The sequence below is a fragment of the Onychostruthus taczanowskii genome, unplaced genomic scaffold (genome assembly GCF_017590055.1).
Source record: "Onychostruthus taczanowskii isolate IOZ18803 unplaced genomic scaffold, ASM1759005v1 scaffold149, whole genome shotgun sequence".
NCBI lineage: Eukaryota > Metazoa > Chordata > Aves > Passeriformes > Passeridae > Onychostruthus > Onychostruthus taczanowskii.
Genome location: NW_024498674.1, coordinates 418,801 through 562,979, shown reverse-complemented (window position 1 = coordinate 562,979; position 144,179 = coordinate 418,801). Strand labels below are relative to the sequence as shown.

At 38.8% G+C, this 144,179-nt stretch overlaps 2 protein-coding genes across 2 annotated transcripts; one reads left to right on the top strand and one right to left on the bottom strand.

Annotated features, from left to right (window-relative positions):
* Window positions 1–53,065: 53,065 nt before the first annotated feature.
* S1PR3 (sphingosine-1-phosphate receptor 3) lies at window positions 53,066–59,599 on the top strand. The gene is made up of 2 exons (XM_041398463.1): window positions 53,066–53,165; window positions 58,111–59,599. The coding sequence occupies exon 2, from the start codon at window positions 58,293–58,295 to the stop codon at window positions 59,436–59,438; it is 1,146 nt and encodes a 381-aa protein (XP_041254397.1). The 5' UTR covers window positions 53,066–53,165; window positions 58,111–58,292; the 3' UTR covers window positions 59,439–59,599.
* A 12,171-nt stretch (window positions 59,600–71,770) lies between these two features.
* Window positions 71,771–123,482, bottom strand: SHC3 (SHC adaptor protein 3). Its single transcript, XM_041398458.1, has 12 exons — window positions 122,943–123,482; window positions 107,364–107,434; window positions 95,073–95,136; window positions 92,302–92,421; window positions 89,106–89,159; window positions 84,855–84,906; window positions 80,749–80,875; window positions 79,551–79,704; window positions 78,472–78,568; window positions 77,411–77,605; window positions 74,974–75,269; window positions 71,771–71,899 (listed from the first exon to the last, which is right to left on the bottom strand). Exons 1-12 carry the CDS (start codon window positions 123,480–123,482, stop codon window positions 71,771–71,773), a joined length of 1,899 nt encoding a protein of 632 aa, XP_041254392.1.
* Window positions 123,483–144,179: the final 20,697 nt, after the last annotated feature.

Here is a 144,179-nt window from a genome sequence, read left to right as displayed (position 1 = left end):
AACTACACTAAAAGATAACACTGCAAAATTCCCCAGGGTAAACAGGGTGCCAGATGTCTTCGTTGAATAGTGTTGTAGTTAAGGGACAAGGACATAAAAGGGACATGAAAGAAATTCCTGCTCTGCATGCAAAAGTGTAAAAGAAAAGGCATGAGGCATTTCCGGAGAAGTGAATTCCTGACTGCTGCACATAGCTGTGCTGTGCTACTCCCTGTCCATAGGAGCATGAATAGGGCACCAGAGGATAACATATTTATTTGGGTATGTTATACTGTATGTCATACCTTAATGCACACTGCATGTAGAGTTTGAGTCATACAGATAGAACCTCTGACCTTGGCCGAAGGTTAGTGAGAAATATGTCCTGACTCAACATATCCCCAGCTGCAGGCCACCCATCAGTTTATGGACACAGCTAAGGAACATTCTGGGAAAAAAAATCAAGAAAAATGAGAAGAAAACAAGGGCTATGGAAGGAAGAGTCTGCTATGTCCTACATGACATTTGCTCAGGCTATGACCTTCGGCAGAGCATCTGGGTCCTGTGCTGGTTATGTTTCACAGGCTGACTCTGCTGTTGATGGACCTGTTTCTATGCAATGACTGAAACAACTTAAGACCACATTTCTTTTCCTGACACTGTGTAGAGATAAAGTACTTAGTATGTTTTTTTCATGGCTAATTGTGAGATGGTTAGGAATAGTGATTTGTTGGAACATAAACTGGAAATACCTCAGCAGCATTAGATCCTTCCAGGAGGCATCACAGTGACTGGCATGTCCTCTCCCTCCCTTCACATACTGGAGGACATGAAGCATCACTTCCTTTGGCAGTGACAGCCATGGTTCCCTTACAGTCACCCTCCACCTTTCCCTGCTGGGTCTCAAAGGTTCCAAATCGGCATTAGACTGAAAATATCACAGGTAAAATCTGAAGTTTTTATTGACTGTGGTTCTTGCTTCATTGTGCAAGTGCAGCAGAAGTGTTTTGGTGAATTTAAACTTTGTCTTTGTTATGAAGGAAAGGAGAAAGTAGTGTAAAAAAGTGCATATTTTTAATGCTGTGATGAATTTCTCTGTGGTTTTTGAATCAATGAGAAGTGTAACAAAACTGTTGAAGGAAAAGCTGGAGCTCTATTTCTACATCTTTTGGATACTGTTTTCTAAGACAACTAAGCTTCATGTGTCAAAATGAAAGAATATTTATTCTTATACATTTTTCCTTTAGTGGACACTGGGCCTGGAGAACCACATCAGTAAATCAGAAGTGTATCACACTATATTTACAGATAGAGTCTGTGTTTCTCCCACTGCAATCTGAAAACTCCACAGGTTTTGTTGTTGTTGTTGTTATCCATGCCTGTTGGAAGATAAAAAGATCTGAGAAAATGCATATGCAAGCAATTTATTTTCAATTCAGGCCACATGAGCCACTAGCAGACAGCAGATAACTATTTGGAAATGTAGAATTTGTAAGCAGCTTTAGAGAAAACATATACCAGACTGTAGTATATGACTGGCCATTTTCTTCTTGCTAAATAATACAGTTCTGAACTCATCCTCTCCACTTAAAGTGGGAATTACAGTGTGTACTTGAACTGTCTCAGTGGCTGATATAGTGTTGGAGGAAAAAGACTGGAGCATTTGAGTTACCCATTTAATTCTCTGTCTTCAACCGAAGTTTGCTATAGCTTTTTGTCACTTGATTTACTTTAAAATAGTTCAGTTTTTACATAATATATTCCTTCTAAAAAAATAGTTGCAAATACTGAAGGCAAAAAAAAGAAATCAGATTATGCAGGAAGTTTTATTTCAAAATATGAAGTAAAAGTTTCAGGATTTTATGCACTCAGATGTGTTACTATCACAGAAATATCATCATTGAGAAAATGACAATTCTGAGAAATGCCATGACTGTTGCCACTTTGATTTTTTTCCCTAATTAAAAAAAGTGTTTTGATAACATTACTTTTTTTTTCTTAAAAGAAAACTTATGTCAAATTTTCAGAAGCAGCATAGAGCTTTTCAAGCCCACATATAGGTCAGAAGTACCTTCACAGGAATTTACTCCCTGCATATGTGTGTCCTTGTGCACATGTGAATTTCTGGGACATGCATTGTACAGCTTATCTTTGGCTTCTGGGCTGCAATGCAAGGCTTCAATTTCTTCTGTGCTGAATAAATTGACTATCAAGCAGTACTCCATTGGAGCCAGTTACTGCTCTGAAGCAGTGCTAGATCACTTCGAGCAGAGAAAACACTGCAGGGTATCTTTTGTTTCTGCATGCATATGATACAGAAATGCAAAAATAATAGTAACTGTTAGAATATAATTTGGGGAAAAAAAAGCTGAAAAATAAATATCATGTCACAAGTATATGTGTATTTTATTTTAATCAGCAGTCCAAGAACTTCCCAGAGATGCCATATGACAGAAAAGAAAACTGAAAAGGGAAATTCCTTTTCAGGAATTTATACCATCCCAGACTTTCTCTGACATCCATTTAAAAAAGAAAAAAATTGTGTCTCTGTGTAGATATGCAAGGCAAAATATGCGTGTTACAGCACTTACTAGAGTATAAGGTTTTTTATGTCATTGTACAGGAAGAAATCTAAGCTCTCAAATATGAAGGTCTCTGGCAGTGGTTCCATATCCTCATATCAAAATGTGATTTGAGAGAATTTAAAGCAATTTTCAGAAAAGAAGATGCCAAAACGGCTAAAGGTTACCATACTGTGACCAGGTAACCACTGAGGTCATTGGATATTAAGGCTGTTCTCCAGCTTATTTCTCTGTGTGTCTATGCCTCATGATGTAGAAACCTTGAGCTTGTGTGTTAGGTCTTTACAACAGTACAAGGTCTCATAGGAATGCCTACACAGCATCACAGGAAGTAAGAAAGGATCTAGGTATCTGCTGATATGCCGCAATCATTTGGATAGCTGGCATCCCTGTGAGGAATCAGAAAACAAGCTCTTGTGAAGAGCACAGCAAAACTGAGACTGCTGGACTGACTGGTACAATGGATAAGGACCTGCTCTGCATCGTTTCTGTCCCCAAACCAAGACTGTTAGTCTCCTTGCTGGGAATACTGTGTCACTACCCAGCCTTTACCTATGTGCTCAAACCCAGTCCATACCTATGCCTAAAGATTTGCACTGAAATTGGTATATTACAAAGGTCTGGCAGAACCTTCTATGCTGAGGGGAGGCATGAAATGGGTGCTTCGGTTCAACATCAGGCATTGTCATTATTTCACCAGAAGATTTGCTTTGATTTTTATTGACAGTAAGGTTAGCCATAGAACAAATGAGCATTTTTTTAGGGTTCCATCATAGCAGTGCTGAGTGTGTTGGCTGATGGGAATCACTGAAGAGCAGGGCAAGTTGAGCTTTCTCTCAGGGCTGGTATATGTCATCCCCCACGGCACCCCCTCCACCCCAGATCACCCTTTCAGGAAGGCTATGTGAACTCCACGAACACAGTATGGGCCCTGCCAAAAAAAAAAAAAAAAAGCCATGAACTTCTCACTTTGGGACAGACACAGCATCTGCTGAGTATATTCTTGATTCTGAACACTGCAAGGTCTGCAGTTTTTCAGCAACTGTTTTAGTACAGGAGGGGAAAAGTCTTCAAGTCTTTTGGGAAATCTCCGGACAACAATTTTCATTAATATTTTTTGAGGAAGTCTTGAACCCTTCATTGACTAGGATAACATTCCCATAGTGTGTTCCAACTTCTGCAAAAGCCATTAACATAGACTTCTTTGAGCAGCACAGCTCTATCTGCTAGAATAACACATTTGCCATGCAGAGTATATAATTGGATCCATATAAATTGAATGTGTCACAGAAGAGCTGGAAGGGCACAGAAGTCTTTTACCATATTTCATTGTACCCTTAAATATGAGATAAATGTGGGATTTGCTTAAGTATAAAATTCTGGGGATTTATCTCACCTTTCAGCAAGTACTTCAAATGTTGTACTTTGAGGAAATGCTGTACAACTTCGAACAAACAAAACTAAAACTCAGGAAAATGCATTGCATGTTCTGTATTCTCTACAGCAAAATAGCAAAAGGACAATAGGTAATTGAAGCTTTGTCACAGGGCAGTAGGTGAGATTTCAAGTATTGCAGCTAGGTATTCCAGAACGAGCTCAAAGTATCACAGATATCTATGAAAAATTATGTAGCCACTGAGGTATTCAAACTGAAGGGCTACTTTTGGAAAATCTGAACCTCGTTGCTTTCTTTTTTGTAATAAAAAAAATTTCTGAAGTGAAAAATAAAAGGAATGACAGAGACTTGCTAATCACCTTCACACTGTCACATATTAGTAAGACAGAAAAGGCAGTAGAATGATATGAAAGGGAGCTTTGGCCAACTACTATCTTTGATGGGGTAGACATGAATCTTACAAGAAGTGAATAAAAATATACATATCTGTATTTATAGACATGCTATAGATGCTTCAATTGTTAATAACTTTCCCTTCTGATGACAAATCACAGCCTTTGTAAATATTTTGTTTTACCTTCAGCAACATGAGTTAAAAAACTACAAAATAAATCAGTTTTTCCTGAAATTTAGTACAGATTTATTGGATTTCTCAAAGCCTCTAACAAGAAGTAAACTTCATAAAACCCACAAAGGAGTATTATAAATATCTGTGCTCTGAAGGTTGTTGATGGCAGTGTCCTTCACCTGTAGAGAGCCTAATGCTGCAATGGAAGCATTAGTTCACCGTGACAGCTCACCAAAAGACATCACTTAGTTGACCCCACAATGAGAACCTACTCATTGTACCTTAGCTACTGAATCTGTTACAGAGAGGCAGCATATCCTTCAGTTTCCAGATGATGGAGGCTGCTCACTATATACTTATGGAGATAACAGATCTTCATGAGTACTTTTTTGGTACTTTTAACACTGTTTTCACATGTGTTGTTAAACTCAGCAAAGTGGTGCTGAATGTGCTGTGGTATGCATGCAGCCTACCTATGTTATTTCATTCCTTTCCCTTGTGTACACCTATAATTGGGTATGTTCTACTTAAATCAGTTTGATGAATCTCATTAAAAATAAATCAGGCTATTGTCTCCTAGCTTGCTTACAGTTATAATCCAAACATAACAAAAGACAAATTCAACTCAGATAGTTTTGAAAGAGGATTACAGGCAAGATTTCATGCCAAAAGAAAAGTATAAACAATAATTGCGTAAATAGTATTTATTTTAATTGTTTCTTAACTACAAGATCAGATTCAGTATGGGTTTCACATGTTTAAATTCAGAGAAGTTTTATTAAAGTCAAAATACCAGAAGTTCTTTAAAGTTCTTCTCTCAAAAGTTACACTTTGGAATTGTGCTGCTTTGTTTATGTACAAGGCAGCTTTCACATTAGCAGTAAGCACTTTGGTAAAGAAATTAGGATAATATCTAGAGGTTCTCTTGAAGACCATACTCATCTCTTGGAGAAATTAATTTAGTTTATTAATGTCAGTGTGTTGGAATCCATGAAACAGTGAACAGTATATTCTGTATTCTCCAGTAGCGTGCAAAGAGATGCATTCCCATTAAGGTATTTTATGAGGCAATCAAACCTTTTACAAGTTACTTTCAGAAGAAGTAATTTTTCAATTTCAGAGTAATGTAATATGTGATCAGTACAGTAGTCTCTTCACACAGCCTGGCTGTTTTCTATTGCCTGTCTCTGGTTAGTTTCTGGACAGGACTGCTGACAGTGTAATGACACATGCCCCCCTACATTACCATTATGCTTGTGAAATCTCTTCTGTTCTCTGGGGACAGGGAGGTGCAAGCAGCAAACCACGAAATCTTCCAGCACTGTTTCATGGAACATTCCTCTGAAAGGCTGTAAATCCAGAAAACTGCCAGTCTCTGTGAAGAATATGGGTCTGTTCAAACACAGTCTGATTAGTCAATCACAATTTTAACAACATCCTTCTGTCTCTTCTTTGAACTACTCCTTTCATAGGTGCTTTTTAAGCTTCAACAAATGGCCTTTGTGGGTCTTGCCACACACACCAGTGGCAGCACAAGTACAGTAGGCACAAGTGGATGTAAGACCGCTGGAGTATATGAGCAACTTACAAAGAAGGAATCAGGTAGGAGGTGAAACTGTGGCTCCATTCCCCTAAGAATACAGTCAAGAACAGTGATTTGCCCTGTGAGGCATGAATGATGAGTTCTAAGGGACGTTTTGTGAGCTGTTCACACTGCTATTGTAACTGCCCTTTCTCTCCTTTCCTGTTTTAAGAAGGGCAAAATACAGGATTTCAACACCTAAGTCCTCATTGCCTCTTGGAGTGTCCTCTCTCTACATTCTAGGCTCTGATATAAATGAAGGCATAGGCAGAAAAAAATACCCGTAATATTTGCTATGAAGATAATTTTGTTGCTGCACTTACAGAGGAAACAAATTAGAAGAGATGAAAGAATATGGAATGATAGTGCTCTGGTTGAGGCTCATAGGTCTACTATCTAGAAGGCAAGATCAGACCTTTAAAAATAAATATGGGCAACAACAATTTAGATATGAGTGATCAGGGGGATAAAATGACCCACATGTCCAACAGTATGAATATTACCTCAATATCAAATCTCAGAATCCATGGGAGGAAGCAAAACCTCAGGAAAATATCACTTTTATCCAAACCATGAGAAATAATATCTGATATTTGTGCATCATGTCAGACAGAAACACCAAATGTAGGAATTATATCAAGGGCTATGAATTAAGGAAAAGGAGAGTACTTGGGAACCATTTGTGATTGATACTCACTAGTTAATTATAAAAGCGGGCCAATCAGTTCAAGGAAAGAAAGAGAGAAAGTGTAAAGCATGGGTGTTAATGGGGAAAATATAGGACAGTCTAGAACATAGAGGCAAGGATTCTTTATATTTAATTTACAGCAGAAGAAGAAGAGCCAGAAGATGTGTGCTTTGAGTGAAAAAAAACATGTTGAAAATTCTCCCATCACACTGGAGAGCTCAAATCATAAATTCTACGAAAACCCTACAAACCTTCCTGACTCATTTCTCTTATGTTTTCGCCCTCAGAATAATGCAAGTTTTGTTTACTGGTACTCTTACAGTGTTTGGCAGAAGTAGATATTTTCAACATAATGGCTGGTAGCTGAAAACTCTCAAGATTTGTTTTTATCTGTGTAAAAATTCTTCTCGATGGAATGGGGAAGACCTATCAATATGGAGGGGTGTTCTAAGTCCCATTAGCAGAGAAACACCAAACTGAATTATATTACTGAATTTTTAAAATTGATCTGGAATGAAGAATAAAAAACAATAAAACCCTACTGTCTTATCTTGACTAAGAGAATCATAAAGTTTCTTGGTGTGAGGTTTTCAGTGATAAATGATACATTTCTGTGGCTGGTGGGTCTCTGTCTGCTCCTAACATAGATCCATGGTCTCAAAGAGAATCATTCAAAGCCTGTGGAAATCAAGATGAGTCTTTTTACTCTCTCAAACTCCAGGCTTGTTTTCACTGATAGAAATGCAGCATCTGGAAAACATATGTAAACTGCTGTAAATTGTCAAGATTTGCAAGCTAAGTCAGAAAACCAGGTGATTCATATTTTACATTTAAGTACCCTGAGATGATTGGTAAACATAAATCAGTCAAAGCTGCATAGATGCCATTGCTTACCAGGGAAACAAATAAAAACAGGTTCTAGCATTTGCTGGACTCTGTTACCAAAGAGTTTGTGCTTCAATTCTCAGCACATCCTGCATTCATGGGAAGAAGTTACTCAAAACAGGAAGTATTCTTTCTCACTTAATTATGGTGACAGTGAAGTGTATTTGTTTATTTTCATTCTGAAAGTTCTACGTACTTCAATATCAATGTTCTAAATATTACCATTTCTTCCAGTCTTTCATAAGGTGTTAGTAAAGCATGCATTCCTAAATCATAAGTCATATATATCAGCTGATACCTAAATCTTGACAAATTCATTTTCAGCTCAAGCCATACAAGAAACTGTATGTCCCAGTTCTCACCAGCACAGAAATAAGCAGTGTGGTTATAAGACGATAAAAAGTCCTCTGCCTGCTAGGCAATAGTCTTCATCATAATGGTGAGCTCTCCAGTGTGTTGCCTTCTGGGAGAATTGTTATTTCTCACACTATATATATATATATCTCTTCTACTAACAGTGGCATCTGACTAAAAATGAAATATTGCCTCAATGGATCTGCAGGACTTCAAACACTGTGCTTTTGTTTTGTTGATCTTTGTTTCAGTGGTGATGCATTTCCCATAGAAAATGGAGGCCTTTATTGGGCCTTGATGGCCTTGGATGCACTTGATCTCTGGAAAAGCAAGATAATGAGAAGGGAGCAGCCTTCATAACCTACATGCACAATACCAACCAGCATCAGGTAGGTCCTCATGGTTTGCACTGGATGTCTATTTTTATGTTGAAATATCCGTGCAATAGTTGCAGGAGCTATTGTCCTGAGAAACTCTTACCAAGCAGTGTCATTACAGAGGCTGTTGTCAAAGTGTGGAGTCTTTCTTCACCTCAACTTAGCTGAACTATGTCTGAAACATCTGTGAATTGACTGGTCCTTAGCCCAGCTCTTCCTGGTCCTTAACCCAACTGTCCTCTGATATTGTCCAGACTTCCAGATGCTTTCTCTAAGTCTTCCTTAAGCCACCATATCAACTTTTTAGTGTTCATTCCTTTTCCTGGACCTTTACACTGAAAACATTTTCACATAGCCCTTCCCTGCCAAGCCCCTTCCTTCATTTCATTATCTAAAGTATTTCAGAATGCCTTCATGTTCTGGCACCTGTAATGATAATTTGGCAGAAAACAGAATTCCCAATTCACTTTAAACTCATTCCTCCAAAAGAATTAGTAAAGCAAAGTACAAAAATTAGTTAAATGTTGATTTTTGACTAACAGACTCACAGTGGTGAGATACTGAATGATTAGAACTGTAAAAGTAAAATTGAATCTTAAATTGTAAGATATTAATAATTTCCAGAATATTTAGACAAGGTGATTTCAGTCCTTTTGAGAACTGACAACTGATGACTAAAAAAAAAATAAATCTTTTTATTGGAAAGTCATACAGTGAAACTCTTGACACTGAGACTCTTTAAATATTAGACAATTATGTCTCACATAAAATGCAATTAATATCTTATAATGAGCTTGCTTAAAACAGAATAACCACCATATCATGAAATAGAAGACAGGAACCCAAGCCCATGGCTTTCCTTTTTCAGAGTCTGTACTTATGCTGATCACCTGAGACCTGGAAGTTATCTGTTTAAATGTTTTGAAGAAGGTGCACAGTCTACACACGTTACAGAAGATCAAGGCTAGCTGTCAGATTTAAATACTCTCAATTAATAACTAGGCTAGCTTTGTTCTAAACACTTAAAAATATGTTTCCAGTGATTGCAAAAATCTTTCAAGAACAAGGTCAATTTTTTTTGACTTCTAGGGTCAGTCAAAATTTATATTTAAGTTTACATAATGTAGCACAAATGTATATTTATGGAGGGAACCTGATAAATAATTAGCAATAGTTCTTGAATTTTATACTACATTTGTATGTTTGACTATCGTATATCTTCTTAACAGCTAGCATTACAGACTCTACTGTTGAAAAGGCAGCCTACTAATCACCGGATGTCAAATATCCCTTCTGACAACTTACAGTGTCTTTCAAACTCTGCTTGATATCAGAGAGTTACTCATCAGCTTCAGCTTTAAATCTTGCAAAGATGCCCTGAAGAGTCTGATTCTGTCCTCAATTAGGGTAGCAAAAATGCCACAAACGCAAAAAACCCCAGAAGCAACAGCTGGCCTTGCGTTAAAGGACTGCTTAGTTAGGAGGGATGCCATCTTGCATCAAAATGTTTGAGGCATAGCAATGTGATTTATTTAGAAAAAATTCAACTGGTAAAAACAGGGAGGTAAGTCCTATGTAGGGCAGATTGCCATCCCAACTCCTGTCAAGTTCAAAAATTATTTTGTAGTTGCCCATTCATCAACCTTTACTGTTTTTGAAAACACAAAATTATATTGCAAATTATTATTTATTGCATTTCCTTAAATTTCAGAAAAAATGTGAAAATCCTTCTAGCCATTCTAATTAATGGGGCTTGTGAAACAAGCATGGTTGTCTACAAAACCTCAACATGTGCTGTGAACATGAGGTATAGGCAGTTATTTAGAATTATAAAAGTCCTCCCTACACCCATAAATATGCCAGAAGGCTCTGGAGTCATTTCTCTGGCTGATGGGCTGTAGGGGAAAAACCTCTCCTGACACTGCACCTGAGTATTTGTGAATGGTGCCCTGCAAAGCAAAGATACTCTGGCTGTCTCTGGTCCCCCTAGCTCTGTGAAGGAAGTCTGGTGAACAATAGTTTTGGCAGTGCTGAGGCTGCTCTCCTGTAGCCACCCATCAGTGTAAACCATCTTGGGTAACAGTCACCTTTGTAAAGCTGGGAAACACTGCACCAAACATCTCCCTTCATCAGAAGCGCCTACAGGAAGAAGGGAAATCAGCTGTGTGGTAAGGAAAACCAGACTGTTGCTCAAGTGCTCTGGATCAGCCATCCCCCTGTCAGGGGACTCAGCAGCCACAGTCTTGCAGCTCTTCTCACACATACACACAGTCAGTTTTCTAATGAATCTACAGCAATTGTGACAATAAGTTTGCAGTGTTTCAGAATTCATTGTGCCAGTTTTTCATTCCAAAATCTCTCTCTTTGCAGGCCGCACTGCTTTTCTACTTATGCTTGCCTGTTTGATTTCCTGGAGTTTTCTCTCCATCTTGGGAAACTACAGGAACTATTTTTACCAAATACCTCACACACAGTTTCCAGCTTCAAAAAAAAAAAAAAGAATAGGGGGTGGTTGCTGCAAACAAAAGTAGTTAATTTTCCAAAGTTATATTAAACACTGTGTTTGAAATTTCCATTATATACATTTTGTTGTATATTATACCAAGGCAAAGAAAAAAATGCAGTCAACTAGGCTTCTGGAAAGAACATTTTATTTTGGTTGATGCAATCAGATGTCTTTTAAAGGTGGGCTGTGATTAGAGGTTATGAATGGAAAAGTACAGAGAGCATCCCAGCTGTCCAGAGCAGCACAGACTACTCAGATTGTGGATCTACATGCGCATAAGTAATCAGGTCTAACCATTGGCTTTATTCTTGCTTCTTGCACAGATGCATATAGAACAAACAGGGAACAAGAGTTAACTTTCCAAATGTTTAAGGTTTCAAAAGCATAAAAACTTCAAGAAGAAAAAGTGGCAAATGTTCTTTTTAAACACTACTCCTGCAAATGAAGCATACCTTTAATGCACTCTCCAAGAGGTGTGCAAGTTTGTATACAATGTGGATAATGATACTCTGAAAAAGAAAAAGAAAAAAAAATCCTTTTCTTATCTTTTCTGTAGTTTTTCTTACAGAAGTCATGTTTCTTTAACGTAAAAAAGAAGTTTATTTCACCATTTTCACAGGAGGAATATTTCCAGTTCTAAAGAGAAATTAAAGAGAAGATACAGAAACACAGGCACTTTAAAAGTTGCACAGACAGACTTCTAAAAATAAATGTTAAAATTGTGTCAGAATCAACTCTGTTGTGTAATTTTTACAAAAAATTACATTCACCTCATTGAGGTGAATGTTTTTCTGAAGATTTGGTGACAGTCATCATAGTAAGTTATGCTATTTAAGGATGACTACCAGCTATCAACAGCAGCTATTACTAAGGTTGGTTAAATTCAGTGCTCATTTGGGCATTTATCAACACGATGTTGTGTATCTACAAATCCTTGTAAATTTCTGTTCTGAAATTATGCTTACATAGTGTACTTCACAATAGGTGCCTGGATCTGAGATCCTGTGATTCATTTATGAGACACATTTGTGTTAGAGATACAAATTCAATAGCGTGGAAATTATTGAGTAGTTTCACCTTTACCAGGTGGAAAAAAAGCCTCAGGAAGCTGGGCTCTTTTAGTAAATTTTAGTAGCTCATCTCACCACTGTCCTTCCAGTCAGCAATCACTGCTTGCCATTATGATGGTAACCATATGTCCCCTGCTGTAAACCAGCACTTAAGGAAAGCTTCAGGAATCTTTATTGAAGGAGCTGCCTCTTTTGGCAGATGATTTTTTTTTTTTTTTAGCGACGTGATAAAACTGATAAAAACCTCACCGTAAGAAGTTGTAGAGCTTTTAAATAGCAGATGGTCCAACATGATTTGTTATTGACTAAGTGCACCCATGAATTCTAAAATACATATGAAAGCACATCGCCCTTTGGTTAAAGTACAAATATAACCCATGAACTTATCTCACTGCTCAAGCAGCATTTAATGTCTGCTAAACAACAGATGTTGAAACATATGGAGACATGGCTAAAGGCCATAAAAATATAAATAATCCTCAAACTTTTCTGTTATTCTTTAACTATATTGGTTCCATCTTACACCCTGAAAATGTCTGCTTGAGCATCATAGGAAAACCTGACCCCCTATTAATTGTCAGCTGTGTGAAGAGATCACAGAACAAGGTGTCAACATCAGGAAGAAGTAAAGCAAGGACTTAGGAAAGAAAAGAGAATACTTGGGAAGAAAAGACATGGCTTGGGTCTTGAGAGCAATGGAAATACAGACTGAATGGAAAAAGTGATGTAGAAAGGATCAGTGAGAACATAGATCTAAAGACCAGGCACTGTCCTTTGAGCACCACACTTACAAGGAGAAATCTAGAGCACAGCATCTGTTCTGTGTGTCTCTGCTTCCAGCTAAATTTGTTTATTTGCTGCTGTTGCTGGGGAGTGGAAAAAGGAATAGGGCTTTGTTGCTGCAGGCATTTCAGTTTAACTTGGTTCAATTTCACTTATTTTTTTGGTTTGGACTCCTCTCTTTCTAGATGTCCTTTCTCTTTCCCCAGTGAGCAGCAGAGAACTTGTTTCTTGAGTATCAGACTTCTCCTCATTCCCTTTTGCTGGTTGCACTCTATTTCTTACAAAGGCAGAAACGATAACTTAGCCCAGATCTGCACGTGTGAGTGACTGCTTGGTTAGTGCTGCACCATGGCAGTCAGTGTCTGCCTTCAGGGAACTGCGTTCCTCAAAATATTTGGCTGCTTTTGACTCCCTGAAGGAAGACTAAGATGTGAAATAGGATCCCACTACTATCTGCATATGTGAAATTACCTCATTTACATTAAATAGCGGGAGCTGAGACAAGCCCAGAAAGGTCTGGGCACCACCTGATTGCTGCTTTTGATGTTTCAGCCTTGCCCATACAAGTTCTTGCTGGCTAACGTTTCTCACAGCACACGTATTCTTTAACGGCCAGAAACAAAAATTAAAAACTAACTTTTTTCTTGCATTGAATTTTGGTGCCATATGCTGCACTAGTCCACAGAGTGAACTTATTCAGAGCAGTTACAGCTAAAAACAAGACTGGATTTGGACTGGTGAAAAGCACTTAAGAAAAAACACTAAAATTAAATGACCAAAAAAATTACCCATGCTCAATTAAAAAAAAATAGGGCCTCATTTTAAAATAAAGTGAAGAACTACTCATAATTCAGGACAGTTTTACAGAAATTAATACATGCTTTTCTCCCCTTTGTAGCTGCACACAGAAAGGTGGGAAAGTAATGTGCAGCACATGGGTCACCCTTCTGTCTGTCTGCATATCTAAAGCACATTCAGAGCCTTGGTCCATTAGAATCAAAAGCATGGCTATGCATTACAGAAGACCAAAATAACATCTAAAAAAAAACTTGCTTTGAAAAAATCTATGGCTGAATTTTTTTTCAGGGATTTTCTAGCTAGTATTTGTTCTCAGAAGGTTTTTTTGGGGGGATGGATAATCAAACAGCATCTATTTTTACTGAACTCCATAGTTTTCTGCTCCATCTGAGTACTATGAACACCCACATACATTTTTCATTCACGGAAACTGTGTGAAACTGCTTCCTGCTTCTCATTATCCTATCCCTGTGTCTTCATTGCCACTAGTACTAAATCTATGTGTATTCATTAACTAAGAACTAGAAAAATCACAGATGCACAGGGAGTGGAAGTTTCTCACAGAGATCTAATGGTTGAGATGTAAATCTGTCTACTGCTGAGATGTAAATTCAAACCCAAACACAGCCAGTTCCCTGGAAGGCATTTGGAGTCAGAGTCACTGCTGCTAATCTTATTTTTCCGTCTCATTGCTGGGCCGGCAGTTTCAGCACTGCAACTCTGCCAAACACTGGAAGGAATAACTGAGTTTTCAGTATGTCTTTATGTTCAAAGTTTGGTACAAACATGGATTCAGGAGGAAAGAGGTATATCTCAAATCTATTATGAGACTCAATACAGATAAAGACACAATGTTTACAGTATGAGAATAAAAGGAGATAAATGCATTAGAGGCTATGGTGTGAACAAGAGGAGATATTATTTAGCTTGAGTTATTGAATCATTATAGAATATATTAAATGTTGAAGGCAAGCTGGAGAAAGTCCAGTCAAAACAATGGAAGTGATAAGAAATGAAGAAAGATTTCCTGCAAGGTAGTGGTGAGGAGAAAAATCCATTTATTTCACGTAGAAGACACAGGGACAAGATAACAGTTTCTAGTACATAAAGCTTTGTTGTTGAGAATCTGGTGACCTACTGCTCTTATGACCATAGGGGAAGGCAAGAAGTAAGTTTGAATAGTTACAGTACAGATTTATAATATATGTTGGGGTTTTTTTTTGGTGTCAGAAAAACAGAATGAGCTAACTGGTTCAGCAGAGAAACTTGGGGATATCTGGAGCATAATTTGTGTAATATGGGTTTGGATAGCTTCTTTAAAATAAGGCAAATCACGCCCTTGGAAGTACCCATTTCTCCCTGTGGACTCTGCAGCAAGCCTGGGGTGACTAACTCTGATGTAGTCATCCTCATTCCATCAGATGAATCCCCACACCAGATGTCCAGCTTGGCTTGATAGTCCCATAGCACAGGGGCCATGTTGGCACTGTGACAAAAAATAAGGATGTTATTTTTTTCCTGAAGTTTTGTCAGGATACCAGATTTTCCCTGTCTCTTCCTGTCAAGCTGCAACCCTGAGAACAAATCCATTCCCAGCACCATAGAAAAAGAGATGTCAGGACCTCTCCCGTCCTTGTTCTTGACCCCGCCACACAAGCCAGCACAGGATGGGGTGTTCCCACCTACCTTACACCCCTTAAAAAAAAAAAAAAGAAAAAAGAAAAAAGAAACAGAACTGAGTATTTTTCAGAGATTATCAGAGAAGCATTAGTTGGTGTGATTCATCCTACTTCTGTGCTGTGACTACAACTAAGCTCATCAACTGAGATCCCACTTTTTCTGCTGTCATAGTTAGTAAGATGAATTTAATGGAAAAGACAACGGAATTCTGAGTTTCAAAATAATGAAAAGGTTACCAATAGTAAGATCTGTTCAGACTGGAGTAGAAAATGATCCCATGGATCAACAAGAAACATCAATGAAATTTGACTGAGATCATGTTGGAACAAAAACTGCGAGTAATAATGTCAGGAAGACCTTGAGAGCCTGGATCAAAAGTAATCATTCTGATGGTTAGCATCAATAAGTTTTAGATTATATTGACATAAAATATATTTTCCTCACAGATCAGTAAAAGAAAAAAACACCCCATTTAAAACAATAGTTTTCAGCTGAGTAAAATTCCTGTTCATAAGAAGGTGTTACTGTCTATTTTGTTGTTAATATGAAAAATTCTCATTGTCTGACTTGCTGTAATGTTACAGAATACTATGACCCACTTGTAGATAGAGTCCCCAGAGGTACAAGCTTTTTACTTAAAGCAGTTTTCCTCAGCATTTTAAAACCTGTTTTCCAAGACACACCTTTATTTCTTCCAGTTTTTCAGAGCTTCAGGTAAAAAAGGAATTGCTTTTGTTCGACAGCCTTCCAGAATATGGCCAAGCACTTGAAGACTAAATCATTGCAAGTCAAGGTGGGCTTTGATCATCTTCCTGGGTTTCCACTATTCCTTCTGCCTCATTTGCTGCCCAGTCTCTGGAGACTGTTGCTTACATGGAAATGCTTAGGTGCAGCTGCTTCCCAAACCAATTTTGATTAATGGTCCTTGTCAGCACAGGTGCTCTGGGAACAAACAGAGCCATGAGTGGTTACAGGGGCATTGGAGATGGCAGCAGATGCTGCTCAGGCAAAGCCAAGACATCATTAATTCAGCATAACAAAATGCACCTTTGTGAACCAAGCATAGGACTGAGCAGAAACATGGGGAGTATGACCATATTCTTTCCCTCCTTATGGCAGAGTCCTTGCTACACCTACCAAGAGCTTGCTCCTGAGCTTGCCACTCCATGTGGAGAAAGCTTTCCTCAGACCCATGGCAGTTTTGCTTGAATGAGTGTTTTGGAATGAGGTACACTACGGACAGTGATGTTTGTTAATGGGGCTTTTTCTCAGAGGCAAAGTCCAGTGCACCTGACTCCAGGAGCAGTGATTTTCCTTTCTGGAAACCATGGTTTTGAGTGTAGGGTGTATTTGGGATCATTTACACTGACACCAACAGCTTCCACTCAGTAATGAACATTTAATTCCTCCCCATTCCTAAATCTTTGGGCTGCTGGGCTGCCCTGGAACAGCTCCCTAAAATCCTGCTGGGTTCAGCAGGAGCTAGCGAGATAAGTTCTTCTGTACTGAATATCGAAGTAACAAGATGGACTATTCTTTTAATTGTTTTTCCAGAACTGGTCCTGTGTTCTTCTCTTGAGGGTTTCAGGACTGGTGTTTCCAAAGAGCAATGTTCCCTTGTTATTCAGAAATCTCAGTGGAAAGATTCACATGTCCCAAGATGAGCACAAGCTTAAGTGGTTTGGTGGATGAAAGCCAGTTTGCTCAGCAGCATCCCTGTTGGATAAGGTGCCCACAAAATAGACAGAGAAGGTAGATTAAAAATCCATCCATCCATCACATACAGCACATTTTACCTATCCAGGATCCTGCTCAGATGCATTAAGGATATATTTTAATTTCTCAGATGCGAAGTCATTCTGCTCTTAGTAATTTCCAACTCACAAAGGAAGTTATGCTTTCAGGGAAACTCTTAGTGAGCATAAGATAACTATCGGTGCTCATAAAGGTATACATCAGGAAGAGATATAGATGTATTAAGCACATTGGGCTTGATTCAGAACTCACAGAAGGGTTATAAAGAGGCATAAAGCTTTGGTCCTGACTCACAGAAATTAATACTAGATGAGAACTGCAGTGTTTGTATTTGGAATATAAACACTTCAATAAAAAGGCAGCTAATGCAGTCATGACAACAAGAAGAAAAGGCCACAAAGGAAACAGTAGCAGCACTCTGTACTAAGATGGATGCACTTCTACTCATCACTGAAGTCCTGGGTTAAACTTTGCATTTGTTTTCCTTTGTGTTGACCTTGGATTTCTAATCACTTTTCTGCTCGTTTTCTCAGATGTCCTAATTACTGTTGTGCTCACATATGGGGTTTTTTTGCAAAGAGGCATTCATTATCAGGATTTTCATAGCATTTCCATGCAGCAGGAAAAGCGTAGGTCTTATTGAAAACTTATTTCATTGGGTTTCTGCTTCCATAGTTCCATCGTTACTTCATTAAAAAGTCGATCTTTCAATATGTGATGCTTCTACCAAGTCTGATATCCAGAGAGTTTTGGAGGTATTTCACAAATATTCATTAATTAAGAGTCATGTAAATTATGTGTAAGTTATGTAAGTCAGATAAACATAACTGTGGTGCTTTTGGAGCAGGATTTTTGCAACAAGAGAGGTGTAAGTAAAAATGTGTGCAATACAGAAACAAAGCAGTTCTGGAGTAAATTAAATAACACCAATTGCATAACACCAAATTGAACCAAGGTTAATTTCTTTCATTTAAGAAAGACAACTGAACTGAAAACCTGGGAAACTGCATCCCATTCTTTACCACTAAATAAAATATCCTCAACATCTTTTTTAACTGGAATATTTTTGTTAAAGCTAGTCTATAGAAACTATAGACCCTGCATGGAAATGGGAATTTCTAGTCTCTGAAAATTTGTCAAAATAAGGGCAAAAACCTGAAAAAGTAGTAGCAGGTATCTAAAGCATAGGGGAAAAAAAAAAAAAAAAAAAAAAAGAGAACAAGATGAAAATAATTAGATTTTTAATTTCAGCTTAATAGTGGGCAATGAAAAGATTAAGTGGGCAGAGGACTAGTCAAGAGGCACTGTTTCCCATGCACATAGTAGTGGACCTGAGAAAAAGGCAGAGCAGGGGGCTGTGATCTCCCTAATACACAGGTCACACAGGAAAAATAATTTGATGAGACTCTTGGTATAAGAGCATGCAGAAACAGCAGTATATTATTCCCTTGTCCTATTTATCATGTATCACTTTAACCTGGAGGAGGTGCTGGGATGGGTAAATAATTGAGAAAAAAAAAAGTCAAAACAGATGGATAGGAATATTTGGGGGTTCCCCCTTACCTTAAGAGGGATATTAATTTTTTTTTTCTCTTTACTTTCTTTTATAAATGAAGCAATCAATCCTGAACCTACGAAGACTGGATCCCAGACTTTTGCAGCATCGACATTTTAAAAAAACAGCTGCACAGTCAGAGACCAGACAAAAAGGACAGTGTAGTTGTAACAGTCTGCAGCCTCCTTACACCAGGTGATCAACCTTGATGTCAGCTAAGAACTTAAATCTTCTTAAACAATCTGAACTGTAACAATTCCGGATTTTTAGGAATCTCTTCCAAAATTTCCTAGGACTGCTAAATATGAGCTGTGAACTGGCAGCAGATCACCACCCCTTTAAGCTAGCCCCAGATCCTGTGGGGCTGTTTTCTGCTATGTACATCAAATTTGAGGCAAGGGCTGGCCTTGGAATATCTGTGCACATAGGCATTTTTGTCCCAATTTTCTAAAAATAGCAGAGAAAATCATTGTCCTTACTTCTTCTGGAGCAATATGAACTGTGATGTCAGATGGTATAAATCAAATTCCAACCTTCACTATGTGAATATTTCATAGTCCATAAGTGGGGCCTTATCAAGAAATTAATGTTGCTATACATCCCCCTTTTCAGCCTTGCAGCAACAGTGATGCTCATGGGAAACATAATTTATAGATACTACAAACTTCAGTGTCTGCACATTGAAGTGCTAACTTATACATGCTGTAAAAACAGTTATTGCTCTTTTATGGAATGATAAGGTTCGGATCCCCCTGAGTCAAACAAAGAATAGCCTTATAAAGCTAAATGATGAAAGGAGTACAGAGAAAACCTAAGTTTCTCATTAACAGCCAGAGATTTTTTTTTTTTAATCAGCTATAAGAAGAAAAAGATCCTTGCAAAAGCAGCTGTGAGCACTTACAGCCACTCAGGACATGGGGTGGCTCTGGCCATGCAGTGGCCACTGGGGGAATGGAATACCACCTCCAGCTACACCTGCATCTGATGAGCTGCCAGCCTCAGCCCATGGTTCACAAAGATGGAAGCCACAAAGCAGCCATTTGGACCAGTCACTTATTTTGTATCACGTCAAGATTCTAAAACATGGGACAGAAAACAGAGAGGTACTGGAAGTGATGGGAGAGAAGAGTATTGGACTGAAGTACAGCAGGTGATAAGGATGTGGCATCAGTTCTTGGATGGAAACAGTAAAACACAAGTATACAGAAAGAAAATATCATCCACATCTACCCATAAAGGAGTCCCAACAATACCTCTCTGCGGGAGACCAGAGCAAAGCTTATCTTGTTAACAGCTAAAATAATTATGTATTTATTTACTGAGACAAAGGCAGTGTGTTTTCAACCACTGAAGATCTGCATCAAAGCATTGTGTCCACAGCTTCAGTTTGTCTCCAAATTGATCAGATCAGGAGAAGCAAAGAACTGCATCCCCACTATTTAGAGTAAAAGAGTAACACAAAGGGGGCGAAAAAAAGCAAAAGTGGAATTAACTTTCTTCAAGTATTAAGGAAGAATTATATAAATGCTTTCATCTGCTTAGCAGAGGTGCCATTTATATGTGCCAGTCCCACAGAAGGAGTTAGAGACCTTTGAGTAGATAAATAAAGTCTTTGAAAAAAAAGGAAATAAGATAATAAGAAAATGTGGAATCTTCCAAACTGTGTTTAAAGTAAAATTCTCCAGTAAGGTTAAATTTAATGAGATATTGGGAGTCATCATCCCTCATTTGCTTGTGTCTCCAGTGCTATTCCATTATTGGATAAAATATTGAAGAATGCCCTTTTCCTTTTACTTTCAAAAGGTTTGTTTATGTTTACTACTTGAACAAGTAATTTTGTGCAGAATTTACTTACAGGTTTTATGGAATTTTTCTGAGCAGTAGCTGGTAAAAAAAATACAGTCATTAGTTTAGATCAAGTACTTCTCTCTAGTGTTCGCTTCTTTAAATGGCATTGATGACTCCAAAGATTTTTTGCATCCGAACTTTCAAGTCTTGGGTAAAATTGACTTTTATTTGGGTAAAATTCTAATTTTATATTGGAAGTTCATCTCACATAGCTTTGTTGGTCTTAAAAATATGAACTTTTCTCACGTTCAGCAAGTAAATGAAAGTAGACTCAGCTTCATCACACAGTACATTTTCTGCTTCAGATCCCTGTGCATATAAACCAGATGAAAAGTACAAACCCCAGAGAACATGCTTCTGAAGACTGTCTTGGCCTCCTTGACTGAGGAAATATATTCATTTATCCTTCAGAGGTTTTCACTTTCTGGTAATAGTCTGGGATGCAAAAATGTCTTTAAATATTCATATTACAACAAAGATAAGAGTGAGTGGGTTTTAATCTCTATCAGACTGGGAGACTTTGACAGCTTCACATGACCCATGTCTCAGTTTGGGACTGCATTACTGCTCTACAATCTGAATTAGCCTAGCCATGAAATCAGCTAGGAAACTGCAGCTTGTATATCATGCAAAAATATGGTGTGGCTTGTTTGTTTGTTTGTTTGTTTTGGTTTGTTTAGGTTTGGTTTGTTTTTTGTTTTGTTTTTAATGGGATTCATCAATCTATTGTGGGTTAGCTCTCTCAAAAGAGCAACAAAACCGTCACAGATTTGGCTTGATGTTTAGCTGAAGAACAGAAAATCCATTCTGGACACTTTGGGAATACCCAAAGGTGTATAACAATCTGGATCTGATATTTGTTGCAGATTTAATGCAATAGAGGTCCTTTAACTGTGATGTTAAAATATTGATTTACATTATGGACTGCAGCTGGTTCAGAAACATACTCCCTGAGGCAAATTAGACTGACCCAAACATCAGCAACAAACCAGACCTTTATTGTTTGGCGAAGTTCACACAGTCTTCTTTTTCTTGTTCCTCTGTCTGCTTTCAAAAAGTGGTCTTATACTTAGCACTATGGCTTTCTGGGTTTTCCAGAGCAATCTGCTAATAGGATGGAGTTCCTGCAAGGAGACACCCAGTCCTTAGTTCAAGAGCAATCATTTTCCTAAACCCCGTAAAAATTTCTTAGGTCACAGTAATTTGTCAGAGGGAAGACAGAGCTGGCAGAAGTATTTGCTAAAATTCCACTAAATGCTCATCATCAAAGAGCTATAGTGTGTCAGGAACACAGAGAGACAAAGTCTGTGATATGGTAGCTACAGCTCCTCATCCTACAACATATCCAAGGCATCAATCTTGGGGAAATCCTGAGACAGTCATATTCTGCTCTTTCTCATACAGGATTTATTAGGAAAGTCTGAGAAACAACATTCTGTAACCTAGCAGATGGGGTGCTTTCCCTGAATAGAGAGGTCCTGGCATTTTTTGTGAATGAATACAGTTATTGACTATAAAATTATTTGGTTTTGAAACATTCTCAGGTCTTCTGCATCTTATACACAAAAGAAACATTACTTGCTAGGGCTGACAATAGGCAGGTATTCTAGGAGCTCCGTGAAGCACAAGCTTTTGTCTTAGGGGAGAGAAATGAAGAGATAGGTGTGTCAAAGAAAAATCCAGGAGGTTTCTAAGGCTCTTCCACCGTTGTGATGCATGTGTGGCACAGCTGACAGGCTTTGTGACTAAGGCTGATTTAATCTTGCAAATACTTGGTATAGTTGGCAGCAACCATATTCCAAGTAGATGCTATCAGAAGTATGTGAGCCACCAGCAGCACTGCCCGTGTGAGTGTTACATGGACATCTGAAAGCAAATAGTGGAAAAAACCAACCAACCCAACCAACAATAATTTCTATTTACACTCCTCCCTTCACACGAACAGTAGACAACAGCATTTTAGCAACTGTTTAGCAGTGGTTTTCCACTTGGAGAGTCACACATTGGGCTGCCCTCAGGTGTCAGGGAGCCCACAATAATAACCACAGCAGAGTTTAATTGCTCTGTTTCTGGCACAGAGCCTATTGCAATATTGCCACCTTCCTTCTGCCTTGAGACAAGGCAGGGGCACAGTTAGCACCTACATGGTGGCAGGAAGGCATGACAAAAGCTGCCTTCTAGTAAGTCAAGCCCAGTAAGTCAGATTCAAGTACCTAGCAGAGGCATGAATTTATAAGTTGGAGTATGTTTTGTGAAGCACTGACCTACTGAATTGAGTCTGACCTAGAAGCAGGATTTTATTTACATGACAGGAATACAGTTCAAGACTTTTGTTTTGTTTTGTCTTTTGTTTATTATTATTACTACAAGGCTAAGTGTTTACTATTAGTTCATCATTTTTATCTGGTTGGCTGGCTCCTGAGCAGGGAAACAAGCACCCCAAAAATCCTAAACCAGATCATCAGAGCAAAGCAGGCACTCAACATATGGGAATCTAATGCAAGACTCTATTTTATGGGGTATTGATGTTGAAGTAAAACTCTTTGATCCCTTACTTCTACAGCACGTGAGCTGCAATGGACTAAGCAGACAGCAGATGTACTTACTAATTACTACTAATTGCTGCTGTCTAGACACCATGTGAAGACTAAACTACCAGCCTTGTTTACAAACCAGCAAATACCTGCATACTCCTCTCATATTATTCTGGATCACTGCATGCTAAGTTTACCAGTGCTGAGCTTGCATACATCAAGGTCAGTAAGAACAATGGTCCATCATTTTTGTAGCGGTCTGGACAATTGCTTAAAGTGAAGAGAACTGGACAGTCGAGCCCTCTGTTGCTAACAACATTCATTTTCCTTTGTAAAATCCTTACTATGTTTTTATTAGTGTGTAGGAGGAAGCAATTTTCTGCATTAAACTCTCAGTCAAAGATCCAAGAATGAGAAATTCTCACAAAGGTTTCCAACAGGCAAAAACCTCGCATCGTTCTTGTGGCACAAAGCATTCAACATCTTTAAAAAGTGGATCATTCACTTTTGTTTTGTTTCTTTTAAAGTGATACCAGTTTAAGTAGTAAATATCAGTACCTTCCGTCATCATCCTGTTGCAAAAACACCTCCTTCTGATGGCATTCAAAAAAATACAATGTAGCACAGACTTCCACAAGCTGACATTTTTTGCTATGCCTTTCTGAAAATTGTTTGCTATTGTTTTGAAGAGTCATAAGACTGTATTTATTCCACCTTTCTCCATCCTTCCTACAGAGACCAATACACAGCCTCAAGCACAGAGGATCAGCAATATCAAAAACTTCATGTATCTTTTCTCTGCCGTGGGTTAATGCACCTACCATTGTTCTGCCTTGTGATGTTTTCTCCCTTCTTAGCTGTCATGAAAACTAAATGCAGCATTTCATGTCTCAGATGGACAACATTTTAAAATATACATCAATGGAACCTGCAGAAGAATTTTCTACCTGCATCACCAGCTAGAAATACACCAGTCTCACAAAAGAAAACCCCCCAAATGAGACTGTATGACAGAGAAAGTTAAAGTGAGTAAAGGAAATAGCAAATTAAATAGAATAATGTGGAAGTACGTGGATATGAAGGAAGTAGAATAGAGTTTCAGAAAAAAAATTTTATCCAGAGGAGCCAAGTTAACACATTCCTCTTTACGTGGAACTAGAGACTTACAAAATATCATTTGCCTAAATGAGAGAATAGTTGCCATCAAGAAATGGTACCAGATGCTAAAGTGAACCTGAATTTAAAATGGAATTATTAAAACCAAGGTCTGCCTTAAAGTGTTGGGCTGTTGAGGCTAACAGGGAGACAGTAAGGTCTGGAAAAAGGTATGTAACATTACCGTTTGAACATGGTTATGAACTGATTTCCCTGACCCAAGGCTGGAATTACCCAAGTCAGCAATGATTGAGGCAAACCATTGCCAGCAGCCAGCCAGGCACGCACAGATAAATCCTGCCTTGGGAAATGGTGCAATTAGAGCAGTAAGTTAAGTAAGGAAATTTGGTTTTCAAATTTCCCAGGAGAACAGAGAGAAGTAGCAAAGTGGTGTAACCAGTGACTGCTTCCTCTGCCAGTATCCCACAGCCAAAATATCCTCATTGCACAGCAGGTCTATCTTAGTTAACCTTGCCTTGTCACAGCAAAATTGGCAGTCTGGACTCAGGTCATGGTTGGAGGCAGGATCTGTACCCCACACTGGCACAGGACATCTGTAGCAGGCACAGGGCCTGCAAGGCCTCCTTGGCGGTCAGAAGCCTGAGCTAGGAAATGCCGAGTCACAATGACTGGGCCTTAGAAGCCCCTCTCTTCCGCCTTTCGGACCCTGCTTATCTCCCTGTAAGCCTATAGGTCACTCTCCCCTGACTCTTACTATTGGACAATTTCCAAAGCCCCTGTAGGGTATAAAAAACCCTAATTCTGCCTGCTTCGGCAGAAGAGCTGTCACTGAGAACCTTCATGGAAGACCCCAATAAAGAATCCTGCGGAATCTTACACAGCTTTTTCTCCTCTCTCTCCCTGCGTCTGCTGCTGCGGCACAAGCAAGCTAAAGAGCTGATATCACAAAGAGCTGATAATCACTGAGAGCTGAAATCACTATGGCTTGCTTGGCTGCCCGCAGCTGGGAACTGCTTGGGAGTTCGGCTGCTCTGCTGAACATCCACTGAGTTATCCTGGCCACAGCAGCCCACTGGGCATAGCCCGGCTGGAAGCTGCCGCGATAGACATCTGCATCCAAATATGCAGAGGGGGAGAGGATGTGTCCAAGGCATCACTTACCTACACATGCTTTTTTTCCCTACTGTCATACATTCAATAATTCTTGGGGTTTTTCCCCCTCTTAACTGCAGTATGATAACTGTGAAACATCAATGTAACTTTCCTGACTAGCCCAGCATTTGGAGGTTTGGAACTTAATTAAAAAAGAACAATTGGTGAAAGGACACAGGATTTTTTGGGCACTGAAAAATCCCTCTCTTTATGTAAATAAAAAAGGTCATATTTTGCAGGACACACAGGGGACCCAACATCCAGGAACAGCTTTCCAGTGGATGGCTTTCTGCCTCCTTCAGAGAAATATGATCTGAAAGCCTTTCGTTATGTAGTGCCAAAGTTGTGTGTTTGCAGAAGCCTTGAAAATTTTCCCCTGTCTTTGAAACTTTGTACATCTTTCACTCCTTCTCTCTTCTTCAAAATGTCCTGTCCAATTCTTTCTACCCAGACCATATGAATTTGTGAACAGCTTTTTATTCAACTTTTGTCTTGCTTGAAATTACATATTTTGTTCTTTCTTATAGCTCCCTGGAATACAGTAAACAAAAAGAAACTTAGTACTTCATAATATATTCAACTACTCAGTTATTCTCAAGACCTTTCTACTTCAGAACAAAGTGCATCTTCTGTTCTATTTTGAAGCCTCAGCCTATATTTCCTTAAAACCAACTGAAGAAAGAAAAAAATAAAATAAGAATGTGGGTTGATGTTCAAGTTCACACAGTCCCTCTGTCTGCAACTGGCCTCTCTCCAGCTCTCACAAGTCCCTAGACACATCTTACTTTTATTCTTGATGTTTCCACTGATGCCAGGTGACTGATCTGTGTGTCTTCTTGGGACAACTGGGCTTCGCCATATACAGTTACATGCCTCCAAAGCAAAAACTTTCCTCAGCAGGAATCATAAGGAACATTAGAGAAAAAACCCACCAAGTAATAATCTGTACTCAGGGTCAGAAATTAAAGAGTTTTATGAAGGACAGAAAAATGAATGCTGAGGGACTTGTAGAAGGTAAATGAAACATATGTTGTTAATGCCTGTGTTAGACAATAGCCTCCTTGGAGCAGAAAATACTGGGTGCTGAAGACACTGGGGCCCTGCCACCAGCTGTTTTGTTGAGCCCAGCCAGAGGCTGCTGTTGTAGGCATGAGGGAACCCACCCTCTCCTCACTCAGCGTAGATCCAAAGGGTAACAGCTCTTCATATCTCTTCGTGATCTCAGTATACACTAGAGGTCTTCAGAGCTCTCTGCCTCTTTCCATTGCCTGTCTTGCGAAATTACACCTTTATTTCAGGAACCCGTACCAAAGTATCCCCAAAGCACATGACTAACTGTTGAGGTACTCAAACATCAAGATAAACTGTTTTCTTTAGTAATTAGATAGACTTGAGCCTAGCCTTTCAATACTTTATTGACACACCTACATTGTAGCTGGACTCCCTTTGAAAAATACAGTTTGCAGTCCTAAGCCATTTTCTTCTCCAGTCCCAGAAAACCAGACATTTTGCCCTGCTGTGGCTCCTATACATGAGTCTGATGTCACCCAAAGATCCAGGAGCTACCTCTGCTTTTATCATTGTTACACAGTCCGAGGCCATACCCACTGCATGTGTTCACAGCCAGCATGAGCAGCAGCCAAGGCATGTGTGAAACATGGCACAGAGCAAGCAGCTTTATTTTTGCCTCACTTCCTCTTGGAACATCAGGCATTTCAATGGAAGATGCCACCCTCAGCACAGCGTGGGACAGCGTGGTGTGCTCCTCACACCCAGCTGCTGTGGGACACTTATCCCTCTGCTCTTGGGACTGTGGGCAGTATCTGCTCTTAGGATGGACCTGGCTCCTGGGGTCAGCAGATGCTAGTGTTTATAAAGGAACTTCTTTTGTTTTCCAGAAACAAGCTTCCAGGAGACTGTAGCTAATGTTTAAGTAGTGATATTTTACCCAGGGGAAACTGAAGTGCTTTGCACTCTGCATAAGAGAAGAATAGGCTAGCACCACAACAATGTGTAGGCAGGATAAAGTTAGTGCCTGATTCCCATCTTCAGCTGCCTTCCTGGTGCAGCTGCCCCAGAAGGAGTGACTGAGTTTTTACACACATGTTGGCTACTGAAATGTCAGCCAAGTTTACCTGCCACATGAACTACTTGTGGTTGGGAGGAGAAAGCCACCAGAGAGGCAGAGCTCTTGCCCCAGGGAAGATACTGAGCCTGGGTCGGCACAGAGCAGGGGAGAATACTGACAGGCAAGGAAATAAGTGTCTCCCTGATGCCATGGAGATTTTGAAAAAATTACTCGTGGGCTGCACAAGTGCAACCAGGTGCACACAAATCCATTCTGTCCCAGATGCTCACTGCATGACAATGCATTAGTGGGAAATATTGTAGTACTTATTTTTATTCTGGCCCTTGTGAGGTGCTCTGGATGTACATGCAAAATTCTGAGCTCACAGAGTGTAGTGAGCACACTGAGGAGCACAGCACAGACCTACAAAATTATATAGTCATGGGTGCTCTTCCCCCCATGATGTTAGCCAGATGGCCTAGATGTATCCCAGTGTAGATACACAGATTAGAGAAAGCAGTAAATAAAGATGAGCTATAGCTAACCAGACATACAGAAATCATGAGTCATGCCCAGAATAACTGTGGGGTTTGAAAAGCATTTGAAAAGCATTTGTGATGTTCTGCTTTTATTTTCCTGCCATTTTTAACATTTCACATGGACTTTGACTGAATTCCAAGTAACCATATGGCTTTAAACTGTGACTTTTTTTTTTAAAAAAAAAAAGCTAGATCTGTAAAGGCCCTATAATAACGTTACTGATTAGGCTGAGACTTTTACCAAAACAAAACAGTATTAGCAGGGGAAACTTCAGTACAATTGCACAGCCTGGTAGCATTAAAATGCCCACAAGCTCACGTTTAATGGAGACAATGACAGTAACAGCCACACTGACGTGAAGTCAGAGTATATATCCATGGAGAACTCACTATGTTACAGTCACCTCCCTGCAGCACATCATCATCTAACATGTCAACAACTTGAAAAGAACCTTTCTCCTCCAGGCAGGCTTTACCCCTTTATCTTAAAATAGGACTGGATGTTTCTGTGTCTCTGGCTTTTTAAGAAACACCAGCCTGGACTTTTTAACCTCTCTGTCCCAAATCTCTTAATAGTTTCAGTGACATAAATAAATCACATGCTTTTAATGCATGGCTCCACTGCTTGGGTCTGGATTTTTTGGTGTGTTAGTTCTATAGCTAAGCTATTGCTAAGAAAGCTGAAACTTAAGTTAATATCTATATAGTCTTCCCTATTGCCACTCCACTGATGAAATCTGAATACGAGGAAAAGTTGGATAGTCCTTGAACTGTTGTGGCACCACTACACTTAGCACAGATACAGTGAAATTAGATACAGCAACTGATTAGCCTCAGGCAGCCATAAAATAACTGGCATCCTAGCGATTTGTGGTCTGGCATAATGGGGCTCCAACCAAAGAAACCTTTTTTTAAAATTTCACATGTATTTAAACAAAATCCAGCTCTCCCACGCTCTCTTAAAAGTAGCAGTCCTGGAGGTCCTCATCTTCTGTTTTCTTTTAAAAGTTGAGACACTCCCCTGTATTTCTACCCTACCACCTCTGCCTTCCTTGCACTTACTTTGCAGTGCTTCCTCGTCAGTTGGTCCCAGGGAAACTTCCTCTGCTAATGCTCCTGGGAGAAGAAGAGATTTGTAGCCAAACTGGTAGTAAGGCTGTGGTTGCATACATGTTTGCAAAGTTTGTTTTGTAGAGATTCAATCTGAGCCAAAGTGACTGGATGGAAGTTTCTGCTACTCCAGGCTGTGCACGGATGCATTGTCTGAAGTCTTCTTATCTGTGCCTGAAAATCCCGTCTCATATGACTTTGCATTCTGAACTTACATGATATACATACGTTGCATAATCAAAAGAAGGGGAAATGTTAAAAAAAAATTCAGACTTAAAAAATATTAAATATTTAAAGTATTTCAGACTCTGTAAATCTCTGTAAAGATGCAAAATAGCCAAAAAAATACTTGTGTGAGGCTAAAAGAGAAAAGAGCTCATTTTCTCACGCCTTCCTCCTCTCCCCACCAGCTCGCCCTGTAGGAGAGGACCTCTGTCCACATCTCGCAGAGAGAAAGACACAGGTGAGAGAAACCAACAGCCAGACCCAAACCTTGTTTATTTTTCAGAAGCTGTTGAGCTGGATAAGGATGCACTTCTAAGAAAGGAGAAGCATGGAGGTACATCAGGAGCAGTGGGAAGTTTACAGCAGCCATGGTTAGAAACCTGGGCTACCAGCGGATATGCATATGTGCCCCACATTAGTGGTTCTCTGTCTGGGGAAAAGCTCCTTGCCTTGAGACCTGAAAAGAAAAAGAAAACCAACCAACCAAAAATAAAATACATTTAGAAGTCTTCAGAAGACTTAATAGAGAAAGGGATTTGGTGTTATAGGAAGTTTTCAGAAGGAAATTAAATAGTTGGAGAAAAAAGACACTGCTAAAGTAACTGATTTGGGCCTTTGTAAATGGGAAAAATTAATTACCTAGGCAGGAAGTAGTTTAGTTTAATTTTCTTAAGCTTCTGGGTGAGAGTTTGAGCTAATCTTTTATTAGTGATACCTCAAATTTGATCCTCAGACTTTCAAATCTGGTACCTGAGTCTCAATACAGGATTATTATATCTGTGAAGGTGCAGCTAGTGTGCATAAACTGCAAATAGAGTTTCCAGCTGAGCACGGCTTTGTTCTCTAGGTGTTGTTCTCTATTTTTAGACATTTTGATATGTAATGATGCAACACTCCAGTCTTTCAATAAACTTTGGATTAACTTTTTTTTTTTTTTTTTTACACTCAAATCTCTTCCTTGCTTATTTAAGTGTTCCACCACCAGCTTGCAATATCTATTAAAGGGAGTCCTGCTTCTTTCCAATGTACTGCAAGCTAAAGGAAATTATCAACTTCATGTTTAGGTCAGGGTCCGCTCAGAACACCTCTTCCTCTTATCTTTGATGCATTGTGATGAGCTTTCCACTGCTGCAACTGCAAGGCTGTTTTAACCTCTCATGCAGCAGCACTGGTTATATGAGAACATCCATTTGTGTGCTTCTCCAGAACCAAGATGGCATGGCATATTATCAGTTAAAGAGAGAGTAAGTTCATGGTAAATTTCAGACACACAGCTCATCTGTCTCTTTCTCATTTCCATAGTACTCCATTTCCAGAGATTTCTTCCTTTGCTTGTGAACCACATCCCACTGTTTTGCAACAGCATAATTCTTTTGACCTCAGCCTTATTGTAAAATAGAGTCCAATTTCATATTTCATAGTTTTCATGGAAAAGAACCTAAACAATAACATGCATTTAAATATCTCTCTTGGTTTATCTCTTCTCCTAGGTATGTGCTCATTACATGCTTATTACAATGTCTGTGCATCTATGTTGGCAGTAAATCTTTAGGACATTCTAGTTATACTTGTATTCTGGCCTTCCTTGACTGTGCCACTGTTGAGGCAGAATGCACCTTTTTCTAGAAACAGTCTGCCCTGCTGCATCTGAGCTCCCAAAAAAAAATTTTTTTTTTAATAAGAATGGAAAAAAAACCAAACAAAAACTGGTTCACCAATCTTTCAGGCCAAAGGCTGGGTCCTCGTTTTTTCCAATTACAGTGCCATCCTCAGTTTGCATGGAGGGTATGGGCATTACTGCAACATAAACATTAAGTGTTGATAAGGACACAATGAGAGAATAGAAGACCAATCACACATATTAAGCTCATCCCTCCACAAAAAATATTCTTGAAACACCGTGAGAAAGACATTTTCCCACTGAAAGATTCCACAGGAAATAAGAAAAACCATCAGCAGTTTAACGTGATGGTCTAACTGAACTATTTTCTTTTTGTATGGGAGTTCAATGAGTATTTAAACAATTTGGTTTGTTAGTCTGCAACAGATGACACTAAGGACCTTCGTGACCAGCCCTCAGAGCAAATACTTGCAAATAATAAGGCAGCAAAAGTGGTGTTACTTAAAGGATGGCACTCTAAATAAACTCTTAAACCACGCAACTTTCCAAACCCACAGTCCAGGGATTACCTTGAGTCAGTATACATGTTCTTCTTTTCATCTTCATAGATTTCTGTGAACATTAAGAGGTCTTATGTCCATTCCCAGTAACTCCAGACTGTGATTAGCCCTGTGTGCACTGGCAATCAGACACAATATTGAGATTCTCTCAGTCAGTGACAGCTCAGGAGAGCAGAGAGAGTAGGGTTTTATTTTCAGAATTGTGGAGCCCTTGGGCTTTGGCCACACTGCCCAGTGTCCTGTTGTAGTCATGGCGCTTCCAGATAACAGTAGTTACCCTAAAATGCTTGCAGCACAGGTATCTGTCCATTGACAGCTTCTGTGCAGCTAGTGAAGGAATGCTGTAGTTGGTTTAGGGGCAAATAAAAAAATATAGGTGCACTGGAAAGCAGACAGGTAGCCCCATCACTTACAAAAAAGCATTATCATAGATGAAGTGAAAAATACACAGTCAAAATATAGACAACAGTTACAAAAGTGTAAAAGATCAGTAAGAAGCAATAAAAGCATAATTTTATGTATCTATAGTTCATATCAGTTTCAGCAGACCTCAACTCTCTGCCTGTGAAGCACTTACCTGAACTTAGAACTTACTTTTTGCACTCTTATTCTCTCTGCCTTTAAAGACACTATTCAGTTACAGGGAACATTTAGCTGTTATGCAAACTGGTGTTGGATTCTTCTTTAAATCTGTCCTTCCTATCAGTGAATGATCCATATTTTAGCAAAGGTATTAATTTTAACCTTTTGCTTCTGGCTAAAAACCTGTCTTTATCCATGAAATTTATTCAAAAAACCTTGGGCACATCTGGGGAAAGCCACCTCCTACCCAAATGATGGCCTTCTGATTCAGAGGGAAACTGTGAAGCACAACGAAGGTCTCAGGGCACCGTCCCTGGAAAACATTTGCATTAAAAATAACTTTGCCACCTTCATTTTTTACTCAGTTGATTTCCACTATGGTGTTAACGCCCTTAGCCACCCAAACATGAATTGGGATCTGCTTGATAAAGCCCTGCAGCCTGGAGAAAAGACCACAGGTGTGGCCTCTGGGTGCAAATAATTGAAACAGCGCTGCTCAAAGGATCAAACTTTGCACATCGTTTTTGCTCTGGGCAGAGAGCCCACAGCAATGCTCTAACACTCTGAGTTAGTTTCTTTGTGTCCCCTGCCCCTGGCAATAAGGGCACTGGGACATTACATTTCTCCCCAGCAGGGACCTCAAAGACATGGGTGGTGTGCATGAAGCTCAGTCCTGCCGTGAACTGCAGAAAGGCCTTGTGCAGAGACCTCTGTGTGGCCTCTTCATATGGGCATAATATGATGTGTTAGTATTTATTCATCAAAGTACTGATAGTCAAGGCAAGATGTTGATAGAAATAGCTTCAATTAAAGGTAGAGGATGTCCATAGCTATTTACCATTTTAGAGTCTCACTGCTTTGTCAATATCAGTAAGATTTTATTAACAAAACAATCCTTCAGCAGTTACTGAAGATAAAATGTGAACATTAAGGGGTCTTATGTCCACTCCCACTAACTCCAGATTCTGATTGGTCCTGTGTGCACTGGCAATCAGACCAGCTCACATCCAAGTACCACAGCCAAGTATGCCACCAGCAGTACAGTTACAAGCTCCTACAATATGTATTATAATTTATGGCTATGTACTAACATATAACAAGAAAAGTATTATATTAAAAGCAAAGAAATGGATAGATGTAAGGAAGGATGAAAGTGTGGAGCCAGCAGTTAGGTGGGCTGTTCCCTGACACTTCTCATGGAGCAGAATATTTCCACTTACACAAAAATGGTAGGGTAGAATTGCCTTGGCTTGGATGCACACAGATTTTTGTGGCTGACTTACTTCACTGTCACCCAGTTACAACTTCAGTAAAGCATTAAAGACAATGAACTGCATTTTGAAAATAAGGATAAACAGTGTCGCAAACTAAAACCTCAGAAAACATTGCCAGAAAGGATGTGGTAAACATCTGTCAGCCTGCATCCTTTTAAAAAAATACCCAGGGGAAGTACATTTCATTACTGACTATGCATAATTACCGCAAGCTTAACCTTTTCATTGAATAATTGAGTATCCTTCATATTCTGAACCAGATGAATGGTTTGTGAGAGCTGTTAGGGAGATTAGACTGCTTGTAAATAATCCTGGCATTCATCTATTCTGTTCTCCTCTCTAGAAAAAAGAACTCTATCAATGAAGGAAGATCACTCCAGAGGGACCAGTTTCAGAGCAGTGGTTTATGTAGTCACAGTTGTTCTGGGGATGTTGAATCACACAAGAAAAAAAAAAAAATTGCTAATGACTAAGAGTTAGGCCTTGTATTTATTCCAGAATATTTGGAGGAACCTCGCCTTTTCTCTTTTCCAATATGATTTTAAAAAAGGAAAAGCCATTAAAATCAGTAATTAAGCATTATTTTATGGACACTATTAAGTATACCTACAAGAAAGAATTGAAGTTGTTTGGATTTCTATTAAACTTTATATAAGCTGAAAACTTCCTGTCTATACAAAGCATTACTATTTGAACTGCAACATTCCTATAATATACTTTACCTGAAATTATACACATATATTCTCTCTATCTTGACAAAATTTTAACTTTGTCTTTGAAAACTGAATGAGGCTATATGCCAAGAGGACAGAGTTACATGTAACTATATGTTTGCAAATCTCAGAAGGGTAGCTGTGTCCTGGCAACCTGTATATTTGCTTTGCAACCAGCTTGTTTCTAAAAATCTCCCGATCTACTGCCAGATGAAGGGGTCTTCAGTGAGAAGCAGGAGAGGAAGCCATTGCCCAGCAGCTCAACTAGACTTTGTATTTTGTGTAATTGAGGTTAGGATTTTCAATACCTCAGAGAAACACATTTTGCAATTTTTTAGACCAAGGGAAAAAAAAAGTGGTATTATGACCCAGCTAATATTTTATAATTAACTGAGGTATCTAATGTAGATGCATCTTCACTGAGATTGTCCTACCATGATTGATAGAGAGAGAAGTCCTACAGGGAAGCTTGTTGACCCGGTCTTGGAACAGGAGTGTGTGCATACATCTGTTTGTGTGCATGTTTCCCTCCAAAAGGCTGCCCTCCCAACAAACACTTCAGCTAAGTGTCTACTGTGGTGGGACATAAATTCAGCAATGAGTTATCAGGGTGTTTCCTGACACAACAGGGCTAAGAATTATGTGAAGAGAAGTATGGATTTATATTTATGTACCTGGCAGTTCCTAAGAGTCTGTAGAAGGATGCAGATGTAGTTTACAGATCTATATTTATTCCTCTACAAGATGAAAATGCTGGGACCTCTTTTCATACCAGATAACCCTTTACAGCCCTGCCATATGGCTGCAATTTGCATGAGCTCAAAGAGTCTTGAGATTAAAATTTGCCCTAATGACTTGATGTGTATTGCAAGTAGCCAAAGAGTTTTACTTCAGTCTTGCTCTTAGAAACAGCAGTGTGACGAAAGATGAGCCTTTTTTCTCTAGTTAGACATTTTGGCCTAACCTATTTGGCATTTCTGTGAAATCATGGCCAGGAGTACAAGATTTAATTCTTCAGAAAATCAGCAATCAAAATCTAATCATTAGTTTGCATCCATCTGTGCTATTCCCCATAAGCATTTAACTAAACACATGATTGCTCAAGGAGAATTAGAAGTGGCTGGATGCTGTACCAAATCAGTTAGACAAAATACTAGAATTAGAAGTAGGAACTAGATTAGATATGGTAGAAAATTTCTGCGGTTTTGCTTTTGCAAGATACTGCTAGAATGTTCTAGATAACTCCACTTTATCAAGTGATATACTATCTCAATGTCAAGTGACCATGAAGAGTTATGCAACAGGACAATAGCTGCTTTATTACCTAATTATTATATTTTCATAAAACCTCCTTGTACTTTCTACAAAATAAGTAGGAGGATAATAGATGTCCCATGCTAACAATTTAGTTATGGTGTTTGGGGGTTTTGTTTGGTTGTTTGGCTTAGTTTGGTTTGGTTTCTGTTCTGCAAGAGCAATATGCCTCAAACTTTCTAAGCCTCAAAAGCTTCCCTTCTTCTTGGAAAACTCCACTGGACAGAGTAGAAATTTCCCTGGATAAAAATCCATCTGTTTTTCCCTGCAATTCCTGCACCTGTGCACCTAGGATCAAGGCAGGTTGTCCATCCCACTTCCTCATATCCTTCTCCATGGTCCCAAAGGTAAAGCCACAGGGTACCCTATGGTGTGTCCTTCTGTGTTCTCTCTCTTGCACAAAAGAACTCCTGCTGTCAGTTGTTGAAATATGGGCCCGTACAGGTGGGGAGCAGGACATATTCTCTCTGAATTGCTGGAACTCATGAATCAATTTATCTGTCAGTTTATCAGTTTCCCTAAAGCTGCAATGATGGAGAAAGAAATACTTTCTTCATATTACCAGAATTGCCAAATCACATCACTGACTGTTGGTGGTGCATCACCTTTCCAAAAAACTGATGCCAAAGGGTCGGCATGTACTGCTGGTACACTCTGTACAAATTTCCTCCACAAAGTTCATTGACAGAAGAGGTCTTGGAGCAGCCTCAGTGTCTGTCACGGTGGTGGGGCCAGCTGCAGCCCTGCTGTCATCTCATTGTCAGGTTCAGAGACCCTTCTGAGGCCACTGAGCAGCATTGAACACGGCTCAACAGGCCTGGCCAGGCCCCAACACTTGCAGTGATTTGGGTCCTCTCTGGAATGCTAGCACTCTTTTTAAAGAAACACTTTACTAGTTTTTCTGGATTTTGAATTTGTTCAAGGGTAAGGTATGAACACATTGGAAATGTCCACTGCCCCAAGTACTTGCTCAAACAATCCCACGCTCCTTGCCACTTCAAGCTATCCAACCTTTGTGCAGATCTCTGGGTAATACTCTGAATTGCTTGTCTAACTTTAAACAAGACCTGAACCATATGCAATAACATGCTGCCTCCTGACAAAAGGACCTTGGTTTCAAGGGTAGTCAAAGGATATTCAAAATCCAGCAAGTAAGGTATTACCAGTATAAGAGAGACTAAACAAATATGAGAGAAAATATGTCTGCATTGTAACTAACAACTGCTAAACCAATGCAATGAATGTTTGTAACAATTTTCTTTTAACATCTGGTCAGATCTGTTATTACCTCAACACTTTGTGTTCAATATTGCACATCCAAAAGGATGGTTGTGGTTTAATCCCAAATGGAAAAGAAAGCACCATGCAGCCACTCACTCAAACCCCCTCTCTACTCACTCCCTGATGTGGAGGGAGTGAAGAGTGTAGAAAGGAAGGAGAATCAAAGTAAAACTTATAGGTTAAGATAATAACAGTTTAATGATACAAAATAAAGTGACATACAATATCAATGGTAAATTATGATGTCAGTGGCAATAAAAAGGAACAAGGGTGGCAAAATGCAATTGCTCACCTACCAGCTGACCAGTACCAATCCCTCCGCCCTGAACTCAGACAGACCCTTCCGTTCCCTGTAAGTCTCCCCAGTTTATATACTGGCATGATGTTCTGTGATGTGGAACATCCCTTTGGTCAGTTTAGGTCACCTGTCCCAGCCGTGCTTCCTCAAAGGCTTTTGCATCCCACCTCACTGGCAGAGCATGAGAGAAGAAAAAAGTCCTTGACTCAGGATAAACACAGCTTGGCAAAACCCAAAACATCAGAGTGTTATCAACATTGTTCCTGTTCTGAATACAAAACACAGCAGTGTAACAGCTGCTGAGCAGAAATTAACTTTATCCTAGCTGAAAACAGGACAATGAGATAGGAGTGGCTTTGGAATGGCTCATGTTAGCGCAAACATATCCTAGAGATGTGCCCAGACATCACAGCTTCACTGCTGTGGGCTGGAAGGCTTCAGTTGCATGTGTAGCTGCTCTAGATCACATTAATTGCAATTTTTCCCAGTGGAAATCTGAAAACAGAAGAAAAGAAGCCCGCTGTGGGCTTCATTTATGTGTGAGCCAGGACAGCTTACAAGAATATGAAAGGAAAATCTTCTTGCCATGAACAGAGCTATTGGGGTTTCCTGTTAAATATCTGCTTGCTAGCCATGAAGCACACTCCATACAGTATTTATACAACATTAGGAATTTGTACTCCTTCTCAATACTCCTTCCACTATCTCCTGTCACTTGAAGACCTTTTGAGCTACTCCAAGCTGTCTGTGTCAGGAGCTGACTACAGGACAATGGGTGAGCCTATAACAACTGAGGTTCATGCTAAAATCAAATTCCTTAAGTATTCACTTCAGGCAGCTTACCAGGAATCAAGAGACTCAATTTTAATTGCATTCTGCCTGAAATTTATTACCAGCTGGCACCTCAGATTGTCTTTTTAAAGTCTGGCTCCAAAGTAATCATACTCTGCACACCCACTGCAAGGGCAAAATTTATTTCTCAAAAATATAACAAAGGTATTTCACCTGAAAACTTGCTTGTCAAAGAAATGGAAAAAATATGTTGCACTTTCTCCCCACAACCTCATGACTGCTGATTTTTATCTCCTTTTATGCTTTAAGCTGTTTAAAACTGGTGATCAAAAAGCTACCGATAAAGAAAAAGGAGAATAAATTCTTTTTCAGACAAGACTTCTTCCTGTGCCAAGGATCATAGCAGTGAGCAACATGGTAATATTGCATGCCCACACAGGCTTCTCTCACAGGCTGCCTCTGTGCCAGTTGTAGGCAGAATTAAAAAGATATCAGTACAAAGCAGGGAACCTGAAAGTGAGCCTTAACACAGATCTGCTTGGCTGATTGCTTTTTGCCTATCACACTCTTTACGTGGGGTTATGCTGTCAGATTTTATACCTGTTGGACTGTGAAGATGCCTCTGGCTCTCCCAGCACAATGAGGCATGGAGGGCTGGGCTGGCAGCCTCTTCACAGCCAGTCCTGACTGCTGCCTCTCAAGGTGACCAAGAAAGGTGCCCTAGCAACATTGCTGGTATGTTATTCCACCCCAAAAATCTCAGCATAATCCTTTAGCACTTCCCCTCCACAATCCCAACAGGATGAAATGAACCCAAGAAGCAAAAATCTTCCTTCTCCCACAGCAATGTGCAGTGCTCCCTGCAAGGGCACTGTGCCAGGCCACTAATTGTGCTGCTCTTAATCCTAGCTATTTTTGCAGCTTTTCTTGTAATTGCCAAAGATGCATTAGATGTTTAACCTTGATTGTGGTAGTTTGATGTTGTTTGTTTAAAAGCTGCACTATGAGAGCTGGGATAAATTAATTTTTTGTATCACATTGTAATGAAAACTTCTGCCATATTACCTCAGCCATCTTGCATACTAACATACTGGCAATTTTTAAAATACAACTAAAAAGACCCATTGGAACTGCCTGTGCTTTTATTTTAGACACAATAGGAACCTAACCTTCATGTAGAAAATCACAAAGAGAAAATAAAATATGTCACAAATACAAACACCTTGTCATGTTTCCACTGTTTAACACAATTTACAAAATACTTTGAGCCAATAAAGCATTAGTTTGGAAAACATCAGCTAATTTTGTTCTCAGATTAACAATTAAACAGGAACCACCTCTGATTCACAGTAGACAAGCAGCAATTTAAACAAACTTTATAGTTAAGCCTTATTAGATGTTGTTGCCTGGTCAGTCTGAGGCATTCTGCATAAAAATATGTTTTGCAAACTATGGCAGCAGCAGTCTCAGTAGGCAGATATTTCTGAACGGCACAGAGAAAAGCATGGACACCTGTCCATCTTCCAAAATCACATTTATTTCTGCATTACTCCGGTGGGAATAACTAGCTCCTTTCCCTCACCTGAGTGCTCAGTAAAATGACTCATAAGCTGCGGAAATAAAATACAAGTCCACTGCCCTAGAAGGAATGAAAGAATTCCAATGCCATAGATGTTTCTGAGCACAAGTCTTCCACTTGCAACCAAAAAAGCAGTTCAGACATTTCAAAGTTCCTGGTGTCATAAGACCATTTAGGATGTCCTAACACAGGACATAAACATAACATAAATATTAGGACATTTTTCAATGGCAATCAAACACACTTGAAAATAGGAAGAGGTAATAATCTTTTCAGTATATAAAGAAATGTTTCCCAGCAAAGAGTACCCATATGTTTTGTATCAATATGCTGGGACACACTACTCAATAATTCCCTCTGTAAAAATCTCTTAAGGCCCTGGAGTGAAAGAATAGAACTCTTACACAGAGAAGGAGAAATATATACCCCGAGCTGCACAGACCCATGGTGCTGTCTACTCATACCAAACTGGTTCATAACTCATTTTAACCAGAGATGGTGCATTTCCGAACAATGACTGCACCTTACTTCACAGGCACAGGTTCCTGTGAAGGTGTCTGCTGTGGCAACGCTGGAAGAAGTCTTGCACATCACCAGTAACATAGCCTTTGACACCCAGAAATCAGTCTGTTCCTGCTCACTGTGACAGGTCTTTGGCATCACTCTGCCACAACCAAACAGAGAAGCATTTCTTCAGAATGTGCGACCACTCTGGGAAAAGCCTGGGAGAACTTTCTCTTTGGTTTCAAGCTCTTTATCAGGCCACTCATATCAGACTAGTACTGAAGGAGCCTAAAGAATCCATTTGCCTTTGTGCTGCTTTCTTAATGAAAGACAGAAAAGATTAATGAATGACTGTGATAAAGAAGATACTCCACAGATAGTGGAAAAGGTAGTGGACAGAAGTCAAGAAAAAGCAGAACACAAGAGTTAAGAATATATGCTATAGAAAAGGGAGCTCATGCTCCTGAAACAAGAATCATGTTTTCATGCTCATGAAAACTCCTGTTGCTTTGCCACACACACATCCCCCTCCTGCAATTCTCCACAGTTCATCCATTAAAGTAGCCACTCTCACTCAAGTCATCCACCCCCTGTATATTTATAGCACTTCTGCTATTAATTCGCTCCTTTTGTGGGTGATCTCTTGAGATATGCTTCCCCTTGCATCCTGTGATTATTCATGACAGCTAAAAATAGTCAGCTGAGTGGGTCGGCACATCCCTTCCCCCTCTCTGAAGCAGATTTAATCTATACAAATACTCTGGTCCTCGTTTGCTGAGTGGGGACGTCTTTACTGCTGTAAGAAGACACTTGAAGAGGATATTGCTGAGACTACAGTATCTGATGAAATAAAATTAGTGAGGTACTTCTCCAGCTCTCCTGGGGAAGAGAAAGAGAAGGAACAGAGTTGTATAAAATACAGGCAGATGTTTTAGCTTTGCAGCGTCATGTCACCCAGAGCACAGCATTTGTGAGGAAAGTTTCCCAACTCTCTTATCTCTAACTAGTGGCCACGTGGCTGTACCTGGAATCATGTCACATTCCACAACAACTATTAAAACACTGAGTAATTTCTTTTCTTTCTGTGCTAGAGAATCATGCTCAATTCTCCAATCTTGTAACAGGAAGAATTCATATCAAACAAACTATTTTAAGCTGGCCATATATTAGTGAGCCTTAACTGATAGGACAATAACCAAGGTTCAACAGAAAACTCATCAAACAAGCCTGGAAAAATATCAGCCACCGTCAGCATGACCATTAGTTAGAGCAGGACAGCAAATACAGATCACAGAAATTCTCCAAAATTAAATCATGGGTGTCTTCAGAGCTTATAGTGGCAGGTAGCTGTCTCACCTCATACACCTCTGGTATCTGTTATTGCATGCATACCTCTTGAGGACTGCAAAAATATGCTCAAAACTGCTCAAAATCTTCTTAAAGCAAGAAACACAAGGTCCATCAGAATCAATTCCAAAACAAGCAACAGATTTTTTTCATTTCTTCTGTTTAAACAGCTGAGGAAAAGAGTATCAGCAAAAAGCCCAACATAAATAATTTCAAATGAACACATTTATACAAAGATCTAGTTCTGTTCAGAATCTAAAAGAAGATTTACAAATTGCTCACATAGAAAACTTCTGCTAATGGAGACCTTATGAAACTATTCTAAGGGGACACAGAAACTACTTTCTAGTGACACAGCAGCTGGTGTTTTCAGATTCATCTGAAGGCAACCCACTGACTAAACACAGTGAAAGAAAACCAAGAGAGGAATGCAAAAGGCATGAGATGTACACACAGAAATTCAGTAACATAGGTATTTTCACTGAGACTACAAAATCAACCTTTGTAAACACACAAATACAAAGCAGATTTTGAAATCACCAAACAGTACTGAAAAAAATGTAAATTTTGTTTCCAAAGCTCATCTATAAATAGTTGTATACATACATTATGGATGAGATTTCTTAGGACAAAGTACCTTTTCAATGGTATTGCCCAGAGTTCTTGGAAATCTGGTGTTGAAGGAAAGTATCGCAAAAGTGTCAGACCTTTTTCAGTCTTTTCTACATTTTTCCTGATTCATAGGACATCCAGGCAACACCACTAACAAAATATTTCTGCATAAGTAGGTTTCAAAGCGTTAGGTGCTGAAGTCAGATAGTGTGGGCCCCAGTCAACAGGAAAGTGTCTATCAGTTTCAGTGTCTTCAGGATGAATTTTTGACCAGAAATTCAGAGCTGGAATGCATAATTTCTGGACCATAATAAAATTAATATTTGAGATTCAGAACATATCTTTTGCTGTTTCATAAAGTGACTGTGGAAGTTATGTGAAAATTGTACATTGATTTAAAAGTGCAAACCCTACAGAATTAATTCCTTATACAAATCTCCAAAGTCTGAAAATAAAGAGGAATGCTGCAAATTATTTTGCTCCACAGCCACTATCCTGTGTTACTCATTTGTCTTCCAGCACAAAGACAGCTCTGTCTGGAGGCAGCATGAGACAATGCCCTATAAGAAAAGAAATGGGTAAAAATCAGTATTTACAAATAAAAAGTGATTGAAACAGACACAAGGATTAGCCACACAGCCACTGTCCCCTAGGTGCAATGTAAGCAAGCATGGGCACATATAATTTCCATCAAAATTAATAGTGGTAAGGTGCTTTAAATGAGAACAGAATAAAGTCATTCATTTACTGTCCTCTCTCTTTGTGTCTGGTACAGAGAGTCTGTTCTCGTGTAGACCAAAAGACTATGTTGCTGTTAGATAAAAAATCATGTTGCAGAACTCCTGATATGTTCTTTATAGAACAACATTTTTGATGTGTGCACAGCCTAAATGACAACTATGTTTGTTGACATCCACTCCTAGGCACACTGGTCTTTGACTACAAATTTGTGCTGGTCCAGGTCCCACAGACCTTGGGAGTACTGTAACATCAAATCCCTCAATTTTTTTGCAATGACAGCTTATTCATTAGCTATAGAAAATGAATACTCAAATATAAAGATACACAGAAAATTGATACAGTAGTAGTAATTTGATGCAGAAACTGATTTTTGTCAATTAAATAGTAAAAGAAAATATTTTTATAAGTGTATATCTGATCTTTTAAGGAAATAAATACCACAAACATAAAACAGAGCTCAGAATGAGATGTAAACAGCTTCTTACGTCTTTATTTCATTATGTGAAATTTTCTCCTATGTACAACATACTCAGTTTTCTTCATAAGACTATTTTTTTTACAAAGTGAAAGCATCAGAAGATTTACAGGCCTTTATACAATTCCAAGGAAAACAGAAAGAGCATTGAAAAAAATACAGAGAAATATGACAGATTTTGAATTTAATTTCATGTTGAACTATGGATTCTGCTTTCTGGTCTTACCTGCCTAACTGGAGCTCCTGAGGCTTTCAGCTGCTTGGGGCTGAGGTATAAATGTGCAAGCAGTCCTCCACCTTGGGGTCATTCTGTTTCCTATGCCATTCCACTTCCTATGGTGCCTATCCCAGCAGGGTGGGTGGAGAAGTTGTCTAAACAAGGCAGAGATCTGCAATTGCATGCAGCCAAAAGCCATGGATGCTGAGACATACACTTGCCTCTTTTGCACTAACATATTACAGCAACTTACAGCAATGACGGTCCTGCTGCAGTGAAGGTATTTAGCTCCCCTTTCCACTGCACCCCAATACGTGCACAGTTACCCAGTAACAACTGGAAGGATGCCACTGGTAACTGTTCTGTGCCCATACGTGCTACATGGCCATCCGCACAGATGCAAATGAAGGATTTGTGTTCCAGAACCAGAGAGCTCTGTATTTAAGCTAAATAAGGCTTTGATTATGCCTTTTCTTCCCAGGCTTGCCAATGGGTGGGGCACAAATAACACTATTCGAAAAACATCCCAAAAAATAACATGCCCTGGAGACACACATTCCTACTCTTCTCTGGAGGTGGGAAAAATTATTATCAGCAATGTTTCTCCTCAGGCAATAGATCAACCACCTCAGATATCAGGTGCCCCATGAACTGCATCTAGTTCCACATCCATTTACTTTCAGCTCAGTCACAAAGCTCGGAGACAAGGTTTGATAGACACCATCACACTTAAGCAAATTGTTCTTGCTCCAGGAGACACCTGTGAGCCTGTGAGCTGTAGCATTAAACCAACAAGAAACTATTTTTTGGTAACACTGATGTTTTAAATATTGCTGTCCTTAGAAGACTTTTAAAAGAGTAGCAGTGAGCAGAAAAGACACATGAAAGAAGCAGGCAGAAGGCACGGAGGGTTTGAATATTGGCAAAAGAAGATTCAAATCAGAGCTTTCAAGCCTAAGAGAAGAAATTAGAATTATAAAAATATGCAGGAATAGAAAAACTTAATATGGGAAATTGAACAGTGAAAAATGGTTCAGTAGTTGGAGAACCTGACATTCTGAAAAAGGTAAGGCATATAAAAAGCTAAAGTGTAAAATAGAACACAAATGAGAAGATATGGATAAAGAGGAGCCTTAAGAAATAGGAGGACCTTTAATATCAGTGGGGATCTTTGTGTTGTGTTGGCATAAAAAGGCCAATATTTCATCTTATTTGTGCACTGCCAAGCAGAAAATGGCTTAGTGTAAAAGAAGTTAGTAAAATAAGTAACTTAAGTGTATAGCATGGAGTAAGGACATGAGCCTGAGTTACAACCCTGAGAATCCCACAGACAGTACTAAGTAGCTGGTATGGTACTAGTATTAAGTACTACAGAGGTAGTAGGGTGTCACCAAGAATGTCACCAAGAATATGCTTTACTTGGCAGAGCCAGTGACAGAGCAGTGTCCCATGCCACTGGAGCAATAAGGCTGCCAGTGTCTGGATGACAGTGTGGGTGGGTGTTACCACACAGCATTGCCTCACACCACACAGACACGCTCAAGAGGAACAGTGAAAAACACATTCCAAACTTTAAAACAACTTGCTACTATTTTGTGTGCAGAGATGGACGGCACCATGTGAATATGTGTGAAAGGTTCTGGCAGGCCCACTCATTTTCAGGTGTTCTTCCACCAGCAGTCCCCCTACTCCATTCAGCGACACAATCCTCAGTCTCGCCTGCAGGCCATATTGCCATCTGGGCATTATTTACACAGACCCTTACTGTGACTCTTCAGCCATCATGTTCCATGAAACAGCAACAAACACGCCATCCATTAGGTCCTAAAAAGCTCTCAAAGACTGATTGACAGCAGTGGCACACAGTGCTTCTGGGGAACTTCTTGTTTCAGCAAGTAATAACACTTCTTAAGGAATGCTATGTGGTATGGGAGGAATTTATCTCCTGTCTAAAGGGAAACAGATGTCGAAGAGAGCAGGACATAAGAACATTAAGGGGCTGCTGTGACTGGTCTAGCGTTCTTTTCTGAACAGTGCTTGTTTTCTACTTTTCTAATAATGTTGAGTCATTATTGTAAAGTCAATACATATGCCAGATTTTTAACATTTCTGAGCACTCTCAGCCCCTCTTAGCCCCAGTAATTTCTCAGAATTTCTCAGTGGCTTTCAAAATCAGGTCTATTATCTCTTTTAAAATGTTAATTCTTTTCCTACTCACCTCCACTTCTCTTTTCTTTCCAGCACACAAATGTCTCATGGCAGAGACAGCTAGAATTCCAGTGCCTAGAATGAAATGCCTTTACACTCAGAGTAGATACAGATTTTAGCCTAGTATGCTACTAATACAAACAGTGTCTTCTGTTTGAAGCGCTCTTCTTCTGTGGCTGTGTCACATGGCCACTGTGGAATAGATAAACTGGCTCTGGCTTATGAGGGAACATATGTTTCCTATGAGTTTCTGGTCTTCCCAAGCAAGTTTTAGGAGTGGTGTAAGTAGTCTTAACCCAGGCTGCCTGCAGACAGATATGCTACAATGACCTGCAGATAAAGAGACACTTAAAGGCCTCTCTCTTTCCATCACTCTATTACCTGGATAACTTAGGTCTAGTCTAGATATCTATTTATTTCTGCTAAGGGAAAACATGTTAGGTTTCCACAGCTTACTTCCCTATATCACACTATGAGTCTCCTCCTTGGTTCCTGATGTGTCTTGTCAGCAGTGACTTGTCCAAGCTGGTGGTAGCCAAGATGTAATTGGCCGTACAGTCCCTGCACACTGCGAATGAGCCTCAAACACAACTTGATTTTCATTTTCCAGAATAGACTTTGAGGGAATTTGGAGACACTGAAAAGGAAGGTAACTCATTAACCAAATAAACTTGATATGGGCACAGCCACGATGTTTTAAAGCATGGCATATCTCAGAATTCTAACTCACAACCCCTCACATGTTCAGCAGAGGTGATCATTGTCGGGGCCCTGAGGGCACTACTCATTGGAGGGGAATATCTCCATCCCCATCTCCTGCTGTTTCCCTGTCTGTACCAAGGGTGGCCATGACCCCATAACCAGCCCTTGTGTTACCCCTTTCTCACACCCATAGGTGTGGGCCTGCCCATGTGGGGTGGCCCCTCTCCAGGCTCCCAGACACACAAGATGTTATAATCGCAGCCTACCATTCCTGTCTGAGGTATGGCATGCCTTTCAATGGAGACAGCAAGGCTGATGTTAAACCCACTTGAACCCATAGCACTTCTCAGACCAGAGTACAACACAGTGGCCTGTGATTTAAGGAAACAAGACCAAGCTATATACTGTCTCTCTTATAGACAGCAATAAGTTTCAACTTATCTCAGCAGGGCAGGAAAATCATGCCCCACTATTACAAGAGTTAAATACAGAACATCAAGCATCACAGTGAAACAAAGTACAATCTTCCACCATTACAAAAGCATTGTGTCAGTACAAACTCAAGGGAAAACCTTCCTGCTTTGTGCTATTTGCTGTCCCAAAAGAGGTCCATTTTCAGCAAGATGTCCCAAGAACCCAGCTGTTGTAGGGTTTTTTTCTGGCCTTTTTTTTTTTTTTGGCCTGTCCCAGGCCTTCAAGACGCCAAAACAGTTGCATCCTTCCAAGAAGGACTTAAGTGTGTAGGTGAAAAAGAAGCTCAATATTCCTCAGTACTGCATGCTTGCAGCCCAGAAAGCCAATTGTATCCTAGGCTACATCCAAAGCAGTGTGGGCAGCAGTGCAAGGGAGGGGATTCTGCCCCTCTGCTCTGCTCTGGTGAGATCCTACCTGGAACCCTCATCCAGCTCTGGGGTCCCCAACAAAAGAAAGATGTGAACCTCTTGGAGAGAGTCCAGAGGAGGGCCACAAAGATGATCTGAGGCTGGATCAGGCCCTTTCCTACAAGGTCAGGCTGCAAGACTTGGGATTGTTCAGCCTGGAGAAGAGGGGACTTCAGGGTGACCTAATTGCAGCCTTCCATTACATGATTACATTACATCAACAAGAAAGGTGGAGAGGGACTTTTCACAAGGGCATGAAGTGATAGGACAAGGGGGAATGACTTTAAACTGAATGACTGTAGATTTACAGTGCATATCAGGAAGAAATTCTTTTCTTGGAGGTGAGGAACTGGCAAAAGTTGCCTAGAGAACTTGTGGATTCTCCATCTCCAGAAGTGTTCAAGGCCAGGTTGGATGCAGCTTTGAGTAACCTGTCTCCTGGAAGATGTGCCTACCTGTGGCAGTGGAGGTGGAACTAGGTGGTATTTAAGGTCCCTTCCAACCCAGCCATCACATGATTCTATCTGCATCTTCCTTTGATAACATATGTTTAGCCTCTGCTCGCTTAACATTTCTATTAACTAAAATTTGGTTCTTTGCCATAAAATCTATTGAAAACCCTCAAATTTATTTTTATTTTTAGTCATATGGTAGTCCTTGGCTAGTTTAGAAGGAGATCAATCAGATGACCTACAGTTTGTTCTTTTTCTTTTCACACTTTTTTGCCACTTTTGCTGAGTTGAGTTTTTCCATTCTTTCAGCCCATCCTTTTGGTTTCACTAAACGATGAAAAAAGAAGGGTCAGAGTGCTCCAAATGCCATGCACACATTCCCCCCACATGATGCTGTGTTAGGGAAGTGCAGCACTCCTCCAGGGACAGTGTGTGTACAGCTAGCCCATGGATTTTGCACTGGGCACCATGCCTCAGCCATGCTCTGCCTACCCTTGGCACAGGGGCAGGAATGGCCTTCAGAAGGACTGGGTCTCATGGATGCAGCCTAGGCAGCAGGAGCTCTGCAGGACCTGTGTGTGATGAGTGATGCATTCACATGAGCTGGCCCAGGTCACCCTGGACATATCCCTCTAGTACCCTGAGGCTCACTGTACTGGAGGAGACAGCAACAACTAGGGAAGGATGGGAATAATGTGCAGAAAAGAAAGGAGGGACAAGCCTTTAGACAGTGATGTAGGCATCTTCATGTCTTCGTGTCTGGTGTGTTGAGCTGCAGAACGCAGATGGAGAAACCCAAGGAGCTGTTTAACTGAGCTAATTTTTTCTTTTTTTTTTTTTTTCTGTATTTCACTTTTTACATCATGTCTGGCTGGAAGTGCTATGATAACAGCTATCTTTCCTTTAACATGTGCTGTCTGCATAGTGATGTACATCGAGCTGAGTCAGTCTTAACATTAACAATACCAATAAATATCTGGCCATGCTCTAAGCATCTGCCCCTTTATCCCTAGATGAGGGTGTCAGTTGCAGAGGCAGACAGAGTTCATCTTAGCTAAGCACAGGATTCCCATAGTTAATATAAAATCTGCAACTGAAAGATGTCCTATAAGCATATATTTGCTTATACATATGCCATGGTAGTGCACAAGGAGGTGAGAAAAGTCATAGTTTTTGAAGTTTCCAAAATATCCTCTGCTTATATTTTATAATTATTGACAGATTTCTTCTTTGATGTAGTATCCAAGTGTATTTCAATCACTGCAGATTATGCTTTAAAAGCACTCCAAATAAATGTTCTCCCATTTTGGTTTTATTTTTATATTCAATTGAAATATTAATTAATTGTACTTATCTTTCCATGATTCCTAATTTAAACAGTCCTACATTTAATACTGGCTTAACATTGAGTTAGAGTCACAGAAATAAGAAGAAAAATGGTGTTAAAAAATATGTTGCACAATTTCATTTTCTAAATGGAATAATGCATAATACATCTGTTAATATAAAGATGATAGTTCAGCAGCAGTAGAAAAGTAGAGAGCTAAAATGTGCTCTCGCAGAATCAGATGAATATTATACTGCTTTGATTTTTAATTTTAAAATTGCCTTGCTGCTGTTTAGCTGTTTACCAAAACATTCAAAATAAGTTATTGATTTTCCAAATGACAAAGCATTACTTCAAGAATTCCAGGCAAGTAAATCAATGACAGACCTGTAAAGCATTGGATAAATTGTCAGTATGAAGAAATTATAGCTAACGCATTAATAAAAGTTTGCATGATCTTGACAGACAGATATTACAAAGATTTTATCATGTTCTAAACAGTTAACAGAAAAAAAGAGATTCTTCAAGGACTTAATTGTAACTGCTACATGAGAAGGTCAATATTAATCTTGAAACTTTATCTGTTTTGTCTGTAGAAAAACAGATCTTTCATCTGAGAGTAACTTCAGATTTTATTGCATGTTTATGTATTTTATCTATCTGTAAGTAGAAGTGACTTTAACCACTTTTCTGACTTTAAAGCATCTATTGAAAAGCTGTCCATATCAATGGCACTCATCATGCACTACATTCATTGGACCAAATAATGCATTTAGAAAAGAAATACCCTTTCTTTAATCAGTTATTCTCCAAGTAAAACCCATGACAGAAAAGGCTGGCTGTCACAGGGTGCTGAGAGGCCCAGAACCACTCAGGTAACTTCACTAGGGCATTTGCTGAGCCCATGGCACTCGCTAAGGCTTCTCTCTCTGAGTTCTTCTGCTGACTCTGCTATGCTACAGAAACATCTCCTTTATTCAATACCCACTAAAGTGGGCAACAGACGTTTCTAAATGTGTCGTGGCTTGCCCCTTAGTCAAGACCACGCTTAATTGCAACACAGAAGAAAAGAGCACAGAAAGAATTCAGCACACGGCAACTTTGGAGCTAGAATCTTGCAGGGTAATTACTACCCCTGCTTGTGACTCCCAGCCATTGTGCCCTGCACTGCCTTCTCATTGCACTTAACAGCTGTTCACAGCCCTTTACTCCAAGTGGTTTTATCAGTTTGTTTAACCACTTTTTCTCTCATGTTTATTGGTTTCCACGACTCAACAGTACATTGTTAGAAATTTGTGTCCTTGTGTTTTAAAGTATCCCATCTTGTGTTTTTCCAGCTTTTTTTTTTTTTTTTTTTTTTTTTTTTTTTTTTTTTTTTTTTTTTTTTACCATTGATTAGCCTAAGCCGACCTGAATTTTCCCTGCACAGGTAACTTTTCTAAATATTCCATTGCCTTTTTTGCCTTTTCGTGTTTCACAAAACAGGACACAAAGTAACCACAGATACTTGTGGTACTCAAGGTGTCAAGCTCACAGAAGAGCTCAACCATGTTTTCCAATTTGTTCTTCTTTCCTTTCTTACTCATTCCTAGAATTCAGTTTCCCTTTCACAGTTAATTAATGTCAGTAGCTTTTAAAGGACAATCTACAAAGACGTCTCTTCTGAGTATAAACACTCCACACAAATATGTACATCTATTACTAGAGTTGGTTTTCTAAGTTTCACTTAGCAGCACAGAAATGAATACTGCATTTTATCAGCAGGTCACTCAGGACCTCCAGGTCTTGGAAATAGCTTGTTCTCAGTTTTAGTTTCACTGTCAAATCCTCCCAATAACATCAGTAAATAGTACTTCCCCATTATTCATCTTGTTTGCCCAATCACTCAGGAATTTCCAGGGCAGAAAGGACTTCACATCCTCAGAAAACCAAGCTGTTAACCTCCTGTTGCTATGAAAATTCATCACTGCTCCTGGCCTTCTCTTTCTATGTCTTAGTCATTAATTTCTCAACCCCACAAAAAGTAATTTGTTTTAAGGTTGAGATCGTCGTGGAAAGCTCTCCATGGGTGTCTCACTGGCTGTTGCATGACATTTGGAATTGAACCAGTAGGTTGTACCAGCTATTGCCAAAGAGGCTGAGCTCTCAGAAGGTTTTTGCCAACATCTGCTCTGGCCTGAGATCCCCTGCAGCCTCTGAACAGGGACTCTCTACCCTTCTTCATTCCTGGGTAGCTTCAGTATCCTGCCACCTACCTCCTTCAACGACATCAGCTGCCACTGCAACCACAGGGGTCAAGAGGTATCTGCAAGTAACCACTGCCTGCTGATGAACCAAACACCCCTGCAGCACAGCTGTGTGTGAAGTCAGTTTCCATGATGGATGGGAAAGCTGGGGCATGAGATTGCTGTGCTCACTTTGTGGGACTGCGTTGCTCACAGTGCTTTGCTGCCAAGGTGGTTTCAGGCACCACCACGTCAGACACCATCAGAAGTTTCAGTCAGAAATAACACCATAGACCACTTCCCTTGTACTGTAGTGTACAAGCGTCTACTGTAGTAGACGCCCCTGTGGGTTGCTGGAGGTGGTAAGCCCAACTGACAGCAATTTAAAACCATTACGGGCAGCAGAACACAATTTGACACCTCCTGGAACTATTGCCAAAAATTGTTTGTGGTGGCAGTATCTTCTCCCCTCATCCATGACAGTTTGGTAAGAGTGACTATTTCTTCTGGCTCCCCTCTCTAAGTAACAAAAAGGTAGTAAAGGAAAAACAAGAAGAGAGGGGAAAATAACAAGGAATAACAGCAGAACACAGAGCCAGGATAGGGGCTACTTACATCCACTATATGTGAACAGGATCTTGTTGGTGTGTAGCAAGTGGCTGCCAAGAGGACTACAGAGCTTCCTGGGGTGATTTTCAAGGAATCAGCAGAACAAGGCTTTGATGAGCAATGAGAAAGTAGTAATTCACAGACCTGAGCACCCCTTGGACAAAAAGTGGTGTGTACCTTTACAGGATATGGAAAGAGTTTTCCACTCCTCTTCCACAGACGAGAGCATCTTTCACACAGCGCACAAAATGGGAGGAGAGGAGGTAAGGCTAAGACCACTACATATTGCACTATACTCCTATCTATAGCTAAGTGGGGCCATATCCATTAGGTCCATCAGCCTGGAAGCAATTTTACCACCATTTTGCTCAGTGTAGTCCTCATTTTCTACCAAAATCCTAAACCAGAAAAGTTCTATTACTCCTCTTCAGGAGACAAAAAGCAGTCACAGAAACAACCATTTGCTCTATTAGTTTAAACTTCTGGCTATAAAAAGCCTAGTTCTGCTTTTCTCCAGGACTTTTCCTCCCTGCAGAACAGCAATGCCGGCAACCTGACAGCCGGGCCCATGGCATGACTCCAAGTGTGATGATGCTCAGGTCCAGACAGGAGGCTCCCAAGAAAAACACTGATTGCTGTGAGACGATAGGCAACCCTACACGTCTGCCTCTACTTAGCAAGGTTGCTTCTGTTTGCCAGCTTATCATACACACTTCTGACAGAAAGATTTGCTGTACTCACAAGCATCTTACAAGTACATTTAAATAAGACACTTGTGGGATCCAGGTTCCAACTTCTTTTTCAAAGTGCTGCCCCTGTGACTGGTACAATCCACGTGCCTATCGCTGTCCTTGGGTTGCTATTATTCACTCAATAACTCTGTCAAGAGGTACCTTTCCAGGAGCGTGCTGTAATCGACAGTTCTGGGTCAAACCCGAAGAAGTACTTTTACCGAGAATTTCTGAATGTTTTACCCTGTGCCTCTCGACTCAAGCTCTCTGAAGGTTGCATTCCGGACACAGTGAAACAGAGGAGCAGAGGTAGAATACGTACAGCCTCACTTGAACATTCTAGTCGCCCAACCCGAGTACAATATTCTTCTGGACATTATAAATACTCGGCTGTGGGCTCTGCCCCCTCACATTTTCACGCCGGCTGCCCAAAACGCCGTTTAAGCATTAAACGCGCTGGTACCCCCGCGGCCGTGCCCGGCGGGCAGCATCCAGCGCTGGGGCGCTGGTCCCCCGGGCACGGGCACGGTGAGCGGCCAAGGGGCGGGGTGAGGCGTGGTGGGACGGGACGGGACGGGACGGGACGGGCCGGGCCGGGACGGGACGGGCCGGGGGCAGGCAGGGGCCGCCGGAGCGGGGAGCGGAGCCTGTCCGGCGGCGACGGCGGCGCGGGAGCAGCGTGCCAGAGGCCGGAGCGGAGGGCAGGGGGACGCGGGGACCGAGAAGAGCCCGGAGGGGTGGTCGGGAGGTCGGTAGGGGGTATCCGGGCGAGGCGGCTGCGGGCAGCGGGGGGAGCGCGGAGCCGCGGGGATTGGCGGCGGCGGCGGGGCAGGGCCGAGGCGATCCCAGCCCCGCCCGGCCCGGCCCGGTCCTGCCCAGCGCAGCCCCGGGGCCCGAGCGGCGCCGCGCAGGCGGCGAGGTCGGATGCGGCGGCCCCGGAGCGCCGTGGGACGCGGTGCGGACGCAGCAGGTACTTGTGCTCCCGGCCCGGCCTGCCCGTGCCCTCTCCCCCGGCCGGGACGCGCCCGCCATGCCCGCGCGGCCGTCGGCGCGGCCGAGGTGCCGTGCCGGTCCGGCTGCCGGAGCGGGAAGCCGCTGCTCGGGTGTGGCGCAAAGGAGTGGTGGCTGGCACGGAGCGGCAGCGAGCCGCGTGGGAACCCCGGGTCTAGCGATCCTTACGCCCCGTGGGTAGAACGATGTTGTCTGTGTGAGACCATCACGCGGCGGACACGTCGGGTAACTTAAACACCTTGTCACCCCAGAAGGCTCAGGCCGCAGCGCTGATGGGAATTTGAGAGCAGTTACTGAAGTTTGGAGTGGGGGGAATGGGTCGGGAGCGCTGGGAGGCGGGGGAGGAAGTCAAAATGCCTTCCCTTTAACGACACGAATTAAACCATCCCGGAGCTCCCCTGTGAGGTGTGCATGTGTGCTACTCGGTATTACAAAATTCAAACTGATGTCTAAAAGCCAGAAGCCAAGAAAAGTAACTGTTTCCCTGAGGCTGTAAACTGCCAGCACACTCACTTAAGAAAAAATCTTTTATAAGTTTGAGTTCTCTAAGACATTTTTCTGTAGCAGATGTTTGTTGTCTAAACTTCATCTGCATCTAACACAGCTTAATTTCAGTGGAAATGTGTCTTGAAATGTACTGCTCTTCTCAAAAGTCCTTTCTGTTAATGAGACTACCAGGGTAAGGTTGCCTGATAAATTACATGTGTTTACTTTTCACTTGGAAAGGCTTTACAGATACATAAAATATAAAAGGGTTTTGCTTCAGATTTGCATTCTTGTGTTTCCCTTTGCTGTTTTTAAAATTCTCTCTTTTGGCCAAAATGTGGTGTTGTACATGGAAGCAAAGGGAGAACTGCAGTGTGAGTGGTAGTGGTCGTAAAGGGGTATCAGGTTTCTTTGGTCACGTCTGTTTGTGGCTGTTTGTAAAACAGGAAAATATGATTCCACATTACAAGTATACTGAATGTATGGTATCATATGTTCTTCTGCAGGCAAAAGTATAGTGTAGTAGTATAGTATAGTATGTAATAGCAGATGGTCAAGTTTTGTGCTCACTTTATTCTCACTTGTTGCTTTGACTTCTGGAAAATTGAGAGCAGTTTAGGTCACCTTTTGAATAGAGAAATTTCTTATGTCTTTTAAATATAAAATGCCCAGTGACTTGTGAGAGGGTAAAAGCCCTCAGCTCCCTGTAGGACTCATAACCAAAGAGCCCACTGGAAAGAGAGAGTTGAGATGTGTGGGAGGGAGATGGTTGCTGAAGGATCTTAGCATCCCCATTACCACCGGTTCCCTGTTGCCTTCTGGCACTGTGAGTCAGATGTTCCCAGAGAAAAATTGCAGGCCAGGGGAGCCAGTGAGAGCTATGACCCTGACTTTCTACCTGCACCACTTTGTGGTTCAGCTGGAGAAGGCAGAGGAGCTGTGTTTTGCATTGCTCCTTTCATGGTGTGTTGGGCAGAGGGACCATACAGACACTGGTGGACCCTATCCACCAGTGATGTGATCCATGGTAAGGAGCCCCTGCTTTAATTTGAAAGGGTCCTTGACCCTGCCAGGATCCTTGACCTCTGCAGGAGTCCGCATTAACCTCTCTCCAGTGGTTAAACTCCAAAGCGTGCCAGTGGGAGAGAACATTGCACAGAAGGGGGAATATCTTGATGCTCACAGCTTGGACCACAGCTGCTCTCTGCATCCTCGGAGCTGGGACAGCAAAGATTGGGCAAATAGCTGGAAAAGGCAGCTGAATTGTCCTGAGCATGACCGTGGTTCTTGATATTGTACCACTGCCTTAATTTGGTAATTTAGCCATCACTGTTTTAGCCAGCACATCCATGAGGAAATACAGCCAGATTGCCCCTGCATTGCAAAGAGGTTTAACCTTCTAGTGGTACCTGCTGGTGTAGAAATAGGGATTCTCTGCTTTGCTTTAGAGGAAATAAAACTCATTTCCAGTGGTTTCAAGAGTCTGGGATGCTGAGGTACCTAACCATAGCAGTGCTGGGTAAGCAACATGCCACAGACAGGTTCTTCAGGTTGTTTTTTAAATATTTTGAACTGAGGTCCATACTTTGCAGCTATTATGTGACTGGGGCAAACTTGTTTTGAGGAGTAAATGGTTGAGCAGTCACAAAGCAGTGACACATGTTATCCTGAACCTGCCTTGTCACTTTCCTGTTATTATAATGCATATCCAGCATTAATTTTTCTAATTGTTAAAGAAATAATGTGCTTTTTGAATTACTGTCTACCAACCAGGAGGTAAATAAAAGAAGACTATGCCTGAATGATATTACTTGGAAATAAATTCTAATTTATTACTTTTTTTATATTAACTTGCAAACTTCTTGTATGTGGTACTCTGTCAGTGAGAGTCCTGGTAAATAATAATGTTACAACTTTCCTTGTCTTCTTACTAGCTTGTCAGAGGCAAAGATTTAGTTTTGTGATACTGAGTTTACTGTAACAATTTGAACAGAAGTAATTACTAACAGTGGCAGAAGCTGTACGATTTCTGCTGATTGGGTGCATCATCCTTGCTTTCAGCCAGGGGAACTGGTATAGTGCCATTACCTTTGGTACAGTCATGGCACCTTACATCTGCTGAGTTGTGGCTGATAAACTCCTATGTCTGCCATATAATTTTCTTCACAGAAAGAAATGTATTTGCACTTTGATAGACAAGTGTGATAACTCACTTGAAAATGTCTTAAAGAAATATTTATTTTGTTGCATGTGGTGCTCTTCAATGATAGGAACATTATTCTCTCAGGCAGTCATCAGCCTGAGACAATCAGTCTGGTGAGTATTGCTGGTTGAAGTATTATCAACAAATACTTTTCTAGTCAAATGTAATTGTTTATTTTACAGTGGAAAGCACTTGCAATTCACATGGACACAGTGGGATTTTGTTATAAGCCAATACAATGAAAGGCTGTGACAGTTAATGTGTTAACAGTGCGCAGATTGTAACTGAATTACAATTACACTGAACCTTAGCTGAGGTGAAGTTTTTCTGTTGAGAACTTCACTGTTACCATGCTTCAGAAAAGAATTTAACAGTTCAAGGGCCCAGTTCAGCTCCTGGGAAAGAAATGATGTGGTTGCTGTCATCTTCAGAGCAGAAAAGGACCAAGACACCAAGCAGCAACTGTTTCTTGGATGTCTTTTCCAGTGGGCCTCTTCAACTGGAGTAATTTGGACCTATGAACTAAAATGGGGAAATAACAGTGGAAAAACACCAAATTATTTTCTCAGAAAGTAATTTTAAAACATCCTGAATATACTAAGAATTCAAGTCAGTTCACTGTAAGCTTTTATCAGATAACTTTTTTTCTGAAGGATGGAATCAAGGAAGAGGAAGGGTGGGAAAATAGGGTGTGGGTCACCATTTAAATACCTTTACTTTCATCTGGGATGTGGTTTGCTCCTCCCCTCATCCTCAGAAGGCACTTGAAAATGTACCTCTGACTTCTCAAGTGCCCTAAACAGTCTGTTGGGTCAGCAGTGGCTCAAACGTGTTTCTGATCTTAAGAAGCTTGTATGCAGAATCATAAAATTAGAGAATGGATTGGGTTGGAAGAGACCTTAAAGATCATCTTTTTCCATCCCTCCTTACCTTGATACCTGTCCTTGAGTAAATAAATGCTATGGTCAGGAGCTCCAGCTCTTAAAACATTCCGTAAATTATTTAATTTTGGGCCCATTAGAAGCATCATCCAATTCAGTACAATTATTTAAAAAGAAAAAAAAAAAAATTACAAATTTGGTTCACGTGAAACAAGTTCTGGCCTCATCTCCATCCTTGTTTCCTTAGAAAAGTGAAAAATTGGCCATTTGCTCATCCTCAGTGCATACACTTGGGGCATGAGCACTGATTGTCACTGGAGTATACAGCAACTAAACTGCAACATTTTTGGTAAAACAGTAAATGCTTCTGACATCTTCTGATGTTTTTACTGTGCACATCTCTTCTGATATTTTGAAAAAAAAAAGACATATTGGAACATCTGCTGTGAAAATGGAACCTCAAAGTCCATGGGAAGATATTGTGGTAAATCTAAGTTGTTACTTCAAGAAAATCAGAATTTCTGAGAAAAACAAATTTGGTGTAACTATTTTTTACTTTTTAAAAAACCCAAGAACATTAAATATATGTCCTGCATATCTACACAAAGGGAAAAAAATAGTAAAATTAACTATAAAGAAAAACAACATTTATAAAAATATGACGTGCTGTGTTTATTTTTTAAAAAAAGGTAGCAAAAATCCAACTAATTTGAGTGGGAGGTAGGATTGGCTTTAGGATGACTAATTTTCAGTGCATCTTCTGTAAATTGCAGAAATTTATACCATTAACTGGGGGAAGTTATTTTAAGCACTGGCAACATGCACACTGGCATCAAGACTTGACACCAGCTTTCTCAGGATCTTTCCTACCTTGTGTCTGCATGGCAAACAAGAACAAGTTTTAAAAGCATAGAGTTTGCCCTGCTTATGTGGAGGCAGTGATGGTTGGGTGGTCTTTTGGTAGTGCAGTGTACACTTAGGTCTTTTTGAGAGGAAGTGAGCTCCTCACTGTGCACACTATGGCTTGCTGGGTCTGTTTGCCAATCCTTCTCGTGGCTCTTCTGTGTGTTTTTCAGCATGGAAGTTTAGTAGGGGGAAGACACCTTTGAGCAGTTGTGACATAGTAGTGCCATTGCCCTTGTATTTCTGCATCCAGGCTGTGTCTGAGCTTACCTACAGCTACCTACACGAGAGGCATGCAGCAGTGCTCGACCTTAGTGCCCCGTCAGTCACAGACCCTCGCCCCCAGCTCCTGGGTTAGGGTTGAAGCTTAAGCACTGGGTGACACGGGAAGACATTGATATTTATGTTGCATTTGTTGATTTTATTTTCAGAGCCTTGTTTGAGAGCTGCTCTCCTGAGTTAATATGCGAGGCGTGCTGGAGGTGAGGATACACAACGCCTATCCAGAGGAGCATTGGGAGGAACGTGGCTTGATCTCCCTCTTGTGGAAAATTATTGGAACTATATCCTTGTGATACTGAAGAAAAAAAGTCCAGCATCCATCAGGAAACAAATGATGGCAGCAGTTACCATGCCACCTGATGCCACTGTCAGCCCTCAAGGAAATGAAGAGGTGGACTCTCTTATTGTACTGCATTATAATTACACAGGAAAGCTTATTTTAAGGGAAAAGGCAACTGATAAAATAGACCTGCCCACTATTTCATTTCTGATCCTATGTAGTTTCATAGTCCTGGAAAACTTGATGGTGTTGATTGCCATATGGAAAAACAATAAATTTCACAACCGCATGTACTTTTTTATTGGCAATCTAGCTCTCTGTGATCTTTTAGCTGGGATTGTTTACAAGGTAAATATTCTTATGTCTGGGAAGAAAACTCTGAGCTTGTCCTCTACAATCTGGTTCATTAGGGAAGGTAGCATGTTTGTTGCCCTGGGAGCTTCCACTTTCAGCTTGCTAGCGATAGCTATCGAGCGGCACTTGACCATGATTAAAATGAGGCCTTACGATGCAAATAAAAAATACAGAGTGTTCCTTCTCATTGGTACATGCTGGCTTATTTCAATTTCCTTGGGTGCCCTCCCCATCCTCGGCTGGAACTGTATAAACAACTTACCAGATTGCTCAACAATTTTGCCTCTGTACTCCAAAAATTATGTTGTGTTCTGCATTAGTATCTTCATAGCCATTTTGGTCGCCATTGTCATCCTTTATGCCCGTATCTACATACTGGTTAAGTCCAGCAGTCGTAACGTCACCAACCACAATAACTCGGAGCGGTCCATGGCACTCCTTAGGACTGTTGTCATCGTCGTTAGTGTCTTCATTGCATGCTGGTCTCCTCTGTTCATCCTGTTCCTCATTGATGTGGCCTGCAGAGTCAAGGAGTGCTCCATCTTGTACAAAGCCCACTGGTTTATTGCTCTGGCGGTCATCAATTCTGCAATGAACCCCATCATCTACACCCTGGCCAGTAAGGAAATGCGTCGCGCTTTCTTTCGCCTTGTTTGTGGCTGCCTGGTGAAATCCAAGGTGGCCAGATCTTTGCCTATTCAACCCACTCCAGATCACAGTCGAAGTAAATCCAGCAGCAGCAATACCCAGAAGCCAAAAGAAGATCTTGCGCCAATAAATGTTCCCTCATGTATTGCTGAGAAAAATGAATCTTCATTTCACAATGGAAACTTCTGTAAGTAAAGGACTACCCAAGACAAGTACTTTTCTGTGGTTTTTAGGTTTAAGCTACAGGTGTAGTTTAAATATTCATGCACTTCAGTCATAGGGGAAAACACTAAGCATTTATTTAACTTTGAGAACTTGTTTATCAACAATCATTTGCATTGAGTGTTCATTCAGTAACACACCTGATTCAGAAAAAGCCTTTCATGCTACCCAGCAGCCAGGACAGAGTCCATGCACAGCTAAGGACATCAAGTGCCACAATGGCTTTGCATGCTAAGGCTTCATTTGGCACCTCATGGTCTTGCAAGACATCATTAAAACCTGTTGGAAAGTTCAGCATTCACTAAAGACTGCTGACAATTGTAAGATGAGCCCAGTTATTGCTAGCTGGGAGAAGAATATTTCATTGCATGAGTTGGTGATTATAGTTCTCTGTATGTATCTTGCTGTTGTGTTCATGGCCTTACAAGTAAGTGGTATAAATAGCTGTATATTTGTACAATTTCTCATTAAAAAGTCATTGCTTGGTAAAAGTTTACAACATGCTAAACATTGTATTGCAGTATACCGTGTGACTAATTGTACAAATAGATGTGTTTCAATGGGGATATTTAAAATGAAGTAGTAGCTTTTAACTGTCAGAAACTTTAACAAGTAATATCAATTCAGTATTTTTATTTTTTCCATTGTTCTATGAACTTTTCGTATTTAGTGAAAGACAACATGACAGTTGTCACTGTGGCATTTCACAACATATTTTAAGTGAGCAGTAGTAAACCCTTGAGAGAGGATATATATTTGCTATTTAAAGTAGTTAAAATGTGACCCCTCAATACATGTGTAACAAGTGTATGTGCTGTTTCAATGCATATATTTTTGCTTACTATTTTCAATATATTTAAAAATGTATGTTCAACTTATATCAACCTGTGTACATTGTGAATGCACTACCTAAGCTGAGATCCTTCAGTTCTGAAAGAGAGATGTATCATTTCAGAAAGCAGTGAACCACAGTGGGTTCCTGTGGAGTTCTTTCTTTACTTTCTAGGCTCTACCACAGTGTGGGATTGTGTTAGAAATTCTCCCTGGGAAGTTCTGCGAGTGGGACAATATCCCATTTTCTGTCAGTGGGATCCTATGCTTCTACTATTTCTGGACACTTCTGCAGATACAAGAGGGAAGATGCGGTACAGCAGGGTCATGCTGAAGGGCATATCTCCATTTATACCTGACCCTGCCTTGGATCTGGAAGGAAGGTTTATTTACTTTGGAAGACCTGGAGCCCCAGCCCTGACCTTTTGAGAGCCCATTCCAGAGAAACCTGACAACAATTTTATAGTTCATCTCTGCCTTACCAGCCTGAGTACAGGTTGATGTTGAGTGTCAAAGCGGTTTCCTGAGTCCTGGAGTGGTAAAGACTTCACAGACATCTGGTTTCAGGTCCCCATGGAAGTGGCCTGTGGTACTTCCATGAATTGTACTTTATGGCTGGAGACTTCAGTGGAGTTTGATGGGAAATTCTGGGACAAGTTCCCATTGTCTCAGTAAGAATGTATACATCTAACTTCATTGGGCTCTTTCAAAGATTTGTGTTTAATGTCTCAAAATACACTTTGCCTTATGCACAATCAGAAGTAGTTGAGGCTTTTTTAATATACAGCCTGAAAGAGCTCATCCTTAGCTTTACTCTGGTCTTAATCATTTAAAGCAACAGCATTAGACTCTTCTCAAATATGTATTGTGTATAAGTTGTGTATTGTATGTAGCAAAAACCTTTAAAATGTAGAGGTTTGCATTGTGATTATCTTTTACAAATTAATAGTCTGTAAATGTAGAAAAATGTATAAGAACAAAGAAGAATAGTATTTGAATGAAATAACTGTGAAAGAGATTAGTAAATATGAAATAATTTCTACCAAAAATGTTGAAAAGCAGTGCACTTAGAGAAGAAGGAAAAGGTAAATTAAATCAAGGTAAGCGTGATATAAGTATATGAACTGTAGATACAGGCTGAAGGCTCTGTAGTTTTGTGAGAAATACAACTGGTGACATTGCATTGCCATGGCTTGATTAGATTTTTAGATTCTACATTGCTATTGGGCTGTATTGTGGAAGTTCTCCCCTGAAGTTGTGGCTTTTAAAACTGTAAGCTCAAATATTTGTATACTTGTGTTAGTTGCCAGAGTGGTGGCACATGGCAGCTTCCTTGCTATTGTAGAGCAGGTCAGCCTTAGGATCTCAATGGTTTGAGAAAACATGGTTGCTGAACCCACACCAACCCTCATGTCAAGGATGTTACATGATTCTTGCTATATAGGTGAAAAATAAAAAATTTTGATGGCCAAAGTCTGAAAAGATATACATAAAAGTGAGTTTTACCATCTGCATTCTAGCCTTAGCTGTTGTCAGTATTGGTGCAAGGTACAAGTGATGCAAAGAACTCCACTGTTAAAGGCCATGTGATTGCTTGTTAGTACAAAATCCTTTCATTCTACTTTGATTTCCTTCTCTTATTTTGGAGCTGTGGGGATATTTTTTTTAGTTCACTACCCTGCTGTACTTGAAGCAGGTTTCTAAGATTCATGGCTTCACATGTAACACTGCTAATACAATTTACAATGTACTTACGATTGGAGGAAAAAAAACTATTGTCAATGCAATCTTCAGTGAGTCCATCCCATTGGGAAGTACTAGATAAGGCATAGATTGTGGAAGATTTCAGAGAAGATTTTAAATTAGGACAAGTCAAGAGTTTAACAGCAGTGGACCTTAAACAGCCAGGAGGATGACATACCCTTGAAGCTGGAAAAAGATGGAGAATATCTTCTTCCACCCTAAAATATTAGAAAATTCCTCCAAACACATCCGAGAATCTAACCTTTTATCATCCAGGCTGATTTGAGCATACAGGAAACCAAATTTGGTTTTCCTTTCCAATTGGTTTTTTGGAGCAAAGGCTACAAAGCCTTTAATTCATATTATTTAATGAATCTGAATATTTGTTTTGATTATGGATTATTAAATAAATGCAAATCCAGTCACCTGTGGAGAAAATAAAGGTTTTCACAATCTGCTTTCCAAGAGTCTTTTATTGCCAACAGTCTTAGAGAATGTTTTCAAATCGTTAGGTACCAGAAACATTTTGAAAACTTCTAATAAAAAAATCTCAAACCTTTAAACTAAAGGTGTCAAGTAAGCAGTCATTTTTCTAGGAATTTTGAAAATATTTTGGCCTTCTATGGAAAACATTCATTTAAACTCTGGGTGTTGTGCCTGAAGGCAGTACTCCAGAGGCAGAAGGCTGGTTTGGGTGAACAGGGATCTTCTCTTGGAAATGAGACTAAAGTGAAGGTATGTGCCCAGTGGAAGCAAGCTCAGGTGACATGGGAAGAATACTGAAATGCTGTTTGCCAGTGTAGGGAGAAAATTTGTGTTATCAAATCTCAACTGGCCATGAAGCTGCCAGAAACGTAGGGAACAATAAAAAGAGTTCCTTCAATACCACTGACAAAAGGCATCTTAGAAATAAAGTCAGGCCATTACGGGTGAGGATGGTCATGTCACAAACAGGGGCATGGTCGGGGCAGAGGTGTTTCATGCATTCTTTGCCTCTGACTTCTACATGGACAACAGACCAAGGGAGGCTCTGTGCCCTGAGCTTCCAGGATCATGACTGCAAGAATGATCAACTCGCAGTTGACCCTGAAGTTGTGTGGGACCTTGTGCTCTAGCTGGATCCCTACAAATCTGTGGGACCTGACTGTGATTTATTCAAGAATCCTCAAAGAGGTGTAGTTGTCATTGCAAAATCTCTCTCAATTACATTCATGGGGTTTTGGGAATCCAGAGAGGTCTCAGCTGACTGAAAGCTGGAGAAAGTTGTCTCAAGTTTCAGAAGTGGTAGGAAGGAGGATGCTTGGAAACTACAGGCCTGCCAGTTTTGTTTCAATGCCCAGGAAAATCATGGTCAAGATTATTCTGGGAGGTACTGAAAACCTGGAAGACAATGCATTCATCAGTCACATCCTACACAGCTTCATGAGATGGAAGAGTCCTGCTTGTCGAACATGATTTCGTTCTATGACAAGGTAGCCCACTTTGTTGATCAAGGGAAGCCAGCTGATGTAATCTTTTGGGGTTTCAGCAAAGCTTTTCATAATATGTCTTTCAGAATCCTTCTGGACCTAATGTGCAGCCCACAGCTAGATAAACACATCATGTGGTGGGTGAGCAGCTGGCACAACGGGGTTACAGTGAATGGGCTGACATCAGACTGGGGACTTGTTACTGGTGGGGTTCCTCAAAGCCCTGTCCTCAGCCCTGTGCTCTTCAACATCTCCAGAAATTACTTGGATTAAGCACTTGATAGAATATTAAGCAAGTTAGTTGATAATACTACACTGGGGGAAGCTGCCATCTCCCTCAAGGGCAAAGAGGCCCTGCAGAAAGACCTCAGTAAATTTGAGGACTGCAATCACCAACCACAAGAAGTTTAATAAGGGCAAGTGTTGGATTCTGCACCTGTGATGGCTGAGCTCTGGTTGTGTGTGTAGACTGGGGAATGGGAGACCGGAGAATAAGACCCTGGAGAGCAGCAGAGTGGAAACAGGCTTGAGGATCCTGCTTGATGACAGGTTGACCATGAGTGAGCAGTGTCCTGGCAGCCAGGAGGGCCAACCCTGTCCTGGGGTGCATCAGGCACAGCATCAGCAGCCAGGCAAGGAAGGGGATTGTCCTGCTCTGCTCTGAGCTGGGGTGGCCTCACTTTATGTGCAGGGGGCTGCTTTGGGCACCACAATATAAAAAAGATATTAAGCTATTGGAGAATGTCAAATAGAAGGCTATGAGAATGGTGAAGTGTTTGGAGGGGAAGCTGTGTGAGGAGCAGTTGAGTCCTGTCTTTTCTGCTTGGAGGAGACTGAGGGAAGCCCTCATTGTGGTCTCATGAGGGGAGGGGATGTCTGTCATGACCAGTGACAGACCTTGAGGAAACAGCATGAAGCTGAGTCAGTTTCAGTTGGATAAGGGAAAGACTTTTCACCCAGAGGGTGGTTGGGCACTGGAACAGGCTCCCCAGGGAAGGGGTCACAGCACCAAGTTTGACAGAGTTGAAGAAACATTTGGACTCTCAGGCACAAGGTGTGATTCTTGGGGTGTCTTATGCAGCACCAGGTGTTGGATGTGATGATCCTGATGGATCCCTTCCGGCTCAGGATATTACATGATTCTGTGAATGCTATGGAGCTGAGGGTGGCAGGCTCTGCACCTGCCATCCCCAGAGGTGGAGGAAGGCTTTATCTCTTCTTTCTGGGAGTAGGGTCAGTCCATTGGACTATCTGCTTGGAGGGCTCTCTGCTCCAGTTATGCCAGGCATGGCTGCTCCCTGGAAAGAGACATTTTGTAAGAAGCAACTGTAGTGAAGATTTGTGCTGCCTTCAAGGCTTGTTTCCAACTGCTTTAATAAAGAAATGGAAAACACTGCTGGTGTTCACCTGCAGGTGCCATTTCAGCTGCCAGCGCAAGTAAGGACACTCTCAGCAGGAGATGGGAACCTAGGCCATGCTAGGCCTGGACAAACTCCCTTCTCGTAGTCAGACTCATGGAAGCCAGGTACAGCAGCAATGACTGGGGGTTCCTGCTGTTGTCCTGTGGCCCCCAGGACCTGAAGAAGGCTGGAGGCACTGTGCAGAGGCCTGCAGAGTTTGCATGCATTCAGAGCTGCATTTCTTCTCCCCAAGAGCAGCCTAACTCCCTAGGGCATGCTAGGCTCAGCCTTTGTCCAAGCAAAGGTTAAAAGAGAAGGAAGGGCCTTTGCAAGAAGACATGGTCAGTGGGAGAAGAGGACTAGGGTTAGAGCTCAGCAGAGCTAAGCTTCCTGCTGACACGGAGACATTGTTCTCTCCACAGCACACAGAGTGGCTGCTCTTGTCCTTGCAGTCACTCTCCACAGAAACATCATGGAGAGGACTACCCTCTTCTATTCTCACCAATTCAGTATGCCAAGCAGGAAAGCTGCCTTTCCAGGACAGGGCATCATCTGGCTCAGAAGGAGGGCCTGTGTTAACACTTGCATGTTTTCACTAAAGTAGTATTTGTCGAAAAAAACCACGTGTGTTTTCTCTGTCAAAGAACGTGGAGCTCCTGTGATGGTATAAGGTCAGTGTGGCTGAGGTCCAGGTCCTCATGTGCCATTTGTTCCTCTGAATTTTTTCATCCCTGATTCTACTGGGTTGAGCAATTGATTTACTTGATTCAGCATCCAGGTGAACCTTTTGGAATGGCACACATTCTGCTACAAAATGTGCCTCCCTTCAGGTTGGGAGGCACAAGACACAGATTGGGCTCCCAAGCCCTGTCCCAAACCCAGCAAATGAACTTAATTAAGGAACCTGAGCATAAGAGAATAGACTCAAGCCTACTTTACATGCATTTCAATCCAGTAATAGTGCTCACTGTTTTATTACTTTGGTTAAACATATACAAACTGAATAATCAGAAAACAGTTGCATGACACTTATATTCCAAACTACATTGCTCAAGGACTTCCTCAGAGACAAAATTTGTCCCTATAGCTAAAATATCACAGTCAGCAGAAAGAAAGACTTGAGATTCACAGAAGTGGTTAGGAATATAAATTATCACAATATTTCCACATACATTATCTTTCCTGCAATTCTCAGTTAAAAACGTTTCTAAAAGTAATAAATATTATTAAATAACAATTGTACAATAAAACTTCTTTTTACAGCAAAATAGTCACTTTTTAGTTTTGTTGTTGCTGCCCACACAATGCAAAGAAAAACATTTACCTCAAAAGAAGAAACCTAGCTTCTTTCAAGTTTTAACTCTGCAGGACTTTACTAAGAAGCAGTTATCACAGCAATCCAGACAAAATGGACACAAATATATACTAATTATCATCTTCACATTCTTCACTTAATAGAAAATGTCACTTAATTTTGAATTAATGTATGCTTGGGTGTGTTTGATGTCTTGTTCCTCATGGAAGAAACAGGAGGACTGCTGGAAAAAGCTTCCATTTGACCTGGACTTTACTTGATCTTCATGATAGCTACATAAAGTGTAAATCTGTATCTTAATTTCAAAATCTGAGGCTACCTTTGTTTTCTGAGTCATCTGCACTGTCTCTTACACAGTAGGGTAGCAGAATGAGTCACCTAGTTCTAGCTTCTTCCTTTGGTTTCCATGACCTGTTGTGTTGTCAAACAAGGTTGAAACACTCTCTTTGTATGATGCTTTTCCTAGAAATGTGTAGCTCCGAAATCTTATCCCCATTACTGAGACAAAAAAAAAAAAAAAAAAAAAAAAAAAGCCCTGCATTTTCTCCCTGGAAGCCTTAGGAGATGTTTACTTTGGAGTGTGCAGAGGAACAGATCAAGGCTTGTGAACATAAATGTCTCAATAAGAGATGAGCAGTAGGCTTTGTATCCCCAGAGGTTCTGCTTTAACTCTATCAACCAATTAGCATGCTTATAATTTGGCAACAACTCTCTATTCTCATTAGTGGCTTAAATGCCTACTGGCTCATGTTTCCAGGCTTCACATTTCTTATCCCTGAAGTTTTCTCTCCCAAGACAGCATTTCACTCTCTATCCTAGCCTCTAGTTAACTGCAGGCAAATTGTATGTATGTCCATGTTATCTTTCCACAGGCCTGCCCTCATTCCAGCTGCATCCAATGCAGGTATCACCAAGGTGCACAGACACTGTGAGTGAGCAGAGTAAGTCCAGCTGATCACAGAGCATTAAGTGGAAATTCACACACTATTTTGACAGTTTTGAATACACATGGATGTGTGAAGACTGCAAACCTCAGCTTGAGCAAAAAAGACCATGTAAGTCGAAGTGGTTTTGACAGTACACTAAGGTATGTCTAAATTTAGACTTTATGCAGACATATTTTGAAAGTGTCAGGCAGATAAAAAGGGAAGTATGTCTCTTACTTCAGCTTAGAATTTATTTATGCAAATATGGATTATGGTTTACTTAATATAAATTCTTGGTTCTACCATTTACTTTGGATAGACATTGGAAGCTAAGAACAAAGATTTGAAAGCAGGAGACATTGGAAGCTAAGAACAAAGATTTGAAATCAGGATTTGTAATCTTTTTTCAGAGTATTCACAAGTTCCAAATATCCCTCTGATAACTGCAAATTTCCTAGAAGGTGCAAAACTTTGCTGGTTTTCAAATCTACTGACAAATGTCTAAATATGCATCAATTCTATTATTAATACATTATATCTGATATCTGGTATTGATGTGCCAGCAGCAATCACACTACAGTATATATTTTTTTTTTTTAATTCTCCTCGTCTTACTTCATATGATGCCTGGGGACCATGGTGATAAGAAATGTGAGTATATTATTCCACAGTGTGGAAAAAGTGTTAATATAGGCTATAGAAAACTTATTGCTGGCAGGTGACATTTACCAGACTGTTAAACATTTTGTTCCATTTGCACATTTTGCACTGAAATCCTGGTCCCAGGACTATATCCTTTGTTCAAGCTTTTATTGAATGTCTGGCAGACAGGTTTTGGCAGAACCAGTGTTACCTCCCATTGTGAGCCCTGTAGGAAAAGAAGTGGAGCGAAACAACTGTATAACTGGGTAAAAAGGCAGGCATTAAGCCATGGAAATTGCATCTTCTCATATGGTGACCAGCCAGGTATGGTTAGTTTGAACATTCTCCTCTTGCATTAAGGAAAGGGAAGCTGCAACTTCTCACTCTGAGCAAACTCCCATTTGTCAGAAGGTAATTCTCTTTTCAAACCATATTTTCAAGTTTCATTGCTTCTGAAGCATCTGAAATAATGAAAAGTTTGGGAACGTGATTGTACCTAGATGTGCAGCCTGTCACTGCCAGCAACACTGGATGAATTTTATTAACTTAATAATTAGTCTAGATCTGCAATAAAGAGTAATCAAAATCATCTGGTTCACATATGATTGTTCTTTGTTTAAAGTCACTGAATGTGTTTTCATTGCCATTCATTCCTGTAGTTGCAACATGACTGAAATCAAAACTGTTAATCAGAGAGACTCAAAACCAATGTAGACAGTCTTGAAGGATATTTAGCGTTCCAGTTCTGACTTCTCAGCTATTCACTGGAAAAACATCAAAAGATACTATAATATCACCTAATGTCAGTGATTTCTATTGAGTCTAGAAATGTTTTTCATTCAGTAAAATCCCACTTCTTGAAGTCAGGTAGTGAAGTACCACAAGGAAATGTCTAGTCCTTGAGATTGCATAAGAAATAATAAAAAATGTGAGGTACTCCAAAACAAAGGTGAACATTAAGAGTCATATTATTATGCTGTCAGTTGTAGGTTTTCAGCTATTTCTCAACATTTAAATCTGTCTTATTACTTTTACTTCTCTTAAGTTGGTGGCAGTGTTGGCTCCTCACAGAAGTGAGCCCAGCCGCTCTAGCAGATTCAATTAGTTCTTATTGAAATCAGTTTAAAATTGGTCTAATGACAACTGGTTTGGAGCTGCTGTCCAAACAGCTTTACAGTTTATTTGCCCTTTTCATAAAGGGGAAAGCCAAATCTACCAGAGTGACAGGGACAGAAACATGGCTGGATCCACAAATGGAGTACGGAGCGGCACAGATGCTCTTCCTTTCTGGGCAGTTGTGAGTCTGTGTGGCTCCCAGCGATGTAGAAAAGCCTCTGTATGCTCACGTGTGGCCAGGCAGGATCTGCTGGCCCGTGGTGTGGGCAGGGCACTGTCGCAGTGCAGTGGCACTATTGCCATCCCGGGCCACATTCCATCTAGGCATGATGTATGTAGCTTTTGCATCACCAGTGGATATGCTGAGCTGGGCAAATTGGCTGTGCTGACAGAGCAGCTCAAAATAGCCACATTCCCCCGGAGGCACAGTTTGTGAAATATAGTCTGGGAAATTCGGTATTTCTGTCAAGCAGTTTCATTTTGTGTCTCCTTGGCATCAGCTTTAATTTCCAAAACATGCAGCTAAGTGGCTGCTAAGTTATTAAAGCTACAGCTAGGACAGTGGTAAAAAAACTAAGATATCTATTTTGATGTATGTTTAGTGACTTCATACACCTAAATCTTGCCACATTTTTCCAGGATATTTAGGAATCCAAAATGGACATAGGGAGCAGGTGGTCTTCTTGAAGACACCTAAGAGGGTTATGCAGCAGACTTTTACTGAAATGATATGAAATATTGAAAGACACCTTCTCTTATAGGTAGTGATATCACAGTGAAAACTTTCCAGGACATGGCTACAGGGAGGTTAGAGCATGGAATAACAAGCATTATATAAGAAAAAAAAGTGGCAGCTAAGATAATTTAAACTGGAAAATGGTGAGACATGGGTGAGTAAAATCATTTTGTGAGACTCTCCAACAAGTCATTTTGGTCAGTACTACTTTGGCATGTAAGATCTGTTCCTATTTCCTTGCCACTCCCAGCCTAGTAAAACAAAATTTCAAGAATTCCTCCAAACTCAGCGCCATACTGATCTGGGTTGAATTCAGCATTTAGTTGCTCTCCTTAGCTCTCAGCTCCCATTCAAACCTAGAAATATGAAATAATAACTATCTTTAGTAAAATTAATCACAAGCATTTGGTTCACTAATGTCTTTGGCTTCTGGATGTCCTAATTACAGAATCAAGTGTATTTTTACATAGGTGCATGAGTAGTCTTAGGTGTCTCAATAATTTTCAGTTTTGAGATTACTCAAAATCAAACTTTCAAGTGGTAACTTCACCATATTTAAAAGCAGAAGCTACAAGAAAATTATTTCAGATTTTTAACATGATAGTCCTGCTGAATATATTCTAAGTGAATTCTTCAGTCAGTTTGATTGCGGTTTGACAAATTTTTAAACTTGGCAAATTCTTAGAACCAAATGTAACTTTAAGTATACTGCAGGGTAGGCAGGTACTTAACCTAGACTTACCCTGCTGAGTTTTTATGAATCAGATCTGAAGATTTGATTTGAGAGACTGGTGCTAGAGAAGACCTTGGATTGCTGAAGGCTAAGTCTTGACTCTGGCACAAGCATTGCATTTGCAGGAACTGTGTCTATTAAATTTGACTCATAATGAGATTCATAGAATGGGAAAATAACTTTATATAATGTTTGAATGTGGACAGTACAAACATCCCTTAAAGCATTTCCCAGTACCAAAGGTCAAGGGCATTGCTGCCAGAAATGTGTCTTTATTGTATGTGTATTTTTTAAACTTGATATTTAGAGAAAAACAGTATATTTCCAATAGCTATCACTTGCTGAAGGCCAAAATGAAGTTATGCTTTGGCAAGTAAATGCAAGTGACATAATTTGCAAAACTGACCACTGAGTTCAGATAGTTTTCACTGCTTACAAGAAGAAAAGACTTTTCAGATATGTCTTTGAACAGTCATGTACATCTTGTATTAAACCTATTAAACACAAGTTATTTGAACTTGTCTAATCAATATGCAACATCTTGTTTAAGACTGTTAGTTCAAGGACACCTAGATCTTCACCATAAGCAGAGAACTACTTATAAATAACCTTAACACTGAAATCAAAAAATTAAAGTTACAGTATACTGTTACAATATCATTAGAAAAATCAAAACACACACGTCATACACATAGAGATCACACCAAATCATTGCTAAAGTAAGATACAAATGTTTTGAATAGCATCATATAAGAATTCAAACTTGACGTCAGAAAGATAAAATCCTTTTGATATCAGTGACAGTGAATAATGCTTTTAAAAAACATTTTATGCTAAATTTCTGAGTTGGAATACTAGTTACTGAATTCAGATTCCTTCCATGGTTAACTAGCATAATCCATCTGTAATCCCCATAGTTGTGCTTCTTAGGTAAAATCAGAAATAAGATTTGTAATATTAAATTTCTCAAGAAATTGAGACTGCTGAATTCTATTTTTTTTATCTGAGCAATCAAACTTGTTATTTTTCTTTTTGGTAAAAACACATGGCACAGAAGATAGTTTTATACTGTCAACAGACTGACTTGAAAAATATAAATATATACTGTATTTATATATATAATGTGTATATACACTATTAACATTCACATTAGAGAATCTGAGCAATTTTGTTGAAATTCCTTTTAAGAAAGGCTTCTGATGTGATTTCATGTCACATAAAGCATTGAAAATGTTCAAGTGGACTATACGAAATGGAGCTTCTTAAATAAAACATACTTGTGAAATGTATGTGAATATGTGGGGTGGGGGTTTTAATGTATATTTTCCTTTCAGATCTGCAATTTCAACCAGTTATAACTTGCAAGTTGCAATAACTAAAATAGTTGTCTCGAGTCAGTGTTTTCTTTCAGCAGGCTGTTGCAGGCAGAGTTCACTCACTGAAGAAACTATAGGTAGATTATTCTCAAGGTGATAGTTGATGAGATGACTTATGCTGTCAAAGACATGATCTTTTGTACGAACCTTCAAAAAAAAAGATGCAAGAAGATAGATTAAAGAATAAGGTACTTTCCCCCTTAGCTTAACACTAAAATTATCTAAGAATAAAATGACAAAATAATATTTTAGAAACTGTTACCTCTTCCATCAAAATTGGTGGAAATTTGGTGCTTATCCAGTGTGGCTTCTATTTTCTCTCTCACTCCCCTATTTTCACCAAATAGATATTGTGCATGCACTTTCGTGGACCGGCCTACTCTTATTACTCTTTCTGAATAGGTCTGCTTGAAAACGTCTGTTCATGACTTTGTTTCACTGTCAGATTTTCTTCTTCAAAGGACCACCTACTTCTTTGAGATGTGTGTACCTTTTTAATCAGGAAGAGCTAACATGCCAGATGTGTCAGAAAACAGCTGCTTTGTACACCTCAGCATTTTTGTGCTTTTCTTCTTCCACTAATCAAAAATTCCATTCCTAGAAAGTGATCCATCCACCATATGTGCTTAACTTGGGTTTGTCCTATGCTGCACAATACATCCTGGTGCCTTTGGAACTGAAACACTTCAGGGCAGGAAAAATCATTTTTCTAGACCCCATGCCAGCTCTCTGTAGCAGCATCCTGCTGGTATACAATATTCCACCCACAGGTGGTGGATAGGACGAAACTGATATTGCAGGATAAAACAGTCAAAATTATCAGAACACAAAAACTAATCTATATTACAAAGCAATGTCTAATTATTTAGCCACATGTTCACAAAGCATTTCCTTCCTATGTTTCAAATGAGTTAGGCACACAACTGCTACAGGCAGAGCACAAATCCACCTCAAGCAAGCATGTTGCACTAAAACTTTGTATAGGGCTGGCTCTACACTGCCTCAAGCAAATGCCTGTGACCACTGTTCTGAGTAAGAAATGTTGTTTATTTTCCTTGATCTATTCTGAGGAAGAGAGAAAAACTTGTGTTAAAACTTTCAAAAGTCATCTTATGTTGTGGTGGACACCTCTCCTGAAATAACTCAGTTTCAACATTAAGTTCTGTAAAATTGCTAGAAGTTTAACACAATATGTCACAGGATTGAAAAAAAAAAAAAAGAAACAAATAACTATGATGCTATGATGGCATATGATGCTTTCTGGTCAGTCTACACATAGTTATATCACTGAAAGAAATGAAAAGGCTCTCCCAATTTCTGAAGAATTCTGCTTTGAAATATCACTGTCTCTAAAGTTAAACTATATTTTCAAAATGAAAATATATCTTCTAAAAAGCACTAACTTTACTTATCTGTATTCTGAGATGTTCTTACCTAAGTTAAACACTATCATTACAGAGGTCTAATTCTAAATGCAGAAAAATCCTGCAGTCCTCCATTTTAGGCATCTGTTGTCTGAATGAGGGATCTCTTTTTATATTTTTTTACTTTTTTGTTAGCTGGATGAGAGCAGAAGCAACTGGACAGTTAACTCTGCTCTGAGAACACACCCTTAAGACTTGTTACATGTCACTGGCTACTGTGTGTGAAATTAATTTTCAGGCAACATTTGTGTGAATCAGTCTTCAGGAACAATCCCACTGAGACCATGCAGATGAAATGCAAGCCACTGGCATGCTGTGGCAGCTGGCCACAGACTGGCATGTTATTGATGATTCTCCACTTTGACAAGCTGCAAATAGGGCTGCTCAGAAGCTGTGTCAAGATCTCACAAATCATACAGACAGCACAGCTGTCTGCAACTAACCACAGTTGCATAAAATCACTGTTCTGGAACAGTGCCTCCTGAGCCAGGCATCTCAGAGCCATTTGGGCCATGACAATACAATCAGGCTGAGGGAAGGATAGGTGCAAATAACAAGCAGGTCCCCAACCAAGGAGGTCAGCAAATTAGAGATGTAGAGGCAGAGCAGCAAAGATGGGGGAGCCCCTCCAACCTGTACAGGAAAAAGATGCTCTGGAAGTCATCACAGGAACTGAGTATTCCATGCCAGCCCTGCAGCAGAGCTCCTGGTGAGACGCAGCATTCCTGCACTTGCCAGGTCACACAGCAGCGTTTGCCATGCAGTAGCCTCTAACAGTTATTTGTGGGTTCAGGCGGAAAAGAGAATTAGGCTACCTTGTTGCAGGAGTCAACAAGGTAACCTAATTTTGGCAAGTTTTAGCGCAGAAGCTGTCCCTCAAGAGGCATAAAGTCACTCCCCACGGCTGATGTACCCATCAAACCCAGAACTAGGCAGCTGGCACCTCAAAAGTGCAAAATCATTCTTTGACTGGCCTCATGTGGCAAATATAACTAATTGCAACAAGTACCATGGACGCTCCTCACTACTGCAATACGGACTCTGCAGGACTGATGTAATTCTGTCACGGCTTTCTCAGATCAGATGCCAACAGGCCAACTCCTTTGTGGGAGTTTTCCCACTTATCTTGGGGCTGGTTATCTAAAACTGTCCTTTATAGAGGAAAAGGAGTTGCCTACTTGCAGCTATCAGGAGCTAAGAGTAAAACTCGTTAGAGTGATTTCAATCTCTCTGAAGAGTTTATGCCTCCACAGAAGCAGGACAGGACAGCTACAGAAAACTAGAGCTCCCTTGCCCCCTCCATCCTGCTGTGGGGACTGTCCCTTAATCAGCTGAGAGGGTCTTTTTGCAGCAAGGAGATGGATCAGGCTTACCCCAATTCTCTCCTGGGCATACATGCAGGAAAACACAGAGGGCCTGGTCCATATCCCAGGTATGCCAATATCCTGGGTATCCATATCCTAGAGATGCCAAGCAGACTAGCCAAACCTCCTTCCTTTAGCAAGAAAGCTGAAGTGGCTTAGCTGCACTTTTGACCAAGACTGCACAGCAGTGGTCCAAGTGTGAACTTGCTTGGGAATCAGATCCCTAAGATCCTAAGATCCTTTCAATGTGCAGAAATCATGTGCTAGGTCTTCTGCTAGGCATCAGGGAGAGAATTAGGGAGGTGATGGCACATCAGAGATATGAAGTGGTGCTTATGGTAAGGTGTGAACAAGCTGTAATGAAGACTAAAGGCATTTACAGAAAATGAGTAGAGTCAGAAACCTCATCTATTAGTGAGGAGTCAGTGCTTACAGTTCCTTCTGGGTCCACCAAAAGAAGATGCTTGGCTTGTCCTTTGTGCATGCCTGTCAGCACATAGGAGCCAGGATTCGTGGTACTCTTCCTCACAAGGAAATCTCCACATTTCTTTAATAGCTGTTCTGCTTCTTTCCTGCTCATCTCTCCTTGATACCATGGCTCTGCACTCAGCTCTTCAGCTTCAGTCTGGACAGCTACTCTAGATAAAGGAGGACTGGTGCATCCCGTGGAGGTGGATTTCTTCAACATAGCCTCAGATGTTTGATTCTTAAGAGCATCTTCAAATGGTTCTTGTTATGGAAATAGAAACAAGAGCACGATCATTCAGAGGTAAATTCAGAGGTAAAAGTAGCCAAATGGTGATTTTCTGATCATTTTAAACGGAATTTGTTTTGCATTACAACCACTTCTCTTTATCTTTATGAAAAAAATAAGAGAAGATACATTAATAGACATACTGATTTACATAATATATTAAGACTGAGGAGTGCAATGTTTTTAAAATATATGTTATGCACAGAATGGTACTGATAAAAATCAGCCTGAACCTTGGCAGGATATCTTGAAAGATACTGGTTTATTTAAGTAGTGGCTATTGTCAGCAGCTGTATTTATATGATCTGGTAGCAGGCAAATCTTTCCTTCAGTCTTTCTAGGTATGTCAGACAGTTTAATTTCAAATAAATTACATAATAGGGGTACCTAATGTCATTATACTCATATCTGGTTTCTGTTCAAACAACTTATTCATTTAAAAATTATCCATTACCAAGTCTCCAGCCCAAGGCTATGTCTAGTAGGGAACATTCACCCTCACCACTCAGCCTACTCCTACCTCCATCTAGGAAGAGAACTTCACAAAACAGACACAGGTTAAGACATTTAACACCATTTGCCTAGTTAAAACCAGCCTTGGGGAAGCATATTTTAAACCTCAGGTACCTCCTGAACTCAGTGCAACTGTAGAGTTGAGTAGAAAGAAGTGTCATTATGGATCCCAACAGTCTTACAAAAATAGCAAAGAGGGTGCACGGGGTGCTTTGTTACATGTTGTACTGACCTCTTCCTCTTGCACGACCTTCATCTCGCCCACCAGTACATATCAAAAATAAATGTTGTTCTGTGCCCCTAGGCTTACAAAAGGACATCTGGAGAGCAGCACAGAGAAGCGATACACCAGCTCTAAACAGATTGTTCAGAAGCAAGAAGTACAAAGCCCTGTTTGCATGGGGCCACAGAGAGGCTAGTTTAGGCCAAATAAATAGGAAAGATATTGTGCTGTTACTGTTTATTGATATGTCAGCCAGCTATTAAAAGTAGCTTATAAATGTCTTCACTATACCGCAGTCTGCATAAAGTCTAACATATGTTTATCTCAACAAGCCACTATCTTAGGACTAATTGGCACATTTTCTAATACTACTGTTCTCTGATGTTCCAATGGCTGATAACAGTTAACATCCCTGATTTCAAATAGCAGATTTTTCTCCTTTCAGACCTATATTCACAGACAGATACTCCATCAACTTTCTTCCCTCCTCCTTTCTTTCAATTGAACATCCCACTAGGTTGTGGAAATAGAGCCATATCTCAGCAAAAACATGCCAGGAAAATGTTTTTTTCTATACTAAGATAACAGAAGTGTAGATACTTTATTTTCAAATAATTTTTAGGCACCAACTACTTTTGTCTCACTGCCCTTTAATTATGTGAACTGAATTAAATAAAGCATGGAGAAGCAATTTATTTGAGGCAGGAAGAGAAAAAGGTAGAAAACCCAAAAAAATTTTCTGTGCATCAAATGCTTTCAGTCTTTCTTCACATTATATATCTATCTTCTCAAGTCTGAAAACAATGTGTATTAGTAGCACCAATACCAAACTATGGCTGATGCTTAAGCTGTGGTTTTGCAGCTATGGTGATGATTCTGATCTAGGAAAAGCTGCCTTCGAAGCTGGAACAGATAGGACAGCAGGCCTATCCAGACTAAGAAGTAAGTCAGTATTTTAATTTCCATGCTAGATTTCAGGTAGCACAAAGCTTTTCATATATGCATTGACTTCCTCATAACATACTCACAGGACAGGCTGAAGACAGTTCTTCACCTATCCATACCTTCACCCTCCTTTACTTTCCTGTATGGCAAGCTTCCTGATTAATTTTTCTTCTGACATAATTGTCCATGATATTAAGGATAACATGGACTGCAACTAAACTTAACTCGGATGTTACACAGACTAGCTCCAAGTCTTCAGCCACTCTTATTTTAGTTCCATCCAATATGAAACCACAATGGATATTAAAATTCACCATAATTACACAAGGAACACTACATTTCAAAAACTGATTTTTTTTTTTAATTAATACAGAACTAATGCATAAACATATTTGGTCACTTATTAGAAAGGAAGTGAATAGAAAGGGAACTCACTCATGTCAAACAGATCCATTCCTGGGCTGTTTGCTTCAGCATCCTCTACTGTTCCACTGAAGGTACTTTCAGCATCTGCCTGAAGTGCCAATAGATCTTCTCTATTTATATGCTGGGTGTTTACATATATTGGCAGATCTCCTGTTGGTGCTACTTCTGATTTCTCTTCTGACATACTACAAATATCCAGAGATCCTAGAAAAGTCAAGACTTGTTTTGTGTAATCGACAGAGCACTGCTGACCAATTATCATCACACCACATCACCACAGGTTTAAAATTTCCTGGACTGGGAGATATAAGTCAATAATTGTTTGATCTAGTAGAAAAAGTATTAATTAATGGATTCAGAACTGTGTTTCAATGTGGATATGGTTGGCTTATTTCCCAGGAGGAAAGGAAATCTTTGTAAATAAAGATTGTAAATTTCAAAAATTATATTCTGTTGGGGAGTTATGAGAGGAGGAGAAGGTATAAAATCCTCAAATATGTACAGATTAACAATAGGGAATATATTCTGGCCTTTGAACAAAAGTGTCCCCAGAAACACAGTAAAATAAAGCTGAATGGGGTGAAACTTTTATATGTGTTTTGAAATTACTTGAAATTCAAAGACAACAAAAGGAACATTATTCACTATTTGCTATTTATTGAGTAGAGAACATTGGTTCACATTTTGAATTAAACTTTTCACTTTAGGTTTTTCATTTAAAAATTCTGTTTTGTATACCCTAGTGGGTAACATTTTCAGAACAGATCATGCAGCAGACCCTTAAATATCATGGGGTTTTAAGATATAGAAAGTTAGAAAGCTGAAATTCTGGGTAATTCTATTTATGTACTGCTCTGCAGAAAAAAATATTTAATGAAGGTGTGCATTTAATAATTTATCCAGAGGTAATTATCAAGTACTTTTCACTGGTATCAACACTGAAACTCAGACAAGGGGAACCTATCAACCAAGTTCCGTTCATTGCCTTAAGGCTTTGAGGCACCAGAGTTTCACATGCTTTGTCCTTCAAGACCACCTGCAGTATTACAGCTAAAAGTAGCAAAACTCACCTTGTTTAACAGGCCCGTGATGCCATTCTTCACTGAATTTTTCTCCTAAGTGATGGCTCTGATAATAAATTTGTTCTCCTCCAATTCTTGATGCAGACTAGAATGGACACATGTGCAAGCAATTTTTAAATTGCCTTTAAAATGCTCAAACACATTACAAGCGGCTCTGCCAATTCCCTTGGATGTATTTTGTGTACCCTCACTCTTCCTTTCCAATTCATCATAATTTCAGAACATATATGTATCCCAAATACATTTGCTTAAGTGTAAGATATTACCAGTCACCTTCAGGTGTTCTTCCCTGGTTTCTGCTTTTAGTGACCCCCTGTGACACCAAATGATGCCTAATTTCTTTAGTTTCTACCACGTAGTGAGTCTTGTCAACCTGTTACTGGGAAAAGTGTTCCACAGAAACACAGCTGGGACCAGAAGACAACCCCAGCACTCTTCACCATAAGCTGAAAGATTCACCCTGGTGCCAGGGGAAGTACTTGGGCATTGAGGGGAGGATGTTGGCTACAGACAGGATCCCTCAGGATTTAAGCAAATTTGTGCTGGATCCGAAAACACCTCTTAGGGGGCTACATTGATACTGCAGTCAAACTTTCAACAGGAGTGCTGGCAGAAATATTCAAGCTGACCTTAGTTCAACATGAGGTGCAAAACCTACCTAAGAACCTGGCTGAATACTGATCACTCCCGAGTCATTAACATAATGAACTGTTAGTATGGCTGCACTAGATTGTTTAAATGATTCTGCATTAAATCATTCCCAGTTAATGTGCACTATTTGATACTCTCTGAAGCAGACATGGTTTTTGCAAATGTAGTAGCCCCTAGTGGATTTCTGTTCCTTGAACCTCATTAATCTTTTAATACCACAAGGATTTCGCCACCTTTAACTTGTTCTGATTCTGCCTAATGTGTTGCCCTCTCAATCTGCAATGGCTATTCAGACGGAAACTGGCCACACAGGAAAGGCTGTGAATTACAGGCAGTCCCAAGGTATCCACAATAAAACACGTCTTTTAAAAATTTTGGATCGATCAGCAGGAGAGTAGAAATGAAATTATATTTACCTGAGCTGTGTCTGCAGCAGTGAGAAGCCTTGTTTTGAGCCTGGCATCAAGGAATCCGCCAGGGGGAGGTATTTTATTTGGGATGTCGTTGTAATAGGGATGCTCTGTTGCCTCGTTATCTTCCTCTGTCCATGGGTCCTCAAAACTCTGCATCCTGTAAGGAAGAGAGTGCTTTCTTTTGCCTCTCGTTTAAAGATACTTTTTAAAGCACTTACAGACACTTTCAGCGGGTTAAGACTGCCTGTCAGAGGATCACTACAGCATATTGTATGGACACTTCAGCTACCACTGTAAGTCAGGAAGCAATGATGGATCATGTGTCAAGTCTTCTCTGTTTAGTCAAACTGACATAAACCTCCTTTGCAATGAACCAAATTCTTTATTCTGAGAAGAGTATGTTTGAACTTGGCTTTAAAGACCATTATAAACTGCATTAACAAACAACTTTATCTAACCTTAAAATAGCACTTGTAATATTATGACTTGATTGACTGACTAGGCTCTAAATCTTTGTCTTTAGTTATGACTGCTCTATCACCAATGTAATTCTGTAAGAACCTCACAAAGTCAAGAGATGTGAATATAGCATGCTTCCAGATTAGGATAGTAGCATTGTCCCTATATAACTGTTTTTGCTCTGATGTAAGAGATTACAGAGGGTAAAAGTTCACTAGGGTTTCTAGTAATGTTAGTAAGCACATAGCAATCCATGTCTCCAAAGAAAACAAAATACTATATCCCAGCCTTTTGAACATATACAAGGAGAGTTTGTATCCTCCAGATCTCAGTGCAGTCAAACCTCCCTGCAATATATCACATTACTAGAAACATCACCCTAATATGAGAAATACTGAAACACCATTAGTCATTTGGAATCCCAGCAGTCTAACCTACTCCATCTAAACTGACACAGCTGCTGTGACAGTAATGAGGAAATGCCACAAATAACAACCATTCTTGGCCATCCATCTCTGCCTACTAACTAGAGCACAAAACAGAAGATCGTTTTAACATCATTGTAAAATCCATATTTAGTCTATCTTAAACTGTACTTTCATGTTCATTAGGCAAACACTGTTTTGCTAATACAGCAGAAATAATTTTTAAGTATTCAAGTCCTGTCTGTGCCCAGCAACATTATCCACATTTTATCAAGTAAACTGAAAGCTAAAGAAGGTCCTTCTGCAATTGCACTCACCTATCAGATAAAGTAGGTGCCTTAGAGGGGCATTGCAAGTACTGCTTAAATCGAAGCTCGAATGCTTGCCCTATGGTGCTGATGACATCCTGGGCAAGGCCATCACAGCATTCCAGTATATGACAAGCTAAATAAAAAAGATTGACACATGCAAATCACTGTTTATGTCATGGTGGGATGCAATGACCTATGACAAAATACCTACATGTCAAGCTTAGTGATGTGCACATTTCAATAAAAGCCAATTCTGAAACTGTGAATTTCAGGTAATCACAACTTTTTAAAGGTTACATAAAATGGGACTAATGTATAACTGCAATAGACAAGATCACAAATCTGTTCCACTATTTTAACAAGTCCACGAACAGAAAAAACCTTATAACATTTCACTTGTTATTACCTGAATGCAATAGATTATGTAAGAATTCTAAGCTTTAAATTTAAATTACACAAATATTAATAGATGGTAATAACAGTAAAAGCTCTTTTTTTTTTTTCTCCACAGTTTAATTACTTCACTTTTATGTCTAATCACCCCAAGTTCACAAGCTGCTCTCTTTTCCCAAATTACAGTCTGAGGGAGGAGCAGTGTCCACAGATACTTCCTACATAATGAGCCCTGATCTTATTCCAGGAATACAGAGGTTGGTACCTTTTCCTGCTTGTTTGCATGGAGACACTCCCAGCAAACTGCAGGGCTGCTGAGAAATACAGAGCCAGCAATCTGATTAGCTCCAGCACTTCCCCATGTGCAACTTCTCTGAACCCACCCACTGAGGCAGTAAAGGGGGAGGACAGCAACATAAGCTCTCTTCCAATAAAGACTGCGAAACCTTTATCAGCTATCTGTGCAGATATATCTGTACTGGTTTTAAATCAGAGAATGGCTTGGAAGTCTCATCATATGTGAAAACATAAAGAGGTGAACTTGACAAGTTCCTGCAACTCAACATTGCAGGAACATAAATGGGTGCTAAGAGGTGGAAGCTAAAGATCTCAATAAACAACATCTCAGTGATGTCCAGAGAAGCCCAGGTGAGTTAATTTTCCATACTCAGAGTTGGACAAGCATATTGTCTGCTGGCTATAGCAGATTGGACTGGATTTCAAACTGGCTCTTTTCCAAGTTCTGCCACAGGAAAGTGGGTTCTTGTTCAAAGCTACTGTTTTGTTCACCCCTGACTGCTTTAATAACCTGACTATAAAGTCCTCAGCTGAAAAACTGCATTTTAGTACATGCCCAGTGTCCAACTCACTGGAACCAAGTGCATTGGATGCCAGTGTCCTACAAATAAGGGTTGATTCTGACATTTAGATAAAGCAATACAGGCAGACGAAGTAGGTTTAGATATGACTTTCTCAGAGGTTGAAATATTGGATAGACTTCTGGAGAGGCCAGAAAAAGGGCCAAGAAACCTGCAGTTGCTAGTCTGGAATGTCTGCTCTCTCTTCTTCAGCAGCAGCAGCAGCAGCAGCACCACCTCATTCAGCATGAGATGGCACCGATCACAGTGCCAGACAGATACAGTGGTGTTCTCTTCTCACCCTAGAGCATCTGCTATGCCAACCAGCAAGCTGAAATGCCTCGTCCAGGGAAAACGCCCCTAGATACATGTTGAAAGTGGATTCAGCAGACAAAAACAGGACCTCCATGCGTCCAAAAACAGAGGCAGACATCCCTGACTAGCAGTGAGGCATTTGTTTTTTTATGCCCTCTGCAATACTGCTATTGGCCTTGAACAATCAGCCCCCGTGGAAGGTGCACATTTATCTCTGAAAACGTGGACCAAAAGTAGTTAGGCCAAACAAAGCTAAAATGTTTGCACTCCATAACTAGAGTGCAAATTTAAGGAGGCGATATCGCTCACTGCTAAACCTTTCTGGAGCTGAAATGAAGCATGAGTCATTAAGTAGTTTCAGTAGGTGACATAATGAGTAACCTGTTTCCTTGGATACGTGAATGGACTTTCAGCAGGTAGGAGATACGCTTCTTGTAAAAGCATGAGAAGGTTTGGCTCACACAGAGATGATTTCTTGTGAATGTTACAGCAGAAAATAGACAGCCTTGAACTCGCTAGATCCAGAATGCAAAGCACGAAGTTAGCTATTCCATCCTTGTGAAGAAATGAATCCAATATGCAAGCTATACTACAGCATTGGTGGTAGGGTAGCATCAGTAACAGCAGCAGTAACATTTTCGCTAGATACAGATATAAAGACAAATCCCCTTTTAAAGTAATTTGCAGACAACACAAAGAATGACAGAACAGCAAGTGATGGTAAAAGAGGGCAATTCAGGTCCCTTGGTAAATTAGACCCTTTTAATAGGTGACATACAAAGTCACTGATCCGCAAAACACTGACGAGTGTTGTACACAGATGAGTGGGGAAAGCACCCATAGGAAAGCCATAATGCTGAAGGCTTAAAGACCACAGCATGAAAGAATTTCACATGAGGTAACAGTGCTTCACTGCAGCAAAAAGGGCTTAGAAGGGACCAGATGAAGAAGAAGACAAAACGAAGGAAAAATAAGAAGGTGCATTCTCTGCTATAGTGACAGCCCCTGTTATGTAGATATCATATGCCTTTTTGAAAGAGCTGCAGAAAAATGAAGGAAGGAGGTACAGAAATTATCTGAAGGGTGGAGGATGTGCACTGCAGCTGGAATGCTACAATCAGTCAATCTTTTTATAAAGAAAACTGAGAAATTACTTGACCTGAGTACACCAAAGGAAGACAACAATATCAGGTGCTCAAATGACTTCTCAGTCTAGGATAGCCTAGCTCAACAAGGAACAGTCATAGGAAGTTAAGGATGTAAGATAGAAGGAACATAATACAGGAAGAACATAGTGCAGGAGGAACATGACAGAAGACAGAGCACAGGGCTCCTCCAAACTCTACAGAGCATATATCTGGCCTACAGTGCTAGTCCCTACACTGACTGAGATCTCTCAGAACAGCTAAATCAGTCTTGGATTTAGCAGAAGGCTACTGCTAAAGCAGGTGGGCTGGAGAGCAGCTCTGCACCATGCATTCCATAGTCTGACACTGGAGCCTGTCCAACAGGATATTGTAATGGAACAAGCATTGCAAAGAACTGGACTATTCCCTACCTCCCATTCCCTTTAAGTTTTCTAGGTATTTAACTTACATTCAGCAAATTAGTACGCTTTGGGCAGGTATTATTTATGACCTAATACCCTCAAGTCTGAATATCTCTGCACATGGACTCAGCAGATTCTTCAGATATCGTTAAAGATGACTACATATGGAAGCTACTGTGTCAGTTGTGCTGATGGTAAGGCGGGCAGCTGAGCGTTTGGCAGGATTGGCATTTTGGAGATAAAGTGTCTGAATTTTCCAGAAATCCTATTGGAAGTACTTACTGTCTCTTAATGTCTGTTTTTTGGGGGTTTTTTTTTGTTTTTGTTTTTTTTTTTTTTTTGAGATAGTCTGATCTTCTCTCTTTATGATCTATGACTAGTAAGTAGATTCTCAGGTACATTACAAAATACTTTGTATGTTGCATTAAGACCTAGTGAACACAATCAATAAGCAGGTCCCTATCCCTGACTGATTGCAACTAAAGCAATACAACCTTGAATAAAACTTTACTGAGAAAGAGAATTACAGCAAGCTGGCTGTAAAGCTAGTTATTTGATAAAGAATCTGATTCTGCCAGGAAGACTTAGGTGTGTACTAGGAAGACCTAACAGATACAGCTGCCTCATCAGAGGATTTAATCAGAAGACTTCTTAGCTCTTGCACATTGATTGGGTGTAGGTGAGACTTGGCTGTTGCCTAGAAGCTTACACAGCCAAGTAAGGCAAGTGTTTGATTTAAGAGATGAAGAGAATCACAGTGATATTTGGGTATGAACTAGCAGCAAGACCTATTTATTCCAAGCTTGAGAGAAAACTGCTGCTTCTTATTGCACAATCTTTCCATGGCTCTGTCACAGGCCATCCTTTGATTGGGCTACATTCTACATTCATGTTTTTCAGGGTGGGATGGGGGGGAGGAGGTGTTATCTGACCTAAACCATTAATAATTAGTGTTTTTCAAAGAAAAAATAGACAACAAATAGATATTTATAACTTACCTCTACGATTAACAGGATCCTTAGCTACATATGCAATATAGTCTGAAGTATCCTGTCAAAAAATTAAGATACCTACAATGAATGCAAAAACATATTTGCACAGATTACAGCAAAAGATCACAGTCCAGAGTATGTACAGTCCTTTGGGCAGAGCCCCAAATGACATATTTTGCACTACAGATGCATACTACTTAAACCCCCATATAAACGTTTATGAGTCTTCATTTCCTTTTACCACTTGCCTTTTTACAGAATATTATCTAATCCAGCAGAATTTTAAAATCTCTTCTATCAATCAAACAAACTCAGTAGGATTTGGCCCAGGCCTCATTTAGGAGGAAATAGAATTGCAAATCCTTATCTTCAAACTACCCAGAGATTTTGGTTCATAACATGAATAATCATCTGGTTCTGTGGCAGAAAGAGTGGGAGTAACAGCGCTGCTCCTCAGAACTACTGAGCAATGGCATTTATTCATGTGTGACAAGCAGGTGTTTACTGACTACAGTGCCATATGGCACAGAGGTGTTCAGCCACTGCTTGGCTCTGACAAGCAGTATCCCAGTATCCCTGCACGCCCTCCCCCTGCCCTTAGGCTGCTCCCTGACACACCTGTTGCCACATGCCTGGTGGATTTTCCGGCAAGAGCACACAGACATCTTCTTGCAGGATTTTTTTCTTCCTCTACTGCCACTCTATGCTCCTGTGCACAAATGGTGCAGACTTCTATTATTATGCAGATGAAACAGAAAGGCCTGGGTTTCTGGGAAACACTTAGGCCTGCTGATAAATCTGAAAAATGCCATATTGCCTTGATGCAATCAGGAAGTCCTGGTTAGGTCTGGTATTTCCTGACATGCCTGGCTGGTCAGGTATGCTAAACCCAAGGGATACACAGGCTGCGTTACAGCTGGCTGTGTAAATCTACACCTTTTCAGGTGACTGATCCAAGATAATTGCCAATTATGCCAAGATCTAATGTCATAATAAACATCAATCTTCAGTTAAAAGATAGACTTCTTCAGCACAGTTTTTTCTAGTGCAAGCATATACCACCACCAGCCACCCAAAACAAATCACTGTACTGAACGTCTACACAATTTCCTTCCTAAGGAGAGAGCAAGGGAAATGATGAAGCACAGTCATGGGCTCTGGTGACAGATGTGTAACCATGTCAGTTAATGCATTGTTGGAAGGCACTCAGACATGGCAGCAGTGAGGCTGGTCTGTTAAAAAAGCATAGCCCTACCATTTTGTCTCATAATTTCTCACACATCCTGTGGCACAGTGTCTGGGCAGTGACTACAGTGGAAATAAGGATGCATATCAACAAGTAAGGGGAAAACAAAGGTGACTATATCTATAGTACCAAATAATACAGAGCTCTTGTCTCACTGTACTAGCTTCTCACAGCATGCCCTGAAACTCTCTGAGGGACCAGCACATGCTTGGCATCAATCCCAAGAGACCACTACGAGGGAAGAGAGTGAATGTGTGGGTGCAAATTGCACTGTGTTATTTATTTCAGGGCCAGAAACACTAGAAAATGGGCCACAGATCAATTTATTTACTACTTCAAGCATAGCTAATGGATACATTTATGCCTGAGTAAATCATAGATCTATTTCATAGCTAGCGTGGTGTGACAGTCTGAAATCACCTACACCTTATTTCATTTAAAGCTCTGAGATTCAAGCTGACTATGACAAACCATTAAGGACCTAAGGTGGGCACATTTCATTGTGTCTAAGTTAGAAGACCCTCATCCAAAAACTGTACAGGACTTGGCTGATTCAGCAAAGTGATCCTTGACATTCAAGAACTGAAAACATGTATGAAACAAGTATGAATGAGCTGTAATTTTCAGCCTAAAGACATTGCATTGTAGTGTTAAAATGTGGAGGTATTGCTGAAATTGAAAAACCACTGCCTTCAGGGACCTCTGATAGACCTGCCTTATTAGACCTCATGACATCCTCCACTCCAAAATTTCAGCAGATATCTCCAAAAAACAGATGTCTTCTCTGACAGCCTGGAAACAGCCACCTGAAATTACTGTGGAGCAAAATTGTTTAGCGTATCACAGGAGGGGCTGAAGAGAGCTAAAGCAGATTGAGAACACAGCCTTGGAAGTGAAATAAAAATGGTTCTGAAATGGCACATAAAAGGATTTGGTACAGAGATTTTTAAGCTCCCATATTCTGGCACAGCCAGAATATGCAAAGGAGAATACTGTCCTTTCTCAAGAACTGTGGAACACTTCTCCAGGTGTTATATTTTGAATAATATAATTAATGGAAAGGGAGTGGAAGGAAGGTGGTAAAGGCAACTGCTATGACAAATGGAGGCAGAGATCCTGAGCAGAAAGGCTGGCAGGGTAGAGAAGTGAGAGCTATCTCACCTCCTAGTAAACCAAACTCCAAAATAACTTCAAAATAAGGGAATCACTTCCTGAAGAAACATGGGCACATTTCTAGCTTCCTAAGTCACTATGGCTTTTCTCCAACCTGTTTAAAAGTCATATAAGGAGATACATTTTTGGTCTGGAGGCCAGCTGTGGTTGGGAGATGCAGTTTGGTGGTGGCAGTCCACTACCAAGTAGAAATCATTAAGGGCTGATGAAAGTTATGTTTAGATACCTCTCTGATGAGTAAATAAAGCTGTGAGCTAAATCACATCCTTGCATTTTGTCATCTTCAACATGCACCCAGGACAAAGGAACTAGCTGCTTTTTGCACAAGCTTTTGAGTTAAAGATCTTCTTTACTTGACCAGAGAGAAGCTTGTAGAAAAACATTAGATACTTATACCTACTTTCTTCCTCCCAACATCAGAATGAATTCATGCAGTAGTCTTATTGGGAACACAAATTCATAATTTTACTGTACCTTGTAGGTTCCCTTGCACCATGCAATTTTATTTCTCTGGTAGCTCACTGACTCAGTAGCGAGATTTTTATCTCTTTAAAACATTTGGAAGAGCTTGTTTACTCCAAATCCAGAACTCTACTGCTGTTCCTCTCCTCTTTCCTTGTAAATCATTTCATCAGTGGGCAGTGTGAAATGGTGTTTCCAGGACCTAGCATTTGGGATGGCAGATGGGTAGCAAAGAATCTTCTTACGGAGGCAGGGAACTGTGCTAATCACTCCTCTGCCCACTTCAGGAATTGTTCATTTACAGCATCCATTGCAATCTGTTGTGTTTCCAAGCCACTGTTGATCCATTTTTTGTTCCCCAAATTTTTGTGATATTGTGTCCTTTTCCCTTCTGCAATCGTACTGAGCTCAGTGAAGCTATACTAAGATAAAATTTGTCTTTATGTTTTCTGACAAAAACATAATGAACAGAGAAAGCACCAAGCATCTTCACCTTAACAGAATTGAACTGAGAGAATTAACTCCCAAAGCAAGCTAGAAATTGCCTTACTTGTAGTACATAATTGATATATGACAGATAATCACATGATGGAGAAAAAGGTACTCATTCAATTAATCTAAGTTTAAAAGCTTTCAAACTTCTTAGGTAAGAGGTAAGCACTGTCACTAATTTATATTTTTCCCATTGCTTCCTGAATGACAAATACTTTTGAAGCCCATTTATTAATATACCTTTGGATGATCAGGTTATAAAAATAAGGAAAAGCACAATAAGCAGGAATCTGCCCTTTGATCTAAATAAATAAATTTTGTAGGTGCATCTAAAAGCTTTGCAAAACAGAAAAGAAAGACCTGTGCTTTTCCTGAAAGCCTGTCTTCAACCTGCATGACTGTAGCAAATATACCTGCAGGCAGAATTTAGCACAGTCTTCTCAATTCACACTTACAGTTGAGAAGAAAAAAAAAAAGAAAGAAAAGCATGCATTATTATAAATACTATAAATTCTATAAATATAGCTGCAACATATTCTATTGTTGTAAGAAGTGCAAGACAAATAACAGGATAAAAATCCATACAATGCCCATATAACTATTCTACATTACTCTGAAAAACAAAGCCCTGCTTATCAGTTGCTATATGAATGCTTACAGCCCCTTGATATTTTTTGTGACAGTCATTCAAAGGGGAGGATCCATGAATGCTTGTCAGCCATTCTGCTCAAAGAGAGCTTGATGGCAACAATCAAGAAAAATTTATGAAAGAAGAAACAGGAGCTGTTGTGATTTTTTCTTTTAGTAAGATATGCTTTAAATTTTGTCACACAGCCCTCGTAAAGCAGTTTCTATGTGGGAGAACGCTTTACAGCAACGCTTACCGGATCACCTCCAGACGCAAAGGAGATAGATTGCATATGGTGATTTGCTATGATCTGTATGGATCAGAAAGAACAAGTGTGAGTCAGATGGGTTTCTTACAGTTTGCAATTCTGATTTCTGTTTTTTTGCTTGTATGCTGGTGAAAATCCAAAATCAAGATCAAATAAGGACCTATAAGGACTTCAAAGAATAGCAAGATAGCATAAACAAACTTAAGGATAAATGTTTCTATTCTGGTGTTCTTTAAAATGTATCAGGATACTGCAAGATTGCTAAATGTACTCAGAAGTCTACTAAATCATACAGACCTGTCAGAGAGTGTCTTTGGAGAAATTTTAATCTGCTAAAACTCACTTTCTTTATTACAGATAATGATGAATGAAACAAAAGGTCCTATTCATCAAACCATTTTTCTGCTGATGCCACTCTGGTGAAATCAATGAAACCATGCCAACCTCTACACCAGCTAAGATTCCTAACATTGCATCCAACACCTACTGTGTCATTTTATGTTTCAAACATCAACATGTTTACAATATGCAAATAGAATTTTGAATCTAGCTGCAGTGTAGCATTGTGGACAAATTCACAGGCACACTCCAGGCCATTTGAAATTCAAATTGCTTATGTACAATTTGAACTAATATGTTATTTCTCTGGGAAAAGACAATTTGTCCTGAACCTCTAATAAAAGCAGAACATCTCTGCTATTCTGAGAATCAACTTACAAAATCTTTTAATAATGAAATCATGTAACAACCAAGAAAGAAAAGGTCATTTGAAAGAAATTTTCACTTGATATTTGAGTCACAGAAGCCATGCCAAGGAACTCATCTGGGATGGAACAGGCCACTGTTAAGTGCCTCAGAGCTTCTCACAATAAGATTTAGGATCTTGATTCTTCACTTTGGAGAGGGAACCACATACAAAAAACCATTCTGGAAAAAACAAAATAGACTAGAAAAATATTCTCTCTGCTGTTTCCCCTAACCTGCTTCTTAAAGACCTGAACTATCAACTACCTTCCTTAGAAAAAAAAAAATCTGACAGAATATTCTCTGGATCTTGCTGATTCACCAAGTCAGAGAGAGGTGACAACTATTTGTAGTGTTTCTTTTATGGAAAGAGCACTTCATTTTCAATAGCCCTGCTTTTCCCACAACAGCCTCCAAAGATGTGTTTGGTTTTTAAGTGTATACTTGTAAATTAGTGTTCTGCTACCCAGCAGTGAAGATTTCCTTCTCTTGTTCCCCTTGAAGAAGTAACAATAGAATATATAGTACATAGAATACATATAGAATGTAGATTATGTTAACAACAGAACTGAAGTAGTAAAGTTCTGTCACGCAATTTCATATTATCACTATCCTGACTTGTGCACATAACCTAATCTTTTATTTCAGCATGTAAAAGAAAAATAATTTCAGATTGTCACTAAACTAATTTTTCCAAAATTTTAAGGAAGCTGAAAAGTGCTTGAAATCATTAGTTCAAGTCAGGCAGGTTTTTTAATTCCACAGCTAATTTAGTTTGAAGTAGGAGTGTTCCCCACCTCACCTCTACCAATATCAAAATACTGAACAGAAATACAGCAAAGTATCAATGCCTTGCACTGTTTAAAATAAAACAATTCACTAATGTTGGCATACAGTTCAGAAGCATTTTAATCTATGCCAACCTTCATTTTAAAGAAATAAGCAAAACAAAATCATGTTCCATTCATCCCTGCTTAATATGTTCACAGAACTGTTGTGCAGGGGTACATGCAGCTACTTTCCTTCTACCACAAGGGCCAACAACCCTGGCTTGTCTTTTCTTTCCTTTCAGATCTGCTGGGAAAAAGAAACTATTACAGAAGTTTGCAGCCATCCTCCTGTGTGGGGCCTCACAGGGGAAAGCTGCTGGGCCATGCTTATCTGCAAATCAAATCCTTGGCATAAAAAAGAAACAGGGGAGGCCACAGCCAGACAAGGGATCTCTGAGAAACCAGACATTTCCCAGGCCTGCAGCACCCAGAAGTGTCTACCTCAAAAAGAATATAAGAGAAAGATGAACAGTTTTGTAAATTCAGAGAAAAAGGCAAAACATGTAGGGGATGACTCTTTGAAATAAATGAGTTTAACTACATTTCTGCCATAGCACTGGCTGATGACAAGCTGACTTTCAGGGTTTGGCACTTCCTTAGTAAAGCTAATTAACATCGCGTTCTTATGCTTCTGATGGGGAGTAACTATCTTTATGAAAAGCACTGCTATGTATATTCCATACTAAGGCTACAGACTACTGCCAGTCATAGCCCTGCTCCCCCAGTCTCAGTGCTCACTGCAGAGAATTGTGATGTTTTCTAAATAAGAATAAGAATGAAGATATACGAATAAAAACATAGTAATGAAAAGCAAGATTTTTAATAAATGGTATGTATATATATTCTTTCTTATTTTTTAACCCTGAGGCCTCAAAGGACAGTAGGAATTTTACTTCTTTTCTCTCTGTCTGTATCTGGGCAGAAAGTTGTATGCCCTAATGCAATATGTGGTCCACAGCAAATAGCACAGCAGTGACTACGCATGTCTGTCTGCTTCCTTTTTATATATACCCTGAGCAAGGATTTTTCTCATCTCATACATCATTCACAAACCACTGCAGTGATTCCCCAAAGTCTATCTGTACCTTCAGCACAGTGAAGAAGAAGAAATGAGCTACTTTAAAAAGGCTGCCTTGTCTCTCTAAAAAGTCTGGCCTTTCACTGCACTGCAAAATCCCTGAGGCTGTATTTTTGGCAGTGTCTCAGGAACAGTTTGCCCTTTAAGACTCTAAATGGGAAGAAAACAACAAAATTGGGGATGCACATTCAGTATTTTAGCTGTTGCTCCAAGCACACCCCTTTTATGACTCTGGAAGTTTGTAATTTTATTCAATAAGAACTCTCACAACCAGATAATGGTATTTCACATCATAGGTCTTTTAAGAGCAAAACCAATCTACCTGAAACATGACAAGAAGAAAATAATTTATCAAAGTTGTGTTGAATAGTGAAATAAGCTGACTTCCACTATGATTATATTTTGGGTTCATTCATTTTATGAAATTATTGAGGAATAAGTTTGAGCAACTGAGTATTTGGCAGACAGCAAATAATTGTGTAGCAGGCTGTTCATCAAAAGCCTCACAAATTAATACAGAAGTTACACTCACCTGTTTTGTATCTGGATTCATTAGATTTAAGCTGCTGGTGGAGATATTCAACATTATGCTCATTCCTGCAAACTGAAGATTGCTCTTTCCCAAGATGCTAGAAAGGACTTTGCTTGGTGGCTGTGAGGAGGGGGGGAAAAAGCAGATTTTGGTTCTCTGATTTTTTTGAATGACCTTCATTGTATGCAGGGTTAGTGTGATCTTAAAGGCTTCTAAAAAGTTTATGACTTTTCAAAGATCATTTAATTGCAACAGATGTCTTCCTCTGGAAATTATTTCTCATTTATTCTACTACTACTACAACAACAATAACTACTACTACTATTAATAATAACAGTAATAATAATAATAATTATACTAGCCAAGCAGTTCTTCATCTACTCTTCACAAAAAAAAAAAAAAAAAAAAAAAAAAAAGGGGGTTTGTGAGACAGCACCAGTGTCATCTTCACCAAGGGACCAAGTAAGCAGACTAAGATGAATGCTTTCAGTCAGTATCTTAAAACAACAATGGTTTTGTCCTATAAAAATAGCTTCAGCTCTTGAAGTTTACTGTTTTCTCTACATCTACTGACTATTCCTTGCCACATGGAAAGTGGGACTCCAGTGATACCAATGGAATGCTCACAAAATGGGATACGGAGTATTATGGACTAGATGACCTCTAAAGGTCCCTTCCAACCCCAACCATTCTATGACTTTCCTTGTAGACTTTAGAGTAGGTAAAAGCCAGAATAGACAAATAAAACCTCTTTATGCTGTGGTGAAATATGCATCTAAAGATTATCAGAGAATAAGTCTAAGAATGTAATACAGGGGATGTAATAGTATTGATAACTTTTATAGGCATGCCACCAGCTCTTAGGAGGCATTGCAGCAATAGAAGTTATGCTGTCAAAGGAAAATTCATAAACTTCTCGCTTTTGACAGCTATGGGGAACCACACCGCTGCATGACACCAACTGCATCCAAGTAAACATAGCCTGTAAAAAAAAAGGCTGCCCAGCAGTAACAGACCAAGCCCTTTAACTTGCTCTACTTGCACTGGTGAATATTCATGCTGGTCATTAGGATATAAACACAAAATTACTGGAGACAGTGCTCTTCTGCCACTATGTTTGCACTTGTCCTAAGCTTCCTGCAAGCTTGGATGGTTTTGTTCCTAGTAGGATGGACACACTTGAGCTTCCGTAGTCCTGAAAGTTTACATATATTCAATTTTATCTTCTTTCCCTTCTGTTTAACTGATTAAAAATATACTACATACATACTGCTTCTATGTAACATACTGCACTATTTCAACCCTTCATGTTACAGAGCTAGTACTTCATTAACTTCTCTTTTGAACAAACTCTTTTGAATATTCTTGTATCTCTTCTTTCCTTAATCCTTCATGATTCCCGAGTCATGCCTAAGGATCACCTACCCACAGTGCAGGTAAAGTGTGAAAATTTGGCTTCAGGAAGTACACGTCACCTTAACCAAACTGATATGCTACTAGTGGCAGAAACATGATGAATGTACAGACCAACAAAAGACACATTTATCTGACATTTATCTGAAATTCTGTTGCTCTTTTCAACAACTTATAAGCAACATTACTTTTAAAACCTGTAATACAGCAAGGTGCCTCACTAGGCACTTGGAATTCTGTTTAACTTATTTTTTCAACTACATTTTGTGTCATTTTGCTTTCCAAGAAGAAAGATAATTTTGTCTTTACTTTCAAATTTAAAAAGAAAAGCCAGAGAACCAAGAAATGCCAGTGACATAAATTTGGTGGAGGTGAAACCATAGTCTTAATTTCTGAGACAATTTCCAATTACACTGTGACACATTGTCACATATGACTGACATTACCAGGACCGGATTCTCCATTACAAACAAGTGGCATTTCATTGCGTTCCTTTCTGTTAAGATTCTGCCCAGATGGTACAGCAGCTGAAGAAGCAGGCAGACCTTTTCCTTCACCTGCACATTCTCCTTCTGTGCCCAAGAACACACAAAAGGGCTATAATTAACTACTTTGTATGCTTCTTTCCTTAGAGATAGCATCACATCCCAGCTTTGCTAGCAGGCCTCTGGAAGAGACCGTTGAGAGCCATCAGTGCAGGAGCTGAGCCAAGGCTTCCTCCTCTCCCTGTAGGAAGACTCTAACTCCCAGCACACAAATAAAAATAAAAGCATGGTAGTAATGATATCAGGTACACACTGGACTCATCATCACTGGGCACTGAGCATCAGCCACAGGTGTTTACGGAAAAAGCAGAGGGAACAAAGGATCACCTCATATGCTCTTTCCATTTCCAGAAATCAGTGATTACCAAACTCTTCAAATGTCATCAGTATATCTATCTTTCAAAAACAAATCTAGTCACTTTCAACACTATATATGTTTTGTGCTTCTGCTGTATCTTCCAGCACCTATTTCCATAATTTACTCATGCATTTTATGGAAAGGCATCCCATTAGTTGGTTTTAACTCTTCCACCTGCAATCTACAAAAGAAAGTAAAAGGAGGAGGTTTCTATGGAAGGAACATAAAGGCACAATCTTCATCCTAGATGTACTTATACTTCCAGATGCGTACAGAAGCAGATCCTGACCAAAAGGGCAAGTGAAAACATACAGTGAGTAAAAATAGCCAATACTTTAAATGATTAATCATCTGCAATTCTCAAAGCTGCCTTAAAGTCACCTGCCTGCTGTGCCTGGTCTCCACTGTGCTGTACAGAGAAAATACAGTCAACTGCTCTACAAGAAAAAAAATACCTTTCGTTTCTTGAAGGCTCTTTTGGCACCAGGCATGGCTTCACAAACACGACTGATTGCTTCCCTGAAGAGACAGAAAAAAGCTTTATGGCAAAAGAATGTGTGGGTTTCTTCATTATGCTTGAAATGCACTGGAGAGAATAGTTTCAACTGTATTTCTGCACACAAGTGAGGATAGTTAGCAGGTCAGTTAGCTTTCCTTTCCTTTAAAAAAGAAAATGTTTCCTCACACTATTAAAAAGACTTTTTCTCAGTGTAAATTAGAATAATGCTCATAATACCATCTTTCCAGTCTCACTTTTGTACATTGCTTAACACCTTCTTTTATAAAAAGTTTATTTTAATGTGGGAGTTAGAAAGCATAATTTTTCTTACTACTATACTATGTACTTTTCCAGTTAGAGCAAAACCACCAGGAGGTTAAATAGTAACAGAACCCTAAAATACTCTTGGTAATATGTACATTCTATACAGTACATGAGATGTACATTTTAATTTGTATTATTTCAATACAGTCTGAGTAGTTTATTAGTGACCTTACTCTTATATTATAGGGAAAATCATTGCCTGAAACAATATTTTGTTTCAGTTTTTTAATGTTGCTTCATTCTTCCCATCGCACTTGGGTTGACTGAAGGAAATGTATGTCCAAAATGGATGTGAATTTTTACCCTTCATAGAAGAGTAACTCTACATCACAAAAACTCTTGAAATTATACTGCTCCAAACAAATCTTACAGTTCCTCTCAGTATTTAGCAACTTATTATCTGAATGGTCAGTCTGGTCAGTGTTTAGAATTTGCTCCTGTACACACACAGGCCTTCCCTCTGACCACTAGGTACAAGGCTTTAATAGGCTTGTCCCACTACAGGACAGAATGGTTTCACAGGAACAAGAAAAGGTGACTCCCAACCCTGTTTAACTATTTTTATATGTATTGAGACTAACAGCACATTATATTTAGAGACAAAACCATGCAAATAACACATACTTTATGCAAAAACCCCCAAAACTCAAAACCAAACCAAGTGACCAACCAACCAACCCAAAAAAACCAAACCAGAAAACAAAAGAATGGGAAACTATGAACTACAAGAACAGGCAAAATAATCAAAACTTTGAAACATCATCTAGATAAAGCATAAATTATATTAACTTTATGCCATATGCTGTATATTTCAACTATGCACAGGATCAACAAGTGAGTCAGGAGAACAATGCCATACACATATATCAGCATTCACTCAACAAATGTGACAGATTATATCAGGTGGCAATCAGTAACTGATATAATGTCATGCCTTGTGCGCTTTTAGCTTGGACCCAATTCAAGGTTGGAATCACCTGAAAGAATCACATTTTATTGGTTTCGGGGAGATGGGTGTTTGGGGGAATGGAACACACTGAAGCAGGTTTACAGTCCTGCCATTCTGAAGAAGTGCAAGATTTATAGCGAGAGATGGTTAAAAAATCTTTCAAGTACCCTATCTTTCCTTCAGGTCTAGAGGAGAGGTGGTTTGTTCCATAGTTTCTCTTATGCCTTTTTTTCCCCCAGCTACATCTGTTTATCTAATAAAATTGCCTCTCACAACAAACCCTGCCTTCCATATGCACTTAAGACCATTATAGCTACAACAATACCCTAATTCACAGTTCAGCGCCTGTATTTAGTTCCCACATTCACCACATTTTTTTTTCCTCCAAACAAGTGTTTTAGTTAAAGTAATAACTAGATTTTCTTACAGAGCAATTAAAAAGCAGTTGGCTTAAAAGAACATGTCTGATGCATCTTAGAAATAAAACACAGCAAGAATCACACAGTGATCACCATAATACTGGGACAAGTGTTATTCCTGAAAATGTAACCAGGGAAAAGTAAATAGTACACCTCTCAAAAGAAAAATTCACCAAAAATGCTTTTGTTTGACTCAAGAAAAACAAGCAGACATCATCTTTTACAGAGTCATCCTTTCTGGCTACTGAGCTAAAACTTGTGGTTTCCTGTCTCTTTCTTCTGCTGAAGCAAATCCTTTGGAGGTAATAGAATGAGAAGTTCAGGCCAGTGGTGGTCTCCAGCCCACTTCAGTCTTTCAGACCCACGCCTCTTGCTTCACCAGGTGTGTCTTAGTTTTCCAGGCATTTTGACTGCAAGCTGCACTCACAGAGACATCACCAACACTTGTGAGCTCTTTGTCTATTCCAGTGGTTCAACTGGTACATTGAGATACCTTGTAGGTTTTGCCTCTCACAGAAAGGACTTGGATTTCTGAGATATGGGCTTGAGGGATAAATTAGTCTATCATTTCCTTTCTCTTCCTATTTGCCCCCGTCATCTTCTCTCTCTAGTGGCAACATGGAACTTACAGAAAGCCAAGGGGATTTTCAGGCCACTGAACCCAACAAAAAATGTGTGCAATCTCATTATTTTTCTAGGGCAGGGTTTGGTCTTGTAGCAGTTTTGCTACTACCTCTCCTATCTGCCAGCTCCTGATAACCAGACATTAAATGTGTTATCCAATAGATTCATCTGAGTCAAGGACCTTGTTGATCAAAACTACCACTTGAGATAGGAGAGGAAATAACTAGGTGAACGCTGAAGCCCAGGGCAAGGCTTCACAAGGCAGCCTTGACTACTCTTTGCATGCCCTGTCTTGGCAGAGCAGAGAAGACTTAAAAAAAATCCTAACAAACAAAAAAAACCCCAATCAAATAACCAAAAAAAAAAAAAAAAAAAAAAAAAAACAAAAAAAAAAAACACAAAAAACCCAAAAAAAAAAAAAAACAAAAAAAAAAAAAAACCCCAAAAAAAAAAAAAAAAAAAAAAAAAAAAAAAAAAAAAACCACAAAAAAAAAACCCAAAAAACCCACAACAACAACAACTGGGCTACATGTCCCCCCACTCCCTAAAAAAACCAGCTATCTGTCTTCCTTTTGGTAATATATCTTGGTTTTACAGAACTCAGTGTTCCCAAAGGCTGTGGGAAGACTGGGAGTCTTTGGGTTTTGAACCTCTGTGAACAATAAATGTATTCAAGCAACTGAGGGTTCAAGTTAACAATGCTTTTAGTAAAAATGCTGGGAACTTCAGAAAACATATTCATAGAGCAATTCTGTGTAATCAAGGTCAGAGTGTCCTGGCAGCAACTCTTTGCATGCCTGCAACAGAAGGCACAGTACTTTTCCTGCGTGGGAGTTAAGGAGTCTAAAAGCAGTATTTGAAGAAAATAAGAAGAATAAGGACAACCAAACATCTGTAACTGCACTAAATATGCATTTTATCTAAGGGCCACCAAGATGCTTAGAGGGATGGAGCACCTTTCCTATTAGGAGAGGCTGAGAGAATTGGGATTGTTCAGCCTTGAGAAGTGAAAGCTTTAGGGTGAACTAACATGACCTTCCAGCAGCAGAAGGGAGCCTACAAGAAAGGTGAAGAGAGATTTTTTACAAGACCATTTAGTGATAAGAAGGGGGGAATGGCTTCAAACTGAAATGGTAGGTTAGACAAGATATTAGGAAGAAATTCTTCACTGTGAGGGAGGTGAGGCACTGGAACAGGTTTCCCAGAGAAACTGTGGGTGCCCCAGCCCTGTAGGTGTTCAGGACCAGGTTGCATGGGGCTGTGAGCAACTTGGTCCAGTGACAGGTATCCCTGCCCATGGTAGGGGATTGGAACGGAATGGTCTTTACAGTCCCTTCCAACCCAAACCATTCTATGATTCTGTGACAGCTCCCTGATCAGACGGCCAGATAGACTAGTGATGTGGAAAGGATTGCCTAAAGACTTTTTTCAGCTTGCACAGCTAGGAAGGACAGGGTAGATGTAACTATTTTTTTTCAGCAAATCAAATTTGAAAATGCCTCAGCAGCACCTGATATACAAATCAAGCCCAGGAACAGGTATTGCCACTAGGCTGACTTGTGCATGGAAATCCTTGCCTAAGGAAGGCAAAACCAAAAGTTCTGTATATATCTGCATGGTTAAATATTGCACAATTTGGAAAAGTTGGATGTGATTACATTTGCTTCCTTTCTAATAAGAAAATTATTTGACATAGACAGACATTACACCATTCTAAGCAACATCCTACTTCATTAGCTAGGCTCAGATAAAAAACAGTGTAAAGTTATGCCTATCTCTTGTAAAATTAGTTATTGTGCTGTCTGCAGTAAGGACCACATGCTGAGTTCCAAATCTGCCCAAGAGTATTTTCTGATTTGCAGATGGTCATTCTGTGGAGTCATTTTCTTGGCACAAAACATGTTGCATATTTTGAATATAATTTCAGCATTCAGTGCATCCAGTAAAAAATCACAAATATTCATTTTCTGAGATTGACAGATACTGCTTTAAAGTGGCTTGACATCTGAGAAAGAAAAAAGGACATTTTACATTGCTATTTAGTTCCATTAAAAAGACTAATGCCCTGGTATCATTCATAGCTTTAGTGATATTTTATTCTGTTATACAAAATAGTCCACTCAGAAAATTCAAATGTGTTCCTCTATGAAACATCATCACATGAAAATACTCTCCATTTTTTGATTGTGCTGTTCCTGTTCTTAATTAATATGATTTAATTGATTAAACCCCAGAATTCTGGAACTCATATTTCAGGGAAATTACATACACGTAGAAAAAGCACAGATTTTCTCAGCATATTTGGAAAAAGTGAAACCATCTCAAAAAATGAGATGAGAAAATGTGACTACATTTTAGTCTGAAATGTTTGTTTCCAAATATTTAAAACCTACTAATACTCCTTTTTAAGATATTCTAGTGTCCTGTAGTTTGCAAGTTTACTTCTCCCCACCTCAAAAGTTTAGGACTTCACAGGTTGAAAAACAGAGAGAAAAAGACTGACTTTTTAAATGGAAGAACTGTTCAGAAGGTACACAGTTATTTCTTAACAGTACTAAGTTCCTATCAATTTTAATCAAGTATTGTACCAGTATTTGTTGAGGAGAAGCAAAGTCTGTACTAAATTTTAAAATAACTTGCTTCTGAGAAAATATTTTTAAAAAAGAAAGAAACAGAGACCAAAAATACATTTTTAGAAGTCTGTTTAATAATTGAAATATTTTTTGTTCATTTGAAAAACACGCAAAATGAGCATGCACTGTCTGAAGTAGCACAGGGGACATTCACAACCTCTGAAAACTAAACCAGTGTTTGACAGCAGATTGACCATGTCTAGAGGATGCAAGGCTGAAGAACTAGCTAAGCAGAATGAATCAACAGTATGGAAAGAAAGAGGAGGCTAACTGCAGCAAAGATGCACCTACTGCCACAAATCCAGAGTACCATGCAACAGCACCCCTGAGGGGAAACCCCCCCAGAAACTGGTGCAGAGACCAAGTGATGCTGTCTGTTACCATCCTGACCGAAATGAAGCCTGTCTTCATGGAAACCTGGAAGAAAACTTTTGTGGAATAAGGTGACATCAAGTAGATGTGTCACGCAAGCTGATGTCACTTGTAGAGCAAGAAGACGACTCTTTTTCTTTTTGTCAGCTCCCCATTCTGTTTCTTCAAATGGAGTTTCCTCACGTAGAAAATCTAAAAGCAGAAAATGAAAGGAAGCTGGCCAACTTAACTTTTGGTTTACTGAATAAATTTTACACACTCAAGTGGTTGGCTTTGAATACCACATGTCATTAGATATGCAGTATGCAATCTATAGTTATAGTTATGACTATAACTATAAGATAGTTATTCTTATGCTCCTGCATCTTCAATGTGAGACTTCCATTAATCTCCTAAGAGAAACCAATGCAGTTCAAAGGACTCTTTTGGTTTCACTGGCAAAGAAACTCTTTATCCATTGGTATGCTCAGTGCTCTGTTCTCAGTTTTTACAGATGGCCTAACTTTTTAAGGAATATTTGATACAATTTCTGTACAATTTATATCTTCTTCCATAACATGCAAGTAAGTTTCAGAAAACCCAATTTCATTCATCAGTACCATAGAAATCTATCTGGTATTGATTATTTGTTCCAACACAACAGTTCTGAACAATGGTTTTATTTCAAGAAATGCAGAGTGAAACTTTTTTATCCTACTGGCACACCTTAACTATATCTCTTAACTCTGCATGCATACGCAGCTTTGATGAACATAAAGTAAGGGTATATGAAATCTTGGTTTTGAATGTACAGCTACAAAACCTTCCTTATAGATAACCCTCTAACTGTCAAGAATATAGTCAATTACACCGAAAGTATCTTAAAAAAAAAAGTATTTTAAGGTTTACCTCTGCTAAGTAGCTCAATCCCTTAACATCTTTTATGACCATCAGGCTTTTTTCCACTCAGCCTGGTCTCTAGCTACTTATCATAGTCCTGGTCAGAGAAATGGAGAGAGAAATTAAAACTATTTTCTGTTGCTAAATCAGTATCATAGTAATCTCCAAACTGGGCCAAGCCTCAGGTAATTTATACAGTATTTTTCTCAAAGTGTAGACATTAGCAGATATTTCAAAGGCAGACTCATGAAACTTTACAGAAGTAGAGTGAAAACATTTTGTCTAACAAATATTTTTCTTTAATGCCTAACTGACTTCATGTCCAAAGCAGGACTTTGGAGAGGTATCTTACAAAAGCTCTATGTAAGATAGATGATACTTTATAAATATCTGGGCTGAGTTTGCCAAAAAGGACTGTTCAGCATTGATGAACTGTCTGGTGTGACTGGACATGTCATGTGAACACACAAATTCCTTATGTTATCGATTATTTGTGTAATCAAGCTGCCAGGTGCTTAGCAGAACTTGAAAGTGTTTTGGTTTCCAGATTTCTGTCAGTTGTTAACTTTGTACTATAATTTGCATTTAAAACGTGTTAAGACCACTCTGCTTCAGGGTCATGCTTCTGCAGACTCATGTGTAGTCACCATCTTTCTGAAAATTCAGGATACACTGATATCCATAACTGCTTCCCTGACTATTTCGTTTCCAACTTTCCACCTTCCCCAGCCTCCAAGAGGCTCTTTGTTTTCTTACAAAGGCACATGGACTGGGGGAGCTCAATTAATTGCTCTCATTCTGGCCTTGCATTACCATATATTAGTAAAATTATTCCAAATATTAGGTAACAATTTCTAACTAATACTGCATTGAACAGGAAAGATTCCAGTCTTAGGCATACAAAAACTTATTTATTCTACCCCATTTCTATGCTAATAAGAGCTTAACTAGCAATTGTAAATTATCCTTAATCTATCAGGCAATATAGCTATCATTGTCCCACTCAGAGGTATGCTGTATGCATTATAAGGATGTCTCCATCCATTTTTGAGACTCCTGCTTCCTGGTGAACCAAGCAGCAGCTACCATCTCATGCTTCCCACATCTTTAACTCTGAAGTAGCTGTGCCTACCTCTTCCTGTAACTGCAAATGGTCTACGTGTTCTGCCATCTCCTAACACCACTCCACACCCAGAGTTCTCATGGAAGAAGGCAGAGATAAAACACACTCACCTTTAATCATGACAGCATGTTAAGCTGGACTCTGAATACAGAATTCACTGCAGATAACAGATTACCTATCAGCCTTCAAGAATCGCAGGAGACACATTCTTGCTTTTCAATGTCTTCCACCCTTTGTTCAGTGATGCTTGCTGACAACTTCTGCAAACAACACAGACACAGGTGAAACACTACATCAACTAAACTGTTTCATATTGTTCAGCATTGGACTCAAATACAACTCTAACATTTGGATTTCCACCATCTCTCCTCCAGGGATATTAGCATTAATGGATTTGGTTTAATAATTTTATTAATAAAGTTCAGGCCTCAAATTTGGAGAGGAATACTTTTCAAGCCATTTATCCCAATAGAGTTAATGTAGAGTACTGGGATCAGAGTTTGGATTTGAGTCTACTGCTGATATGAGGTATTTCCATCCTCTGACCTATTGCTATTAAAACAAAGTGCAACATAATCTTTTACTTGGCATGGGGAGGTGCGACTTTATGATGCTGCATGCAGTAAATGGATTGCATTCAATTAAATGCCAGTGAACATGCATCCTTGTAGTTCAGACTCAGATGTACAACAAACAATGCATGCAACACCTAATTCAAACAAGTGCATAAGTCACTCATGCATAAACACAAAAGTGAGGACTCATTATTCTACTGTAGCTTTAACAATAAGCATACAAACATATTACATGAACTGCAAACACTGCACATGTTGCAAAAGAATTTTACCTGATTTTTTACATTTTTTTTACAAAACGCCTGAAGGCACAGAGGGCCTGGCCACAGAAGCTTAAGAGTGGCCCATTTCTATGACGATGATGGTAGTTTCGGATGAACTTTAACCACTTGCCACCGGTGGTTAGCTCAGTAGTCTTGTCTGCTAGTCCTCCTGCTCCTCCACTATGTTGAAAATTAAATGCTTTTGTTTGTCTTGCTGCCCGAGAAAGTCATCGTGACTTCATATGTGTTACGAGAATTATCACTGGGTAATTAAAGATGCAACATGTGGATTCAGCTGGCTTTCATTTATCATTATGTGTAACGGCTGACCATTGTCTGGTGCATCCTATTTGCTCAAAGATTCACATGACATTACATTCATTAAAAGGACAGAATAAATACAATGCAACCAATTAATACTACTCTAGTTCTTCTATTTCCCTTGTAATGAGAGAATCTTGAGACTTCGTATGTGTAATGATAAAGGCAAAACTGTTAGAAATTTTACATAACTGTTCATTTTTCCTTCAACTCAAAATGAGGGCAGTAATACCACTGCAAGGTACCACCAAGGTTATTAAGATCTGTTGAAGAGTATGCCAAGTGAAAGTGTTTGGTCACTACTCTCACAGGAAGATAAATGTATTGCTGCAAGTTTTAACATTATATTGTACAAAAAATGAAAAGGCAAAACAAATACAAGTTACAGGATAGGATAGGTAAGACAGCATTAGATGGCACAAGTCAGTATTTCACAGGACTGCAATAAGGAAGGAAAGAAAGGCTGCTGACCAAAGTAGTTACTCTGGGGCTTTGATACAGTTCCTGAAATTGAAGCCAAAGGTCTTCATTTGTCAGATACATCCATGCATGCACACTGATGTACATACTTTCCTAATGCATTATAACAACTGTGATTTTAAAGCCATTCAAATTGTCTACACAACCCTTTCCCCATGAACTTCTTACCTCTAATTCACCAGATAAGTGGAAATCTCAGTCCAATTTTTAAGTAATTTCTAAGTGCTCACTCAACAATTTAAGTGCCATTTACAAGCACTAATTTGTTTAATCACAGAGTTGTCTGTGACTGGGACTAACAGTTTGTCTAAAATAACACCAGGAGTTTTCAAGCAGAGCAGGAGACTACATGTCTTACCCTCCCATTACTGAGCCCCGCAAGCTTTTTCTTCTAGGAATTGATACCGCTTATTTTACTTTTGGGGATTTGCTCATCCTCGAAGCTGACAGAGACATAAAGTGACATATGCAATAACTTGAAGGCAGAAAACAGGTAAATTTAGGATTCCTAATAACTGACTTCCTGTGTTTAAGCTCTGCAACATGAAGAAAAAGTAAGGTTAACAAAGGAGGCAGGGACAGGCATGTGATGCAGTGCTAGAAAGGGAGTAAGTGCTTTGTATGTGTCAAACATGATGCCTACTTATTAGGAAGAAATGCATCCAGGCTTTCATAATAAATCAAGTAACTTTACTCTTTTTTTCCCTGTTTTTTAATCATACTTAGTAAATACTGCATAATGGCAAAAGTCATATCATTCCAAGACAGATCACTTTCTTCTATGACTGGTTTTGAAAGGTCTTGAAAAAATTACAGATCCAATAGGTGTGATACATGCAGTAGGATCAATTTATAAAGTTGTGGGCCAGAAAGGGATTGCAGCTGCATCCGTTTCTCTGGTTAGAGGAAACAGCACAGAGATGTTTACACAGAAAAGCTTTTACTTCAGCTATGGACCCTGGCTCCTTGGCTGATGCAGTCACAGCTAACACTACAGACCTAAGCCTTGGCCACACATCATCAGGAGCCATCAGGCTACCAGGACAGGTTTTTTTTACTGGTGGCAAGCTGCAGAGAAATCAGCAATGGACATACCTAAAAATACATGTATGATGTAGTAGACATAAATGTAACTTTCAGGTGCTTTTATTTTATTTGTAATCAAAGGGCTGCACAGACCATTTGGTACCAGGTGCCTTCTTAAGAGGGAGTTGGTGCCTGTAATATCAGAACATCAGTCTTATTAATTCAGTACATACCTTGAGGCCTACATTATGTTTCTTAAAACACACCAGGAAATTAACTACCATGTGTGAATTCTAGCAATTCCTTAATATTTTCTTAATAAACAACAGGCTTGTATGTAAAATGCTACATAGCAAAGCATGTGAGCACTGAAAACCTAGGACATGACAAGGGAAGTTCCAGAGCCAGACAAATTAATGAAATGCAGATTAAGATCCTAGGTCCTGATTCAAAAGCTACCTAAAAACCTAAAAATTTTAGCTCAGGAACTACATTACAAAAATGATGAGATTTCATTGTTTAATGATAAATAGAAAACTGTAAATGCAAAATAAAAAGTAAACCAGGAAGATATGGCTTTCTGCTTGAAAAAAAATATTCTGCACTGTAGTTAGAGGAAGGTGGAATAACAAAATGATTTCATGTACTGATATATGCTATAACTTCAACTTTTCAACAGAAAAAAAATACAATTCCAAGTTTGTTCTACAGTAGAAGCCAATAAACTTTTTGCTTTTTTATTGGAGGAACTACATGGCAAAGCTATTTTGTTTATGTAGACCATATTGCTTCAGATCACCAAATATGCTTATGTGTTCATGTCAGAGTAGTGCCTTTAAGCTAGAAAATAAGAAAAGTACAACACTATTACAATGAAGGCATACAGTGAAGGAAACTGTGCAGAAAAATTAAGATTAATTCACTTCCAGATATAGAAAACAAGCCAAATAATTATCACAACTGTTTCATAAGCGAGTAACACTGAATTTCTAAGTGGTAAACATAAATGTACCACCTGCATTAGAATTACAAGTCTGCTTAGAACTACAAGTCTGAAATAATTTTCAAAGGTCACTGATGAACTATATCAGAAATGTACATGATACATTTTTAAAAGTACAGTATTAAAAATATCAAATGCCTCCATAGTCTACATTGTTTGAAAAACGGGATTCTGTCATTTACCTGTCCTTTGGCTTCTATGCCTCTCATCAGAGCGGTATCTTGACAAATTAATGGTTAACTTTTGTGAGGACTTACATGACCCAATTCAAAGCTGCTGTATGCAAGTGTAACTCAAAGTCAGTGCATATAGACCACATGATTAGCATCCAAGCCTAAAAACAAGTGATTGTTCTCAATTAATAAAATAAATATTTAGCTGTTTGTGGTTTGATATATGGCTTATGACAGATTTATTTATTGTCAACTGCAAGACGCTCAAAGGGTTGAAATTCAAGCACTGTATCCAGTCATATCACTTTATACATGTTTCTTTGAAAAGGATTTCTTTTATCATTTCAATTCCAGAATTTGAAAATGTGGTCTCCAGTTGCTAGAAGACATCAATGCTACATTCCTCTGAAATCAATGACTCGGTTTTTCAAGTGAAAATGCCTGCAAAACACCATTCCTGTAGTTCTCAGAAAATATTCTTCATAGAAAAAAAAATAGTGGACATTTCTACTTCTTTAGTCTTGTCCTTATATACTGCTCTTACAGAAATACCATGACATAAGAAGTTAATACAAGCTTATTGTTTCTTACACACAGTCTGAAAAAGAAATGTGTTTTTTTTATTTTTTTTTTTTTGTCTCTGGTACCATTGTGGTGATAGATTTTCCTTTATATTCCTTGTGCAGATAGTTTATAATCTGAAAACTTTAAGTAAGAAATTACTATAAAACCCATAAACATGGACTGCAAACCAGCTCCCTAGATTAATTTTGAGATCATAGATTTTAAGCATATTCTAATTCTCACTGGTGCCCAGATAAGTGCCTTACTTGGCATAACGAACAGGCAAAATTTTTCAAAAGTAGCTCCTGGCATATCAAAAATCCAAGAGAAAACAGTTTTAAGTCCTGCTGAAACTGTATTAATACCACATAAGGGATTTACATGTAAAAGCAAAATTTAAAACTGGACTTATGGCATCCAAAAATCCTTTACCATGTGTTTTGCCATCTTTCTGGCCTTTTCACTCTGAGGACACAATTCAGAAGTTACTTTAAAAAACATAGTTGTACAAAATCTTACCTTGCAACCTGCATTCTAGTACTGAAGTCAAGAGATCTCATTGACCGTAAGACTTCTATGCAGCCCAAATACTGTAAGGAAAAAGAAACAGTTGGAAAATGTATTAAAATTAGGCTTGAGTTCTGGGAGAAAGTTCAACTAACCATTAAAAGGCAATATGCAATTTTTATTTTTCCATTTGATTTATCCTATGTCTAAAGCAGGTTGTTGTGCTTATGCTGTACTACATCACAGGTTTGTTCCATAAAAATTTTGTTTTATTTAAGTGTCACATTTCATTCAATATATAGTTTTATGTTTAACCTGGTCATTGTAATACATTCAATTTATAATGCATCGATGTGGTTTTTTTTTTTCTTTTCTTCTATCTTAATCAGTCCAACTTTAGATGCAATCAAAGTAAACAATAATGTTAATGAGAAAGGAAGTGTGATAAAGGGAATTTATCTGGTATTGGTTAATAGGACAAAGTTATTTAAAAGGGAGAGAACTAAGTCTCATTAGAACAAAAAAGGTAACTTATAACAGGGAAAGCTGAAAAGAATACCAGCAACCAAAGTTCTTAATAAACAGTTAAGGGATAGATGTGATTTAGTATTTTCATTTATTATAGTAGCAAAAAGGTGGAAAATGCTAATACAATATACTAAAAATCCATAGTGGGAAATGGCTTTAACAGGGCCATTCAAGAAAGGAATGACATGAAGGTTAGCTAATATTAAGACAAGATCAGACTTTTTGATCAAAATTTCTACCCTGCATCTCTGTGGAAAAAAAAGGGAGTACCATTATGAAAGATGTTAAAATTCAACAGTATCTATCACTGGGCGTGAGAAAAAAACTCAGGTGAATCTTCTAGATTTGCTTCCAAAAGTGGGCATAACTTGCATATGCTAAAGTCTACTGGAGCTAAAGCTCTTGTCAGATATTTGGATGGTGTCTTTGCACAAACTGCCTCATGACTGGCATAACCCATGGCAGTATCTTTGCATGTAGGTTAAGTATTTAGCCATACACTACACTTTTGAAAGTCTGGGGAATTGTGGAGCAGTCTTTACATCATAAGCCTGATAAGGATGATCATGATGCTACTGTAGCATTGTTTTTTAATATCGGCTTTTGTATCAGTTTTTTTATCTTCACAGCATAATACAATCTATTTGGGATGAAACTGGTGCAAAAATCAAGAGAAGCCACAATTTTTCCTGTTTGGGAATTTTATTTTTGTTGAAAAGGTAATCTTTTAAACAGAGAATGACTGGATCAGTAACTGTAATATGTAGAATTTCAGTTAAGATTTTCCATAGAAACATGTATGTCATAAAATGTTTACAGGCTGAGGGAATATCAAGTTTGTTTTCACATATTCACTATTACTAATTTATTTCTACCAAGTGCTATGAAGTCATTACAACATTGAATAAAATTAGCTAGAACATCAACTGACTCATACATTAAATTGTTTGAACTTGCATTATTATAGCACACAGTTTCTGAGAAGGATTATCTCAAGATCCATTTCCTAGAATATTTTAGAAATCTGCAAATCTATGGTTTTTTGAAAAAGTGTCTTGTCTAAAGAGATCCTGGAACACAGAGCTTTCAAGCTAAAGACCATACTCTCAAACTGTCATCTATCAGTGCAAAAATAGACAATCCTTGTACTTTACTACAAATAAATTCCTTCTTTTACATATACGTCTGCCTGAGTACTTAAAACATATACAACTACATTTTCATACTCTGACGAAGGAAGTTAAGCCATTACATCTATTTTTAATTATCTCAGAGGGTGATTTCATTTTATTGGAGATTAAATTCTTTAGCATCACTTGAGATAATCAGCTGAAATAATTTAACATATGCCAATAAACAGCAACGACCAATATCTTCCCGTTTTCTTTCTGTGACATTTTATTTTAGTCCAGGATGCTTTCATAGATTAATTTGCCCATTATTTATTTCATATGAGATACTTTTGTAATTAACTATGCTCTAAATGGTATGACTATTCAAAGGTATCTCTGTGATTTTTTATTAAAGAAATTTCATTATTTCACCAACCTGTTAGTTTAGACCTGCAATACTAAAACACTCTTGGATTGCACTTGTTCCTTCACTTACCTATATTTGCCACAAGTCTTTTAAAACAAAGTAATTGCACGAGTTTGAGAACCAGGTCCAGCATTTTGGAAGCAAAATCTGGAAGGTATTTTGACAAGTACATGCAGGCGTGCAAATAAATACACAAAAACATGTGCACACAAGCCACTGTCAAAATAAATAGATGAATAAGTAGAAAAAAACCCATAAACATACTTAGAAGACGTGCATTCAGACCCCTTTGAGTCACACTACCTGATCTGCATTAACAAAAATAGAGACAAGATCAGACTGAAGGAAGGTCAGATGGAAAAATTACCCTATACTTGTTATATGTATATCACGAAGACAGCTGAACACAACATAGTAAGGCTTGCAGTATTCCTGACTGATCAATGCAAAGATGGCAACTGATTTGCTGGGATAAAAGATGTGAACACTTAATCACCATGGCATGTTTTCAAGTAACGAAATTACTATAAAAACTGACATTCAAAAGGTCCAAAGGCCAACTACAGGGACATATAACTCACCTACTGCTATGCTTCAATTATTCCCCAAGACCAACACTGCTGTCTAAAAATATCCATTTGAAGTACAACCTGACAAGGATCCACAGAAAGAAGACATACAACCAAGATAGCAAGGAAATAAATTATTCATTTATTTCAACAAATAAATACCCTGATTAAAAAGAAATGCTATCTTTTGCTTTAGGCATTCCATGAAACATTTAAAATATAGTTATAAAACAGTCTCCTAAAAAAAGCTCCTCTTCACCCAGCACTTAATGTATATTCTAACCAATCAGCTACTGTGCACTGTGAAATTTATGAGCTCCTGCTATCATCCTCCTTCTCATTGCTCAGGAACCAAACATATCGAGATGTAGCCCACCTTGAAGTAGGAGGATTTGGGACTACCAGTTCCAAGCTTTCTCAGATAACATTCTGCCTTCTGTTGGCTTTCTAATATTTGAATGAGTTTCCGGCTTGTGTACACTGTAAGGTACTATGTCCCAAGGAAAAAAATCTTTCATATGAATGAAAACCTTCCCAATTCAGAGGTTTTAGATTTATAACTTGTACTTTGCATGCTAAACAGTACCTTGCAGGAAGCAGAGTGCCACATACCAGTGGGACCATGCAGCTCTCATTCCAATGTGGCTCCAATATCCCTATTAGTTACAATTTTGAGAGGTTAGTGTAAGAGTAGGCTACATGTCTCAGATTTTTGGTTTGTCCCGTGTGCAAAGATTTGTTCCGTACTCCCTAAAGTACCTGTGTTCTTTACAACTCAAAAAATTCCTATACAGAAACTAAAAATTTTAACTGACTCCTGTGTAAAAGAGGGTATTGAGATCTCTCAACAGTACTGAGAAACAGACACAAACGCTGGCTGAGTGCATTTGTGTACTTGGAGCCAAGAGAAAAAAAAATGAAAATAAAAGAAGAGAAAAAGAAAGGAAAGAAAAGGAAAGAAAAGGAAAGAAAAGGAAAGAAAAGGAAAGAAAAGGAAAGAAAAGGAAAGAAAAGGAAAGAAAAGGAAAGAAAAGGAAAGAAAGGAAAGAAAGGAAAGAAAGGAAAGAAAGGAAAGAAAGGAAAGTAGTCACTGTCAGAGAAGCCCTTTGCTCCAGAAATATGAACAACCTTGTTTTGTGCTTCCTAACAAGCTCTTCAAAACACCAAGAAATTCCCCGTTGTTGGGCTGAGAGGCTGGCAGTAGCAACAGCAAGAAATACTTTTATAAAAATCTAGCAAGACTTATTTTATTATTCCATCAGGATGTAGCTCCATATAGCACTGAAGCAGTCCAACATGTCTAGCAGATGAGTGTCTGCCTTGTGCATAGCATATCTACTCATCACCTATTCTCAAATAAAATAAGAACTGCCAATCTTTGAATCCAAACTACCTGAGTATCATTAGCTCATCAAAACTGTATGGGTATTCTTAGTAAATTGAGATTTACTGGTTTTCATCTGTGTAAGTAGATGACCACCATCAGATATGAGTGGTTCACTACTTTGCAGCTTGTACCTGCCTTGTGCAAGTCACATGAGAGATAACAGGGTGACATCAGCAAACAGACGTACAATTGTATTACTAGACAAAAATTAGCCTGTGCCTTCAAATATTGATGTATCCAAAGTATGCTCTAACATTGCACAGCTGCAGATAATAGCCTGGGGGCTCAAAAATTAGATTCTGATTCCTGGGGTTCTGGGTGTTGTATGGAGATCTAAGTTTCAAAAATAGAAATAAAATAAGCTGGGCAATTCACTGCAATTTTCTCACCCACAGGCTTAGGTTGTGCTTTTACTTGGCATGTGCAAAAGGGAAAAAGTGAGTATCTTTCTACTTGCCACATCTCGTTCTCACGTGTATCTCAAGTCATACACCTACGTTTTCGTTCTTTTCATTTCTTAAGGGATGGGGGAATTTGCTTGGTTTTGAGGGTTTTATTGTTTTACATTTTATTCTCATTCACCAAAGAGCTAGTCCAGAATTACATTATGCCATGGAAGTAAATGAGTAGTTAGTATGACTTGACTAGTGCTAGTTAGCTATGGTTGAGGACTCCCTTATTTAAAAATAAGAGCTTTTATTTCAGATTCTATTGCTATTAGTGCAATACGCATTTATTTATGCATCGCTCTTAATTTCAGGTATCACCACTAACAACTAAAGGAGCTTGTGAAATGTGCACTGAGAGTTCCCCAATGTACCACAAAACTGAAAAATTACTTTAAGGTTTGCTATCTACCCTAAATCAAATTAAGATTCAAATCCAGATGCCCACTAACAAGCAGGCCATAGTACAAAAATAGTAACAGCCCAGGACTTGATTTCAAGATAGTAAGTTTGTCCACATGTAACTGTGGATACAGGCAGGATTTGTACTAACAATATTGATGTGTGAAAAGGAGAAGAGGGAAAAAAAAAAGAAAAAAACTAACACAAAAGCAGTCTAAGTAAAAAGCAGCCCAAGCTGCCAGAGACTGCAAGATTGATAAGTATTTTATAAAATGAATTTTTCTCTTCAGCAAATTAATATGAAACCCTATCCTTCAATCCCTTTGATATCATATTAGATTTAATTCCCAGCTTAACTGAATTTACAATACCCACTTTCTAAATCACTGAAGTAGAGAAAAAATCCATACTTTTTTTTTAATTTCTTACAAACTAGAAAAAACCCACAAGTCTAAGCTGTAATCAGAAAGTGTTCCCTTTAATAAAATAAACTAAGTTAAATAAAAATAGTATGTGCCACAATGCTTCCTAGTTTTTTAACTGTGCTTTACAGGAACATTTATTACCTTGAATACCTTACTAGTTTGACTGAGACACAAAACTACTTAACTCTGCTAATCAGCAAGACATGGGCACAAAAAGGGAAGATAGCTTATCAATACATACATTTGCTTCTTTACTTCATATGGAAACCATAGCATAGTTGTATGTATGTTATTTATATGATTTAATCGAATTAGCACTTGAAATCTTTTAAATATGGAGGTACTGCATTCATACTGAAAAAAATGTATATGTAAAGGCCCCTTATAATATCATACTCGTCATTAACCCACGGATGTGGCTCAGCTACCCAACTGGGATGTAGATCTGTGAATCTGAAAAATCTTTCTGGACTCAATGACAAGCAAGACCTGCACTCCAATGTGCAAAAACCTTTTCTCTTTGTTTTTGTAGGCTTTTTTGTTTGATTCTTGTTTTGTGGGGCTTCACTTCCTTGTTTTGTGGGGGTTTGCTTCTTTGTTCATTTTCTTCTTTACTTTAAAAGCTGCCCATTGCTAAGAGGATGTCAAACGTCAGGGAAACACTTTCCTGGTAGGGGGAAAACCATTGTCCTGCCATTATCATGGCAAATATTTTCCCCAAACTCTGGCATCACAGAAGTTTGCAGGACACCCCCTCGCTTCAGGTGTTGTTGGAAATACAAATCATTTGATGAGCAGAAGAAGCAGCCTTTGAAAATGCTGGCTACCAACAGCTGAACAGACAGCAGTGTGGTTAAAAGGAGGTCCTGAATGCACAAAACCATTCACATTTATGCTAGCTTACCTAGGCACTTTCAGTAGAAGAATGGAATGGAAAATTTGTTCTGTGACATTTTTAATGTAGAGTAAGTTATAATATTAGAAAAAGCTGTGGGCAGAACCAAGGCTAGATATTCAGAGAGAAGTAAATTTTCATAAGCACTAGTCACAGAGTTCTAAGTAAGCTGCTAGAGATTTCAGTTTCTCTGAAAACTCTGAATAGTTTGGAATATAAATATATTTGCCTTTAAATCGTCTGCTTAACTATCACGTAACACCATATTAAAATCTTAGCTAACATGGATGCTTAGCTAACATGCTCTCCCAGCCATGCCATAGCCTCCTGTCCTTCCCTCCCACTGGGGCAATACATACCTTCAGAAATAAATGGAGGCCTCTGGGGTCACCTGGTGACTGTGCTCTAGCAGTATATGCCAAAGCTCCCAGTCTGTACCTCTGCCCTGTGCTTTCCTGCTATATGTAGAACAGCAAACCTGGTTGTGGAAGCAGCAATCCTGCATGAAAGAAGCATTGGCAGCCTTGTTCTGAATGAGAAGGCCCTATATTTAGACACTATCAGAATCCGGCACCAAAAATGTGTCATAAACATATGCTGCCATGAAAAACAGAAAGGCACTCTTCTGTGCTTTCATACTTCTGCAGTTGGTAATTTTTATACTGGAAGTAATCATGTACAGAGCTTTACAGTGAATCAGTATTTCCCCCAAAGGTTTTTTCCTCATTAAAGAATGGTCCAATCCAGATGGAAAACTCTAGGTAAGGATTGATTGAGTGGAAAAAGAAAATTTTCTTTGGGGTTCAACTAAAGATAAACCTCAACCACTCAGTGTAAACTTATCATAACAAAATCTTCCATGAGACAAGTAAACCAACAGAGCTTTCATACTTATAGAAATGATGATAGATATGACTGTCAATTGCATTCCTCTTGAAAACAGGTGGTCTGCTTCTACAGCAATGGATGAGAATACAGTTCTCCCAAGAACACCTCCAACTCTGGCCAACACCTTCCTATTTCCTCTTGTATATGAACTTGTTTCTGTAGCAAAAATAGATTATATGTCTATATATTCAGACTAACAATTCTTGAGTGGCAAATGATAGCCAACCCTTTCTATGAATTGTCTTACCCTGTGAAAGCATTCTGGCAGCATCTCACAATCAACTCAACAGCAAGGACTCAGAATCTCTTTAAAAAGGCAAAAGATTCAGCTAGGGAAAGACGAAGATATCTTATCTCAAAAAGCAATTTCTTAAGTCAACTCTGAGGTCTCATTTCTTGCTAGAGAGGGGAAAGATATAACCAAGAAACAAATTTTGCTCCTGACAATTTAATCTCCATCTCAAATGGGGTTGAAAACAAAACATCTTCAAATAAAATACTTTTTTCTTATTTCTTACTAGGTAGATGAAATAAAATTGCCAGCATCATGCTGAAAAATATTTATGTAGTAGAAATGCTAAATGAACAGAGCCTTCAAAAGATTTCAGAAAAATCCCATATCTGTAGTTTTGCATGAACAGTATTTCTTATGTTCTTATCTTACAGATAAATGTTTTTGCACGCAAAACCTCAGAAATGTTAGAACCAGAAGCTCACACTGGACAGTGATTCATTCTATTATTTAAAATATAAATACATTCTATATTAAGCCTCAATTTTTTGTATGGGTCAAAAATTTCCCTTAGAAAAAGCTACATTTGAGGAAAAAAACCCACAAGGTTTAGTTCTATACTTTTTACATTTAATTTTAAAAATACATAATAACAGTGAATGCAATTATTGCAATGTGAACCACTTAGAGCATGCACTGCAGTAGCACAGATGAATTGCTTAATTTTCACAGCTGCATACTTTAATTCAGTGAACACTTTCCAGACTGTTTTGCTGCTACCTTGAATATCCACTAAGATATACTTCCCTCTAAAGCACCATGCAGATTAGTTCCAGCAGCTTATGTTCTGCATCAGAATTCCTTTAAGACAAACATACAAAAGCTTCTGCAGCCAAAACAATGTGCTTCAGTAGCTGAAAATCATAATTAGACATTTGAAACTGTAAATATGGACACTGTAAATATATTTAGCTACAAGAACTTGTTCTTCCTCAGTCATTAGAGAGTAAGAGAGTCATTAGCAAGTAGAACTTCTTGATGAGGAATATCATTAAAGCACAGATTCAGAAGATGAAAAATCTAACAGGTGCCTTTCCACTATGCCAGAGACAAACCCATGTTAAGTATCTGAAATGCATATACTGTTCTGCTTTCTAAACTGTGCATTTGGAGGTGTGATGTAGGAAGGACCTGTCACTGTTAAAACTGACAATCCAAAACATGCATGGAGGGAGAAGGAGTGCTTTTTTATATGAATGCCATATGTATCTCTGGTCTTCATCGAAAGAGTTCAGCAATTAAATTTCTGAGTCTTTATCAATATTTAACTCTCCTACGCTGAAGATATAGTTTCTTGTCTTCTCAGAAAAAGTGCCCAAAAGATAACCCCCACTGTGCAGAAAATGGGATAAGGGAAGAAATTTTCAAGGCTGGATTTAAATAATAAAAAAATGTCTGGAAAGTTTCCTTGCAGCATAAAGGCTATGAAGAGGCAGAGCAGCTCTGGGAGGCCAGGGGTACCACCAGATCCCCAATGGCCTCAAGCAGGCTCAATTGAGACCCCTTTTTACCACCACTCCTAAAACTCCCAAGGCCAGGGTCAGCGCAAAATTGGCACCTGCAGCTTCCAGTTGGTGCCCAATACCAAGCAGCCCTGACTTTTCATGTTTTCCGTCTTTTCTTTCCTTGGCAGAAGTAAATATACTGTAAGAAAGAGTTCATACAATGTTTCCAGTTACTTAGTGCTTGCTGCTTAGCTTTTCTACGCAATTAATTCACCAAAAATGTCAGTAGAAGTGTAGCATCTGCATTCAACATGTGGTTACAATACATGGCCCCTATATTTCATGACAAAGGCAGTGCTGCTGAAACATTCCAATTCTTTGGGAAGTTACAGGAGTTTCTAAATGTCCTGTGGTTCATGAAAGCAGCTTGTCTATAAAAAGAGAAAATTGTTTCTTATTATGTTTCTTAATTACTTTATCACAGGTAAGCAGTGTCAAATGTCAGTCAGGAAAGATGTTGTTGTCCCATGAAACATTCTCTCCCTTGTATAATTCCTAAATTAGTAAGAGCCAAAAATGGAAATAAAAATATCTTTGTACAACAATATATCCAAAGGATGGAAATGGTTCTGAGCAAGCTTGAGCAAGCTTAGACAACATCTTAAGATAAAATATCTCTCTTTTAGTTGTGTCCTTGTTATTTAAGTATTTGTTCAACTTATGTCTCTAATTTCAGGTTTTATTCTGAGGTAAAAAAAAAAAAAAACCAAACAAAAAACAAAAAACAACAACAACAAAAAAACCACCCTGTATCAGTAAATCCAATGTGATGGTGCTGTAGAAAAAAAAAAAACAAAAACACCTAGACATCTTTTTCTGACTTCCTCACATTTCTTTCTTTGTGTCACCCTATACCCTGTCTATTTTTGTTTTTATGGTTTTGGTTGCCATTTCTGTCTAATTTCAGACATGTTTTTTTCAGTCTTTGAACATTTAGCCATGACTTGGATTGTCTGGTTCAGCCTTTGGAGACTGAAATCTCACCTGCCCCTATGAAAACTTATTTGAAAAACCAAGGGGAATATCTAACTTTTATTAAATAAACATTGTAGATTATCCTTACTGAATTTTGCCTAACCCCTCCAGAAAACAAGGGATGACTGGAAATGTGTTTGCACGGAGTGCCATCAATATTCCCATCACAACTCAAATGGACAGGCCCTGCCTCAGACCTGCCTGCAGCTGACAAAGGTAGAACTGCATTACATTTTGTCATAAATATATAGGCTCAAATGAAATTAATATTTCATGGCTATGCAGAATTGCAGAGAAGCAATACTGAACCCCTCTTCCTCTATGAAATTTGTTTCATTACATGGGGAGTAAATCACCTTGAAAGAGCATTAGTAGCTGGGAAGGCTGGCTGTCTCTGACACTACACCAAAGCAGATCCAAGCTTTTGCTCATTATAAACAAGAAAATTTAGTATTGATACTTTGTGCATTCACTTGAAATTTCAGGTACAAAATGAAGCCAGGCTGCAGCACAAGTATAGCTGTTGGGTTAGCGGAGACAAGACTTCTCTTTAGCTAGGGGAGAAAAACACTCTATCACTGGGACTGCCTTGTCTCCAGCAGCATGAGTTTTCACTGAAGATCTTGATTCATCCATGTGTTTTCTTTGTATTTGTAGTGGCAGATATTTACATTGGGCATGTGATATTCTTGCTCTAAACATTGTTGGAAGACAGATAAAGAAACAAACAATCCAATTTCCAAGGAAAAACAGAGAAGGAATCCTGCCTGAATTCAATTTTACCTCTTACACTGACCAGCTAAATTCATCTAGGGATTTTAAAACTGTAGGACATACATAACTAGCAGGATAAATAACTAGCAAGAGTATAATTTTTGTTTTAAACAAAAATACTCCATGCAAACACTCCAAATGTACTGGAGAACAGACATTCTTGTTGACAGCTGAATCCTTCAACTCTGAAATCAATACATGCTTTGCTTTCTGCAGAAAGAAAAAAAGGGTGCAAATGTAATAGTACAGTAATAGTACTTGATTCATGTAATTAGAATAATATTATAATTAAAGACTCTATCATATGATTTCTGCTCTTAGAATCTGATCTAATTTCTGTGAGAAATGCTCTTTTCCTATTATTGGGCTGTACAACAGACCCACGGTAGTTCAGGTCCATGAAGATCAAAGAAAGGTTTTCAACAGAGCAACAGGCATCAATATCATTCTTTCATAGTTCAAATAACAGTGAAGGAAAATGGAAAGGATACTAACTGATCTCTCAGGAATATGGTACAATAGGAGGGATTAATTACTTAAACCAATGCTGTCTTTGTCACTTACTTCTCTCTCCCCTAATCTGCACGCAGGCAGCTTTAAAACTCACAGTGATAAGCCAGTTTCATTAGTCTTTGTTAACACTGTTTGTGTACCCGGGTTGAGGGTAGCAGACTCTGAAGTAATAGGACATTATTCTGTCCTATTATTACCATATGGCTGAAACACAAAACACATTTCTTAAACATGTAAACCTCATTACAAACAGGATGCTCTGGGACTGTGGTTTGGGGGTTTTTTAATTAGAATTATATGAACAAAATCCTACTGAGTATGTTTTTAGTCAGGCCATGCCAAATGATCAGTGACTAACCAACAGCACTACCTCAATTTGACTGACAAAAGTTGAAATTAAATCTGATTAAAAGAAACCCAAACAAACTTGCAAAAATTTCTTTTCTATAAAGAAGATAAATTTACCCAAAAAGAGAAACGAAAAAGCTTTCTTTTTTTTTTTTTTTTTTTTTTTTTTTGGTGAGAGCAAATAAATTCTGGCTAAAACACAAAGGAAAAAAAAAAAAAAAAAGAGAAACATTTTCCAAAGAACCCTGAACTCTTTTAGGGGAAGGCAACATATGACGCAGTTTCCACTTTGTTAGCTCCATTTAAGGCTGTGCTTTACAGTCTGGGTTAGCACTAAAGAGACACAGCAATTCAGTTCATCCCTAAGCACACACTTAACTTCCAGTGTACAAAGGTAGCCTCAATTATTTCAATGAGAATGCTCCTTGCTCCTGTAAACAGTGTCATGCAGGAATGTTTGCAGAACTGTAGTCTTTAGTTGGTGATGTGCTTGAACAGCTTCACAATGATGCCTGTTTGCCACATCAGACATAAACTGCTGTTATTCCCTCACAAAGAATGAAAGTGTTAGAATGTTAAAGAAATAATATCAGTTAGGATTATATTCTTGGAATACTTTGCTATAATAGTAATGATTTAATGTCCTTTTTATTGAAATATTATTTGCCTGAATTGCAGTGATTCTTTTGGATGAAATAGTTCTTCCTTCCTCTCTCTTAGATACTCTATTTCCATCTGGTTTTTAAGACTAGATTTACTCAGGTCTGTTCTACACTACTGTGTTGGCTTTAAATCTTACTGGCTTTTTCAGATACACTTCATAAAGGTATATAAAATTATACAGTGTTTTTGGTTTTTTTGGTTTCGAACTGCTGAACGGCAACATTTGAAACTCATTGACACTTGTTACAAAATCCAGCCACAAGTTACCTGAAGACAAAAATGCATTTGCCTCTTGACTTTTCTGCTCTTATTTAAATAAAACAAACTCCAAAATGTCTATAATATTACCCAGTGATACTCATTGGTAGATATTTATAATTTGAAACAACAGATTACATTGAAACATTTAACTGTTGTTACATTACCCAGGTATTTTTACACTATTTTTATTCTATGCTTTTGTTTTGCTGACAACATGAAGATTTATAATCCCTTCTTGCAGTAATCAGTCCCACTATAGAGAAAGCACTGAGCTCTTTAAAGACTTCCAGCACAGCAAACTACTGCCTTTTTTTTTTTTTTTCATTAATTCATTATTTGTTAAATAGTCGAGCAGTACAATTAAGTATGATATCAGTACCTGGCTACTTTACATTCCCAGTATGATTATGGTCATTGTCTAATTTGTTGCTAAAATGTTTTCTGGGGTTGTTTTTGTGAAAAATTTTATGTTATAATATATAAAAATGCAACAGGAAATCCACAGGGAGTAAAAGATTGAGAAAGCACCAGCACTTTTATGGCTGAAAACAATTCCATTGCAGCAGACCATGGAGATCAGAATATAGCTACAGTTTACCATAAATCTGCACCCTTTTTAAGCATTAGTGTTACACTGCTTATTTTAAAAATGAGCAGTATGTAAAAATGTGGGAACAGAAGTGAAATTTCAGATTTTTCATACACTGCACATAGGAATTTTGGAATTTTGTATCTCTTACTTCAGAAGATTCCAATGTGAGCTATCAAACTGCCCAGTAGTTACAACTAACCCTGTCCCATGACAAATTTTCTCTTTTAAATGTGGATTAATGAGAAAATTGTAACCGACTGCACATTTGCCAAAAAAAAAAAAAAAAAAAAAAAGGCTTTGCTGGTTAACAACAAATCTAATTTTTGTCTCATTTAACAAATGGCATATGGAATTTTCTGAAAGGCATATGGTACTAATTAAACATGGTATGAGTCCCCCAGACAGTCAGTATAGCCATGAGGTATCCAGGGAATGTTTCCCCTCAGTATACATTATCTGTGTATTGATTTGATGGTCTGATTGGATAAAAGCCTTGGTAGCAAACAATGTCTAAGGATTTGGGAACTGCACTTCTATTCTTATCCATATGAACGCTGCAGTTGCCAAGGAAAACTGAGATAGTTAATAAGCAGGCAAATTAGGAACTAATCAGGACCAGTTTATTTTCATTCATTCATTAACCACTAATTTTGGTGTCTATTTTCAATCTGTGCTTTTACATTTAGAGCACTGTTCTGTGATTCTTATGCCAGAAACCATAAAGTTAAAGCAATTGTCCTGTTTTTTTTAAGAGAACCAATAAACTAGATTTGTACATTTTAAAGACTAACAAACTACTAACAAACACCTAAAAGTAAGTTGTTTGATTGATTTTGAAAATTTTTATATACACAGTGTGTGTAAATACACTTTCATGTACCCAACATCAATTGCACTAATTAAATATTTGTTCTACTATCTCAGTTAGGTAGGGTTCATTACTAACTGTAAATGTTAATCCACTTCTGTATAACTTTAATTCTCTTTTCAATTCAAAGATATCAGCTTCCTCTAGCATATAGTAGGTAAACTACTGAAAGGATTAAGAAATTGAATGCTGTGTTTGTTCTTTTTCATAATGATCACCTCAGGTAAAACTGACAGCAGCAGTGTATTCACAGTCATTATTGGGCTTATACTATCCTAAGCAAAATAAAAAGTAAAATGGTTGAGTTGCCTGAGCTAATGTGAAAATGGTAAATGATCTTCTGTTAACCAGAGTATTTCTGTGCAGAAGAACATGAGAGTCTCAAGACCACTACGTCTAGCATCTAAGTGGGCTTTTTTTTATTGAGACACTTCTTGAAGAGTAACAGAACAGCAGTTTGTGACTTGAAAGGTAGCACTGACTCCTTTGTAGTCCCAGTAAATTTCAGAGTAGTAAAAAAGTGCAATTTCAATAGTGCTCTGAATTGGCCAACTTACTCAATCTACCACCACCTGCTAAATCTATTATCACCACTAACACAAAGAAATGAAAACTGCTTCCTAGTCTCCCAACAGCTAAATATGCACTCTGCTTTTGATAACAAGACTTGAGAAAAAGCAGTGAGAGTTAAGTAGCAAGGGTGTCACTCAGTATTAAAGCATCCTGAAATAAAGTCACCTGTGACTCTTACACCTAAAATAAGATGACACTAAAAATAGACCTGTAACATTAATAGCCTGCTGCAAAACAGTTTAACACTTAAGATACAAAAGCCTCTTGGCAAATGAAATATGTCAACTGAAGAATGAATTCTGGACAATAATGTCATTTTTACACTTTCTGCACACTACACTGAAAGGTGTAACCAGACTCTTACCTAACTACAAAAAACATTGTACATACACTTATCTTGAAGGCTCTACTTTAACAGGTGGTTTCAAAATATTTTCAAAGCATATGGAAACACTAAGTTTACCCTGTAAACTTAAGATCCTCTGCTCTTGACATGCTGGATCAATGAACTGAAAAGAGCAATAACATTTAAAGTGGCTGAATGCTCATTATGTAAAACAAGCTGCATTTTCCTGCTCTACCTACTTTATTTCTAATTGTGAAACAGAATAAGAATTGTGCTCTCTGCCTTACTGCTCTAAGATTTCAAATATCATTTCACTTTAAAAAAACACTTGCCCTTAGAGGTTTTTAAAACTGAAAAATTCATGCATGATTAACAGCATTCCTCACATCAAGGAGTCTTTCTTTCCTCCTGTATATTGCACCAGACATATTGAAAGCCTACGTATCCAAGATATATACAGTATGCTAGATAACACTGAAAACCTAAATTCACAAGAAGGCTAAAAAACCCAGATCAAATCAGCTTTTAGCTTAGGAACAAGATTTTTACACAGCTGTAGAACAATATTTGCAGGTTTGCTTTAATGTAACAAATTAACTCAGCTTCCCAACCCTTCCTTCCTGCATTTACATTTAATGTATTATGCACCAAAACAAAACAAAACAAAAAAAAAAAAAAACAAAAAAAAAAACCACAAAAAAAAAAACCGAATAGAGATTCTTTCAGCCTGACTATCCTGTCAGCAAAACCAGCAGAGAATTTTTCATTGATAAAAACAGAGAATGGAAGAAAACAGACCAACCTTCACAATGTACGTCACACCAGGTCCCAGGATCTTCTCACTCGAGTGCAGCCATCCTCGAGAGGATTTATTGACAAAACTGCTAGTTTGATTCCAGTCTTCACTTCCCAGGTGCATTTCCTCTGACCGTGCTTTTTTCCCCATACTCATCTTGCTCACGTCCTGCTGAGAACACGAAGTGGCAGAGACAAGGTTACATATGTTGTCTGAAGCCCCTGCTGCTGAACTAGAAGCACTCGAGCTTCCCTGCAATTTGGAGACAGCAAGCTCCTTTACTGCAGAGGAGAGGTTTTTGATACCCAAAAGGCTGCCCGTGCTAGAGAGTTTCAAGTGGGACACTTTATGGATGAGGGTACACAGGGTGGTGGGTCCATCTTCTTGGTCCTTGCGGAGAGCCTCTGGTGAGACCAGGTACGAAGGTGAAGCTGAAGTTGTAGCAACTGCTGAGACCTTGCTGTTCATGGGCAAATTGTGAATAATATCATCAACAGATGTCACAGAATCATTCCTGAAGCGGTTATACTTGGTACGTTGAAGCATGCCCTTCTATCTGCTTTCCTGCATATGTTCTGGCAAATCTGATGCCAATGCAGGAGATGCCTGTACTAACATACCAAGCAATTCATAACGGCACGGAGGGTTAACAAGAGTTTAGGGTAAAAAAGAAAAAGAGTGTAAGCATAAATGAAAAAATATATATTTTTAAGAAATTTCTTTTAGTTTCTTGTTAAGGTTGGGTGAAGTAACAGTTTTCTGTGACTGAGATCTCAGTCCTGCTTAGAGCTGCCAACTCGCTCACAGCAAAAGCATGACTCACACAAATGAGAAGGACCCTTTTCAACAAAAGGCTGTGAACACTGCAAATCACTTCCTGTAGCCAAAAAAAAAGGAGAGAGAAGAAAAAAAAAAACCACATCCACCCACTTACAGCACACTAGCACCAATCAATTCTCAAATTCCCTTTTCCTATCTTCTCAAACAGATACTTCCTCCCAACCTTTAATTCTTATCCCCTCCCACCACCCTTTTAGTACCACAGGCAATTACCTCTCTAAAACTGAATTAATAGCCTTTATGAAACACCACACTTTATTCATCTGTTAAAACGTTCCACCTCACATATTTGTGAATCTATAAAGAAATCACAATTAGATAGCAAATATCTGGATAGTATTTGCATACATATAATCTCCCTCTCCTGCCCCTGCAGCAGAACACAGACACCTTATAGGTTTTCAGAACAGATGAACAGAACTAAAGACTATATACATTTTTTTTCCATAAAAGCAGCCTAACAGTGCCTTTTTGTAAATGCAGTCACTCACAGAAACTGTTATATTCAAATTTTGACAGAGAAAGAAATCCTTCTTCCCTATTACTTCACAAAAACATTCTATTTTAATGCAGGAATTACGTAAGTACCTATGTGTGAAGAAAAGTATTTTTCTGATGTCCAAAAACAGGCTTAATAGACGTTTTTTCTCTCACAACTGATTTTCATCCCGAAGAAAGACATGAAGAGGGTCTTCAACTCGCTGGAATGTTTGGTTCAATTCTGAAAAACTGAAAAAAACCCTGAGAGAATATTAAAAAGGTAGCAGCAAACTGAAAGCCTGCAGTGAGGAAAAAAAAAAAAAAAAGCCTTTATTAAGAATGAATGTCAGTCACAAACACTTGATCTGGAGAAAAAACATGCAGAACAGGTATTTCATTTCTCCTGCAATTTCTTTAGAAGTCCAAATGTGTACAGCATTGTGAAACACAGTACCCATCACAAGTCATATGGCTTTTTCCTATAAATCAATCTGCTTTGCAAAACATTTTTGGATGTAGGACAACACACTGCATTATAAAAAAAAAATCAGACCAGAGAAGTTGCATAGTGCAAATTTTTAAAATAAATTACAAACTGCAGCACACTTAAAGGAAAAAAGCCTATGGAATTCCTTCCTTCTCCCACGACAAAAGGCTGCAGTATACAAACTGCAAACACAGTGGAACAGCCGGCTTAAATACAGGTATATTCATGACATACTGAATTAAGTTAGCACCTCTTATCCCGGCAGTGATGAATAATGGCAATGTCCTAGTCAATGTAAAGCAGTTTTCTACTGATCTGCAGAAGAGCCTTTCATCACCACGCTGCAAACCTGCTACAGCATCCTCACAGCATTCATTCCTCTCGTCATCCTCCTAGCACAGCAACAGCAAATATACACACCATAGCCTATTTTTACGTGTCTCTACTGCCCAGAAAACCCTACTGCTCCCGAACGGCTCTCTTCATTAGAAGCGGCCAGCAGGACTGCAAAATGTGAATGAGATGCTGCGCGAGTGAATGAAAGGGCTGGCTAGAATCCCCACAATTCTGTGAATGAAGCGAGGCCTCGCAGCCTCTGCCAGGCAATCCCTTGGGTGCTCACCAGCCCAGCCAATACCAGCCGGCTTTGATGACTCATTCAGCAAAGCCTTGCTAAATAGTGGAAGATCCCATTTCGAGCACAGGCGGCACCTTTTTTGCTGCAACACCAGAAAATGAAGCCCGCATGTCAGCAGACGGGAGTGGGTCGTGAAGCCCCTGCGGAAGACAGGGTGTTGCCAGAAAAATGCCTGGGGTGTCCACAGGAGTAGCAGGTGAGGAAAACAGTGGAGTCAGATCTCTGTTTCTCCCCGACTGTGTTCATTCAGCCAATTCATTTACATCCAGCACAGGAACATGAATGTGCACATTTCGTTTGATATTCGATTGCTCTCTGTGCACCCGCAGATTCACAGATTTTACAGGTTTGTCTTCAGAGACCTCTGACAAAAACAAAACAAAACAAACAAACAAAAACCCTATAACAAATAAATAAACAAAACCCAAACAAAAAACCCACCCAATCAACAACCCCGCCCCCCCATAAAAATAACCACAAAAACAAAGCCAAAGCTCTCCTTGAAAAAAAATTGCATATACTTATTTCTCCCTTATTTACCCTGTTAGCACAGTAGATAATTAAAAGCAGTATAATCATCACTCCAGGGAATGGTAGGCAAAGGTAAAGCTAGAGGATGAAAGCTTCCCAGAGCACCAGCAAAAGGTCTAATTTTGAAACTTTCACTGGACAGAGAAATGCTTGCAAGGCATCCATTGGATGCAGAGCTCTACTGCAAATCTGACACCAGACACTGCAGAGAAGTAGAAGCCACTGAGTTACCCAGTGCTTGAAATCCAGTGCCTTCAGACTGACTTCAGCATCTGATCAGGAAACTGTCTCCCTTACAAATCCAGTCCGAGGGTAGGAGAACTACCCTCAACATTTCAAAACCTTGAAACATTTCAAAGCCTTTTGAACATTTCAAAACCTTGCCTTTTATAATTCCAGAGACTAGAAACAGTACATAATTTTGCCCTGCAGGCAGTAGGTTCAAATCCAACTCCAGGAAATAATGAATGAAATTAGGAGACTGTGTAATAGGCACAAACTGCAATTTAAATTAGGATCTAGTTCATTCTAGCTATTGCCAGAGCATTTATAATGTCTTCTGCATTTCCAGCACTGTGTCTGGACCTTGCACACTGACTTTACCATAAACAAGCTTGTTGCTACTATTATCTTGCAAGACAGCAAGACATTCAGAGCACTATTTTTTTCCTACTTCTATTTAGCAACCTATGCTAAGTCAGCACATTGAATTTCACCCAAGTTGAAAAATGAGCCTTTTTCTTTTCTTCTTTTTTCTTTTTGCAGACCTGTGAGCCAGACACTACAACACGATTAATAAATGGCCATGGAACAATTACTCCTTTGTCGACCACTAATAAAATGGCAGGTGGAAATTCAATGTTGGTAAGTGAAAAATAATATGTAATCCTAGAAATACATACACAGTGAGGGGGTGTACACTGCCTCTGACAAAATACAGCAATTCTTACAAACTACTGGTAATTTTCGCATCTTAGACAATACTTTCTTTTTTGATTTTTTTTTTTTTGGGGGGGGGCGGCGGGTTTCAGCTTTCTCATGGATACTCTTCTTATCCTAATTCAGTTCTTGTTTCATGTCCTTTTCTTCCTCCAAGCAGCTCTTAGGGGCTTATTCTTAGCTACCTTTTTCCTTCTGTATCTAAACTACCTCTGCAGCCTGTATTTCAGAAGCTACTAATTTTTATTAATCACAAAGAGTAAGAAAAGAAATTATGCTGGGGGCATGATTAGAGGGAGAAAGTATATTTTGCTGAGGTTTAAATGGTTTTAAATTGCTGCAAATGTAGGAGACATTGCCAATACACTTGCCAAACCAGGTAGGATGGCATGACCATCATAAAGAAGAAACACCACCACTATGTTCCCCAACCTATAGTAAAAAACTCTCCAGAATGCAAAAATGTGACTTCCAGTGATCATATTCAGAGAAATATTAACCATATAATCAGAGTCGGCAAAAATACCTCATTCCAGTAACACACTGTGGTCAAGTACATACTCTATACAACAAATAAGTGCTAGAAACTGTTGAAATTCTGCTGAAATATTTGCATTTTCAGTTGTTGCCTGGTAGCAGTAAAATTGCTTGCAGGCTAAACTGAATTTAAGACAAATGAGAAAGACCTTAACTTTGGACCAAAAAAACCCTCCAAATGGAATTTGGGTTAGCTAAAAAGTTATAAGTTACAAGAAACACTGACTATATAATCTATATAAATATAGATGTTGCCAAGAGTTTTAATACTTCACAAAATGTAGCCATAGGTCCTAAACAATTACTGTTGGTGTGATGTAACATTAAGCCATCAGCAAATTGCATGCTATTGCTTATATTGTAATATGATAGACAAAAGTGTTAATTATCTGCTTTAGTAAATGTTCTTGGTCAATCTTCAATATTAATAAATGGTCAATTCTTCAACTAAAAACATAGCATTTCTATAATACAAAGATTTCTAATATCCTGTGGGGATATTTCTTCTTTTGATAATTAAGAAGGAAAAATACCAGCATTCTTTGCACAACACAAGATAGACATACATCAGAAATCTCTTACCCATGTATTTATTAATCATCCTAATCCACCTTTCTTTATGCGAGACAAACTCAGATGATGTAGTTAAAAGAAAAGCAAGATAACTTCAGGATAAGCTAAAAGGCATTATCATCTAACCTTCTTAAGAAGTATGTAGCTATTTTAATTTTAAAAATTTAATTCCTAAACAATTCTATATGTTTTGTTTGTACATACTTAACATATTATATTCTGTATTCCTCTGTTTCTCTCATCTACCTGCACACAGAGCTCAGTTACATCCTACTGTGATTTCAATGGGGACTCATCCCATAGCTGCAAGACTTATTGAAAGGCACTGTCCTTCCTGTCAGTGGCAGGACTATATACTTCTACTTCAAAACATTTTTCAGGAGCCAAAGCATAGACTGGGATCACATTGCTTAGGTTTTTTTTCCATAATGAGTGTTTGAGTTCAACCTCAGCTTACTGTCCTATGCAAAAAAAACCCTGAAGGCATGTAGGTAAAGGGTGCCATTTTCCCGTTGCAGAAAAACCAACCAACCAACCAACCCAAAATCAAGGAACACCCCCTTTCCCAAAAAAAAAAAACCAACCTGAAACCAAAACTATTCTAACAAATTCTAGTTAATCTATTTTTAAAAACCCCAAAAAACTATAAATTGCCCCCATCTCCCTTTCATCCTCACTCCTTTTCTTTCACTGGATGGATCAGAGTTTTGCTGTTTCCGTGGCAACATTATTGCTAAGGGTGGGCTGCACCAGGAAATGGGAGCATTATCTGTGGTTTTGCAAATTATTTCTCTGGAAAACCATACTGCTGAAATTACTACTATTCAAGATCAGTGATTATTAATCATTAATGATCAACTCCCAACTAAAATTACATCAGTGAAGTATAAACTCAAGGTCTCAAAATGTGCCTACAAATTTTTGAGCAGATGCTTATATTTTGAAGCAGAAGCAGATCCTAAACAATGTTCAGGGGGCTGTTTTTTCTGTTAGTTGGAAATACTGAAACAATTTTTTATAAAGACATGTTCACTCATTGAAATATGACATGAAATATTTGGAAAAAAATGAAACTTGTAATTCCTTCTGCTCCATTAGTAGTGCCTGAGCCTACTCTGAAAAGTTAACACACTACAAAAGTTCACAGAAAAGACGGATCTGAGATTATACCCAAATCTGAACATGACACTGAGCTTTTGTGAGGAAGGATCAGAGAGTGAAGTGTATTAAAATCCACAAACACTAAATCAACTCTTACAAACCCTCCAGTTTTAATTATTTCTTTCCTTCAGCCACACACTGAAACCAGAGAATTAGCAGCAGTGTAACAGAACTGTATATCCTAAAAACCAGAAAATCTAAAGTTCTTCCATGTCTGTTTGGCTGCCTGCACCTACTGCAGACCTGTATATACAACAGGTCTTTTCCAACCTAAATGATCCTGTTTCTATGGTTTTTCCTCTTTCTCCCTGTCCCAAGCTTCCACCCTCTGCACCAGGAGTCTCACTGTAGCTGGAGCATCACCCTAGAAAGGCTCTCCGCCCTAAGAAATACATCCCAGTCATATTTTCTTTTTTGTTCACAAACCATGGCATGGCGTACAAAATGTACTGCATTGTGAATAATGTAATGAGAGGCCCATAACATGGTTCCATAATTCATTCATAGTGATGGAAATGATCCTTCTTCTGGGCATATAGGCATTAATTTCCATGTGTCTCCAAGTGTTTCCATTTTAAACAATCAGAAAAACCTGTGATTTGGAGAAAAAAGCAAATAGCCATCTAGTTCACTAAAAAAATTATGCAACAAATTTTTTTGCTTTCTTATTCAACTATGACTTATTTGTTAACCTAGCACCTTTTCGGTTCTCATTCACAAAATGTATTTAATAATTCAATAGTTTTATTTTCTACATTGTAATAAGGTGTGTGGGTTTTAGTTTTGATAGGTTTTTTGAGTATTTTATTTTGTTCATATCTTATTTTTCTATGAGTGGTTGGCAAAGTCGATGTTAAAAACCCCCTATATATGAAATCTGACTTCACAAATTTCTTATTGATTCCAAGAGGAGTCAAATTTCATTCCCCATTTCCAAATCAAAATGGAAGTCTGGGAATTTTAATTGTGTCTGACTTTTTGTACAAGATTTCTTAGGTTGTTTGCCACTTATAAAGTATATTTACTTTTATGCAAATGCAAATGGCTTTATTTATATTTTGCTTTTTAAAACCATGAAAAAATTATTTATTACTTATACAGTATATATATATAAATATGTTCCTTACCACCACAAGAAAATTTATGCTCTAGTATCTACTCATTTGTTAGGATAGCTAAATACTGGCAAGAAGAGCAGCAATGAAAAGGATATGTAAAAAAATGCATAATGGACTTTGTTATAACTCTTGGCATCAGGAAGGGGTAGCTATACCTTGTCTGAGCAGACAGCAGTCTATTAAAAAAATGCAGACTTTCCCAAACACATTAGTTTCCCCTCCCCTAATTAAAAGATTATCATCAAAACTGTAAGAAACAAACACCAACAGAGAGTATAAATTACCATCCTTTGTCTTAGGTCACACATCAGGCCAAAATTCTGGCAGCACGTGTAGGATCTAGTGACAGCAGAGCTGCTCAGACTGCATCACCTTTGCCACGTTGCCACAAAGTGCACGATGTGTGTGGCACCTGCCTGAAGAATAAACTGTCGGGGAGTTTTGGGGGTTACTTTCAGCTAGATCAGTTCAAGACTCCAAATCACTTCAGTCATGAACAGTGAAGAGAGAGGAAATGAATTGCACAGGCCAGGACAAGTGTCTAATACCCACTCGCATCCACTTCACCCTGAAACAGAGCCCATTAACTTGTGTCACCAAACTGATACAGATGCTCTTGGCAAACATGGAGCTACATGCAGAGCCATTATTGATCAGCTTCAGTACTAAAAAATTCTGGCAGTTCTGCAGTAGTGGACAACAGCACCAGTGGAGGGTTATTCACAGCAGCACTCACAGCACTCAATCCCAGTGAATTAAAAATAAGAACTACTTCTGCATATTATAGATGATATGAACCACCATACCTGTTTATGATAATGATACTTGTTATCTGACCTGAAGTAATGGTTCACTTCTTTCTGGGTATAGTAAAATGAAAGAGGCATCTGCAAACGAGTATATACATGTGCAGGTATGCCCACATGCCTGCATGTATTAAGGATGCATTCTTTTCTTAGGTGGGTTGCTTTTCTTCCTTGCATTTGAGTTGGCCTATCTTAGATACAACAATACATATGGAAAGCAGGATGGCAAATCTGTGAAAGACATGATAATGAGGCAGGGCTGGATTGAGGGATTTAAACATCTGTTTAAATGTTCACTTAAATGGATTGAAGTTTACAAATTACATTGCTAGTAACGTAAGGAAAGGCACTAAGTGAAATGGCTGCAGATGTGAAGACCGAGACATTCTGTTTTAAGCTTCATGAACTGAAGCAGAGCAGTAGGGAGGCAAGCACCCTGAACTCTAAAAGGGACTCCAAGATTAAAAAATGTTTAGAATGGCAGAGAAATGGAGATAAACATGTGCCTAGCACCCTAGTGTCATACACAGCAGCCTGTATACTTCTTTGCTGTAGCAAAAGTATATAGTAACTTTCTCTAGGTACCCTCAGAAAATGTGTTTTGTTTGCTCAAGCAGGGCAAGCCCCTGAGAAGCTTCAGTACAATTAAGGCTAAGTTATCACGAAAACTGTGGGTATTCTGAGGGTCAGCAGTTCTCCAAAGGACTTTGGGCATATGCACTAAGACCAGAGTTCAGTAACAGCAAGGAAACGTAGAAAGGATGTACAGCAGAAAGACTGGAGCAAAAACATAGTAAGTGCTTGTACAAACAAGCAGAAACCAAAGCCCACGGGCCAAGCAAAGGTAATTGACGGGTATCTAGGTCACAGGAGATACTGGAATGGGGAAAAATAGTCAGCTATGACAGTCTGTGGAGAAATCTTACATCAACAGCCCAATCTCAGAACTGCCCAGTGCTCACTTTGAATTGGGTTTCAATGAAGCCCTGGTGCCAGGATGAAGCGAGAGAGGAGAAATGCCACTGGCAGAGACACAAACACAGCTCACAGCTCCAGAACAGAGAGGGAAAAAGCTAAAGCCACCAGAAAGCCTGAAGCCTGCTATAGCAATAAGTAAAGCAGAAGGAGTGCATTGAAAACAATCAGCCTTACTACCCAGTGGCACCAGCAGTGCTGTTGTCTGCAATTAGTTCAAGTTCAAGCGACAGCACATCTGAGACTGACTGCACACTATCATTACAGTCAGCGTTAGCATTGCAGAGATGTTGATTGTCTGCTGTTATTATTCACTTTGACTAGGATATGAAAGAGTAAGGATCCATACTGTTATGAAATTATCATGTGCCACTGAAGCAACCTGTTACTTATCTATTCTAACAGTTATTACTGACCACAATGAACTGCAATTATCCTTAAACTAAGATTTTATTTTGAAAACTAGCAGCACTTATCTGTCTAGGACTACCAAGACAGTGTCATACCAATGCTTTGTGCTACTAAAGCTGCTCCTCTAACCAAGTGCAAGAAACTTTACCAGTAAAAACACAACTTTGCACCCAAAGTGTGCAAATACTAAGCCTGCTTTTGAACAGCACCTTACCAACATATGCTTGGTTGGAATATCTAAACCAGAAGAAATCTGTTGTTTAGCTACAAGCATGAAGACTGCATGAAGCAAAAAATCCTTAAGTGCAATTAAATTGAAAACTCAAAAATTAAGGCAAAAGTAAGTCTGCTACATAAAATTTTGTATCAGAATACATATACATGTCTGTAATGGAACACGTATACAGACCACCATGATGAGAGTCAAGTGAGAGAACAGAAGGATGTTGGGAGGTTTCGGAATACTGATGCATAGATGGTAATGTTCCTGGACTGATACTCTTTCTTACCTTGCCAATAGCACTTTAATTTTGTGCTTACCTTTTTTTTGCCCAAAACAACCATCGGGTTTTTTTAAGAAAAAGCAAAAGAATATTCTGCTAAAAAAACATTTCCTACATATACAAAAAAGCATAATCTATATTTAATTGCTCTATACTACATCTTCCTAACTCTTTCTAGTATGCAGATGGAAATGTGTGCACACAGTCATTCCACATGAGCTTTCAATCACACAAAACTAACACCTGCCCTCTACTGTCCAAGATGCAAACAAAGCTGGAAGGATCTCTTCCTTTCTACAGAGCATATTCTTTCTAGAGCATTAGCATCTACAGGTAGCTACACAACCTCCCAGCAAATCACACTCAAAAATGCATTAAGGAGAATGAAAAACTTAAAGGCTCCTGCAAGGCCACACATGCTGGTTTGACTGGGGTAGAGTTAATTTTCACCACAATGCTTGGTATGGGGCTCTGTTTTGGATTTGTGCTGAACACAGGGTTGTTAACGGACAGATGTTTTTGCTATTGCTGAGCAGGGCTTGCACAGAGCCAAGGCCTTTTCTGCTTTTCCTATGGCCATGCCGCTGAGGAGACTGGGGAGGCATGGAGGCTGAGAGAAGACACAGCCATGAGAGGCGACCCCAACTGACCAAAGGGATATTCCAGACAGACCATATGGCATCATGCTCAGGATACAAAGTGGGAGAGAAAGGAAAAGGGAGGATGCTTGCAGTGGTGGTGTCTGTCTTCCCAAGTAATCATTAAATGTAATGGGGCCCTGCTCTGCTGGAGATAGCCGAACACCTGCCTGCCCATGGGAAGCACTGAATAATTGTTTTGCTTTGCTTGTGTGCACAGTTTTTGCCTTCCCTATTTAAGGGAAGTCTGTATCCCAATCCACAAGTTTCCTACCTTTTGCCTTTTCAGTTCTCCCTGATCCTTCTGGGGGAGTGAGCAAGTAGTTGTGTAGTGCTTGGTAGCTGGCTGGGGTTAAATCACAACACCATGTTACAGGCAGAAAGAAGTGAGTGTGGTATCTCATCAAAAAGTAAGACCAGAGTTTAAAAGGGCAGAAATGTCCTGCCTGTCTCATCTGTTCAGAAGCACAGAGTAATGACTAGCAATGCAATTTCTATTGCTGCTTCAGCTTTTTGTGCTCATGAAAGAAAGCAGTCTATAAAATTTCATCAGTAGATAAACCATCTTGGCTTACCTTTGGGGTGGTCCTTTACAGCAGAAATTATCTCTCCATCACTTAAGGGGAAAAGAAGGGATATATACTGCCAGGAAAGGTGAGGCACATGAAATATCAGCAGTGTAGGGAGGATCATATGTCTGGTCTTTCTGTAATTATGCCTAAAAAAACATCCTGTAGTCACAAAACTGCAAACAGATCAAAAGGATAGCTGAAAAAAACCCCAGGTAAATTCCTGTAACATAGATAATCAAAAATAAAGAGGCTGTTTCAGGTTTTCCCTTTTATCATTAAATTTTTACATCAAGATTAAAAAAAATTGAAACTTCTCAGTACCGCAGATGCCCACAATCCTAATGATAAATAAGCACTGGGTTAAACCAGCAGAATCTTCATTTGGCTTCACTAGAGATGTTACTGAACTTCACCAAATGAAAATACTTTTTAACAGCTGTTAAGTGCTTTTTTGGGAAATACTGATTTTCTAAACTATCATTAATTTGTTCACTTTTAATAGAACTTTGGCTAAAGAAAATTAAAATTAGTTCCTACCATAAAAAGCATCTACCATAAAAGCCTCCTTTACACATACACCATGACTAAGAGATTCATGACCCTTTAGCCTGTTTTCCATTCCTTGGTTACCTCTGCAGCTGCTCAGTATCCTCTATCTGCACATCATTGTTACATTGAAAGCTAATGAAACCAATGATCAAATTCAGCCATAAACTACAAAGAAGGGGAGGTTTGGAAAATGTTAAGTAACAACGCCCTCATGGGATAACCAGGAAGAGGAAAAGGTAAAAATATACTGATGTCTCCAGAGAGGGAGGCATCATAATATTTGCCTGTATTTCTTAAAGTCTAGTGTTTTTAATAAACATGCTTCACATATTATCTGAGGTATTACCAGTATCACAAAACTTCACAGATAAATGTCAAGAGACTGGAAGTATAACTCACGTGGTTAGCAGGAGTTGTTTTGCTGTCATTTAACTGGAGGAAAAAAATTTTGTATATGCCACAGAGCAGTGTTTACATTTGCGATTAAGAATCATAAACTCATTAATGATTTTCAAATATAAGTTTGAATTTTTACACATTTTCCTTTCTCTGAAATCCTAAGACTGTTCATAATGCCCTTAATGTATCTCACCAACTATGTGAACCTGCCTGTCACCCACATCTTCACATCTTCATGCAATCTGGGATAAACCTGTTACAAATTCTTAAAAGAGACACTTGAGAGTACCTCAGCACACCACCATACTTCAGCACACTTGCTTTTATTATAGTTATCTCATCTAATAACTCTCATGCTAACACTCAAAAATTTTAGATCTGAGTTTGCCAAGTTCCACATACAAAAGCAATTAGAACCAGTTCAGTTAATCCTTCAGACATTCATCTCACCATGATCATGATTATTGTCCCTATATAGAATATACATCACATGATTTCTCACTAGTGAGGCAAACTTCAACCACTGGTCCAAATGTTCAGCTGCACATTCATTTCAAGAGAACTAAATATGATGCAATTTGAAGTTTACCAACTGGCTTGAAGTGAGCTTAACAGTTAACAATTCCTAGAACAAAACACAAAAAGGAGCTGGTGTTAGTATCTCCTCTATTCTTCTGTTTAACACAAGGAACATGTCTTCTGTGAGTGAATTCTTCATTAGACTAGTCAGTTACTTTCAAGGAAAATAGCTGGTGTTTATTAAAACTTCAGAGAGGCTGTCACAACTCTGCGCAAATAGCTGCTGTAATCAGTCACCCAATTGCTTACTGTTTGTAAGCAAAAGCACAAAAGAAAACCACAGCACATTACACTTCTGAGTCTGTTCCTAGCATGGGGAGATAAGGTCAGTATTAGATATAGTTTTCCTGGGTAATTCTTAAGGCTTAAATCAATCATTAGTAGCTACCAGTGCTGGGCATACTCCTACATTATGCAGTCTGATGATGCAGACAGATTTGCTCCCACCTGCTGTGATTCATGCAGTCCAGCCAGATAATACACTAGCATTATTCAACAAGCTGCAGCAAGGTGGTCTAATATTGTCCTTTCTGGAATTGCCTTCTAAAATACAGCCACATAATATTTTTAGCACTAAAAAAGTCAAATGAAAAAAATTATCAGTTCCTTTGGTGATCTTGCACTCAGAGCAAGGAGAAAAAGTATGTTTGTAGATTGAATTATATATATATATACATATGCACACATATGCTTTTCTCCCTTTCTCTGTCTCTAGCTAGTATAAAGAAGTTACAGTTTATTTCCAAGGCTGTTTCTCCTTTAGCTATACTGATTCCTACTATGCCTGTAGTTTTGCTTTAATTTGAATATATTTGGTAAAGATCAAGTAGCAAATGCTGCAGGTATCTTACGTAATTCACTTTTTTCCTCATCACTATGCAATACTGCCTGATGAGAAACCATGCACATATTTTGGCTTATTAATTAATGTTGCTTCCCCCAATTCTCTCCTGAAAATATATTTCCATTGCAGAATGCCTGTGTCAGTATTTAGAGCATACAACACACTTCAGACTACCTCTTGAAATTAGCAAGAATATTAAACCAACTTTAATTTAATTAAAGACAATATTAGATTAAAAAATATGCAGCAGTTAGGGATGCCATTTTTTTCCCTCTTAATTTGGAGTCACATCACTTCAAAATCAACATTTGATTCCATGAGACATTAGAGTGTACTTGACATGGAGATTGGTTCTGGTGTTTGTATGGTTAATCTGCTGAGTCGTGACTACTTGTTACTGTCAAATTCTCTCCAAGGATAAATAATTAAAGCTTCTGGAAGAATAAGCACACAGGAAGCAGTGGAGATTGGATGTACGTAGGTGTTAAGGGCATTAATTTTTATCCAGTCGCTGAATAAAAAGCACATTATTCATGCAACCTTGTTCATTCACTGCTACGTGACCTGCACCACAATAGAAGACTGCAGCATCCAGTGCTGAATTCAAGGCATTCAAGGCAATGAGGAAAGGACTCCAACAGTACCAGCACACAGGAGCAAAATGCTACACTGTAGGTGTAGCATGCAGCCTTTGGTTAATGCTTTAGCTCTTATGACTAATGCTAGAGTGACACAAAAATGCTTTTTGTCACAGAATATTTTTCTTTGGGTGCAGTAGAAGTAGCAAATATTAGTCTTAAGGTAGAAGGACCTTTTCACTTTCTTTTCAGCATGTATCTCCCACATGTCAATGACAACTATCAGATAAAAAATCCAAACTCATAGCAACCAACAAATAAAAGAATTCATTAATTGGTGAAGCAAAACAAATGCAATGCCTTGTAGTAGCTGTGGTACAAAACTTTTGACACAAAGTATCTCAATAAAGTGAATACTGAAAGGTGTAAAATCTACAAAGCAATTTTAGCTGTGAAGCTCAAAAAAGCCTGTTATAAGTTCCTGAAGGTTTTTAAAGCACAAGAACAACTCCCCGTTCCAAAATAGATTCCTCCACCTTCACATTGCTATTCCTGTACCATGTTAACTCACTACAAATTCTATCTTTGGCTTGATACCTCATATGCCTGTTAACTAACTACTTTTACATGTAATTGTCTATTTGCTTGACTATTTGTATACCACGTACAAAGGTGAAACTCAAACAAGACTCTAGTGAAAAAAAACCAACTCATAAATCGTAAAAATTCTAGTATCTATAAACATTCATTAAGGTCCATGGTTACTGGAAAGCAAGGCACCTGCTAAAAGTGTTCATATCATCTCCCACAACAACCTACTCACTCTGGCATTTTTAAATACCAGATCAGTTACATCATTCTTAGTAGCAGATGTAACAGCTTCATAGCTTATATCCAAGCATAGGCACAAAAGATTTTAACTCTCATTTATAATGAAAAATAATGGTCTTTTAGAAAGGCTTGAAAGCTGCAGAATTCCCTAATGACAAATTTGGGTGTTTGAAATGTTATCAGAATAAAAAATTCATTTTATTTTTACATAAAAACAGAACAATCCACAGATTTCAAGCATACAGGAATGAGGGAAATTAATTAGTAGTTTCTTATTACAAACCAAAAAAGAAACCGAAAAAGAATCAAAAGGGACTTAAAAACTAAAACCCTTGTAATTTAAACATACAAATAATGTAATTTTTAAAAACATATATTTTATATATAAAATGCTACATCTGCAGAAAAAATGGATGCATGTGAGAAAAAGAATTAAGGTCCTCCCAGTAAAAAAAGAGAAAATCATATCAAGGCAGTCAAGAAGAAGAAGAAAATGGAAACAGAAGTTTGTACATATATATTAATGGTTGTAATAGGACAAATTTAGTTTAGAAGTAATTGGTAAATTTGACAATAGCAAAGTCCTCAAGGAAATACATTAAGCAATTTGTTGAAAAATATGAAGTGTTTTATTCTACTGCCAGACTTAGAGAGGTTGGATAAGCTCTCAGAGTTGAGAATAGTCTTTTCAAAAGCACTGCTATCAGACACACTCAGGAAACAGCATGGAAGTTTGGATAGCAGGTCATTCCTCCTCTCCTGCACCTTTATTAAAGCCAAGGAGAGCATTGCAGAACACATGAAGTAGGAAATTGAAAATGGCAAAGATTGTCCTTTGTGCTCTTCACTGGTCACCTTCTTCACTGAAACTCTAGTACAAAAATACATTGCTACAGGACAGGACAGGACAACATGAGATGTAATTAATCAAAAGAACATAAAATTGTCCTGTGTCCCAATGATGTAGTACTAATGGTTACCATTGTTGTAAAACATTTGCCTTACATTTTGAAGGAAATTAATCAACATTGTGATAAATCATATTATATAATTAAACACTATTAATGCTGGGAACCAAGATTACTGAGCTCCTAGGTAACGTCACATTTGTATGATGTTAAGAACTGTGTGACATTACTCAGGAGAAAATAGCTTTCCTAATGTCAATAAAGAATGTAATATAATCTCCCTCTGCCGTTTCAAAATTGAAAAATGATTAACTGAATAGAAGAGTAACACAGGACTAATTCTCCATTTATCATGGCCAGGTCATAAAATGCTGGTCATATCCATGATAGGTTCATTTCAGGGCTTAGCTCAGGAAAGGTAAAATACTTGGGAAAAGGGCATTGCTGATACTGCTGTGAGACAGATTTTTTGACTGCATATTTTATGGAAAGAATATTCTCTCAATGTTCATGACATAGATTTTAAAAAAAGAAAAATAAAGACTTTCAATTTTTAAAAACTGGCTAAGATCATATGGCTTTTATAATTCATTATTGTCATTTGTGGTATTTGTGAAAATTCAGTTCCTAGATATCAAGAGGTAGACCAACATAAGCATTTTCTGAGCAACAAATAAAGATGGTGAATGAAATTTATGAATGTTTGCTTGTAAAGTTCAGATATGCCAATGAGAATTCAATGTGTTTAAAACAGCCACAGAAAGCTATCTCAAGTATGATTATGGAATCTCAGCAGGAATGCAATGTGTCCATAAACAGCACAACTGTTTTAATCCCGCCCATATATAGCACATGTTTCTGACACGTTAATATGCAGATTGCAGGTGGGAGTTTCCAGGTTCAAAGCTAATTTTTCCACTGAGTGGCATGTTCCCAAAATTCATTTTCAACCCACCTAATTTTAGACACTTAGTGGAGGCGCTAAAGTTAGAAACCAAGTCATCCTAAACTCTCTCTACAGGCTACGGAAAAATAGTGATAAAGGGTTTTACTGCAGCTGAATTACATTTAGTGAATGTCTGTTCAGTATTCAGACTGAAGCTATCTGCTTATTAGCAGATCAAATGTTTGAATATTGTTCAGAACAAACAAATGCCATCTAATCATTAAATAAGCTGTATACTTTCTCCCCTTATTCAATCTCCTCAATAGCTACTTCGGTGAACAGCAACTTGCTGGCCTTTTAATCATCATTCTTTCACTCTTTATTATCTTTCTAAACAGATAATCCTTCCTCCTTTCTCCTCTTGTTTCCTTAGGTAGCAAATAAGCAAAACCTATTCTCTAAGATAGTAGCACAACAGTGTTGGGTTATTTTTATAACTACAAGTGAATGAATAACTTGTCCACCTAATGGTTTAGATTACTTTAAAATTACCCTTAGCTCCCAAATACTTTGATCAGTGTTCAATAATTTTCTATTCTCACAGCCAAAACCTCTGCTGGAAGTCTGGGAAGGTATCATTATTTATCAATTTCACTCCAAAAAAGCAAAATCTGTCATAAAGAATGTGTTGACATTCACAGTTAAACAATTTTACAGGATGAAACAGTAAGTACTGGAAAATGATAATAGGAAAAGTAAGGGCATTTATTGCCTTTTGCATTTCAACAACTTAAAAATATGAACACAGGAAACCATGTAGTCAGTGTACATAATGTAATGATACATTTTTCAAACCAAATATAGTTGACTAAATCAAGGCAGAAACATAGGCTGCAACTGCAAAAATAGAACACAGGAAATGTGGGGGAAAAAAACCCAACAAACTCAAACCTACTTGAATTTTAAATGTCTTTATATATAATCATCTTCTGATTACTAAGTTTGAATACATACTTATTAAAACATTTGTTTCCGAAAAATTTTAAAAAACCAAAAGGACATATATCCTGAGATTAAAAAAAATTATTCCTACAGTTTCAGTTCGACTTGCCATCATAGACACTCAGAAATCTATCTGTAGAGCCTTCCTCATTACCAGTTTCGATATTCTAGAAAGTCCATACATAAAATCCTCCAGGTATTTGCCTTGCATAATAAAGTATTTGTCATACATGCAATATACTGCTTTCATTTTGGGGAAAAAAAACCCCATGAAACTTCTCCTTCTTTATTACATCTTATGAGAATCTGAGAGGGACCTGTACAATCAGTCATGCAGCAGACCTTGTTTTTAACCTGTGCAGGGCCCCACCACATTTACCAGAACTAACTGTGGATGTATACAGATACTATAAACATTATTATAAATACCGCAGAAGAGGTACTGTATTTTCTTACTTACATTGTGAGAAGAAAGCAAAACTTTTGGATGTGAAGTAATACATAAATGAATAAATTAATTTTTAAAAAATACATTTAATGCAATTATAAAATGGAATGATATTTCAGTTCTCTTATGAAACTTCTACTGTTCACTATTTCCTAGGATAGGATATGCTTTCTAGAATTATCTAATACAAAGATGGGAACCAAGTAAATGCATGCTTCTCTAATTTACAATGTTTTTAAGGAGTCAGTTAAGTTCAGTGAAGCCCATTAATTAATAATATGAAAATAGTGCAAGATTACAGGACTTTTTCTCACCTGCTTTATAAGGCTTGTTTTAAACTCAGCAAAACAAAATGTCTAGATTAATTTAAAACTAAACTGAAATCCTGCTACCATTATCTTCTTTCTAATTCTCATTATCTTCATTACTCTTATTTCAGTGACATATGCCATGCACAATAATAACAGTGTAAAAGACACTGCATGAAAACAGAAAGAAAAAAAGGAAACACCCACACACACAAAACCAAAAACAACCCATGCAAAAAAAACACCATAGAGACTTTGCACTCAAAGAAAATCCCATGCAGCTAAACCCTCTTGAAAGGATACCTGGAATGTACAGAAAGTCATGAGGAAGGTAAATGCACGTTTCAACCTATAGGCCAAAAAACAAACATATTCTTATTCACCCTTATGATGTGCACATACTCTTTAGCATACCATTGAGAGAAATTCACTGACATCTAAGAATGCAAGAAATTTATGCATATAATCAGTCTCAAATCATGAATCTTCTTTCAACACTAGGAAGAGTATGCTAATATTTCATACATGCACCAAAACTGGGACTTAATACTCTACTCAGTACTGCGTAGAACAGGAGAACACAGTATCTGCAGGAACAGAATTAAAGCTGTGTTTTCCCTGATTTTAAAAGGAGGAGGAAAATTTCATTCAAAAAGCCTTTTCTGTCCCTGGCAATTATTTGCACTGGGAAAGTACTAGACAGTTGCCTTCCCAACTAATAGGTCCTGAGAGTATGGTTGCATGTGTGATTGCACTGGAGCACTCCTGATTGAATGACTAAAGAGAACTTGACCTCCTCCCCACTCATATTTTCAAGCTGCAGAAAGAGGCATTCTCCAATTATAAACAGGGCAGATTGAGATGCAACAATTGAATGGTAAGGAACAATCAGACATAGATCTCACTCAGAGTGCCACAAATATGACATTCAACCATCTCAAAGAAACTATGTTCACACTTACCAGATGCTAACACATCCATTTCATTTAGTTTTGCCTTCTGCACAGTGAAAAATATTGTAATTTTGTAGTAATTACTGTCAAACTCACAGCTCTAATTATATTCTGCCATTTTAAAGTGCTTGCATATGCATTTAATGCTTCCAAAGATGTCACCCTAAATACTGACATTTTCTGTTCATTCACAGAAGATATACAGCATAATAGCCAATGCAACAGCACTTTCATGTAAAACAAATCACCAAGGAAAGTAAGGTTCAAGCAAACATTTCTGCATTTTAAAATCTGAGGTACACTTACGTATTTACATTTGCATTGTTGCAAAACACCCAGCTTCTTCCTTTGGATCTGCTTCATGCAGCAGGAAGAACTCTGACAGCACCAAAATGCATGTTGAAGAACTGCTGACTTTAAATTAAGCTTCAGGCTCTTATCTTCTATATTTTGGTCATCATAAAAGTGAGGCAAACACAAGGGCAAAAATAATTTGATACTCTTACTGTGCAAATTCTCCTGTACTTTGAATTGCCATAGTAGGTTCAACATTTGGTTGCTGGATTGTACAATCCATACTGCAATTTATACTCTTTAAAAACTTCATCTTGAACAACAGTTGGAGCAAAACACATCCTTATCCTGTAACAAGTTGAAACTGGAATATACAAAACATTCCCTACTGATAAAACCATATGTCTTCAACTAACATGTTGTATTTATAAAAGCTCAGTCACATGACTGACTTTTTTAAAAAAGCAACATATTTAAACATATTTAAAGCCTTACCACCTAACTTATCTCCTGGAAGATTCACAAAACTCACATTTTGTAAGGTACTCTGAAGGAGGGCAAAGTGCTATATTTTGGCAGTCATGAGGAATATGTGTTTCAGAAAATATGGATGAACTATGGATTTTTAAGCAACTCTATCAGTCTTCAACTGATCTGTCAGGAACCTTGCTACCACTTAATAGCATTCAGGAAGACCTTTTCCTTCTTGCATCCCACCACATTTTCAGGAAGGAGCTGACTGCATTGGCAAACTAGTCCTATGACAATGTTAAAACTGCCACATTCCTAATTCCTACCTTCAGTCCAGTGTCTCCATTTTAATTTTACCTTTTGAGAAAGCACAATATTGAACATCCTGAAGGTTAATTTTTTCCACTTTTCCAGATATTGGATTGAAGACTTAAATAAGGGGATATAGCTTCAAGTTAATTAAAGGCTGTCATTTGTTGTGGCTAATTTGTAGTAATTGGCTTTGGTTATGTACTGATTAGATAAATGAGAGCACATGTTTAACTAACAGATGATACACTACAGGACTGTTTCCTTTAATTTATCGTCAATCATATGGAACATTTTTTTATAACAGGTTTATTTTAGCATTATGCCATTCCAAAATTCTTCTCTCAAGTATTTTTTCTTGTGGTTCCATATGCTGATTGAAAAAATGTTAAAAGGTACCATGGTAACGCTTGCTATAAGACATACTGAAGAAAGTTTTCAGACTCCTCAGGCATAACTAAGACATTTAAAAATGCACAATAATGTCAGAAAAATACTCCAGAGATACTGTGCTAGTATCCAGAGATACTATTTTCAGATTTCATAGACTTGTTAATTATATATATATATTTTACATTAAGAAATTATAATACACAGAGAGTGGGAAAGGCGTCCCTATTGAAAAGAAATTTGGTATTTCACATATGCAACATATGTTGTGGTTTAACATACAATT

Bases quoted from the DNA above. Each gene is read 5' to 3' on its own strand.
- S1PR3 (XM_041398463.1), top strand. From the start codon at position 58,293: ATGATGGCAGCAGTTACCATGCCACCTGATGCCACTGTCAGCCCTCAA.
- SHC3 (XM_041398458.1), bottom strand. From the start codon at position 123,482: ATGCTTCAACGTACCAAGTATAACCGCTTCAGGAATGATTCTGTGACA. The intron at 84,907-89,105 runs GTAAGCGTTGCT...ATTTTTTGACAG, and splicing joins TTGCGTCTGGAGGTGATCCG to GATACTTCAGACTATATTGC. The intron at 77,606-78,471 runs GTGAGTTTTGCT...TGACTTTTCTAG, and splicing joins TCACGGGCCTGTTAAACAAG to GATCTCTGGATATTTGTAGT.